This window comes from Megalobrama amblycephala, linkage group LG10 (genome assembly GCF_018812025.1).
Source record: "Megalobrama amblycephala isolate DHTTF-2021 linkage group LG10, ASM1881202v1, whole genome shotgun sequence".
Taxonomy (NCBI): Eukaryota; Metazoa; Chordata; class Actinopteri; order Cypriniformes; family Xenocyprididae; genus Megalobrama; species Megalobrama amblycephala.
Genome location: NC_063053.1, coordinates 5,906,947 through 6,051,125, shown reverse-complemented (window position 1 = coordinate 6,051,125; position 144,179 = coordinate 5,906,947). Strand labels below are relative to the sequence as shown.

The 144,179-nt window shown below is 37.8% G+C and overlaps 1 protein-coding gene and 1 long non-coding RNA gene across 2 annotated transcripts; both read left to right on the top strand.

Annotated features, from left to right (window-relative positions):
- Window positions 1–69,062: 69,062 nt before the first annotated feature.
- LOC125277679 lies at window positions 69,063–72,540 on the top strand. The gene is made up of 3 exons (XR_007186965.1): window positions 69,063–69,421; window positions 71,770–71,859; window positions 71,968–72,540. It is a non-coding gene; the product is annotated as an uncharacterized LOC125277679 (long non-coding RNA).
- Window positions 72,541–74,241: 1,701 nt separating this feature from the next.
- On the top strand, window positions 74,242–128,514 carry fgfr3 (fibroblast growth factor receptor 3). Its single transcript, XM_048204154.1, is given in 19 exon segments — window positions 74,242–74,821; window positions 80,570–80,766; window positions 92,913–93,179; window positions 96,418–96,483; window positions 100,062–100,231; window positions 108,227–108,350; window positions 108,435–108,625; window positions 112,570–112,714; window positions 115,110–115,285; window positions 117,489–117,634; window positions 117,732–117,853; window positions 119,061–119,171; window positions 119,261–119,451; window positions 119,631–119,753; window positions 121,190–121,260; window positions 123,377–123,514; window positions 125,195–125,300; window positions 125,393–125,519; window positions 125,522–128,514. Coding segments are annotated over 18 exon segments (2,448 nt in total). The 5' UTR covers window positions 74,242–74,821; window positions 80,570–80,651; the 3' UTR covers window positions 125,581–128,514.
- Window positions 128,515–144,179: the final 15,665 nt, after the last annotated feature.

Genomic DNA, 144,179 nt, shown 5'->3' with positions numbered 1-144,179 from the left:
CTAAGAGTGCTGTCCACAGGAAGTGGGCTGATTTATGTTGGCCCATCATCACAGAGCGAAACGGCCATGTGCTACACACATGCTCATACTGAGGAAATGTACATCCGCTTGAAATATACAAATATTCCCTTTCAGATCTCTCTTTTCTGCTGTCTGCCTTACTTCTGTACATCTCTCTTTTTATAACCCAGTTTCCTGACTCGCCTGTTCCTGTTTCTCTCTAATGTAATGTTTTTGTGTAAAGACATTCAGTATACAGACATAGTATGTCTTAGTACTGTATATAACACTGTACATATAGTCACACAGGTCTGTGATTCATGTTGCAGCTGATTCCAGATGCTACAATTACATGTGTCATTAGGAACGAGAGGTGGGGACAAATGAATTCACTCTGATGGTCGGAGTTCATGGACACACAGAGACAGAGCGACACGCGTCATAATCTGAAAACCACGTCCACCGGCGGGGGGAAACAATCCAGCCGTCTCCATTGAGTTTGTATTGCGTGAGGCTGCCTCCTTGTCATTTCTGACTTATAACAAAAAACAGAACAATGTCTAAAAGCTGCTGTGTGTATAGCAAACAAGCTAAAACAAACAGAACCAAAAACCCAGAAGTTTTTATAAGCTGTCGACCCAAAAAAACGAGTGTTTAAAGGGATAGTTCAACCAAAAATGAAAATTTGATGTTTATCTGCTTACCCCCAGCGCATCCAAGATGTAGGTGACTTTGTTTCTTTAGTAGAACACAAATGATGATTTTTAACTCCAACCGTTGCCGTCTGTCAGTCAAATAATGGGAGTGAATGGGAACACAATCAATAAGAGTCGAAAAAACGTGCATAGACAAATCCAAATTAAACCCTTTGGCTCGTGACGACACATTGATGTCCTGAGACACGAACCGATCGGTTTGTGCGAGAAACCGAACAGTATTTATATCACTTTTTACCTCTAATACACCACGATGTCCAACTGCGTTCAGCACTCGGTTAGTGAGGTCTGATCGTGCTCTGACAATGGCAGTGATGTCTAGCACTCATTGAAGTATAAGCGCGAGACATCACTGCCGTTGTCAGAGCCGCAGGGTTTAATTTGTATTTGTAAATATAATATATAAAACTGACATTTGGATATTTGACTCAACAGTGACTAAATGTTTACTGCACACGCTTACTGAGGCATACTGAGTGTCAGGATGCCACAATTTACCCATTCTTCCTGCTGATGCGTCACGTCTTATTGCCTGTATCCACTTTTGTCTTCTTAAAGGCTGGCTTTTACGGTTCGGTAGCTTATAAAAACTTAGTTCTGGGTCTTTTAGCTTGTTTGCTATACACCTTGTCACACAGCAGCTTTAAGGCATTGTTCTGTTTTCTTCAGAAATGACAAGGAGACAGCTTCACGCAATACAAAGTCAATGGAGATGGTTGGATTGTTTCCCCTCCCGGTGTGGGCGTGGCCTAAATGTGCTCTGTCTCTATACCCCCGGTTTCAAAGACAAAGCTTAAGCTAGTCCCAGACTAAAATGCATGTTTGATCTGTTTTAACTGAAAGTAACTTGCACTGACATATCTTAAAATATGTCAGTGCCATTGTTTTGTCTCAAGATGCACACAAGTAATGTGCTTTTCTAGTGAACGTTTAAAAGCTACTTAAATGAACTAAGGCCTAAGCCTGGCTTAGGCTAAGCCCTGTCAGTGAAACCAGGCCATAGAGTACAGTACAATACATGAGCACTTAAAGAAACAGTTCACCCAAAAAAGCACATCCATACATCATAAAAGTAACCCAGTAGGTTAATAAATGCCTTCTGAAGCCAAGCGATGGGTTTTTGTGAGAAAAATATCCATATATAAAACTTTATAAACTATAATCACTGGCTTCTGGCAGTGGTACACACATTCATGAGAGCTGAGTACATGGCGGAAGGGTGACTTCTGATCCAACCTATGATGTACGAAAACCATGTAACTATCCCGTAAACACACGTACAACAGTTGCCGGAAGCCAGTGATTATAGTTTATAAAGTTTTAATTATAAGTTAAGTTTTATATATTATTTTCAGGATTCTTTGATGAATAAGATGAAAAGAACAGCATTTATTTGAAATAGAAATATTTTGTAACATTATAAATGTTTTACTGTCACTTTTGATCGATTTAATGTATCCTAGATGAATAAAAATTTTAATTATTTAAAAAAACTTCTCACTGACCCCAAACTTTTGAAAGGTGGTGTATGAATGATAATTTAAACTAAGAATGCATTAATAATACATGGTTTTAATATATTGTAGGAAAATTATGAAAAAGTTATCCCACAATTTCTACCACACAGAATAAATTTAGCCTGTAATATTATAAATCATATGGAAAAGGGTTATTGTGAGATGAAATATGAGATGTGCGACAAATATAGACAAAATAAAGAGAGATATCATAGAATGAATATTCAATCTTTAATTTTGTCCAATTATGCAAAATTATGCAGCCTTAGTAAGACAACTGGGTCATCCATTTTACTCCAAGAAAGTCTATTCACAACAGAATATTATTAAACTACATCATCTGAGATGTGATGGAAATGACACTGATGTGGGAATTTTCTAGAAGTTTCAGAAAAAATGACAAAATGGAATTAAATAAACTAGTGTACAGTAAAGTATGAAAAGTGTATATTATTCTCTAACAGCCAAAAGTGCCTCTAGTTGAAGAAACACCCCATATTCTCCAGCAAAATGCAATCTGAATCCAACATATACTCAGATGCTTGGTCAGACAGTACACAGAGCTACTTTCTTCGCTTCCATTTTCCTCTTCTCTCGCTCCCTTTCTTCATAATCACAGGAAGAGAGTTTTCCCGCTCTCCATTCATCCTCAGCTCAACCCAAACAAGAACCCATTTCTCCTTAAACACTCTTATTCTCAAGCCTATAATTTAGATTTAACTTAATGTATCCACCAAATATTTCCCAAATTCAGCAAATCAAAATGATATCCTCCATCTTGGAGTAATTATGTGTTCATTTTGTTTTTTCCAGCACGACCACAGCTTGAGACGATATGTCTCGATCTCCACCATCAATTCCCCTGAGAAAACAAGCGTGTTTGCGTTGAGCGTGTATTGTACTGTATGTGTGTGTTTGCATGAGGTCACATCGCCCTCCATCGCTCTAATCCCACCTCTGCGAAGCGACAGATCATCAGAGGAAGACCAGAAGCATTCACAGAGCAATTGTGAATGAAACTTTACCCAGCACAAAAAAAGTAGAAAGACGGAATGACAGAAAAAGAGAGGGAAAAAAGCAACTTCATACTCGAAACCACAGCCGGGCTTGAGTTTTATGGGAAAATACTTCAGAAAAGTCTGATTCCACAAGAAACAGACTCACAGGCGAAGACAATACACACAGACACGACATTTTTGAAACCCTCAGGGCCGTAGACACACGCACTTTGTCACTTCACATGCAAAAATGCTAATTGAGCAACAGATGTTGCTAATTTAGAGATAATTACAACTGTCCAGTCACAAACAAACTTGAACAACAACTTGGAATGTTGGGAAATCTGTGAGGATTCACACATTTGGGATATTTGGGTTTTGTCATCTCATTAAACGCACACATTTTGCCACAATGGGTGTGAAAAACATAAAATAAGAATGAAAAGCGTGTGTATGGCAGTGTTGGGGAAAGTAACTTTTAAAAGTAATGCATCACATCACTTTTGCGTTACTTTTTCTCACCTGCCTGGGCTTTCTTGTTTTGTTTTTTTTTTAAAAAAAGACAAATGAAAGTTCTATTTTTGGCAAATGTTAAGGCCCTTTCTCACCAAAAGTGAAATGAATAAGCCTCAGGCTGAAGGAAATGCATATTTTACGCCTGTACAGTAGAGGGCGCAGCTCAAACAAACCTTTCAGCTGTGCTGCCATTCTGGATTGAAGAAGAATAGGATACAAGAGAAGGATTTCGTCTTATTTCTAAATCTAATCTAAAGTAATTTTTGCTTATTAGTATGGTTGAATTAGATCATTGAAGGTCAGCAGCAAAGACATTGGTTAATAAAGTGAGATTAAATACATAAAGTATATTTGTGGAATTTAATATAGTTAATTATTACAGGTTTGCATAAATTTTGAGATTGTATTTTACTGTTTTTATTCATTTTTAAGGAACGCTAAATGTTTTCATGCAGGTGAGATAAGTAAATGCATGTTCACATTTAGTCTAGAACTAAATTCTTAGTTCTCAACATGGCGACAGGAGAGCTGTCAGTCAATAAATGGGAAAAAGTCACTTGCATTACTTATTTGAAAAAGTAACTTAGATATGTTGTTGTAAATTGCAAAAGTAATGCATTACTTGACTAGTTACTTGAAAAAGTAATCTGATTACATAACTCAAGTTACTTGTAATGCGTTACCCCCAACACTGGTGTATGGTAATATTAAAGGAGAGAAACGGAGAACGATTCTGTGACAGTGAAGATGGGGGTGTGTTTTGCTGTGTGTGTGTGGTTTTAATTATCTAGACTGCAGAGCTGCGGGTATGCGTCTGTATCTGTGTCAATGTGTGCGCGTCTGTGTGTGTATATGTGCTGTGGGTATGTGACTTTGCCAGGACGTCCCATGAGGCAAAGCGCTGACGCCTCGCAGCCCTGCCAAAGCAGCCACAGACTCCCCCCCACCCCACCCCACTCACTCACAGACACACACACCCACACAGTGAAAAACAAGGCACGGCCCAGCCGCCGAACTCGGGTCGCCGTAGCAGAGGAGCAACGACGGGGCCACATCACATCTGACAAAACAATCATATAAGTTCAAACAAACACACACGGGTCTGAAGACTATACGAAGTCATTATAAAGGAAGAAATGTGTTTATACTTACGTCATTCTCTCTCTCTTCTCTGAGAGGTGGGACAGAATGAGGCAGACTAAACATTGGGAGGAATATTTGATATGCACTATCATTAAATCTGCTGTAAATGAACCCGTTCTGAGAGATGAGCTGGAGACGTAACACTTATCGAGTCTTGAACTTGAACTACAAAGCAGAGAGGCTATTTGATGCTCGTGATATGCAGTTATAGGGGCTGCTATACATTAGGCGTCTCCTCTCGGGCTGGCAGATCTATAGCACTGACAGCTATAACTACAGATAGTCCAAATGGAGCTATTTTCGCACTAGCTGTGATCCAGTGACAGGCCCGTGTGTGTGTGGTATAGGGTGTTCACTAATGAATACCCAAGAGAGATTTTGCTTTTGGAGAGCAGACGAAAAGTATCATTGTGCAAATGACACTCATATATCCTTTTATGTGTGCAAATATGCTTTGCATACACACCACAAGCATACAGTATAAGAAAGAGAATTCGATGGAAGAAAAGGCCACACGCAAAAACAAGCGCATCCCTCCTCGCTGATTATATGTTTGGACAAACTGGTTTTGTAGTACAAAGCGAATCCAGACAGTTGTGGCGAAGCGTTTCATGCTGCTTGTGTATCATATCTGTTTGTGACTGAATAACTAATCTAAACTTGCTTGTTGTTCATTTTATGGTGAATTGTAAATAAAGCCTGAAGCCGTTCGTTTGAAGTGTGCGAGCCAGTGAGCATGTAAGCATATATGTGAACAATTGTTTCATTATCCAAAAAGAAATACCATGTTGAGAATGTAGCTTTTGTCAACACATACAGTGAAAACCAGTTTCTGTTCAAATGCATTAGGGTGGTCTGACACAGAAACAGGCTGGGAATTAGGCATAAATTTAACTATTGCCTGTTCCCTTATGAAAAAGAAGCACACTTGAACATACTTCTCCAAAGAGTACTTATTACATAAATAATATACTTTAAAAGAACATATTTAAATACTTATAATTAAAATAATGTAATGTTTTAATTATTATATGCATTGTGTTATATTAAAGGGGACCTATTATGCCCCTTTTCACAAGATGTAATATGTGATGTAAGTCTCTGGTGTCCCTAGAATGTGTCTGTGAAGTTTCAGCTCAAAATACCCCACAGATCATTTATTGTAGCTTGTCAAATTTGCCCCTATTTGGGTTTGAGCAAAAATACACAGTTTTTGTGTGTGTCCCTTTAAATGCAAATGAGCTGCTGCTCCCGCCCCCTTTCCAGAAGAGGGCGGAGCTTTAACAGCTCACGCTTCGGTTGCTCAGCAACAACAAAGCTGGAGAATCTCACGCAGCCAAAATGAGGATTGTCAGTAACGGTGTTCAGCCTTACATTGTTCAGAGACTCAGGAAGAAGTTACAACTTTTAGAATGAAACTGGACATTTCTGAATGGTTAGTGGATAAATTTATGTAGACGTAGTGGAGTTGATTCAACTCATCGACTAGCATGTGTCGTCACATTAATCTTTTGAGCAAATCTAGCGATGATTTTACCCTCTTTGTTTGTGAAGCAGATGCACAATGGTGAACAAACATGAACAATAGTATATTTATAAATGTACATAATATTAAATGCTTATTGTTCATTGTTAGTTCATGATGCATTAATGAAGTTAACATATATTAACCTTTATTATAAAGTGTTACCTTCAGGACTGTATTGAGCATCCATCCCCCATCATGTTTGGCTTCTAGCAGGTGAGCAGAATCATGTGACTGAACTGATTTCATGTGCTCATGTGCAGACAGATAGCAACAGAAGTGGGATGTGGCAGCCGGCGTCGGGGAAGGAATACATCCGTCACTATGGTTTAAATGGCCGGCATTTTTTCCTCTCTTAAAAACCTTTTGGGAATTTACTTTATATCTAAATTTGGTTTTGACAGCCGGCAAGTTGACAGATCCAGGGCCTCCCGATTGCCAGTCGATCCATGATGTGACCTGACACATTGTGAAAGTCAGACAACCTAGGTTTGGGTCTAGCTTTTGATTTCATTATTCCTTCTTTTCCCTATATTTCTTGTTACTTATCCTCTCTCCTATAAATAAAAACATAAAATGTCAAAATGACAAGCAATAAAAGCTTTCAAGTAAATCGTCTATTGTGCAAATCTTTTATGACAGGCCATTTTTGACTGTTCTACTTCATTTTTTTTAGCTCCGCCCAATGTGAATTTTAATTCAATTTTAATAAGCGTATATTAATCAAATATACTCTGATTGGCTGTGATTGTCCACACTGAAAGCAAAAATGCTGCATGAGTGTGTTCATCCTAGTAAACCTGTGATGAGAGGACTAAGAAAGGGAGAATAAAAAAAGGTGGAGAGGATGGGAACAAATGGTGTGACAAAGACTGAAAGAGAGATTGATGGAAGAAAAGGGAAGAGGGAAGAAAAGCGAGACTGTTAGAAGTTGGCTGGCAGGGAGTATATTTCTGAGGGGGTGAATGGATCTTTCTTTATTCTGAGAGGAAAGTAAAATAGATGAGAGATACACAGAGGACAAAAAGAACAGAACAATAAGGAAAAGCCGTAACTCTGCTGTTTTATTCAGACAAGCATTAATATTTAACATCAGCCTGACACGTCAAATACACACGGATGTAATGAGAACATGAGAGGTAGAGAGAAAGAGCTCTTTTCCAAAACCTGTGAGCTGCCTCAATGCCTACTACCTAAATAGGCAGCTGCCTTCTTAGGCAACATCCCAACGGAAATCTAGTGTAGCATTAGTTCTGGCAGGTCATGTTAGTCATGCTCGCATCAGCTGATCCACGTCTACCTATAGGAATTCGATGCCACAGCATCCCTATATAATGTCCATTCAGTATTATCAGCAGCTTTATCTCGTTGCTCAGGAGATAATTACCCCCCTCCATCCCCAGCTCCTCCTGTCATCCAGGCAGGACTTGGCCTTAGGACTCATTTTCTTGAGTTATGTTGTTACATTAAAATCATTGTCATTAAGAGCATTAATGGTATCACAATACATTTATGTTGATTCTGTTCTGGGGGTTATCGCTGCTCTCCCTTCTCTTATCCACACTCTAAAAAAATGCTGGGTTAAATATGGACAAACCCAGGGATTGGGTTGTTTTCACCCAGCCATTTTTTTCAACCAATTTTGGATTTATTTTTTTTAGCCAGCAATATAGTAATATAGTAAAAGGCATGTTTTTGCTCACCCCTAAATAGGGGCAAATTTGTGGGGTATTTTAAGCTGAAACTTGACCAGACCAGAGACTTATATTACATCTTGTTAAAGAGGGCATAATAGGTGCCCTTTAACCCAACCTGCTGGGTTTGTCCATATTTAACCCAACTTGGGTTGTTTTTAACCCAGCATTTTTTAGAGTGTGCATGCTAGGCTGCATGGATAGGCAGTGAGTTCTTGCCCAGAACAGAACCATACCGCCAATCCAAACTAATTGTCATTCATCTTTGACGATAATGGTCCCAACAGAAATGGATTTGGTAATCAACTTGGAGCACTTTACATAGATAGCAACTCTGTGTGCCACACAAATAACCCTTCACACAGGAGATGTGTCATTAATAGCATTTTTCATGTGGCTAAGATAATGCTGTGCTGCCTCAGAATTTGTCCACAATGAGGCAGCATAATTGCAATGCCTATACTTGGGCTTATTGAATACATTTTAATGTGTTGAGAAACAGTTATTCAACAGGTAAATATCCGTGTTTCAGCTGCTTACTCTACAAAGTAATGGTAACAGGTTTGTTCATTTTTGAAGGTCTTATGCAATAGTTCATTACTTTAAAAGTGGACAAATACACTGATCGGGCATAACACTATGAGCACTGACAGGTGAAGTGAATAACACTGATTATCTCTTCATCACAGGACCTGTAAGTGGGTGGATTTATTAGGCAGCAAATGAACAGCTTGTCCTCAAAGTTGATGTGTTAGAAACAGGAAAAGTGGGCAAGCGTAAGGATTTGAGCGAGTTTGACAAGAGCCAAATTGTGATGGCTAGACGACTGGGTCAGAGCATCTCCAAAACTGCAGCTCTTGTGGGGTGTTCCTGGTCTGCAGTGGTCAGTATCTATCAAAAGTGATCCAAGGAAGGAACAGTGGTGAACCGGCGACAGGGTCAAGGCTCATTGATGGACGTGGGGAACGAAGACTGGCCCGTGTGGTCCGATCCAACAGACGAGCTGCTGTAGCTCAAACTGCTCAAGAAGTTAATGCTGGTTCTGATAGAAAGGTGTCAGAATACACAGCGCATCGCAGTTTGTTGCGTATGGAGCTGCATAGCTGCAGACCAGTCAGGGTGCCCATGCTGACCCCTGTCCACCGCTGAAAGCGCCAACAGTGGACACATGAGCATCAGAACTGGACCACGGAGCAATGGAAGAAGGTGGCCTGGTCTGATGAATCAGGTTTTCTTTTACATCACATGGACAGTTGGGTGCGTGTGCGTCGCTTACCTGGGGAACACATGGCACCAGGATGCACTATGGGAAGGAGGCAGTGTGATGCTTTGGGCAATGTTCTGCTGGGAAACCTTGGGTCCTGCCATCCATGTGGATGTTACTTTGACACGTACCGCCTACCTAAGCATTGTTGCAGACCATGTACACCCTTTCATGGAAACGGTATTCCCTGGTGGCTGTGGCCTCTTTCAGCAGGATAATGTGCCCTGCCACAAAGAAAAACTGGTTCAGGAATGGTTTAAGGAGCACAACAACAAGTTTGAGGTGTTAACTTGGCTTCTAAATCCCCCAGATCTCAATCAAATCGATCATCTGTGGGATTTGCTGAACAAACAAGTCCGATCCATGGAGGCTCCACCTCACAACTTACAGGACTTAAAGGATCTGCTGCTAACATCTTGGTGCAGATACCACAGCACACCTTCAGGGGTCTAGAGGAGTCCATGCCTTGATGGGTCAGGGCTGTTTTGGCAGCAAAAGGGGGACCAACACAATATTAGGAAGGTGGTCATAATGTGATGCCTGATCAGTGTATGATGGCAACAGGATTACATTTTGAATAAAATACATTGTCAAGATTATAGAAATCTACTATTTTACTACTGTAATGGGTGGAGTCTTAATGTAAGCTATTGAATGTGATCCACATGAGGAGAGTAATCAGATGAACTAAATTTCATTTTTCTAGAACAAAGGGTTCAAAAGTTATACCCATTCGAAAAGTGAATTTTTGAACTTGTTATAGAGATGGTCCTAGAGACCCCAAAGATGGTCAGATAACTATTCATTGCCATCACTACAAGTGTGCCAATTTTTTTTTTAAAATCATTTTCATATGTTATGTTCATAGGGCCGCCATAGACTCTAAATGGGGAAGTATAATAAAGTTTAATAAGAAGAAGAATGCAAACAGATACAATAGGGGCTTCGGGGTCCAATTCTTACTATTAACTAGTTGCTTATTAGCTTGCATATTGCTAGGATATTGGCTGTTTATTAGTACAAATCTTATTCTACATGACATTCTACATCTCTTAATCCTTCCCAATACCTAAACTTAACAGCTATCTTACTAACTATTAATAAACAGTAATTAGGAGTTTATTGAGGCAAACATATTAGTTAATAGTGAGAATTGGACCTTAATGTAAAGTGTGACCAATAATTATCATCATCATTATTAATATTACCATTACTTTCCACCATGTGCATATTTGCTAAAATAGCAAGGACAATTAGGAAACACATGGATGGGTCAGGCCAAGGACGTTAATGGCATCTGTTCTGTAGAATAACCCATCTATGATGCCTTAAAATGCTGAACGTGTAGGCAGCTCACTAGGATGCTGGAACACCGCCATTCTTTCATGTACTCTTTGTTCTTTAACTCAAAGAACAACCAAAAACTCATTGTGTGCAACTCATCCGGCTTCAGGTCAATATTTTTCTCATATCGTAGATTATCTGAAGAGAAGCACTTTAAATTAAAGCTGAGACCATGAGGGAGCTGTATAAACGAAGGTCAGACTGATCCTCAAACCTTAGCTAAGCACCACGATAAAGAAAAGGAGTTTTCCGAGAAGAGGCCTCTTCTCTTTCTTTTCTTTTATTTTTCATATCCCTCCTCACACCTGTTTACTACAGGAAGCGATGATGTCAGCCTCTCAACCCTCTGGCAATTGGCAAAGAGGGGAAAGTGTGTGTGTGCGCGCAAGGAGGGTTTATTTATCAGTAATCCTGGTTTTTTATTTCCTCTGCGCTCAGACTCGCACAATAACACTCAACTGTGCGAGTTTATGCTTTGCCCCTTTCCTCTCTCATTCTCTGTCTGTCTTTCTCTATCACTCTCCCTTTCTTTCCCCATTTCCCTCAAAGAAATGAATTTCTCCTCTTTACACGCCTCTGTCTAATTACTTTGGAGAGGAAGGAGGAAAAAAGAGGGAGAGACGAGAGAGGGGTTACACACAAAAAGAGAGTGAAAAAAGAATACGCCGCATTCTTGTACTGCTCTACACAAACGCAATAAAGAAATGGGGGCTGGAGGGGCACGACGGTCTATAAAAAAAAGACTCATTCCAGCAGGAGAGGCAGGGGGAGGGGGCTCTGAATAAATTAATCAGCACGATTGGCTTTTTGGAGGCTGGAATCGAGAGCTGTGATTGGTCGAATGACTGCGAGGAGCTGGCTCTGATTGGTCGATGGGGCTGTGAGAAAGGGGAGACCCTGACTAGCCTGTGTTACTCCGAGGCTACGCGGGCTGACCTTCAGCACACACATACGCCCATACAAACACGCAGAAGCATCACACCTCTGTGTGTCTGGAGAGGGGTAATTAAAACTTCAGGAGGAGGGAGGTGAAGAGGGAACCGGGAGAAAGGTGGCCAAAAAAAAAAGCAAGTGTGTGTGTGTCCCTGCTGTGTCAGCCCTGCAGACAGACATCTGCCTCATTATCAACAGCACTTCACTGCATGAGCTCCATTATCCCTCTCTCAAGTGTCCCTGTGTGTGTGTTCGCATGTAGTGGCTGTAAGCAAGAGAATGTTCCAGATAAATGAAAATATATCATGCTGATTTCCATTCATGCGTCTGTTGAAGTGCTAGTAATACATTTAAATAGGTGCAAATATTCAGAAATTCACTCCCCTCGAGCAGTTAGCTGCTTGTTTGTATGAGTGTTATGTGAATATCTAAAAAGTTTTTTGATGTCTGTATGTCATTAGATAATTAGGCCGTTAAACAATGACGCAAGCAAGTGCGCTTCTGAGGATGACAACGAAAATTAATTGGTTAGACAGCATCTGGTAATATTTGAATGTACTGGTTTTATTAAAGGGGACATATCATGAAAATCTGACCTTTTGGGTCCCCGGTGCATCTACCAACCTAGGAAATGTGAAAAAGGACAACCCTGTAACTTTGTTTTGGTGAGCCTTTCTCTGTGAAAAAGCACATGAAAAAATGACCCACTCAGATTTCGCTCCCCTAGTGACGTATAAAGGGGATCTTATTATAATATTACCACCCCTTCATCTACACGTTTCCACTCATAGTGCCGCCATTTTGTTTTTGCAAGTGACAACGGTGTACCAGTTCTAATAACGCCATGGCAAAAGTTCGAGCAAAGCACGCTAACTGTTCTGTCGTTGGCTGCACAGATGAGCACAGAACATTATTTGGAGTCTCGTTACCTTGGATAGCCTGCAAGTTGACCCTGGCAAGCTTGAATGCTAAAAAAGGAGCGTTTCTGTCAGAGGGATATTTTGGAAAAATATTAGACCATTCACAGCATTTGATAGCAATCATAAACCTTAGTCTGGTGTGTATGGCTCTGTTCGGCAAACATGTACACTATGTATAGTGGGCGTCCATACGGGTTTTGCACAAAAGATTAACATGACGGCACATGCTAGTAGAGGAGTCGAATCAACTCCACAGCAACTGCATAAATTTATCCACTAACCATTCAGAAACGTCCAGTTTCATTCTAAAAGTTGCAAGTCTCTCCATCAGTGTCGACTCAATGTAAGGCTGAACACCGTTACTGACAATCCTCATTTTGTCTGCGTAAGATTCTCCAGCTTTGTTGTTGTTGAGCAAACGAAGTGCGAGCTGCTAAAGCTCCGCCCTCTTCTGGAAAGGGGGTTGGGAGCAGCAGCTCATTTGCATTTAAAGGGACACTCACAAAAATGGCATGTTTTTGCTCACACCCAAACAGGGGCAAATTTGACAAGCTATAATAAATGATCTGTGGGTATTTTGAGCTGAAACTTCACAGACACATTCTGGGGACACCAGAGACTTATATTACATCTTGTGAAAAGGGGCTTAATAGGTCCCCTTTAAGATTATTTGATATTACCAAACAAACCTGAGTACATTGGGTTATATTAAAGGAAGTCATTTTTAAAGGTATAGTTCACACAAAAAAGAAAATCTGTCATCATTTACTCACTCACACTCTATGACTCTACATTTTTAGCACAAAAGGACTAAAGCTTTGGTCACATTAGACTTTGAGCACACAAAATTTCTACGGACACTGCAGTGGTTGTAATATGACATCACATCATCTTTTGGAAGCATAATTCATCATAGGGTACAATGGGGCTAAAGGCGCCCTGGGGTAAAAGGCGCCTTTGATTTTATTTTCCTCTAAACTACTCAACATGTTCTCCAACCAATACGACCATATAGGTCGTTTGTCACTTCCCTCAAATACGACCCATAGGAGCGTTTACTAAAGTGGCACCCCTATCGACAACAGGACACTTTCATTTTAATTCATGAAATACGACCCATAAGAGCATTTGCTTTCATTTTAAAGGTGCCCTTGATTCAAAAATTGAATTTACCTTGGCATAGTTAAATAACAAGAGTTCAGTACATGGAAAAGACATACAGTGAGTCTCAAACCCCATCGTTTCCTCCTTCTTATATAAATCTCATTTGTTTAAACGACCTCCGAAGAACAGGCGAATCTCAACATAACACCGACTGTTACGTAACAGTCGGGGTGTACGCCCCAATATTTGCATATGCCAGCTCAAGATGTTCCCAACATTATAAAAGGCATTAGACAAGGGCAGCCAGTTAACGTCTGGAGCTGCACACAGCCGAATCATCAGACTAGGTAAGCAAGAACAACAGCGAAAAATGGCAGATGGAGCAATAATAACTGACATAATCCATGATATCATGATATTTTTACTGATATTTGTAAATTGTCTTGTTAAAAGTTTCGTTAGCATGTTGCTAATGTACTGTTAAATGAGGTTAAAGTTACCATCGTTTCTTACTGTATTCACGGAGACAAGAGCCGTCGCTATTTTCATTTTTTAAACACTTGCAGTCTGTATAATGCATAAACACAACTTCATTCTTTATAAATCTCTCCAACAGTGTAGCATTAGCCGTTAGCCACAGAGCATATAGCCTCAAACTCATACAGAATCAAACGTAAACATCAAAATAAATACTTTACTCACATAATTCGAAGCATGCATGCAGCATGCATGACGAACATCTTGTAAAGATCCATTTGAGGGTTATATTAGCTGTGTGAACTTTGTAAATGCGCTGTAATATAGTCGACAGCTGGTGTGGCAGGGAGCATGCGATTTAAGGGGGCAGCGCAGAGGGTAAATCAGTGCATTGTTAATTATGCCCCAAAATAGGCAGTTAAAAAAATTAATTTAAAAAAATCTATGGGGTATTTTGAGCTGAAACTTCACAGACACATTCAGGAGACACCTTAGACTTATATTACATCTTGTGAAAAAGCATTCTTGGGCACCTTTAATGAATTGTTCCCTTTTATGTGCATCATGTTTCGGGTTTCGCATAGCTCAACTGGTAGAGCATTGCAATAACAATATGCAATCATGTGATCGTGGGTTTGATCCCAGGGAACACATGTGCTCATAAAGTGTAAATGCACTATAAATCACTAAGGGTAGGTTTAGGGATGGGGTGGGTGTAGTCATTAATAACATTTAATTTTGGTAAATGGAAATAGGAGAAATGGTGTAAAAAGTCCACACACTGCATTTAAATGAACACGCATTTTGATTGGTAATGACGGTCATACGTCATTTCATGACGACAGACGTAACACGACACTGTCATTATTTTTACGCCCACTAGAGGGCGCATGACTTCAAAACGTAAATATAGGTCGTAATATGGTGCTTAAAAAATGACCTATAGGGTCGTGTTTTTTTTGGAGGAGAGTCTGAAACCACTAGATGGCACAAAATCTTGCTGTAGCTCTTTCCAAACCATCCGCTTTTGCACATGCACGATTGCGGGCAGCAGCGCAAAGTTGATTCTGTGCTAATTTGATCTAATATTTGATGTTTTTTTAAAATGTTGTAGATTTAGGTAGCAAATGAGGATCACTAAAATTATTGAATATATTTTGAGACAAAGGTTTTGTTAATGATTTTCCGTTTTGTTCAAGTTAATTAAAGCAACAGTTTTTCAATAATGGAAGAATATGTAAAAATATGGTATTTGGGGTAAAAAGAAATACCCCTGCTGTTGGGGCTAAAGGCACAATAATTAAAGAGTTAGTTCACCCAGAAATAAAAGTACTCACCCTCATGTCGTTCCACACCCGTTAGACCTTCGTTGCTCTAACGAACGAACCTGGAAGCGCTGAATGTAAACAACGTAGGATAATGACACAGAAGATATTGTTGAATAAAGTTGTTATATTTGTTTTGTTTTTGCGCACAAAAAGTATTCTCGTCACTTCATAAAATTACGGTTGAACCACTGCAGTCACATCGACTATTTTAACGATGTCTTTAGTACCTTTCTGGACTTTGAAAGTGGTGGTTAAATTGCTGCCTATGCTGGATCAAAAAAAAAACTCTCGGAATTCATCAAAAAATATCTTAATTTGTGTTCCGAAGATGAATGAAGGTCTTACGGGTGTGGAACGACATGAGGGTGAGTAATTAATGACAGAATTTTCATTTTTGGGTGAACTAACCCTTAACATAATAAATAGATGGCTGACTTTTCCATTTGTTGACATGACAAGGTTAGATTTAGATGGTAAATATCATATATTAAGTTGGGTGTCTACCTCCAGGAATGTGGTTGAGAACCTCTGAACTAACCCCTTAAATTTCTCTTTGTCTCATAATACAGCATTATGTGGAAGGTCACTGCTAGTATATTCTTCAACATTTCTTCTTTCATTTAATCTTACTTAGAAGAAAGAAAGTCAGGTTTGGAATGTGATTAAATGATCCTAAGTGAACTATCGAGTCAACAACTGCATGTATTTTACAGTATACAGTGTTTTTTTTGCACTCTCAGCTTTGAACTGTGATGTAGTTTTCTCATAGCTTTCTCATTATGAGATTTGCTTTACACTTTTTCTTCTTTTTTTTTTATCTTAGTGGTCAACACCAGGCAATATCCAGCAAGGTTAAATGAAACAATTTTTTATAATTACAGTTCTCATTTTGTGTTGTATTTCAGATCAATAGCTGCACCATAAAGATCACTGAAAGACATAAGTGCGTTTTCACACACCATATGCGATGCTGAATTAGATAATAGATCTTCACACCTGATGACTCACAAACTCGTAGATTTCATAAGAAAGTTTTATATCGATTTTACTATTGCATATCTGCTAAAACTACTAATAAAACAAATTCAGAACTGAAAGTAGTGTTTGATCTCAGACCGCACAGTTTAATAAGCCTAGTGTCAGTACAAACACTGCAAGCGCCTGAGATAAAAATAACTTCTTCCATTCAAAAGCCTTGAAGATGCAACTAGCAATGACACCTCGCTCAGAGCTGACGTCAAAACGACCGGGCTCCTTTAAAGGGCAGATTTGGTGCGAGCGTCGCTGCTGCCCATCTCAGTGAGCGTGTGTTAATGTGTCAAGGTACACTGAGCAATAGAGTAGAAAGAGGTTTTTGTAAGCATGTGTATAAGAGTGTGTGTGGTGGAATTCTTTGCCGTCAGTAGAAAAGGAGCACTGTGAAGGTGAACTGGGGAGGAGACCAACGAAAACACCCCTTCCCACACGCACACACTCGGCCGTTGAGCGTCAGTAGTGTAGAGCTGACTCTCAGTAAGGCCCTCTGTCGAGGACCGAGTTAGTCAAAGGAACATTTCAGCAAAAAATGGAAAAAAGGAAATAAGAAAAACATGCCAAACTTCCCCTGTGGCGTCAGCTACCTTTAAAGGTGAAGGCTAGTGGCTGAAAGGGGTCGAGCGTTCTTCTTCCTCTGGAAAAAAAACACAAACAAATCACCTTGGATTCCTAATTCATGTCTATAAAAAGACGACGCTTTTAAATAAAGGACCTGTTTGTGGCTTATTCATGGTTCAGTTTCTGTGCGTTGCTGATTTCCATTGTGATGTGACGGGAGCTGATTATGTCTGACTGGTGCTGTATTTCATTGGGAGGCGACTGAAGCTCCTTTGAGTTTGGGTTCGTTTGGGCAATTCCGTCTGGACCCTCTCCACACTCCTGCAGTGTTCACAGCCTCCACCGAGACAGAAGGAGCCCACACAGCACCATTAAATACCCAGCCTCAGAAATTCACTTTATATCTCACTTTTCAACTCTTTGTTCTAATGCTTCAAAGCTTCTTTTTGAAAGATGGTGTGAGAGAGGTGTGTGTGTGTGTGTGTTTTGTCTGAAGTTGAGGAGAGAAAGGACACTAAAAATACAGTTTTGAAAGCGTACTGTAAATTCAATATATGCTTTAAAAAACATGAAGGCCATGAACGAGCATTGTAGTGTTTCTGAAAAACAGGGAGATGTTTTGATGTGATTCTATTAAAAAAATCAATTTAAAGAGCAAAATGTCAGTGGATGAGGAAAATGATTTATTTGCGACAACATACTTTTGCTGTTTCCTATGGTTACATTTATTTGACCTTTCATTACGGGACCAGGGGAAACAAAAAGCGACACATTGATTTTCATTTAATCTTTGTTTTTTCCATTACAAGTTTTGATTACCAGGAACAAACTATAGCCATATCGCCAAAATATATTTTTTAGACTTGCTTGTTTCAAAGTTGTCTGTCATGTTGAATCCTCTAATATTGTTAGGAAAACTAATGGCTGTGTCAAATGCTTATTCCGTCAAAACACATTGACATTGCTGACTCAATTTAGGTATGTAGGTCTCAGCTGTTTTTGCCAGGAAGGCATCAACTACCCTACAGGCGGTTTATGAGGGATTGTTCAATTCTGATCAGAGTCTTTGCTGCAGTCCAGGACAAGCTTAGCATGAGCTCGTTCTCTCTCTCTGAGCATTTATTTACATTGACATTAAGTTCTAAACTTATGCTTAGTGACATGAAGTGAATAAAGTGAATGCATCGTGTTAAACAGCAAATGTGAGTTGGTTCAAAGTCAGGTTAGCAGCCATTTTGGTAACAACCAGAGCAGCTACACTACTGTTCTAGAGTTTAGGGTCAGTAAGATTTTTTTTCCCTTCTTTTTTTGTGAGATTTAGGAAGGACACATTCAATTACGGAAGCTTGTTTCTGCCACTGCATAAAAAAGGTAATTGCGACTTTGTATCTCGCAAATTGTATCTTTTTTTCCCTCAGAATTGTGCGAAATTTGCGTGTATAAAGAGAAAAAAGTCCGTCTTTTTTTCTTCAGAATTAGATTTTATGACTTGCAATTGCAAGTTTATATCTCACAATTATGAGAAAATAAGTCAGAATTGTGAGATATAAACTCACAACTGTGAAAAAAAAAGTCAGAGGAATTGTGAGATAAAAAGTCTCAATTTTCTTAAAATTTTTTATTCCGTGGCAGAAACAAGTTTTCGTATTAAATTAATCAAAAGTGACGGTAAGGACATTTATAATGTTATAAAATATTTCTATTTCAAATAAATGCTGTTCTTTTGAACTTTCTATTCATCAAAGAATCCTGAAAAAAATGTAATGCTGTTTCCACAAACATATTAACATTGATAATAATAATAAATGTTTCTTGAGTATCAAATCAGCATATTAGAATGATTTCTGAAGGATCATGTGACACTGAAGACTGGAGTAATGATAATGAAAATTCAGCTTTGATCACAGGAATAAATTACATTTTATAACATATTCAAATAGAAAACAGTTATTTTAAATTGTAATAATATTTCACAATATTACTGTTTTTTTAATTAAATAAATGCAGACTTGGTGAGCACAAGAGACTTCTTTCAAAACATTTAAAAAATTGGTTCATATGATAATATCTAAATTAACTGTTTTTACTCAAATCAAAAAGTTATTTAAATCAACAATATCCTTTTTCACAGACTGTGATGATGTGTTTTAAAAATGATATTTTGTCCAGAATTGAGGGTTGTCAAAAGTACTGACTTTGGTACCAAGTTGGTACTGAAATTTTAAAAATGTGACGATACCAGAATTTCCCTCTGGCATTTTGAGCACTGTTGAGTGGATTCTTAAACATCTCTGATTGGCCATTGTGTTCATGCACTCAACACATATGTCTGTGATTGGCTACAATGATCACTGCTTCAAAACGTGGTGTAAATAGTCATCTTTGTCACTTTTCACTGAGCGTGTTTCTTCACAGATACACACGGGAACGTTTGAAAGCAGTCATCTATCTAGACATATCTGTTGAGCACGTGAACACAATGGCCAATCAGAGGTGTTTAAAAATCCGCTCAACAGTGCTCAAAATCCAAAGGGGAAATGCTGGTATTGTCACATTTTTACAGTTTCAGTACCAACTTGGTACTGAATTCAGTACTTTTGACAACCCTAGTCCAGATTATACTGAGCATGATTTATACTGTAAGAGGCAGAATCAGGCCTCAGAAATACAGAAAGGTGATGAGGGCACATCAAACATCATTCATCACAACCTGCAGGCAAATTGAGCGGAATCATTAAATCCGAATTCACAGTCTATACTATTATGACCATTCCATCAATTAAAAATATAGGCCTATCATTCATATAATTACTGTGTATTGTGTAGGTTATAAACATGCCATTTATTTCCTCAAATAATATATATAAAACCCTAAAAGTGTTACAATTTAGCATTAAATTTTACCACAGGGGATTCAGAAATCCAATCTAAGGTAAAACTATCCGCTTCTTCAGGCATTTTAGGAAGAAATTCTGCAAAAAGATTAGTAGTATTTGAAACATAACTGCAGGGCTGGATTTAGCAGGGTATGGCTAAATTCATCTTACTCATACATTGCCTGCTTTAAAACATAATTTAATGATTTTCAAATTATTGTTCTGCTTTTCCACTGTATATGTCGTCAGTGAGTGGGGCTCACAACGGGTTCAGCTTTATTGCCAGATAGTATGGATGCAACATGGAGAAAGAAGGAATGGGAGAGAAGCAGAGAAACAATAGAAAGTGTGCAGCATACACAATTCATCAACATTCCGAGAAAAAAAATCTCGGTGGTTTATAGCACCCCTGGGTTACCAGCACGCCAGAAACGCTTCCACTGTACGCTTGGCACTGCCAGCGTGTCAACAACACGTACACAAATATGCACACAGCAGTAAAACACAACACTCCTACTTGTGTGTGTGCCTCTATATCTTTTTTTAATCTGTTTGTGAGTGTGTAAAATGATATCCGAAATTGCTTCTGAATCTAAATGTGTGTGAGTGTGTCTTTGCCTTGTTAAAGTTAATGGGCTTAAGTTGAACAGCAGCCCATCCAGAGAAACAGCTGTAAAATGAAGCAAATTACATCACACAGGAGCCATAACAGCTACACACTCTCTCTCACACACACACACACACACACACACACACACACACACACACACACACACACACACACACACACACGCAAACACACACACAATAGGGTCAAATGAATTAGATATATGATATATGCTGCAATGCACACTTAATATCCCTTGCGAAAAAGAAGTGCACTACTTTTTAAAAAGAGTTATAGAAATCATATACTTTCAAAGAACGTACTTAAGTGTGAATTTAATGTAATGTTTTTGAACATTTAAAGAGATAGTTCACCCAAAAATGAAAATTCTGTCATCAAAATGACTTTTGTTCATTTTCAGAACACAAATGAAAATATTTTTAATGAAATCTGAAAGCTTTCGGTCTCTCTGTTGACAGCTACGCAATTACCTAGTTCTGCCATGAAACTCTAGACGGTTCAGGCTGACAGGTCTTTAACTCATTTGGTAGCGATCACATCATTATCTACACAGCACAGCTGATTGGTTGCAGTTGCATCAACGGCCAATGAACTTTCTGCTCAAACACTGAAATACTTTTTTTTTTGCTTTGTTTGCTGTTAGCAATCTGCAGCACGCTTTCATAACCCTCCTCCTTCCCCAGCTCCACCTGTGTAGATCTGCTACTGGGGTTAATTCATGTATGTTACATGTGTCTGTGAATGTATTGGCAGTAGCAAGTCTCGGTACTTGCTCTGCAGCAGCAGCAGCGTAGCAGATATATTATGCCCAGACCAAATACATCAACATTATCATATCCATTAGCATGCCAATCTCAATTACCATACCAATCTCCCAAGAGTTGTCATGACAGAACTACCATTTTGACGCTTTAAAAAGGTCATAAAGTGTTTGTAAACTAATCCATACGAATTGAGCGGTTTAGTCCAAATTGTCTGAAGCTTTGTTATGTCATAAACGTAGTGAAATTTTAATGGTTCACGTGACTTTGGCAGTTTAATACACCAAACCACTGATTCGAAACAAAAGATTCATAAAGCTTCGAAGCTTCATGAAGCAGTGTTTTGAAATCCTCCATCACTAGATATTGTTGAATAAAGTCATTATTTTGTTTTTTTGGCGCACAAAAAGTATTCTAGTCGCTTCATAACATTAAAGGTGCCCTAGAACTTTTTCAAAAAAGATGTAATATAAGTCTAAGGTGTCCCCTGAATGTGTCTGTGAAGTTTCAGCTCAAAATACCCCATAGATTTTTTTTTTATTAATTTTTTTTACTGCCTATTTTGGGGCATTATTATAAATGAGCCGATTCAGGGCTACTGGCCCTTTAATTCTCGTGCTCCACGCCCCCGGAGCTCGCGCTTGCCTTGAACAGTGCATAAACAAAGTTTACACAGCTAATATAACCATCAAATGGATCTTTACAAAGTGTTCGTCATGCATGCGGCATGCATGCGTCGGATTATGTGAGTATTGTATACTGTTATATTGTTAACATTGATTTGAGGCTGTGCTCCGTGGCTAACGGCTAATGCTACACTGTTGGAGAGATTTATAAAGAATGAAGTTGTGTTTATGCATTATACAGACTGCAAGTGTTTAATAATGAAAATAGCGACGGCTCTTGTCTCCGTGAATACAGTAAGAAACGATGGTAACTTTAACCACATTTAACAGTACATTAGCAACATGCTAACGAAACATTTAGAAAGACAATTTACAAATATCAGTAAAAATATCATGATATCAAGGATCATGTCAGTTATTATTGCTCCATCTGCCATTTTTTGCTATTGTTCTTGCTTGCTTACCTAGTCTGTTGATTCACCTGTGCAGACGTTAATACTGGCTGCCCTTGTGTAATGCCTTTCATAATGCTGGGAACATGGGCTGGCATATGCAAATATTGGGGGCGTACACCCTGACTGTTACGTAACAGTCGGTGTTATGTTGAGATTCGCCTGTTCTTCGGAGGTCTTTTAAACAAATGAGATTTATATAAGAAGGAGGAAACAATGGAGTTTGAGACTCACTGTATGTCATTTCCATGTACTGAACTCTTGTTATTTAACTATGCCAAGATAAATTCAATTTTTCATTCGAGGGCACCTTTAAGGTTGAACCACTGTAGTCACACAAACTGTTTTAAATATGTCTTTGGTAGCTTTCTGGGTATCTGAAAGTGTTAATTATCTTGCTGTCAATGGAGACCTCACTGAGCAGTCAGATTTTATCAAAAATAGCTCAATTTGTGTTCCTGAGATGAACGAAGGTCTTGCAGGTGTGGAACGACATGAGGGTGAGTAATTAATGACAGAAATTTCAGTTTTGTGTCAACTAACCCTTTAAGTAGAACTTTAAGTGCCCCTATTATGCTTTATCGAATTTTACCTTTCATGCATAATATAGCTGTTTGTGAATGTAAAAGGTCTGCAAAGTTTTAAAGATCAAAGTACACAACAAATAAACTTATTGCTCCTAAAAGAAAGAATCAATTTTGAACGGCCAAAATGAGTTGTCAGCAATTCCAGTCTCACTTCCGGTCACATACCTACTAATCAATGTAACAAATTTGCATAATGCCAGCCTGTGGTCTTCATTGGCTGCTTGAGAACGATGTCTACTTTGACCTTTACACATTGTAGTTGTAGCTGAGGTCTGGAAGAGTTTAGTTTGTCTTGTCGGCATGTTGAGAAGATGCTGTTTTCAGCGCTGCAAATCCACTTTTATTTCATTAATAGTATATTATCTGCAAGTACATTTTTAAAAAAATTACTTATTATAAGTATGTATTACACTACAAATGCACATTCAATACAACTAAGCTCACTTCTTTTTCACAAGGGATATCATATGCTAAAAAGCAATTTACCAGGGAGTGTGATGGAAATTATTTGTCTACAGTAAAAGTTCATAAAGAAAAATAAAATGAAATGCTTTTATTGAGCATTTTTATAAAAAATAAAATAAAATAAAATAAAAATAGAAAGAAAGTTTGGTAGCCTGGGAGGTTTAAGATTTGTATATTCGAGAAAGACACAAGACAAGAAGAGCAACATTTGCTTGGCCCAATCGACACACACTCACACTCACAACTGGGCACCTCATGTGCCAACCACTGTAAATATTTAGAGGTCAGCAGTCACTGAGTGGAAAATCAAAGCTCTCAGACATGTGTATGTGTATACGCACATCGCGAACCGCTCTCACTTTCAAAGAGTTCTTTTTAACTCCCTTCACTGACAGGGAAAGAAAGCAGTTATCTGTCTGGATGTGTGTGTGTGTGTGTGTGTGTGTGTGCGTGCGTGTATGTGTGTACTTATCTGCACTGTGCCACAGCACTCAGGGCACCACATTAATCAAAATGTTAGAAAAACGTTTCCAGTTTAAATAAACAACACAACCCAGAGCAAGACTAAGTGCACCAAAGCGGACAGACATACACACATTCACAAACCACTAATCTCTTTGGTGTAGCTCTATCTCGGCAGAGACGGTGTGTGTACGTTAGTGGCCAATATCTACATTGGAAAAAAGAAAGACAATGACAGGGTCTGATTTCAGAAAATGTGTAGAGCAGAGTGTGTGTTTTTGTGTGTGTACTGTATGTGGATGTTTCAATGTTTAGTAAAGAGTTTATGTTTTTATTAGTGCTGCTTGTGAAGCAAAGCATCAATACAATTCTTTTTTTTCACTACAGATCTTTTTTAGTACCAAACTTTTGCATATAACTCATCCCATGAGGTTTGTATACGATACCTCAAATCATGATGCTTTTTAAGCAGAAATGTGCTTGATCGGCTCTGCGATTTTCACCTGGTGAACGATAAAACTATATAAATAGATTTTAAAGATCCCCCTGTAGTCAATAATTGTATCCCTTAAAACTCATCTTTGATCACCAAAATGACATATTTAAATATTTTTTCCTGTGAAAAAAATTCTTCATGCCTTTAAATGGCTTGAATGTAACTCTACACCCTTGCTTCATTTAGTATACACGGTTCCATGAATATGCAAATTAGCCCCACCTCCACTCACTCACACCAGCTCAGAGATCCACTCAGTCAACTTTACTGTAGTAAACACTGCACAATGGCAAGTGGAAATACTGGTTTAATTCAGCCATATATGTTTGAATTCAGAAGAAGTGGAAGAGTGAATTACACAGGCTCGTCTACAAAGTCGATGTATCAGAATTGTAATGCATTTTATGTATCGCTCTTTACAACGTCGGACACATAACGGTAATTGATATTAGACTTTGGCTTGACTACGTTATCAAACAGTTAATAATGTGTTGCTGTTAATGTGTTCCTGTTCGTCATCTCAGAGTCAGATAGATGACTTCTAAATATCAATATCCTTAGAAAGTTAAATGTTTTGAACAGCTCAGTGGAGAAAGGCATACAGTTCATCATAATATCGTAATATACAGTACAGTCCAAAAGTTTGGAACCACTAAGATTTTTAATGTTTTTAAAAGAAGTTTTGTCTGCTCACCAAGGCTACATTTATTTAATTAAAAATACAGTAAAAACAGTAATATTGTGAAATATTATTACAATTCATAATAACTGTTTTCTATTTGAATATATTTCACAAAGTAATTTATTCCTGTGATGGCAAAGCTGAATTTTCAGCATCATTACTCCAGTCTTCAGTGTCACATGATCCTTCAGAAATCATTCTAATATGCTGATCTGCTGCTCAAGAAACATTTAATGTGTACAATTGTACAAAATATTTTTGTACAATAATTTTTTTTCAGGATTATTTGATGAATAGAAAGTTCAAAAGAACAGTGTTTATCTGAAATCTAATCTTTTGTAACATTATAAATGTCTTTACTGCCACTTTTGATTGATTTAATGCATCCTTGCTGAATAAAAGTATTCATTTCTTTCATTTCTTTTCAAAAAAATAAAAATAAAAATTCTTACTGACCCCAAACTTTTGAACGGTAGTGTATAATGCTACAGAAGCTTTGTATTTCAGATAAATGCTGTTCTTTTGAACTTTCTATTCATCAATGAATCCTGAAAAAAAAGTACACAACTGTTTTCAACATTGAAAATAATCATAAATGTTTATTGAGCAGCAAATCAGCATATTAGAATGATTTCTGAAGGATCATGTGACACTGAAGACTGGAGTAACGATGCTGAAAATTCAGCTTTGCATCGCAGGAGTAAATTACTTTGTCAAATATATTTAAATAGTACACAGTTATTTTAAATTGTAATAATATTTCACAATATTAATGTTTTTTTACTGTATTTTTAATTAAATAAATGTAGCCTTGGTGAGCAGATGAAACTTCTTTTAAAAACATTAAAAATCTTAGTGGTTCCAAACTTGTGGACTGTACTGTACATCATATACATAATTCACCTGCTACTGTATATTGCTAAATGTACCCGATTTTTCATATCAACAGAAAAATATACAGAGATATACTGGCTTCTCTTGAGACTCTCCTGCTTCAGAGCAGTCAAAGTTAATGATATGCTAAAGCCCACCCACATGTTGACGTAATTGGTTACAATGTAGTTTGTGACGTAAGAAACAGCAGCGATTTCAAACTGCGTTTTTGAGTCTGTCTTTGGTCTTTAAAACTTCTGCTTTAAATGCATTATTTTTGTTTATAGATTATGTTGTTACAATAGAATGTATTTTATGATTGATTTTAACCATTTATTGCACACGTAGCATAGATGTAGCTACATTTACTATATTTATTTTAATAGCCTTCAATATGAACATTGTTTATAGGATACATTGGGCATATATGGGCATACAACATTGCGATACGTACCATATATCGCAGAGATGTGATTTTTGACCATATCACCCAGCCCTACTGACCAACTAAAACACCCTAGCAACGACTAATAATACCCTAGAAACCACCCATAACACCCTAACAACTATCCAGAACATCCAAGCAACTGCCCAGAACACATATACAAAAAACTGCACACTTTCACAGCTGGCCATTAACACCCTAGCAACCCCTCAGAGCACCTTAACAACCCTCAGAACACCATAGCAACTCCCTAACAACGTGCCTACAACTGCCCAAACATCTGATGTCTTCACTCACATGGTCTTCTAGTCCTACATGTCCCTCAAACGTGTACGTCGACTCAGTTTTGCATCTCTGGCAGGCGGCTAAGTGAAAGGGTGCGTGTGTTCTCTGAACCCCACTTCACCTCCATACATTCTCCATCCGTCATAGCCACCATTTAACCATGTATGTTTAATGTATGCCACAACTCAGGAAAATCTAAATGCGGTGTGTATGTTTATGTGTGGAGTTTCAGGGAAATCTAAATGTAGTTTTATATAGGCATATGTGAGAGTGTTTGTGTGTGTGTGTGTGTGTGTGTGTGTGTATGATTGTCTGTTTTTTTGTGTTGCGGCAGGTCACCCTCTCTCTCGCTGGACCTCTCTCTGGAAGCCTACCATATAATTTACTTTAAGCCAACCAGTCGCTATTTTTTTCCAACCACTAATTAATTATAATTCTGCGCAGTTTCATACAGTCAGTAAAAAGGCATGCAAGAACCTACCAAACGAGTTCAGAGAGGGAGAGAGGAAGAGAGAGAAAGGGCTCTTGTGGTTTTGTGTTAAAGCATTTACCCTGCCTGTCGTCTTTGTGCCTCAAACACAAACTCGCTTTCAAGACTTTTCACATATTGCAAAAGGGCTTAAAGCAACTGCAAGATAACCAACTGAGACGGCGATGAAATCAAGCAGAGAGAAGCAAAAAAAGACTGTGCGGTATATATAAACAAACTGTGCACTGACACACAAGCAAACACACGTCTCAATGAAAAGAGAAAGTTGTTGTTTTAATATGTCGTTGGTAAGGAAATGTGCAGATTTAGACCCAAGTAACTCATAATTATACAAACCACTTACAAAACAATCTGGTATACGTGTACAAACAAACCACATTTTCAGATGTTATCCATCTCATATCAGTTATGCAACTACCATTGTTCCAATTAATATGACATTTAGCCCGATCTGGAACATGTCTAAAACTCTGATTTGTGTTATTTTGTTATTTTCTAGCAACAAACACTGAGTTAAATATCAGATACACAGTCAAAATTAGGACATTATTGTATGATTTTGTGTCAGACCAAAATCCCTATTTTAAGGGGGAATACAGACATTTTCCATGCATTTATTTATATAAACTTTATTAATACATTTTATGGATGGATGTTATGCCTTCATATGTCTGTAAGCTCTGAAAGTGTTTCTCCGTTTGTGTGACACCCAGTCATTAAAGTTTGAGTGTCTGTAGGTCCACCTCTTGAAAGAGATTTACTGAGCTGCTTCCCTCAACTGTTTTTGTCTTGACTCATCTGTCAAAGCATAAGCTGACAGATGAGACTTAGCCTAAATATTTAATAATACTCCTAAGCTGCCACGACAAACATCAATGACATTTAAAAAGTGAAATTTGTTGACTCTACAAATACCTGCATTTTAGAACTGACATACATCTAAATGAAGTTGAAACTCAGAAAAGATCTCTGGACTAGCATTGCAAAAATAATATGCATAAATAAAGTAAAATTTGTCCCAAAAAAATGGATCACTGTCTACTCGAGGGAAAGAACTACAATCCCATGAAACACTGCAAATTACATAATCAAAATATTGATTTGAAATTGATATTGATATTGAAACTATTGATTCAGTAGGCTATATTATACATTTATTGCAAAATGTGCATATTATCCATACAAATATTTAAGTGCTTTGCGAGTGTAGAGAGACTGTTATTTTCAGTGCTCCATAGGAGTGGATGGGCACTAAAGAGTCCACAATTTGCTTGTTTTGACTCTGATTGGTGTGGATTTCTATGCAGAATCATGGGTAATGTAGTTTTTACCCGGAATTCCACTGATGAACAAGATTAATAAGTTGAAATGATGCAGGCTGATGGCTTCAACAAAAGCATATACCATTGATTAACAACCTTGCTGCTCACAGAAGTTCTGCTTTAAAAGTTTATAATTTATCGTTAAAATCCAGTTCCTCTATGGAGAATATGAATGGCATTTTTACTTCTGGATCCCAACCGAATTTCTAATGTAAGATCAGGTGCAGCCATTTGTAACCTGAATGTGTGAAGTTTGCGGGTGTCATTCGCTTCCAGTTATTTTAGTTGTTATTTTAGCTTCTTGATATTGCAAACTGGTATTTCTTATCATACTATAATGTATTATCGTAATTATAAACACACTGGCTTACAACGCAAATATAGTTTTAGTTTACTGCACTTTATTATTCATCTAGTTATTTACCTATAGCGACTAATGAACTGAAGTAGCTTACTTCTGCGTTGCAAAATAAGGTGGATATTAATGTGGCAAGTCATTGCTTGGCAACCATAAATGTCCTTTATTAAAGTCAGCATTAAACGGAAGTTGCAATAGTCTTTTTTTCTCTATTGTGACATATAGTGAAATGGCTTCTTGAACAAGAAAAAATGTAGGACGGGACTTGGTTTTGTCCATTGGGAATCAATTGGATGGTTGTGGTTTGCTATTGCTGTGATCTCATGTGAGAGACAGCTGCAAGAGTGAGGGGAAGATATTTTGATTAAAGATTATGAGGGCCCAAGAATTAAATAATAATAATAATAATAATAAAAATATAGATGCGAGCAGCAATCATTGGGGTTTAAAGCATTTAAGCACATGCATAAAAAGGTATTGCTGTATGTTTTAATTATAAAGCCCGTAACCATCTCGATCATAGATGGAAAAGATCATTTACAGCCAATACAGGCAATTTACCATAGTAAATAGTAAAGCTTTTTAACAGTTGTTGAGGTTGAGCCAAAAGGCTAGTTCACTGATGTAACGATGTATGCAGGATATCCAAAGAAGACAGAGGAATCAGGTTATCAAAAACTCAAAAAGCTTTAATTCAAATCAAAGGCAGGCAATTTAACAGTCCAAACACATCTAAAGACAACTGAGACTGGACAAAGAGTGCAGGGAAGAGTGAAGGTTAAATCATAGACAGATAGAACGAGATGATTAATGACGAACAGCTGAAACAACTAAACTAATGATGGTGGTAACCATGGATGGACACAAAGTAGTGGCAGTAAACTGAACAAAGGAGCACAGGAATGAATCAAAATACAATATACAATCCTTTAAGCACATGAAGAATGTCTTGAGGGCCGTGAGTCAAACAGGCCCTGCGAGTTTCGTTCCGATCAGCTTCCGACTTCATTGGTCGTCGCCGGTCCCATTTTTCGAGATGCGTGAATGTCCTCAAAGGCAGTTTTGGCACCTTTGTCAAAGACACTGCGTGCCAATTTTCAAGTCAATCAGACTTCGGGTTCCGTAGTTATTGCCATTTTTACATTAATTCCATGTTATAGCGCCACCAAGTGGCCAGTCGCAGCGTTCTTTTTTCAAGCAACCACAGAATGAGTTCTTACAGATGTGTACCAAGTTTGGTGAAAATATCTCATTACATTCACAAGTTATAGCCATTTTAGTAAAAGTGACTCCGCCAACTTTGAACATTTTGGCGGCCCTTAGAGACCCTTAAAGGTCCCGTTCTTCGTGATCCCATGTTTCAAATTTTAGTTAGTGTGTAATGTTGTTGTTAGAGTATAAATAAAATCTGTAAAATTTTAAAGCTCAAAGTTCAATGCCAAGCGAGATATTTTATTTAACAGAAGTCGCCTACATCGAACGGCCAGTTTGGACTACATCCCTCTACTTCCTTCTTTAATGACGTCACTAAAACAGTTTTTTGACTAACCTCCGCCCACAGGAATACACAAGAGTTGCGTTTGTAGAGTGTGTTTGTCGCCATGTCGTTGAAACACTGTTATTTTCATCCCGCAGTCCAATCACCTTTGTTTGGCCTTCCCAGGGACGCTGTACTTAGAGATCAATGGTTACAATTTATGTTTAACTCGGTTCCCGAAAATTATAATCCACATGTAAAACTATGTGCAGCACATTTTGCTGAGGACAGCTTCCTCAATCTCAATCAGTTTAATGCCGGATTCGCACAAAGATTATTCTTGAAAGATGGAGCAGAAGCTGCTGTCGAATCACAACACAGGAACCGCTGGCACAATCAGAACTCGTTACGTATTTCTGAAGGAGGGACTTCATAGAACAAGGAAGTCATCAGCCCGTTTTTATGACAGTGGAAACAGCGGTATACAGATAAGTAAATTATGTGAAAAATACTGGGTTTTTTTACACGGGAAACATGAACACGTTATATTGCACACTATAAACACAATCAAAGCTTCAAAAAACCACGAAAAACGGGACCTTTAATCGAAATTTCAACTTTTTTTAATAATTGATGACTCCAGGGAATCTTGCTGCACTAGTTTGGTTTCGATCGGGCCAAAAACCTATGACTAGTCTGCAAAAGTAGGTTTAATGAAAAAAAATCCAAAATACCCGAAAACTTCACGACGATCGAATCCGAGGCATGCATTTTGTCCGTCTTAAGTCAAGGATACCAATGATATAAGACACTTGAGGTTTGGTCTACCTGATCACTTTTAGGGGAGAATGCTGATCCTTGGAAATGGTGTCTTGATGTCTTATTTAACACAGCCTCTCATAGCTTATTGCTTTAGTAATGCTCACAATTGTCCTGGTATAGTTTGAACAGATAGCCTATATATAACTTGGCCTGCCACATAGATGTACCCACAGCCTACACAGATATTGAATGTTGTTTGGCTTTTGATCAGCTAATATAACCGGAAGAGTCAGAGGACAAAAGAATGGTATATTGCTTTGAGCCTACATTTTGCATCCTATATAATAATGCTGAAAGCGGCAGTCCACCCACAGAGACTCCGCTGAAAGCACTCAATATTCCATGAGCACATTGAGATGTTCAAAGTGTTCAAACTCGTAGGAATAAATCAAAGTGAGTCCATGCAGTTTGGAGAGGATTCAGCTGTTCTGCCCTAAGCTGTGCCTGAAGACATTAACAAGACGCACTTCCATCCGTACCTGAGACTATGACGGCACTGGGACAGCCTGTCAGAAAGACCTGAAGAGCCCATATGTCCCCGTGAGGACATGATACTTTGAATGCATCTGTCCAAAGTGTTAATAGACATAAATACACAGACCGTTACACCTCAGTTAACCACTTTTTATGGTGACATTAAACTTTTTTCCATCTTAGCACATAACAGCCCCTGCAGTGAGAGAAAACAAGAAAGAGAAAGAGAAAGAGAGAAGCATTTAAAATATTTATTCAGTAAATCTCCTTTCCTGAAACACATTCCCACACTGTAATGTCATACATCAAGCTGTAAGCACACAAAATACAATTTAACTCTCAAATATGAAAGCTTGTCTTCATTTGGTTACCTGTGCCAATACTCCTCCATCAACTTTATGTCCTTCTCTCTTCATTTCTCTTGCTTTCCTCCTCCTTAAACATTCAGGCCCCCTCCTTTTCCTCATATACTAGTCTTTGCTAATGCTGCTATTAAGTAAATATGTGCTGCTGTTGTCAGAATGTTCTGTGACTCATGGGCCACAGAAGAGGGCAGAGCAAGTGAGAGTAAGCTGTTTGTTTGTTGAGTTTCCATTTGTTTGTTGCCATATTTTTTTCTCTCCATAACTGTTTAATGTGTATTTCCTATTCAGTAACGTCTTATATGGAAAACACAAAGTCACATAAAATTCTGGCATGTTAATGCATGCATCCCCTTGTGAAAAAGAAATACACTTCTTTAAAAAGATTACTTATTACAAAAATAATATATTTAATATATACTTAAGTGCAATGTTGGCTGTAATGCATTACTAAGTAATCAATTACCATAATTGAATTACTCTTCCCTTGAAAAAGTAAAATAAGGGATTACTCTTAATTTTTCTGTAATTTAATTAATGATGAAATTACATTAAATATTAGACTATGAAATTTTCTGTGGATTTAACATCAAAATTTAACGTCAAATGTAAAAATGTATGTTTTGAATTAAAAATATGTCATTTATTATTCACCCTCATGCCGTTCCACACCCGTAAGACCTTCGTTCATCTTCGGAACACAAATTAAGATATTTTTGATAAAATCCGATGGCTCAGTGAGGCCTCCATTGACAGCAAGATAATTAACACTTTCAGATGTTCAGAAGCTACTAAAGACCTATTTACTAAAGAACAGTTCATGTGACTGCAGTGGTTCAACCTTAATGTTATGAAGCGACGAGAATACTTTTTGTGCTCAAAAAAACAAAATAATGACTTTATTCAACAATATCTAGTGATGGGCGATTTCAAAACACTGTTTCGTGAAGCTTCGAAGCTTTACGAATCTTTTGTTTCGAATCAGTGGTTCGGAGCGTGTATTAAAATGCCAAAGTCACGCCCCCCAGTGGTGAACCATTGAAATTTCAAAACACTTATCACGTAGCGAAACCTTGTCTACTGAAATCACGTGACTTTGGCAGTTTGATATGCGCTCCGAACCACTGATTCGAAACTAAAGATTCGTAAAGCTTCGAAGCTTCATGAAGCACTGTATTGAAATCGCTCATCCTTAGATATTGTTGAATAAAGTTGTTATTTTTGTTTTGTTTTTGCGCATAAAAAGTATTCTCGTATATAACTGTCTGGTTGTTCTTTTGTGTTTTCACTTTTCAAAATAATAAAAAAACATAAATGTTAAGATGCACTAAATGTGTTACTGTGTCCACAAATCCTTCATTATCATCGTACACTTTATTTATAAATTAGCATGAAAATATAAATGCTGTAAAAAAAAAAAAAAAACTATTTATTGTTAGTCTACATACTGTATAAATGCATATGCAAACCATTTAATGCATATGTAATATACAAAACCTTATTGTAAAGTGTTACTGAGCTTTCATACTAGATCATTTTCTCATGTCAAATTATCAGCATTCAATATTGGCTGAATGATATTACAAAGTGTGCGTTTTTGTTTTTTTCTTTCTCTCATTTCAGCTTCAGAAAGGATCATCTATCACTAAAAACCCCCATGTGATGGAAAACATTTTGTTCACCTTACGTAACAGTGCACAATATAACCTAGGACATCAGCAGATTACATCAAACATCCCTGCATTTAGCACTAAACTTTCACCTGACCTTTGACCTCTCTTTTGACTCACTGAACAGCGGCGGGTTTCTTTGCAGTCTCCCGGTTATTTTGAAGTGGTGAGTTATCATGTCACGGCTAATCCCTGGAGGACAGATGCTTTAAAATAGTGCTTGGCACTGGATTAAAACAGTCGGCTAGTTCCCCGCGGCGGATCGAGACGCCCCTTGAGAGTGTGTTTTTCACCTAAATTTGGTTTATATTTAGCTGTAATTGCCTGAAGTACAGTAGTGTTGATGTCTTTTATAAACACTGTAACCTCTCACCTCTCAGACTGCAGCAGTAATCAGAAAGGAATCTGTTGGGCGCTAGTCGTTAGCTGAGACGCTAATGCTGGGTATGAGGAGGCAGGGCCTAAGTGAACCGTTTGCCAGAGATAAGCTCAGGGAAACCTCTCCATATCTTGCAACCACATACTCCATAAAGGGCACATATCATGAAAATCTGACTTTTACCATGTTTAAGTGCTATAATCGGGTCCCCGGTGCATCTACCAACCCAGAAAACGTGAAAAAGGACAACCCTGTAACTTTGTTTTGGTAAGCCTTTCTCTGCAAGCATGTGAAAAAACAAGCCGCTCAGATTTCACTCCCCTAGTGACGTAGGAAGGGGATCTTATTATAATATTACCACCCCTTAATTTGCACGTTTCCACCCACGGTGCTGCCATTTTGTTTTCTCAAGTGACAACGGTGTACCAGTTCTAACGCCATGGCAAATGTTTAAAGGTGCCGAAGAACGTGTTTTTAAAAGATGTAATATAAGTCTAAGGTGTCCCCTGAATGTGTCTGTGAAGTTTCAGCTGAAAATACCCCATAGATTTTTTTTAATTCATTTTTTTAACTGCCTATTTTGGGGCATCATTAACTATGCACCGATTCAGGCTGCATGCAGCCCCTTTAAATTCTCGTGCTCCCCGCCCCCGGAGCTCTCCACTGCCTTAAACAGCATAAACAAAGTTTACACAGCTAATATAACTCTCAAAATGGATCTTTACAAAGTGTTTGTCATGCAGCATGTCTAATCGCGTAAGTATGGTATTTATTTGGATGTTTACATTTGATTCTGAATGAGTTTGATAGTATGCTCCGTGGCTAAAGCTAACATTGCACACTGTTGGAGAGATTTATAAAGAATGAAGTTGTGTTTAGATTTATATAAGAAGGAGGAAACAATGGTGTTTGAGACTCACTGTATGTCATTTCCATGTACTGAACTCTTGTTATTCAACTATGCCGAGGTAAATTCAATTTTTAATTCTAGGGCACCTTTAAGCAAAGCACGCTAACTGTTCTGTCGTTGGCTGCACAGATGAGCACAGAACATTATTTAGAGTCTCGTTAGCTTGGATTGCTAAAAGAGTGATATTTTGTAAAAATATTAGACCATTCACAGCATTTGATAGCAATCATAAACGTCAGCCTGGTGTGTATGGCTCTGTTTGGCAAACAGGTACACTATATATAGTGGACGTCCATACTAGTTTTGCACAAAAGTCTCTCCATCAGTGTCGACTCCGGTTTGAACAATGTAAGGCTGAACACTGTTACTGACAATCCTCATTTTGGCTGCGTGAGATTCTCCAGCTTTGTTGTTGTTGAACAACCAAAGCACAAGCTGTTAAAGCTCCGCCCTCTTCTGGAAAGGGGGCCGGGAGCAGCAGCTCATTTGCATTTAAAGGGACGCACACAAAAACGGCGTGCTTTTGCTCACACCCAAATAGGGGCAAATTTGACAAGTTATAATAAATTATCTGTGGGGTATTTTGAGCTGAAACTTCACAGACACATTCTGGGGACACCAGAGATATACTTATATTACATCTTGTGAAAAGAGGTCCCCTTTAATATTAGACAATCAGTAAATTTTGCTTTGTACCGACTCAACTTTGAACGGATAAGACATGTAGGGAGTTAGATAAGTGAATGAAGCTTAAATACATTGTGTTTTAGTGTGTCGCAGCAGAAGCTGCGCTCATTACACTGAGTGTTTGGTTTGCCAACTAAAGCTTGTTTGTTTTCCAAATCGCAGAGCGGCATTACCGTATTCAGCATATATATATATATATATATATATATAGTGTGAGTGCTGTGTTTTGAAAATCTCATTTTAAGAGATTATGCGAAATGGATGTTGCAATATTAAATTGAGCTCGCAGCTGCATTAAAATTGCATGTTATAAACCGTCTCGCCACACTTTTTTGCCTTTCCTCCCCCTGTTTCTGTTTCACTCCTCTTCTCTGTCAGAGCGAGAGGAGATATATGTGCCAAGCAGACATAATAAAAAAAGAAAGTCAGGGGAGGGTTGGAAAAACTTGAGCGGGACACACTTTGTCGTTCTGTTGCACATTTTGAGTTTCGGTGTCCATGAATCAAATCATTATTGAAGCAGCCGTCACACAAGCCAAACAGACAGGAATGCTGTCTTTTTTAAGGCCTTTCAGGAAACAACTCAGAACCATTAACACGTTTATGTATGTTTCATAAGCACGTTTTATGACAATGAACGCTGTGGTTTCAAAATCCATTCAGAACAATTATTATAATTACAGATGACACAGAGACTGTATTGTATTAGTGTGTTCAAGGGAACGGTTAATATGAGTTACATGTAAACAAATGAGGCTAATGGGGGGAGACTGAGGCTTGATTAGAAGGTTATTAGTTAGGAGTGGGGGGAGTGAACACGAATGAGAGGATGTTAATTTGTCTTGGTCTACATCTTTCTTCGCATAGCGTGTTAATCGCCCAGACGCCATGCTAACGATTTTACAACAATAATGGGGCGGTTTAATTGAAATAAATTGCCATCATTACAGAGTGAGCGCTGCCAATCTGATGGCTGTGGGCAGCAGTGTTGGGGTCAGTCTGAGCGCACTCTCTCTACCTTTCCTCAATTCACTCTTTCTCTCCTGCCGAGCTCTTGTTTTCCTTTCTTTTGCCCCATTTCTCAGTATTGCATTGCTTTTTTTAGGCTAATTTCTTTTCCATTTGCTTTTATTTTCTCTCGTGAGGTGAGGTATCGTTTAGTGTTATGCTACTTCATTAATGCTTACTATTTATTTTACTGTTTATTTAGGTTTTAATTTGTTTTTGAATTTTTTAAAGAAGGGTGGCTCATTATCGGCCAGCTTTTGCGTCAGCCTCACACACATGCGTCATGGTGGTCACGTGAACAGTGTCGGCCAATACTGAGCCGGTGTTCTGACGTAGAACCTGGAAGCACTGCACTGTGTTTACTACATCAACAGCATAGGAGACTGGCATGAAAGAGAAGAAATTGTTGAATAAAATCATTATTTTCTTTTTGTTTTTGTGCACAAAAAGTATTTTCGTTGTTTTATAATTAAGGTTGAACCAATGTAGTCACATGGACTATTTTAACGATGTCTTTACTACCTTTCTGGGCCTTGAAATTAGTTATGACATTGCTGCGTAAGCTCTCGGATTTCATCAAAAATATCTCAGTTTGTGTTCTGAAGGTGAACAAAGGACTTACAGGTTTGGAACAACACGAGGGTGAGTAATTAATGACAGAAATAACCCTTTAAATCCTGCCAAAGTCTAATACACTTTATGACTGTTTTCAAACAAGTTTCCTTAAACACTCCTCTCATTTGCCATTGGTTAGACAAACAGATAGCCACGCCTCAAACTCACACCATTTGTTGATATTGTCAGGCAGGTTGTAATGAATTTGATAGCACCACAGAGACACAGTGTTAATCAAATCTTATATTTTCTCTGCATATTAAGGTAGGGGAATTATTTAAACATGAGAAAAAAACACTTTCGCTTAAATGTAGGGCAAGAGAAAAGCACCTTTCATAATTGCTACCTTTTCAGCTTCTGTAGGAAGTAACTTCTACTAAGTTACTGTAAACACAAGGAAAAAAGTAGGAGCTATAAATAGCTGTGTGTTTTTAATCTATCTGAACAGCTAAGTTGGCATATCGTGTTTTGTCACGATTCAAGTATTTACTTTGTTCAAACAGGCTCCTCCACCTCATGTTATTTTTCTGTTTTATCTGTCTCAGACAAGAACTAATGAACTGTCAGCTAAGACTTTCCAACAGGGTGCAAGACAGAAACTGTTAATGAATGATAACTGTGAATACAAGCACGAGCACGCACACAACACACACTCAGAAAAATAACAATGAAACAATTTCACCATGTATGAATTCCTATTTAATTTGCAGGCACGGCTCGTCTTGAATGGTGTGGAAACCCCACGTTCACGAGTTACAGTAAGTCAAGGTCAGATCTTAATAACGCAATAATGCAGTACGACCTGCCAAAACTCAACGTTTGGTTTCTGCACAACTCAGAGAGTTTTGTAACCATTACAATGTAGTAAGCCTAGTTGTGTCAGGTGAAAATATGGGGGTACTTTAATGGACATCATAGTGGTGAATAACTACCCCATTCATATACCCTATATGTACATCATACTCCAGATTTTAAAAAATATATATACATCATTGCAAATAAGCATGTTTTTAGCATGGTGTATTAAAGGTCACACTTTAGTTTAGGGTCCAATTCTCACTATTAACTAACTATTAACTACACCTTTTGCTTCAATAAACTCCTAATTACAGCTTATTAAGAGTTATTAGGGTAGTTGTTAAGCTTAGGTGTTGGGTAGGATTAAAAATGTAGAATATGGTCATGCAGAATAAGGCATTAATATGTGCTTAAAAAGTACTAATAAACAACCAACATCCTAGTAATTTGCATGCTAATAAGCAACTAGTTAATAGTGAGAATTGGACCCAAAACTAAAGTGTTACCATATTTAAAAAACAAACAAAAACATATTACCATGGTTCTACTATGACACATTCAACATGATTCAGTGATAAGTTTTAATATGATACATGGTTTAGTGATGAAATTTTTGGCCGATACGATAACCAATAATTCTTTATATTTGAAAGCCAATAACCGATATATTGGCCGATAAATCTAAATAATAAATCATTTTTATGTCATTTTTGAGAGCCTGGTAACAAAAACAAAAGTCTCACCATTAAAAGCCATGTCCGAAGCATACAATTATAATGTTCTCATCATAATTTTATGTAGCCTATATGACTATATGGTTTTCAATCATATTTCAAGCAATTCAAAACCATCATTGCGAAAAGTGTGCATCTGAAGTGTCTCAGCTGAAGGAAATAATCCATTGTTTATCGGCTTTAATATATCGGCCACATGTTCTTATTAGACAGATAACATTAGAATTAACATATATCGGCCGACACCGATATTGTGGCCGATGTATCATGCATCCCTATTGATTTAACCATGGTACATATAAAAAGGGGGCAATATCTTAAAGGATGGGTTTACTTTTATACGTCTATGCTGTGCTACCTTTTTGTTTTTTTGTACTGCCTCTTGCCCACTCTCAGAGCTTCAATCATTGCACAATCACACAAGGGTTCTTAAAGGGATAGTTCTCCCAAAAATGAGAATTCTGTCATCATTTACTCAGCCTTGTGTTGTTCCAAACCGAGATGTTTATGCCTTTCTTTCTTCAGTCGAAAAGAAATTAAGGTTTTTGAGGAAAACAACCTTCAACCAATGGGTTGAAGGTCCAAATTGCAGTTTCAATGCAGGTTCAAAGGGCTCTACACGATTCCAGCCGAGGAATAAGGATCTTATCTAGCGTAACGTTTGATCATTTTCTAAAAAAATGTAAATGTATATCCTTTTTCGCCACAAATGCTCATCTTGCACTGCTCTGCGATCCGCCACGCATTACGTAATCACGTTGGAAAGGTCACGCGTGATGTAGGCGGAAGTACCAATCCAGTGTCTACAAAGCAAACGTGCAAAGACTAAGTCAAACGGCCTTTACAAAAAAAAGTTAAAACAACTATGTCAGACGATTCTGAAGTTGGAGGAGAAAATGAACTATTCTTTTAAAGACTTTCACACTGCTGATGTTAATCTCAGTCATTTGGCCCATATGTTGTACATGCGCTGCGGTGGGAGTCTGTGGACCACTGAACAGCCTGAAAGTGGCGAGAATGTGCAGAAGGCATAACAGTCATGGTGTACCATATACACTACGAGTTTATCTTCTGGAGAAAGGTGTTTATTAGCCAGCAGAGCCCGAGGGTCTGTGTTTACTGCTGGCCCTCACACTGAGTAAACACACACATGGACGAATAAATATACCAAATGAAGAGAAACAAAGAGAACTTGCAACATTCATTTACAAGTAACCTGTGGCATGATTCTGCTTTACTTTTTTCATTCCTGTACAAAACCATACATAATATGCAAAACAGCCCTAGATGATGTATTAAATGAACCCTCTCTGTGTCCTACTTAGCTGACTTTCTTTCTGAAAAGATGCATTCCTCTTCCATTTCATGATGAATGAAATCTGGTGAGATAAAAAAAATCTCTGCAGGCAACAAACTTATTTGCTACAAATTACAAGTCAGAGCTGTGAAAGTGATTGTTTCTGAGACAAATTGCAAGTTTAATAAGATCTTCAAAGAACAAGCAGCCCATTTAAAGCCCACTGAAGTGTTAATTTAGTCAAATGACAGGTAATAGCAGATGTATTTTGCTGCATGGCATGTCAGCGCTCTGACATTAAGGTGTATGAATTTCAAGAATGAGGAAAATGTCTTCTGGCTTTTCACAATTATTTCCCCAGAGATAGGTCTTAAAAAGGTCTTACGTCTACGGATGAGGTGTTGTGCAAGGAAACATATCCAGACATCTTCAACGAACCAGCGAAATCACTAAAGAAAACCCACAACCAATACTGCAAACAGGAAAACATTCACACTATAATTAGCAAAGAGGTGGAAAGTGTAACATAATTATGCTTGCTATGTGAGTTACAAAGGGTACAACAAAGCATAAACACACACACGAACAAACAGCCGGCAAAAACCTTGAGGCTTAATGTTTTTTTAGAGGTTCAGTTTTTATGTTTGAGCTCAAAGGGAATCAAGAACAAAGAAATAAAAATGGTCTCTTAATTTCTCTGGGGCAAAATTATCTTGTGTACTGTGAAATTTAAACAAAGGGATCGTGTTTCTCAGCTTACAGAATTTACAGAAACATTCAGAAACCTCAAATCAGACTCAAAAGGGTAATCTATCTAGAAATAAAAATTCTGTCATCTTTTACTTTCTCTCATGTCATTCAAAGCCCAATGATCTTTTTCTGTCGTGGAAAAACAAAATGAGATGTTTTGCATAATGTGTGAGCTGCACTTTTCAATGACACTTTGAGAACCTCTGGTTTACCTGCACTGGATGGAAAAGTGCAAATTAGGCATTCTGTAAAAATCTTCTCTGTTCCACAGAACAAAAAATAATTTGGGTGAACTGTTCCATTAAGACTCTCTGTTTCAATTACTTGTCTGATGACTCTTTAAAGCTTTGTCATAGGCCATTTTTCATTTGGACAGGTGCAGCAATTAGAGGGATATCAAATGTGTGTGGGAATACAACAGTTTTTCTGCTTAAAAAGAACATATTTGCCGTCCAGATTTGTTTGATAGTGAACACCGTTACCAATTAGCGATTTGTCAGTATTTCTATCAATATTATTATAATCATCACAACCACACTGACATCTCATTTGTCATTAAAAGCTCACAGGTACACAATTACCCAAGCATCTTGGACCTTGTTTTTGCACTGGGGCACAGTCAGGCTGGAATAGAAAAGGGCTTTCCCCAAACTGTTCCCACAAAGTTGGAAGCATAGTATTGTCCAAAATGGAAGTAACTGGAACTTCACTAGAAGTTAGGGGCCAAGCCCGACCCCTGAAATAGTCCCATACTTTTATCCCTCCTCTATCAAACATTACAGTTGGCACAATGCAGTCAGGCAGGTAACATTCTCCTGGCATCCTCTCATCAGATTGCCAAAAAGAGAAGTGTGATTTGTCACGTTTCCATTTCTCCAGAGTCCAGTGGTGGCGTGCTTTACACCACTGCATCTGACGCTTGGCATTGAACTTGTTGATGTGAGGCTTCCATGCAGCTGCTCGGCCATGAAAACCCATTCCGTGAAGCTCCCGCCGCACAGTTTTTGTTCTGATATTAATGCCAGTGGAAATATGGAACTCTTCAGCTATCAGCAGAGCGTTGGTGACCCTCAGCACTCAGTGACCCTGCACTGTGACTCTTCCGACGTGGTCTTCCGCTTCGTGGCTGAGTTGCTTCTGTTCCTAAAAACACTTCCACTTTCTAATAATCATAGGCGTAATTTGTAGGTGGGATGGGTGGGACATGTTCCCACCACTTTTTGCCAGGGTCGATATTGTCCCCACTGTTTTTTTCCCCACTTTTTTTCGCTCCAGTTGATGTTTATTTGTGTTAAATAAGAGGCGATCTGACGCTGAAATGTCTTCATTGCCAATGTTATCAGTGGCGATATGTTCTCTTATGGCTCATGTTCAGTGTTCACACAGCGCATCAATCTATCGCTTAATGCAGTTGCGGAGACTCTTCTTTCCGGTGAAATCACAAAACAAAATGCACACAAACGTGTCCCTGCCTCTTGATAAACAATCATAGCTGAACATCTTTGATTCCAATGAGGTGGAAAAAAACTATATGAGGGCGGATTAGAACCCGGAAACTCCGACACGCTTAACAAAAGTTTTACCACCAGACCATTAGGGAATCTAAATGCTAATTGCGGATCTATGTATTTATGCACTAAAGTGAAGAAACTCAGGACTAACAATTATATTATAGGTAGGCCAATATGTAAGAATTAAACTATCACATTAAACATGAGTTCTCAATGTACTATTGAAATAGATTTCTGGACATCTTAATGTTATTTTTTTCTACGTAACAAATTTATGCCACTGCCATTAATATCGCTTACAGTTGACCGTGAAATATACAGTGGGTATGAAAAGTATTCAGAACCCCTTAAATTTTTCACTCTTTGTTATATTGCTGCCATTTGCTAAAATCATTTAAGTTCATTTTTTTTCTTCATTAATGTACACACAGCACCACATATTGACAGAAAAATACAGAATTGTTGGCATTTTTACAGATTTATTAAAAAAGAAAAACTGAAATATCACATGGTCCTAAGTATTCAGACCCTTTGCTGTGACACTCATATATTTAATTTAGGTGCTGTCCATTTCTTCTGATCATCCTTCAGATGGTTCTACACCTTCATTTGAGTCCAGCTGTGTTTGATTATACTGATTGGACTTGATTAGGAAAGCCACACAGCTGTCTATATAAGACCTTACAGCTCACAGTGCATGTCAGAGAAAATGAGAATCATGAGGTCAAAGGAACTGCCTGAAGAGCTCAGAGACAGAATTGTGGCAAGGCACAGATCTGGCCAAGGTTACAAAAAAATTTCTGCTGCACTTAAGGTTCCTAAGAGCACAGTGGCGTCCATAATCCTTAAATGGAAGATATTTGGGACGACCAGAACCCTTCCTAGAGCTGGCCGCCCGGCCAAACTGAGCTATTGGGGGAGAAGAGCCTTGGTGAGAGAGGTAAAGAAGAACCCAAAGATAATTTATAAATTGAGGGAACAAAATAGTAAATCGTGCGCACAATGTAGCAAATCGAGGGAACAAAATAGTAAATTGTGCGCACAATGTAGCAAATCGAGGGAACAAAATAGTAAATTGTCCGCATGATTTAGTAAATCAAGGGAACAAAATAGTAAATCGTGCGCATGATATAGTGAATCGAGGGAACAAAATAGTAAATCGTCTGCATGATTTAGTAAATCGAGGGAACAAAATTGTAAATCGTGCACACGATGTAGTGAATCGAGGGAACAAAATAGTAAATCGTCCGCATGATTTAGTAAATCGAGGGAACAAAAATGTAAATCGTGCACACGATGTAGTGAATCGAGGGAACAAAATAGTAAATCGTGCGCACGATGTAGCAAATCGAGGGAACAAAATTGTAAATCATCCGCATGATTTAGCAAATCGAGGGAACAAAATTGTAAATCGTCCGCATGATTTAGTAAATCGAGGGAACAAAATTGTAAATCGTGCACACGATGTAGTGAATCGAGGGAACAAAATAGTAAATCGTGCGCACGATGTAGCAAATCGAGGGAACAAAATTGTAAATCGTCCGCATGATTTAGCAAATCGAGGGAACAAAATTGTAAATCGTCCGCATGATTTAGTAAATCGAGGGAACAAAATTGTAAATCGTGCACACGATGTAGTGAATCGAGGGAACAAAATAGTAAATCGTGCGCACGATGTAGCAAATCGAGGGAACAAAATTGTAAATCATGTACACAATTTAACAAATCACGGGAACGAAATTGTGAATCATTCTTTTTTCTTGCATGTTTTTTTTATTTGTCAACAACCTGTTTGGAAAATACAGTAACGTATGTAAAACAGAAATGCAATTAGATTGGAAATCTATTGGGCAAATACTGTCCGCTTGCCTAATAACTGTTTTTTCTGTGGTAATTAGCAGCATGCCACAGATGCTGCTGATAGGGCTTGCATTGACAAAGTCAACATTCAATTAAAACTGACCCTATTTACTTTCTTAATACATGCATTCTACTTTAAAAAAAAAAACGGCTTTGAAATAACTTTTCACCCGATGTCACCAAACCCTCTTATTTTTCAACCCATCTCAACTCCCATTTTTACTTGACGATATGTCAGAATCCATTACTATTTCACATTCCTAAAACTGATAATGCACCGAACCACAGACACACACACAGAAAAAGAACATGACATGTATAATAGAACTGTTTTATTGATTTCCCATTCCCATTATTCAGAGACTTTAGCTCCCACTAAGGCCTACTAATTGTGTCCACACACACAGTGTTTTCCCTGTGGGGACCCAGTATTTCAGGAGTAACTGGCAGACACATGTGCTACTGTATGTTATGGCCTTGGTCATGCAATACTCCCAAAGTGACATTAATCCACGAGCACACACACATACACCGAGACACAGACCGCTGCTTCACTAAAATGGCTCCGGTAATAAGACACTCCCTCAGAGACCCAACACACGCAGGTAGACACACATTTTGGAAACTTGTGAGAACATGCACACACACATGCATGCAGATACTGACAGAGAAGCTCTTTACTTGAGAGACCATCCACTTCAGTATGCTTCGGAGAAGAGTTGTTTAAGTGCGGCACAACGGCAGACGGGGGGCTTGAGTGGAGGAGTGAAAGATGGGGGAACCGGAGGTGTGGAAAGGCAGTAAGTGGAGCTGAATTCAGCAGGACAGTAATTATTTCTCACTGCTGGTATTTGACACCTGCCAGGGAACGTCTGTAAAAACCCTGTAGCAAGTAGAACAGAACGACACCGAGAGAGAGAATCTCAGTGCTTAGGGTTTGATTGATAACTGTACTTACTCCACTCGACCTTTTACCCCCGGGCACTGAAAAGAACAATGAGACACTTCTTCACAGTATGTGTAAGTATCTGTGAGAAAAAGTGAGAGAATCCGCCTCTGTGTGAGTGTGTGTGTGTGAGCGGCCTCGTGCACATGTATGTTTCCGTAGACGTTTGCTTTCTGGATTGTAAATCACTATTACACTCTGCTATTGCAATTTTATAGTGTCACCTCACAAATCCCACCCGCTCAATTCAATCACACCTATTGTTCTTTGACGGGTCCTGCTGGGGATGTGATATTCTCAGCCAACACGACACTTCTGTCATGCTGGCTTCATAAAGAGCTGTACAGCAACATTTCTCAAAAACACAATTTGGATAAGATTCCCGCAAGCAGCAGTCTTGAAAATAGCAACACAAATCTGTAGTTTGGTAGCTGACATGACATTTTAAACACTGCATAGTTCAACTAAAATTAAGATTGTTTATTTGACCATGAAGTTTTTTGAATTTTCATATGACACGCATTTGACCATTAAGTTGTGTGAAGAGTTTATTCTGCCAAACTGTTTGTTTTCTTATGTGAGGTTTATTGCATTTTACCATGAAGTTATGTGTGTGTTTTTTAGGGGTGAAACGGTACATGTATTCATCCCGAACCGTCACAGTACGGACGTCTCGGTTCGGTTCATGCAGTCAGACAATGAATACAGTCAGTCACAGGCAATCCACACTCCAATCCAGAAGGGGGCGCGTGCTGTAATACAACACTGTTTGCTAACTGCCACAAAAGGAAAAAGCATAGAAGAAGAAGAACAGATGATCTAGATAGACATGCAATCTCTCAACCATGGAGAAACATCAATAAAACAGCTTGAGAGTAATATCTCACATAGCATTACATTTACCTCAGGCAAGTCATTTAGTGTCCACAACATGTTCGTTCACTAGAGAAATGAACTCTAGAGAGGGGCATTTCACGATATATGCACTATATTACCTTATATATTCATTATATTTGCTTTACCTTTTAGTAATGTCTTAATTATTTAATATATGTTTAAATAAATTTGTCATGAAAACAAGTTATGACAGTAACTGTGTAAATGATTATATTTCAAAAATGAATTGGATTAATAATTTTATAATTAGATTTATAAGTTAATGCAAAACCTGCCTTATGCAATTTACATGTTTGTTTTTTGTTTTGTTTTTGAGTGTTGATTAATTATTACAATATAATCCTTTAAAATATAAAGTTATGAACTGTAAAACAGACAGTAAACTATGTGCCGTAAAATTGCTACCGTATTTTTTATGATAAAGTTCTGGCAACCACAGCTGTCGATTTTTTTACAGGATTATATATATATATATATATATATATATATATATATATATATATATATATATATATATATATAATACACAGTGGGTACTGAAAGTATTCAGACCCCCTCCATCTTGGAGTCCTTCAGGTGTTTTTTAGCAAACTCCATGCAGGCTTTCATGTGTCTTGCACTGAGGAGAGGCTTCCGTCGGGCCACTCTGCCATAAAGCCCCGACTGGTGGAGGGCTGCAGTGATGGTTGACTTTCTACAACTTTCTCCCATCTCCCGACTGCATCTCTGGAGCTCAGCCACAGTGATCTTTGGGTTCTTCTTTACCTCTCTCACCAAGGCTCTTCTCCCCCGATAGCTCAGTTTGGCCGGACGGCCAGCTCTAGGAAGGGTTCTGGTCGTCCCAAATGTCTTCCATTTAAGGATTATGGAGGCCACTGTGCTCTTAGGAACCTTAAGTGCAGCAGAAATTTTTTTGTAACCTTGGCCAGATCTGTGCCTTGCCACAATTCTGTCTCTGAGCTCTTCAGGCAGTTCCTTTGACCTCATGATTCTCATTTGCTCTGACATGCACTGTGAGCTGTAAGGTCTTATATAGACAGGTGTGTGGCTTTCCTAATCAAGTCCGAATCAGTATAATCAAACACAGCTGGACTCAAATAAAGGTGTAGAACCATCTCAAGGATGATCAGAAGAAATGGACAGCACCTGAGTTAAATATATGAGTGTCACAGCAAAGGGTCTGAATACTTAGGACCATGTGATATTTCAGTTTTTCTTTTTTAATAAATCTGCAAAAATGTCAACAATTCTGTGTTTTTCTGTCAATATGGGGTGCTGTGTATACATTAATGAGGAAAAAAATGAACTTAAATGATTTTAGCAAATGGCAGCAATATAACAAAGAGTGAAAAATTTAAGGGGTTCTGAATACTTTCCGTACCCACTGTATATATATAATACTTCTTTTTTTTTTCAGGAAAAAAACTCCGGTTCAGGTCAAATGGAGTAGCCCTGAGAAAACTTAAGACCAATTTTTCATCAGGTTTTACCTTGAAAAAAAAGGTTTTTGAAATGAATTCTTAAGGTGCACTCTCATGCAGTCAAGGTGCAAGGAAAATATGTTAAAAATTTTTACTTGATGGTTACACCAGTTGACATTTGTAGAGTTATTAAATCAAACTTTTTTGTGGAAAATGCTATTAACATTACTGAAAAATGTACAAAAACCAACAAAGACTACATTTCTAAAAACCTGGCTCATGCATTTAAAACTACATTTTTAAAAGAATATTCTCAAAAATCCTTATTTGGCCTTGACACTTGTGCTGTACATTCATGAGGATTATTCAGCAGAACAGAAAACATGGCGTAATCCTATCTTTCCCTTTAGAGCGTTACAGATAAACATGAGAATTAAAAATGTTTCTACTATTCAGTGTTTAATTCAGTACATTTGTGTGCATTTATATATGTGTGTAAATCTGGGTGCTTTTGTAATGCAATAAAGATTACGTTTTCCACAGTGCTGCTGAAAGCTGCTTTTGTCTGGAGCAAGAATGACACACACACATACATGCACACGCACACACACACATACAGATGTGTGTTATTCTTTCTTCCAGACATATTTTTTGAAATGTGATCATCCTGTCAAAACATGTGCAGATTGCAGCATGCACAAAAATATAAATGTCTGTCTTTATTAAATATTATGTTTCCCTCTCTGTGCATACATACATGCTTACTGTAACTCTATTTTTAAGTTTTCTTGGTGTTTAGCAGCGCGGAGATGGTCAGAAGATCCTCAAATGACATTTGTTGATGGCTAGGGATGAAAGAGATTAGTTGAAAATTAAAGGCTTTCATATTTACTCTGCTGGTGTTTTTCTCTTGTTGTGCCGCTCTATAAACCCGGGCGCTTTGCAGAACGTTTCTTCAGAAGTTCGTAAGCCACTGCCTCTGTATGTGTGCTTGTTTTTGCAATCAGAGCCTGTTCTGTGGCTTATTGGTTTAGTGTAATTTGGGAGTAGCTCTATTAAAAGAGATGCTTTTGTTTACACAACATTTCGACAGCGTTCCCCTGCCCCTCCCAGAACATTATGGTTACCGTGTGGGATACAGGCTTCATATAGCTGCACGAAGACAGACTTGAGGAAAGTGACCACACGACCATCCCTCTGACCATACTTAGACACGGTAACAGTGATTTTACTGCAGGAGAGAGCATGTGTGTGTGTGTGTGTATGAGAGAGAGTACAGTAGCAGTAGCCTTCTTGCTTGGGTTGGCATGGTCTTGGTGAGCGAGAATTAAACATAGCACTGCTGACAGAGAGAAATGCCTTATACAAACAAGATCCACTCTCAGAGAGATGGCGCAAGGGAAACATCAAGAGGAGAGAAATAAAATGACCAATGACCAGTTTTTTAGATCATAATCCTAAAATGCCCACAAAACAACATAATTAGCTAAAAACAAATGTTGACCTAACTAAAAAAAATAAAGCAACATATTACAGTCAATTTGTTAGATTAACTCAACTTTAAAGACCCCCTGAAGTGCCTTGAAACGCGCAGCTTTATTCAGTGTGTTGACGTAATTTCCACTGAAACAAAGACATATCGAACAGCTCCTCCCCTTTTTAAAAATAGCCAATAGCGCTTTGTTTATATCACAGCTCAGCCAGAGCTGTTGAGCTTGATAAAGCCGCACGTTCCTCCTAATCTCCTCCATATTAGTTTAAAATAGAGCATTCTGTGCAGAATTCAAATTGGTCTGATGAGTTTTCTGGTAATGCACCAACTTGCACATGTGATCCGCTTGCTGCGGCGGTTTGCGTGACATTAACATGAAAGCAGATTTCATTTGCCCCAATGGAAAGCATATTTACACTGTCTGAATTGTTCCCTATCCCCTATATAGTGCACTATGTGCCATCCATCATTTAGAAATTAGTAAATGTGTAAAACAAGTGACCGATTTTAGCTGTATGTAGTATTTTTATAATGTAGTGGGCGGTACGCTTTAGATTCTAGAGAGCATTTGACTGGACAGAAGATTTGATGAGAAGCTGAAGTGCAGGGTGACGTCATCAAAATCATTGATCCATATTGGCAAACTGTAAGTTTTGAATGCTTATATCTTTTTAAAGGATTAATTCACTTTAAAATGAAAATTAGCCAATACTTTACTCTTCCTCAAGCCATCCTAGGTGTATATGACTTCTTTCAGACAAACACAATCGGAGTTATATTAATAATCACCCTAATGCTCCTAAGCTTTATAATTGCACTTCACGGAAACCACCTGTTTGACACTCAAAAAAGTGCATCCATCCATTATAAACGTACTTCAGGGGGTTAATAAAGGCCTTTTGAAGCGAAGCTTCAGTTACATCAGTTATGTCAGTTATGCTTATTTCGGAAGTTTAACAGGGAAGGCGTAGGATGTAGAGTAAGCGTTTTGAACTGCGAGAGGTGTTGCACTTTCTTCCTAAGTTGAATACGGAAGGCAGTCTGGCGGAAGCTTTATTTTATAACGTGTTAAATATGGATTTGGATATTTTATAACACAAATGCATTACTTCACTTCAGAAGGCCTTTGGATCCAAGTTGGATTTGTTTTACAGTATTGCGGTTATTTGGTTGATTTTATATTCATGCTTTCAGTTAACAACAAGACCTGCAGAATTTCCTCAGAATCTACAGCTTATGCTTGCATTTTCTATGCTGATTTCAGTTTAGATGCATTCACTGTAACCTTGGCTCCAGGACACACTGGGTGTATAACCTCTGTATGATCAATAAATTGTTCTGTCATGGATTTATATGATATTTAAGCCCTCAGCATTTTGAAGGAATCATTTTATTCAAATTAGTCTTCAAAGTGAGACAAGGACAATCCAGCTGAGGAAAGTGACAAGCAAAGTGGTCATACTAGACACTTTAATTGTGTGCACCAGGAAGATTGGTATAAGGTGTTTTAATGTGGAACACTAGAGGAGATTTGAATTTCCACATATGAGTGTGTCTATGTTTGTGTGAGACTGAATGGGTTCCCACTACTGACAATGTTATATATATATATACAGTACAGTCCAAAAGTTTGGAACCACTAAGATTTTTAATGTTTTTAAAAGAAGTTTCATCTGCTCACCAAGGCTACATTTATTTAATTAAAAATACAGTAAAAAAACAGTAATATTGTGAAATATTATTACAATTTAAAATAACTGTGTACTATTTAAATATATTTGACAAAGTAATTTATTCCTGTGATGCAAAGCTGAATTTTCAGCATCATTACTCCAGTCTTCAGTGTCACATGATCCTTCGGAAATCATTCTAATATGCTGATTTGCTGCTCAATAAACATTTATGATTATTTTCAATGTTGAAAACAGTTGTGTACTTTTTTTTCAGGATTCATTGATGAATAGAAAGTTCAAAAGAACAGCATTTATCTGAAATACAAAGCTTCTGTAGCATTATACACTACCGTTCAAAAGTTTGGGGTCAGTAAGAATTTTTATTTTTATTTTTTTGAAAAGAAATTAAAGAAATGAATACTTTTATTCAGCAAGGATGCATTAAATCAATCAAAAGTGGCAGTAAAGACATTTATAATGTTACAAAAGATTAGATTTCAGATAAACACTGTTCTTTTGAACTTTCTATTCATCAAATAATCCTGAAAAAAAATATTGTACACAAATATTTTGTACAATTGTACACATTAAATGTTTCTTGAGCAGCAGATCAGCATATTAGAATGATTTCTGAAGGATCATGTGACACTGAAGACTGGAGTAATGATGCTGAAAATTCAGCTTTGCCATCACAGGAATAAATTACTTTGTGAAATATATTCAAATAGAAAACAGTTATTTTAAATTGTAATAAAATTTCACAATATTACTGTTTTTTACTGTATTTTTAATTAAATAAATGTAGCCTTGGTGAGCAGACGAAACTTCTTTTAAAAACATTAAAGGTGCCCTAGATTCAAAAATTGAATTTATATTGGCATAGTTAAATAACAAGAGTTCAGTACATGGAAATGACATACAGTGAGTCTCAAACTCCATTGTTTCCTCCTTCTTATATAAATCTAATTTGTTTAAACGACCTCCGAAGAACAGGCGAATCTCAACATAACACCGACTGTTACGTAACAGTCGGTGTGTACGCCCCAATATTTGCATAATGCCAGCCCACGTTTAAGGGATTACACAAGCCAGTAACGTCTGGATCTGCACAGATGAAGCATCAGACTAGGTAAGCAAGCAAGAACAACAGCGAAAAATGGCAGATGGAGCAATAATAACTGACATAATCCATGATATCATGATATTTTTAGTGATATTTGTAAATTGTCTTTCTAAATGTTTCGTTAGCATGTTGCTAATGTACTGTTAAATGTGGTTAAAGTTACCATCGGTTATTACTGTATTCACGGAGACAAGAGCCGTCGCTATTTTCATTTTTAAACACTTGCAGTCTGTATAATGCATAAACACAACTTCATTCTTTATAAATCTCTCCAACAATGTAGCATTAGCCGTTAGCCACAGAGCATATAGCCTCAAATTCACTCAGAATAAAACATTAACATCCAAATAAATACTTTACTCACATAATTCGAAGCATGCATACAGCATGCATGACGAACATCTTGTAAAGATCCATTTGAGGGTTATATTAGCTGTGTGAACTTTGTAAATGCACTGTAATATAGTCGAGAGCTCGTTTGGCAGGGAGCGTGAGCATTTAAAGGGCGGCGTCGAGTGTAAATCAGTGCATTGTTAATGATGCCCCAAAATAGGCAGTTAAAAAAATTAATAAAAAAAAAATCTATGGGGTATTTTGAGCTGAAACTTCACAGACACATTCAGGAGACACCTTAGATTTATATTACATCTTGTGAAAAAGCATTCTTGGGCACCTTTAAAAATCTTAGTGGTTCCAAACTTTTGGACTGTACTGTATATATATATATACATATATATATATATATATATATATATATATATATATATATATATATATATATATATATATATTCAGTTTAATGCATCCTTTCTGAATAAAAGTATTATATTTTTACTGACCCTAAACTTTTGACTTGTGGCGCATATTATTCAGAAAAATTCTTTGTTTTATATCATAACATTTCACGTTTTACATTTTTTAAGAACCTAAAACATTCAATATTTTTCTCCAGGATTTAACAACAATTTAAATCCCATATTTCCAATGTACTTCTACCACTACACCTGATTTTGCAGATGTACACATCTTTTAGACAGTGTAGATCATTTCAGATGTTCTCACTATATTAGTGAGGGCATTGTTAAAATTTGTATAGCCAAAAGTGTATATATCCAGAAGATACAGCACATTTACATAAGAGTCATTCCTCAGTTCCAGTGTATACTTACTTAAGCTCTGTCTCTTTCCTTTCTCGCTCTCTCTCTCTCCCTGTCTGTCTGTCTGTCTGTCTTTCTCTCTCTCTGTCACACACACACACACTCAGGCATATAGTCACACCTGGTCTTCATCAGTCAGTGGGCTCTTCAAAGAGCAGCTAATGCCCAAGACTAGGAGAAAAAACACAGACCTAGACAATCTGGCATCCAACAGCTTTCTCTCAGGTTGGCACAGAGGTGAAAGGTTTACAGAGGCTCAGACAGCTCTTCCCTCTGCACCTCCGTCTGTGTGAGTGTCTCCATGCGTTCCTGCTTTCATAAGTGTATGCAGGATACGGTCTTGCTTCATACACCCCCACAGCCACATCAGTACGGATCAAGGACACCTTCATCAACACAAGGCTATAGAAATGTGTTCCTTACTCATATTACATTAAAAGAGGAAATCCGCTAAGATAGTGCCATTTATTTGCTCATGCTGTCTATGTTATGAGGTTGCTAGGTCATGGAGGATGCAGCAGACTGCCACACTCTGCCAGTAGGTTCAAACAGAATACACATAATATTCAGGTTAGATGCTATACTGAATGAAAACAAAGGCCCATACTGTATAAAGGTCCTATAGCCCTTACAAAAAATAAGTATACTTCACATTAATATTTTAAGTATACTTAAAGTATGCTTAAAAGTATACTTGAACTTTACTTATGCAGCAAGTATACTGATATCAATGTATTAGTAGTATAATTACTTGGGACTAAATTGGCCCACTTTTTAGTGTATAAAAGTATACTTTTAAGTGTACGTTATGTAACAGTAGTAAACTTTGAGTACCTAACTTTATATCGCAATCATACTCAAGTGAACTTAGGTATACTGATAGTTTAAATGCATTTTTTAGTTTATGAAAATAAACTCTGAAGTATACTCTTAGTTAACTAATACTTTAGTTTTATACTGCAAGTAAGTTCTTGTTAGTGAATCAAAGACATACTGCGCAAGTTTAACAATCATATGGCTCTATTGAGCCGGATCTCTTAATAAATCATTTCATGTAGATCCGGTTCGATTCACTCTGATGAATTAACTGAACAAGTCCAATGTACTGAATAAACAAACCAAATCAGTGTTACTCTGAATCAACATCTGACTATTGTTACTTTAGTGATGTCCATCTCGAAACTTGACAAGCATCACAACTCAGACACCTACCGGTTCTTTAAAAGTGTGCTCCACTTCACAGCACGTCTGAATATATGTTAGCCTAATGCTCTTTGTCATATGATCATTATTTAATGAATTACTGCTGCCATGATCAATAGAAAATTCACTCAAAAGTCTCTTTAGAATTAAATTTTCTTTAACACCTGCTTTCCGTGGCCATAATAGCACGATGTTAATTAAAATAGTGCTGAATTTTCTCAATTAGGTGTGATTTATAATGAGCCTAATTTACATCGAAAGGAGTCTGTTTGTGCTTTTTTATTTAATGACTTTATTTACATACTCATATTGCAGCGCTATTTCAGCACATTTTAAACTGGATTGTGAATGGTTAATGATTAATATTCTGATTATTTGAGCCTTTATATTGCAGTTTTTGTTTATAGTTTTATCAAAGTAAATCAAAATCTTACCCCACCAGAGCCCAATTAAAGGGTTAGTTCACCCAAAAATGAAAATTCTGTCATTAATTACTCACACTCATGTCGTTCCACACCCGTAAGACCTTCTTTCATCTTCGGAACACAAATGAAGATCTTTTTGATGAAATCCGAGAGCTTTCTGTCCCTCCATTGACAGTCTATGCAACTACCACTTTGACGCTTCAAAAAGTTCATAAAGAGATCATAAACTAATCCATATGAATCAAGTGGTTTAGTCCAAATTTTCTGTAGAGACTCGATTGCTTTATATGATGAAAAGTTTGAATTTAGGCTTTCATTCATATAAACATTCATCAACTCACGTATCAGTTATGGTAAACGGAAGCTCAAGCACGTTCAATTCAAGAGCCAATGAGATTCGTTCTCATGTTATGCAGCACATTTGAGCTTCCGGAAGAGGTTTGCTCTTGTGCGTGAAGCAGGTTCAGTTAAGCTTTTCTTTACAGCTTGCTGATCAATGTTTACAGTGGGTACGGAAAGTATTCAGACCCCCTTACATTTTTTCACTCTTTGTTATATTGCAGCCATTTGCTAAAATCATTTAAGGTTATTTTTTTCCTCATTAATGTACACACAGCACCCCATATTGACAGAAAAACACAGAATTGTTGACATTTTTGCAGATTTATTAAAAAAAGAAAAACTGAAATATCACATGGTCCTAAGTATTCAGACCCTTTGCTGTGACACTCATATATTTAACTCAGGTGCTGTCCATTTCTTCTGATCATCCTTGAGATGGTTCTACACCTTCATTTGAGTCCAGCTGTGTTTGATTATACTGATTGGACTTGATTAGGAAAGCCACACACCTGTCTATATAAGACCTTACAGCTCACAGTGCATGTCAGAGCAAATGAGAATCATGAGGTCAAAGGATACTTCGACCTCTACCTGAAGAGCTCAGAGACAGAATTGTGGCAAGGCACAGATCTGGCCAAGCTTACAAAAAAATTTCTGCTGCACTTAAGGTTCCTAAGAGCACAGTGGCCTCCATAATCCTTAAATGGAAGACGTTTGGGATGACCAGAACCCTTCCTAGAGCTGGCCGTCCGGCCAAACTGAGCTATCGGGGGAGAAGAGCCTTGGTGAGAGAGGTAAAGAAGAACCCAACGATCACTGTGGCTGAGCTCCAGAGATGCAGTCCGGAGATGGGAGAAAGTTGTAGAAAGTCAACCATCACTGCAGCTCCACCAGTCGGGGCTTTATGGCAGAGTGGCCCGACGGAAGCCTCTCCTCAGTGCAAGACACATGAAAGCCCGCATGGAGTTTGCCAAGATGGTGAGAAATAAGATTCTCTGGTCTGATGAGACCAAGATAGAACTTTCTAGCCTTAATTCTAAGCGGTATGCGTGGACAGTCCCAACAGTCCCAACAGTGAAGCATGGTGGTGGCAGCATCATACTGTGAGGGTGTTTTTCAGCTGCAGGGACAGGACGACTGGTTGCAATCGAGGGAAAGATGAATGCGGCCAAGTACAGGGATATCCTGGACGAAAACCTTCTCCAGAGTGCTCAGGACTTCAGACTGGGCCGAAGGTTTACCAACAAGACAATGACCCTAAGCACACAGCTAAAATAATGAAGGAGTGGCTTCAACAACAACTCTGTGACTGTTCTTGAATGGCCCAGCCAGAGCCCTGACTTAAACCCAATTGAGCATCTCTGGAGAGACCTAAAAATGGCTGTCCACCAACGTTTACCATCCAACCTGACAGAACTGGAGAGGATCTGCAAGGAGAAATGGCAGAGGATCCCCAAATCCAGGTGTGAAAAACTTGTTGCATCTTTCCCAAAAAGACTCATGGCTGTATTAGATCAAAAGGGTGCTTCTACTAAATTCTGAGCAAAGGGTCTGAATACTTAGGACCATGTGATATTTCAGTTTTTCTTTTTTAATAAATCTGCAAAAATGTCAACAATTCTGTGTTTTTCTGTCAATATGGGGTGCTGTGTGTACATTAATGAGGAAAAAAAATGAACTTCAATGATTTTAGCAAATGGCTGCAATATAACAAAGAGTGAAAAATTTAAGGGGGTCTGAATACTTTCCGTATCCACTGTATATGTGAATAAAAGCCTAAATTCAATCTGTTCATCATATAAAGCGATCGAGTCTCTTCAGAAAATTTGGACTAAACCGCTCAATTCATATGGATTAGTTTTATAATCTCTTTATAAACTTTTTGAAGCATCAAAGTGGTAGTTGCATAGCTGTCTATGGAGGGACAGAAAGCTCAAAAAGATCATTAAGATCTCCATTTGTGTTTCAAACATGAACAGAGGTCTTACAGGTTTGGAACGACATGAGGGTGAGTAATTAATGACAAAATTTTCATTTTTGGGTGCTATCCCTTTAAGTAATGAGGTAACTGGAAAATATACACCTCTGGTGATTACCATGCATGTCAAGACAATTAAAATCTTAAAGGACGAGAGGAGATTATGCCCAGAAATGTCAGAATTACATTTGATTCGTTTGAAGTCGTCATTCTCAACCTCTTTTTGTGGCTCGTTCTCCTTTTTTTAGGGAGTCAAGATAGATGAGGAGTGAAAGGGAAATTTTGATGTAGACCACTGGGAGAAGCCCCGGAGGGAGGGAAAGACAGACAAAAGAAATGAATGAAAAAGAGAGGGAGAGTACTGGGAGATGTGTAATTTGTATTTTGCCAACAAAAGCTCTAATCCCTATACAGTCCACCTTCATGAAGCCTGCAGTTCGCACCTCCTACTATTGTTGGCCAGAAAGCAAAATACTGAGTGAAGGAGGGAGAGAGGCTGTGTTAAACAGAAAGAGAGATTTGGGACTGAGGTTGCTTCATTGTCAGCCTCCTACCGTTTTCTGCCTGACAGAGTTTATTTAGAGCTAATCTCTGCTCTTTCATCCCCTCTGGACTATCTTTCTTTTTTCTCTCTCTCACGCTCTCTAACACACTCTTTGGCTTGCTGTTTCTCCGGTGGTATGGGGTTAGAGGTCGGTGGGAGGGTCGCAACGGTTGTTGGACTCGTTTAACGCGAGCTGCTGATGAGCTTTGTGACAGGAGGCGGTCAAAATAAAGTTGCCAAACTGTGACACAAACATGTGCACCCAACCAACAGGTTCAAACAGGTCTTGAATCAAGGGGAGAGTGTGTTTTGCACCCAAACTGTAAATACGTTCTCACAGCAACAGAATACAGTTGTGTACACTGCTATGAAATCCTATTCTTCATAAGTATTTTTGTCTAATTTTCCAACATAAATTTTCTTAAGAAGCGACACAGCATAAGAGTAGCAGAAAAACAGTGGTCACAAGTTGGATGTCAGAAAAGACAGTCTTCATTTTTATTGAATACAATTGTCGAAGATGCCCTTTGATGCCACTGACATATTGTAAGATATCTCAATACAAGTTTTTTTCAGTTAAAACAGCTCAAACATGCATTTTAGTCTAGGACTAGCTTAAGGCATGTCCGTGAAACCGGGGGAATATCTCCTAATTCTGACTTTATAACTCTGAGGGGAAAAAAGACAGAATAATAAGTTTATATCCCGCAATTCTGATTTTTCTTTATAAACTCAGAATTGCAAAAATTCATGGGCACAAATTGTCTGTTGTCAACAGCAGAGCGATGTTTAAAGCACAGCTCAAGCAGACGCCACTTTCAAACCAAGCAGCATCCTGTTGAGGGAACATTTTTGCCCTCACACGAAACTCCCAAATGTGCAAATTCAATGGAATGACTCGATTTCACCCACAAAATTTCACCAAGCAACAGTAAATGTGACCGCACCTTAATACAGGACAATTTGAATGATTACAGCTGTCAGCTCCAAACACTGACTGTGTGAACATAGCCTACTGTAGTTAATAAACTTGTGATATTATTTTTGAAAAAGCCCAAAAGTGATGGACTCAAACTGAACGATGGGGCACTGGGACAAGCTGTGTCATCTGAACCAGATATCTCAACCAATCAGATAAAACAAACTCTCAGCTCCTCTTCATATTCGTGTATGTGTGGGTAAGAGGTGAATAAAAGGAGTAGAGAATGGGGTGATGGCAGCTTTTTGAGTAAAGGAACATAGAACGGGGGAAGAGACGTGGCTCTTTGTCCACCCCCTCAGTCATTAGTAGTAAGAGAAGAGTCCTCTCTCAGCCTCTTTCAGTCTGTTTCATCTAACTCCCTCTCTCTCTCTGTCTCCCTCTCTCTCGAATGCGGCAGATTGCATGTCACTTTCAAACTCCTGTTCTCTCTCTCTCTCTCTTTCTCCCTCGCTCCCTCCTCTATCACTATTTCTTTTTGATGTTGGCCTGATCAGTGGGGTTTGAACTGAAAAATCCAACAGCTAAAAATAGAACTTGAACAAGCTGAAAATTGGCTTTAATCTGCTTGCGTTTTGTAAAGGATGTGTGTGTATGCGAGTGTCTCTGTGTGTGTGTGTGTGTGTGTGTGTGTGTTAGGGTACATTAAGAATCCTAGTGTGTAAACATGCATAATAATCATAGATTAATTCTGACCGAGAGCAAGGTTATGAGTTTACATAAACCTCAATAATAATTCTCATGTGTCTTGTGGAAGAGCCAAGATTCTCTGTCTCTTTCATAACCGTGAAAATGAATCATTCAGCATTAGCTGCATGTGGGATATGTGGTAGCAGTAAAGGCTGGATTTATGGTACAAGAAGCATCAAAAGCAAGGGTATACTGTTGTATTAGTAGCCATGTATATACAAGCAGCAGAGTATGAGAATATAATCGGTATACCAGAAGTACAAGGATGCATGGAATCTGTTCGGTATACTGTGTCTACGGCATACATAGCATAAATTGCATACCTGTACATTTCATACATGCATACAGTACAAAAATATACTTCTGTCAGGACCACTATCATCAAAGATGATTGACAATTAGCACACAGTTGGATTGGCGGTATGGTTCTGTTCTGGGAAAAAGCTCTATATAGGGCAAGCCTAGCATGGATAAGAGCAGAGAGAGCAGCGATAATAGGGTATACAGAACTGAACCAACATAAATGCATTGCAGGTATCATTAATATTCAATAATTTAATGTACAACATAATTCGAGAAAAATTAGTCTGATTCGAAGAGGAATATCAGAAGACCAAGTTCTGGACGACAGGAGGAGCTGGGTATGGAGGAGGGTAATTATCTCCTGAGCAACGCGATAAAGCTGCTGATAATACTGAATGGACCTTATGTAGGGATGCTGTGATAGGCGTCATATTCCTATAGGCAGATGTGGATCAGCTGAGAGTCAGCTGGTGTGAGCTGCCAGAACTAACGCTAAGTTTGATATTTCACACACATATACTTTCTAATGCTAAAGCAGAAAGTATACTTTTTTTTTTATGCGTATGCACAGACGAATGCATAGCCTTGCAAAGTATCCTTCACTTGACTTGTACGCATACACAGGCAACCGACGCATGCGCATTGCGACAAACTGAAATACCTCTATGAGTTACAACCTATATAAACATCTTTGTATTCTTTCATGAGTTGTACAAATGAGGGTATTTTCTAACCTCTTCGCACAATCTCGTCTATGTAGGCCTCCATTGTCACTGTAGCTTGCACGTGTTCGGGTCTGTTCTGTTTATGCAGTTTTACTTTGACTACCTTGTGAATCGACGGCCCCAGGGCATGGTTACCACCTTGTGAGTAAAGTACTTACTGCAAAAAAATTAAATGCGCAATATTTCATATTCTGGTGAGGCTATTCGCGTCACGCACACTGTACTCTGACCCTCACGTACACGTAAAATGTGAAGCATACTTTGGCCTTAAAGTCCCCTGTAATCAATAATTTTATCCCTTAAAACTCATCTTTGATCACCAAAATGACATATTTAAATGTTTTTTACTGAGAAAAAAAGTTCTTCATGCCTTAAAATAGCTTGAATGTAACTCTACACCCTTGCTTCATTTAGTATACGTGGATCTATGAATATGCTAATTGACCCCGCCTCCACTCACTCGCACAAGCTCAGAGATCCACTCGGTCAACTTACTGAGGTAAACGCTTCACAATGGTATCGCTTTTTACAATGTCGGACACATAACGGTAATTAATATGATTAGCCTTTTGCTTGACTACGTTATCAAACAGCTAATAATGTGTTGCTAATGTTACACGACTCCCTTGCTTCAGAGCAGTCATAGTTAATGATATGCTAAAGCCTGACCACACGGTGACGGGATTGGTTACAAGGTAGTTTGTGACGTCACAAACACCAGCGATTTCAAACCGCGTTTTTGAAACTGTCTTTAGATCACTGTTTTAAAGACAAAATACGCAGCAATGGTGATGACTTATGAATTTGCACATGGTTTGTCTAATAGCATATTAAAAACACCACATAGACATATACAACATTAACTTGATTTTCACCACAGGGGACTAAGAGAAAAGAGAGGTATAATCCAGATATATAAACCACCTAGTGAGGTATAATCAATCTCAAGACCCACCACAAACTGTTTAGAGTGAAATTTTTATTTATTTATTCTCTTTTAGTTCAGTTTGTCATATTATTGTCATAAATATTGAAGTAGACTAATGATTCATTGACATGGAACTTGCAGTTCAGTGAGTCATATGTTGGATTCAGTAGCTGCTCTGGTGGATTAGGTGAGTTTATTCAGTGAAGTATTTGTCAAACTGATTCAAACTGGCAACTTATACATTTGTGAGTCTTTCTGAATGATTAATTAAAAGAACAGAGTCATAAAATCATTTGTTTGTGAATCTTGATCTTAATTGATTATTATTTCCACTGTGTGACTCAGTTTGAAAACTGCTGTTAGTTTGTACTACCACAGTAGAACGAGCTGTTACACTTTCATATAGAAATGTCTTACATAAAACAAGAGTGAACAGATGACTCACAAGGACACCCCAAATCAAATCCTTCTCCATCCTAATGTATTTATCAAACTATAATTGATAATATTCACCTTCAGGTGTTTATGCACCTCAAAGACTTCAAGCACAATGCTAATAACACATGCAAATAGATGTGCTTTTGGCATATTGAATGTTAACATGAACATGAACATGATGTTCTGAATATTTGGTGCCTTTTTACAAATGTAAAGTTTCACAGTTCAGAATCTTTGGAAATCTTTGTTGTAGTTTTGCACTCGTGATGTGAAAACCAAACTTTGAGAAGGAAAAATACTTTTTTCATAAAAGATCAGATAGAACTGAAATAACTTCAGAGAGCTGTGAAATATTTAAAAGGATGATGTCACCGGCTTATTGGATTGGCTGTTAACTGTGACATGGTTGGCGCTTCTTCAAAGACAAACACACATACACAAGGACATACTGTAACGCTCCCACCCAGTGATTCAGTGCATGGTTAAAAACAGAATACTTGTCTGTACAACAACGTTAAACATTGTATGCAGTGGAGATTAGTGCTGTATTTGCATTCTGCCTCATAATTCACTGCTAGCATGATGGCCATTCATTTTACTATAACTGCAGATCATACTGGAGTTACTCAATACACCTGTGACTGTACTGATCACAACTAAATAACAACTTAAAGTGATAGTTCATCCAAAAATGAAAACAAAATAAGTACACTTTAGCATACTTTTAATACTTATTTCAGACACTTACTTGCATGTTATTTGCAATTAAATGAAAATGCATTATAGTTCAAATTTATATTAAATGCAGTTAGCTGAACTTTAAAGTGTTTTTGTAATTTCATAATTAGTTTTCTTTGACATATGGTTAAAGTGTACTGCCGAATGTCATTTCTATTGAAACTTGTATGTCATGTATTCAAATATATACCGATCAGGCATTACATTATGACCTAATATTGCGTTGGTCCCCGTTTTGCTGCCAAAACAGCCCTGACCCGTCGAGGCATGGACTAGACCCCTGAAGGTGGTATCTGCATCAAGATGTTAGCAGAAGATCCTTTAAGTCCTGTAAGTTGCGAGGTCCGGTCTCCATGGATTGGACTTGTTTGTTCAGTACATCCCACAGATGATCGATTGGATTGAGATCTGAGGGATTTGGAGGCCAAGTCAACACCTCAAACTGTTGTGCTCCTCAAACCATTCCTGAACCATTTTTGCCTAGTGGCAGGCTGCATTATCCTGCTGAAAGAGGCCACAGCCACCAGAGAATACCGAAAAGGGTGAAAGGGTGACCATGGTCTGCAACAATGCTTAGGTAGGTGGTACTTGTAACATCTACATGAATGGCAGGACCCAACATTGCCCATAGCATCACACTGCCTCTGCCGGCCTTCTTCCCATAGTGCATCCTGGTGCCATGTGTTCCCCAGGTATGTAATGCACCCAGCCATCCACGTGATATAAAAGAAAACGTGATTCATCAGACCAGGCCACCTTCTTCCATTGCTCCGTAGTCCAGTTCTGATGCTCATGTGTCCACTGTTGGCGCTTTCAGCGGTGGACAGGGGTCAGCATGGGCACCCTGACTGGTCTGTGGCTATGCAGCTCCATACGCAACAAACTGCGATGCGCTGTGTATTCTGACACCTTTCTATCAGAACCAGCATTAACTTCAATTTGAGCTATAGTAGCTCATCTGTTGGATCGGACCACACAGGCCAGCCTTCGCTCCCCACGTGCATCACTGAGCCTCGGCCGCCCATGACCCTGTCGCCGGTTCACCACTGTTCCTTCCATGGATCACTTTTGATAGATACTGACCACTGCAGACCGGGAACACCCACAAGAGCTGCAGTTTTGGAGATGCTCTGACCCAGTCGTCTAACCATCACAATTTGGTCCTAGTCAAACTCGCTCAAATCCTTAGGCTTGCCCATTTTTCCTGCTTCTAACACATCAACTTAGAGGACAAAATGTTCACTTGCTGCCTAATATATCCACACACTAACAGGTGCCGTGATGAAGAGATAATCAGTGTTATTCACTTCACCTTTCAGTGGTCATAACGTTATGCCTGATCGTTGTATTTGTAATTACATATTTACATATTTGTACTGATGTAGTAGACCTAAAATAGTATACAACTTTTTAATGTAATATCGAATAACACAGTGAAAATTATTATAAAAATAGAAGTATTTTGTGCTTTAGTATTTTAGTCAACACATCAAAATATGTGTATTCTTTAAAGCAAAACATTATAATTTAAAGTGTACTTTACAGTAAAACATTTAAGTACTTAAGTGTGTTAAGAAACAATCATGAAAGTGTGCTCAAAGTACACAAAGGTGGCCTTTTAGTTCATTAATGTTATATTATCTGCAAGTACATTTTATACATTTAAGATTTGCACATTAAGTAAAATGATGTACTGTATGCTTCTTTTTCACATGGGATCCCTCTAAACTTCAGTCTGTTCCTCATACTGAGCTATTCAGAAATATATAGCGCATGAATCAATTTTATGTTTCTATATTTTTTTAGAGCTTGATTGCCCTTAACTGCACTGTAAAAAATGACCGTGATTTTAACAGTAAAAGACTGTAAAAATGCTGCGGTGAAAAACTGTTAATTGGTTTATAGAAAGTTTCCGTACTATATACGGTGAATAACTGTAATAGATCTAACGGTACATTTAATGTAATTTTACGGTAAAATACCGTTAAATTCACAGTTTTTGAAAGTGAAAAATAACAATTAATTGTAAAATTTACAGTGAAAAAACGTAAATTGACATTCCCACAATTCCCTGCGTGACACTTCACATTTGATATATTTTTGTTGAAATAACTCTATTTCTTCTTAGTTTTTCTCATTTTTTTCTAATCAGTTATGTACATTAGGGTTTTATGTTACATCTAATGTTGTTAAATTAATGTTTATTGCATTTTTAAAATTTCATGCATGTTACCATGATGGTGTTTAGTGTGTGTGTGAATGACACTGTGTGCACCTTCTATATGTTAGTGTTGTCCTTCTCAGCTTGTGGAAAAGCTGCTTTTGATGAACTTCGATTCATCATGTGACTCTTATCACCACTGTGTTTGGTGACTGTCAGTGTATTATAAAGATACAAAACAGATATTAGTACTTCATTAGGTTGGTAAATTAACATTATATCAGTTAATGCAATTACTGAAATCCAATGTTAAATATACATATTTAAAATGTAAAATTCACATGTAACTCCGTAAGTATGTTTACGGTTGGATGTCATTTTTACAGTATTGTTCTGGTAACCACAGCTGCCGGTATTTTTCCGTAGAAACAACGGGATTTTTTTTTACAGTGTGTCATAGTATGACAAGAGCCGTTAATAAGTAAGACATTTGCACCAAGTTATTTGATAACAAGCGAGTCTATCTCAGATATTTAGAGCAGCAAATTCAACTTTTAATGGTTTTAATCTCTTTCTCTCTGTTGTGGCAGGTTTTTGTCAGGCTCTTTTAAGGCCGAGCACTGTGTGTACAGTGGGGTCTATAGAGACCGGCCAGTAATCCTGCTCTCTCTTAAGGCTCAGTCTGAATCTCAATTGGAATGTAGGGGGCAGATTTACTCCTAATTCCGTTGGTAAACATCGCACCGACGCTGCTCTCTGAGTACCAACAGGTCTCCTGTAATTGTTCTCTGTGTGTATTTGTGTGTGTCTGTGTGAGTGTGTATACAGCGGAGGGTGTTTCTTTGTTTGTTCTGGTGACTCAGAGTTCTTGGCCCACTCGCTTATTGAGTTAGATGCTAGGCTAAGCTAATCTCTGCGAATGGAAAACAAGCACATGGAGAAATGGATTTGTTCTGCTTTTTCTTGCTGTTGTGGAGTTATGTGACCCTTACAACTATACGTTATGTGGCAGTGCCATGGTAATGTCACGGTATCCATGTTATATGTCCAAAAAACATGGTAATACCATAGTACTTTTTTGTTAGTGAATGCTAAGCTAGCAGGACAGCACATGGATTGCCTACTGGTATGTACCCGTACAGTGCAGGGGAAAGTTACATTTAATAAATAATACATTACAATATTGCGTTACTCCCTAAAAAAGTAACTAATTGTGTTACTTAGTTACTTTTTATGAAAAGTAATGTGTTACATTACTTTTGCGTTACTTTTCTCACACTTTTTATAACGATAAAAAAAGTTGCCAAATGTTAAGGCCCTTTCATGCTAAAAGTGAAATGAATAAGCCTCAGGCTGAAGTATATGCATATATATGCCTGTACAGTAGAGGGCGCAGCTCTCAGCTGTGCTTCCATTCTGGATTAAAGAAGAATAGGATACAGGAGAAGGACAATACTCTTATTTCTAAATTTAATCTAAAGTCATTTTTGCTTATTAGTATGGTTGAATTAGATCACTGAATGTCAGCAGTGAAAACATTGGTTAATAAAGTGAGATTAAATACATAAAGTATATTTTTGTGTAATTTAATATAGTTAATTATTACAGGATTGCATACAATTCTGAGATTGCATTTCACTGTTTTTATTCATTTTGAGGAGTATTGAATGTTTTCGTGCAAGTGAAATGAGTAAATGCATGTTCACATTTAGTCTAGAACTACAATAACCATCATGTTCACACAGCGCACGCAACACCTCTGCGCTTTATTTCTGTCAACATGGGGACAGGTGAGACAATAAATGTGAAAAAATGACTTGTGTTACTTATTTGAAAAAGTAACTGTTGTACATTGAAAAAGTAATGCGTTACTTTACTAGTTACTTGAAAAAGTAATCTAATAAGTTACCTGTAATGTGTTACCCCCAACATTGAGTACACTTGTGTGCCATAAGATAGTATAAGGGCAGGTCAAATCATTAAACGACATGACGTTGCATTATGCATTGAAAAAGATGTGGTATTTGTGTGCGAAAGCCGCAAGCAAGCTGATAAATGAGCTCTAATGGTATCTCAGATGTTGAGCTACAATGACCATAGATGCAACATATAACATCTCTGTTCCTCATCAGCGCTGCTGACGTCCGATGCTTCAGAGACATGCATTAAACTCTTATCAGTGGAGAATGTGGCGTTAATTCAGGGTGTCTGAGTGGGAGATTAGGAGGAGATGGAGCGGGGCTTTTGGGTGAGCGGGAGGACGGGAGGGGAGCAGAAAGCCGAAATTCCAGGGATGCCTACTGGATCAGGGATGAGGGCTGCTGTGTTTGGATATGGATCAGCAGCAGTTGCACAGGCCTGGGACCAGTGTCCATCTGCTCTGCTTTAGATGAACAAATCCAGCTATAGCCTTTAATAACAGTGCATCATCGGACATGATAACACACGTCTTATGAAACCAGTGGAAACTGAATATTATTAAATCATTTGACTCTTATAAGTCGTGTTGAAGGGCTGGATTTCAGTGCAAGTGAAGGTGACATCATTGTGATCTCCTCCCTGTATTGTGCAGACTGCTTTGCTTGTCGCTGACAGATTTATAGGGCATCCCTGCACAAATATGCATCCTCAGAAAGACCCTTGAATACATACATACAAATTGAGGGGTGAGATGAGAGTGGTGCGTCTTTCAGAAGGATAATGGGAAACAGAGTGGGAGATGGGAAAAAAGATGCTGATGGGAGAGATGATATGTGAAGGATAAACAGGGGCTCTCATGTATACACCAGACACCAGTGACACGTGGTCAACTTCTGAAATGGGAAGGCAAAGTCCTCTATTTGCCTTTGGGTTTTTTTAGTCTAATGTAAATTAATATTTCCTTTGAAGTTTACATGGTTTTTGAAAGGCTCGTAGGAGAATATTTTCCTCACACTGTAAAAAAACAACAACAAAAAACAAAAACAAAACAATACTATACTTTTTTTTTATTGATCAAAAAGTGACAAAAACATGTATAATGTTGCAAAATATTTATATTTCACATAAATGCTGTTCTTTTGAGCTTTCTATTCATCAAAGAAACAAAATAATAATAATAATTATCACAGTTTCCACAAAAATATTAAGCAGCACAACTGTTTTCAACATTGATAACAATAAGAAATGTTTCTTGAGCAGCAAATCCTCATATCAGAATGATTTCTGAAGGATCATGTGACACTCAAGACTGGAGTAATGATGCTGAAAATTCAGCTTTACCATCACAAGAATAAATTACATTTTAAAATATATTCAAATAGAAAACATTATTTTAAATTGTAAAAAATATCTCACAATATTACTGTTTTTACTGTATTTTGATCAAATATGAACATAAGGGATTTGTGCTGTCTTTGAGCACATTTTTTATTAAAAAAATAATAAATACAGTAATACTGTAAGAGTTATGTTTGGTTTCATTTTTTTTAGTTCAGTTTTCCCTGTTCAAGGGCAAGATTAACTAATTAAATTAGAGTGAGAGCGCAATTCCACAAATGTGCCGATGGGAGAGGCAAGTTTTGCGAATGATCTACTGCTGACGTGCAAATTAAAGAACACAGACGCAGTCAAATCATTTACATAACGACCAACACAATCTACCAATAGCAGCGCAAATTAGCATTGGGTTGCAAATAAGCAGAACTGATGCTCATCAGGTGAGGGTCGACAACTTGTTACATGTAATCTGACAAACATGTACATATATATATATATATATATATATATATATATATATATATATATATATATATAATATTATATATATATATATATATATATATATATATAGGCCAACATGGCTTGGCAAACGATAACGTTTTCCTCTGGCATTCCAAAGAAATTAATATGAGTGGAAAATATTTTCTCCCTTCTAGCACAAGCTCTCTGTCCTCTGCGTTGTCTCCTCCTAGCAGCAACAATTGCAGCCATGTCGTAAAATGGGTTAAGACATGCTTTTTTGGGTGCTAAATAATGGCACAAATACCAGTAAATTGACGAGCGCAAACATTAGTAAATCGTTTTGCGTGATTCATTTAAATATACTCTCCTCCCATAAATTTTGCATCTGAAAGGGAATCTCCTATAAATGCACATGAAATAAGGCCAGCCGCAAAAACAACTCAGTCGACGTCATTTTAGCGCTAATTTTGCACTGCGTGTCTTTAGTAAATCCCGACAGTAGTTCATTAACGCCAAAAGAGGGTTTGTGCTGGTGAAAGCTGTTAGTAAATCTGGCCCAAGTTTCTTGTTTGTTTCCATGGTTTCTAATTGAGTTACACACCTGTTCCCTGTTCTGTTGATTTTCTTCCCCTATAAGCCCTTGGTTTTCCTCAGTTCCTTGTTCTGTGTTAACGTTATGTTGAAAGTGTACAGTTATTCTTGGTTCCTATATGTTTATTAAAAGTCTATATTAGTTGTTCTTCCTGTATCACACTTGTCATTGGATTATTTAATATTCTATTCCATTACATATTATCTTTTATTTATTTCTACAAACTGTTGTTTGGATAATGTTAATAATAGCATTTTGTATTATTTGTTTTTGACATTTTCCCTTGTCTCCTTGGAAAAAAACACCCCTGCCAGAAACTCATTTCAGCACTTCTGTCCTTTATGCTCAAACTCTTTTTCACATCTCACTGATACAGTATCTAATTGATTATTCATTACAGTACCAGCAGGTAACAGCGTACATATACTGTATGCAGAAACAGAACTAGTGACACAGATATGCCAGTTTCCTCTCTGTATCGGGCAGAAATGCACAAACTCTTAAGTCCAAAGACAATACCTTTATACTCAGGCACATTTTCCATGAGAGCATTGCACACGGATCCGGGTGTGTATATGTGTGTGTGTTTGATTTTGTGTATCTCTGTGTGTGTGTGCATGCAGGTAATGGTCTATAGAGGAAGTATAGACTCTGTATACCTTCATGAGGAATACGCCTACCGAACGATAACTGAATTCACATTGGGAAGGTTTGTACAATGTTTCTTAGTATATTCTGCAGAACTGGTGTCGACTTAACAATTAGAATAGGATAGGAAGTAAAATGCAATCATCTTAAGTGCTGCTGTCATATCTGACACGTCTGTTTTCAAACATGACTCGTTTTAAATTAAAGATTTTTCTCTAAAATTAACTTATAACCAATTCACACACATACACGCACACATGCACACACACAATCAGTCAAATACTTTGTCAAAATGGAAAGAAACAAAAGAAAACAAACATAATGTTATCAGCTCTTTAGGTTATCAGTAAAAGAATGCACACTGATAAGAGCCGAACTAGATCTTACAAATGCTCTCTCTCTCACACATACACTCTACAGACTGTCTTACCTCTCCTCTCTTAACGTTTCACACAGTTTAAAAGCCCATGTGGTGTACCGATGCTTTCAATCTCATGCTCAACCTGGACTGTTTTTAGGGATTTAGCCACATCTGTAATCAATGTGGGAGTTATTGATTTGTGATTATCTCCTACCGCTCACAAAATCACAGCTCTCTGATGTTGTGAAACAAAGCCAGTAGGTGCTCACAAAAGACCTTATGGATTAGAGGCATCCACGAAAAGTGTTTTTCAGGGGATAAATGCAGCCCAGTTTAATATTCAACCTCTTGTGAAGGGAGCCCCTCGTCCTCACCTCCGCTCCATTGTGTGTTGTAGCCAGAGGCTGGGGTTAGACTGAGGGGTGAAGCTGGGGAGAGAGTTCAGGGGTTCACTCGGCCCTTGGGGTGGGAGGTCACCCATTCGTTCTGTTCTTCAGCTCTCAGAATGTCTGATGATGCATTCTGTAAGGCCTTGGGCTGTTTATTCCCCCATACTACACGCATGCATTTTTATGTTTAAAAAATGTGTGTGCGGGTGTGTGTGTATAGATATATTATATAATATGAGATCATGAAATTGTCATTATTATCAGACTTAAAAAAAAAAAAAGCTTTGCTGTTTAATATTTTTGTGGAAACTGTGATAAGTTATAAGTTATATATATATATATATATATATATATATATATATAAAAAACTGTTTTCTATTTGAATATATTTAAAAATGTAATTTTCAGCATCATTACCAGTCTTCAGTGTCACATGATCCTTCAGAAATCATTTTTTCTTATTATCAGTGTTGAAAACAGTTGTGTACATTTTTTTTTCAGGATTCTGTGATGAATAGAAAGTTCAAAAGAACAGCATTTATTTGAAATAGAATTTTTTTGTAACATTATAAATGTTTTACTATCACTTTTGGTCAATTTAATGCATTCTTGCTGAATAAAAGTGTGAATTTCTTTCCAAAAACAAACAAACAAACAAACAAAAAAAAATCTTACTGACTCAAAACTTTCGAACAGCAGTGTAATATGTTACAAAAGATTTCTATTTCAGATAAACACTGTTCTTTTGAACTTTGTATTTATTAAAGAATCCTGTCTTCAACATCAATAATAATCAGAAATGTTTCTTGAGCAGCAAAACATCATATTAGAATGATTTCTGAAGGATCATGTGACACTAAAGACTGGAGTAATGATGCTGAAAATCAGCTTTGCATCACAGAAATAAATTATAAATAAATATATATTCAAATAGAAAACAGTTATTTTAAATTGTAATAATATTTCACAATATTACTGTGTTTACTGTATTTTTAATTAAATAAATGCAGCCTTGGTGAGCAGAAGAGACTTCTTTGAAAAACATTTTTAAAAATCTTACCGATCTCAAACTTTGTATATATATATATATATATATATATATATATATATATATATATATATATATATATATATATATATATATATATTAAATTAAACAGTTTACACTACACCAAATACAGGGCTAAAAACGGTGTCCCTTTTTTTTTTTTTTTTTTTTTTTTTTTTTTTTTGTGATCAAATCACTGAAACCACATCCATAAGTCATTGAAAATACATTTTAGTCATTGACCACATTTCGTCTCCCTCTTTCCGCCTTTATGCTTGTAGCAGTCATTTTTACCACATGCTGCCAACAAGCCACTAAAATTCCCATAAACACCCTTGCCAGGGTCAGAAGTCCTCACTTGGAGCACTGCATCCAACTTGTCAATCAATAAAATCAATATTCTTTCTCAAGCCTCTAATAGATATAATGATAGCGACACTGCATTAGTATTCACAGAGGATACCATTTTGAAATAGGCTAACAGGGGTTATTATTGAATGGGTGATGTTTATGTGTCTTTTTACTGAATGTCTTTAACCCTGGTGTCAGAGAACAGAGTGTTGATGTGACTGAGGATCCTCATGTTTGCATGCTGATTTTACCACTTGCAGGCTAACAGCCCTCTTCTTAAAGCAAACACAGATGGACAGCTACTAAGGACGCTCTGTCTCTGCTTCCCTCACACACACAAGTCTCCTCTGGTAATTAAGAAGAGGTTTCTTCTCTTTATGGTCTCATAAAGTTCTCTCTGCAAACACGTTTGTAGCTTTAAAAGTAATTGAGTCTTTGTTTTGGTGCTTATTCTACAGAATTACGGCTCTCGTCAACACTTGGCGCTCGGCTAATCAGCCTCTGGGAGACACATGACAGCTTTATGAGACGAAAAATCAACACACACTGACAGAAACACACACCTGCACAGATAAATAAGCAGAAATACCTGATCACACAACCTGTAATTACACACACTTGCACTTCTAGTTTCTGTTGAAGAAATGACAGCAGCATGAGATGTCTGCAGGTAAAAGAATCAAAACAAAAGTTTGGGGGTATAAAATTTCATTTAAAACTAAGTAGGCTAATTGGGAGAAGAAGAACAAAAGGTCCAATAAATGTTCAGCTTTGTGCTTTTATTCTCTTCAGCATGTGATTTGTCAGTACATTAGTCAGAAACATGAAATGCTTTTTAAGTTAAATAGGCTGACTCTCCTGTGAGTGACAGGTTGTCCAGCCCCAGTGTTGCCAAGTCCACAGTTTTCCAGCGGAATTGAGCTACTTTCATACTGTTGCCGCGGTTTGTTTTTCATGTCCGCGGTTTGAATCAACCCAAAATAACGTGATATTTAGTCCCTGGAATGAGAATTTTATTGGGGAGCCCCGCCAAAAATTTTACCCCCAGAACACGATTTTTACCCTGGGACCCCCCTGAAATGTGATTGGGCTAGTTTTGAAGAGCAATTGACCCTTCGCCAAGACCCGCCCCCCTTAGTTACTGTTGCTTTGTCCGACAAGCCGTGGCACTTTCACGCCACACGCAGTGAAAAATACATTGCGGAGCAAAGAGGACACTGACAACACATCGACAGACAAGACAAAGCAGGTTACTTATGATATTAAACAAAGTCCCAGCTTTCAAACTGTGTAGTTTTTAAGAAATTTAAACAATAAAAACCGTTTTGTGGCCCTTTAATGCGTCATGACAGATCGCTGTAGCACCTCAGCTCAAGCGGCTCGTGAATCGATCATCTCTTCCTACTAGTTCATTTATAGCATCAAATAAACATGAATGAACATCAGAAGGTATGTTGTTTCAAACGTGGAAAGACGTCAATACACACCATTTTTCAAGTTTAAGTCCACAGAGTTTAATCTTCTAACTCCTGACTGCTTTGTCGGACAAAATGGCGGATTTGGCGTTCTGATTGGTTAGATCGCTTGTCAATCAAACTCCCTGTGAAGGGTCAACCTCGGTGGACTTAAACTTGAAAACTTGGTAAACTTGAAAAATGGTGTGTACTGACGTCTTTCCTCGTTTGAAACAACATACCTTCTGATGTTCATTCATGTTTATTTGATGCTATAAATTAACTAATAGGAAGAGATGATCGGTTTACGAGCCTCTTGAGCTGAGGCGCTACAGCGATCTGTCACGACACATTAAAGAGCCACAAAACGGTTTTTATTGTTTGAATTTCTTTAAAAAAATTACACAATTTGAAAGCTGGGACTTTGTTAATATCATAAGTAACCTGCTTCGTCTTGTCTGTCGACGTGTTGTCAGTGTCCTCTTTGCTCCGAGATGTATTTTTCACTGTGTGTGGCGTGACAGCGCCACGGCTTGTCGGACAAAGCAACAGTAACTAAGAGGGGCGGGTCTTTGCGAAGGGTCAATTTGGCAGGTTTTGTTGTGAAAACCTGGCAACCCTGTCCTGCCCTCATGCCGGTTAACACATCATCAGAGAAGAGAAAGGATGTCTGCAAGAGGGAGGGAAAGTTATTAAATTGATCACATTCATTTAAAAAAATAATTATGTGCACAATAAATAATTTAGGAATTAATAAATACTCCAATATTCCATAAAAAAAAGAATGGTGAATCAATTTTGATTTCATGGTGACTTTAAAACATGAACAGTCTGTGAATTATATAATGACTATCAGAGGGATTTAATTTTCAATCTTTTGTCGCTATTAATGTAGTTACAAATCGCCTTAAAGTTGTTTTAACTACACATTATTTTTTGTGATATATTTCTGCTGTGTAAATCTATAATAACTTGATAAATAACAAACAATGGAAGAGTCTTCACAGGTTGTTAGCCCTGACTGACTTGTATTTAGTGCTTACTGAAATGTTGTCATACCCCTCAAACCCCGCTATAATTCGCACCATGAAAATAGTATGAACAGCAAAATCTTTGCTATTTTTAATTGTTTTTCTGCTGACTCGCTCCACGGTCCATAGCGCGGTTTGGGTTCGCTGAGCGCAGCTAATTTGACAGTGAGTAAGTTGATTGAATATTCGGGTTTGGTGTGGGAGGCGCCTGCGGCTCTCTCTCTCTCTCTTTCTCTCTCTCTATGCCCTGAACTCGCGAGGGGGGCGGCAGGCGGCGAGCACCGCACTCGCAGCAGGGACGCGGTTTGAAATCCGATCCTAGTTAATTTTTTTCCCCCTCTCTCCAGAGCCCGGTGCTCAAACTGTTAGTGGGAGTCTGTGAGCCAAGCTTTCACACAGCACCAAACGCCCTGCACTTCACAACCGACCCAGCGGCGCAACGGAGCAGTTGTGCCCGGACAGCGCAGCGGAGAAGAGCGGAGCCCGATACTCTCTCACGACCAAATACTACACTGGCGCTCCTTTAGATGATACATTCTAGTGCGGTTTTGATACACTTTTGAAGGGTTTAAGGACTGGACAGAGTCGGACAGCTCAAGGCTGTGTGGTGAATACAGCTTCTTCTCAAACACTCCACTGACTGACTTCACGTCTGTTCAGATTTCCTTGACGCCTGGATTTGAAAACTTCAGTGTATTTGGATGATTTGCCCCCTGAATGTGATTCACGAAACATCTGGAGGGACCTCGCACACCAATCTTTCTCGAAAAGCCGATCAACACATTTTATTGTGATCTCGAAAAGGATTACTGTCAAGAAGGAATTTGGTGAGAAGTTTATTATTATGATTATTTATCATTATTATTTTGTATTTACAATTTCAGAAAGAATATTAAGGAATGCATGGTATTACATTATGAATATAGCCTGATTATGACATTAAAATATACAAAAATAAAAATTGTAAAATAACATTTAAGGCTGCACTCATGCTGCATCATTCAGCTACATGGACGCAAAGCCGCGTCAGAGCCATCTGTAGACTACTTTAAGAGCTGAGGTGGATCAAATCTGCATATTTTACTAGTTTTTATGTGGCATTGCGTTTTGACACAGAAGGAGACCCTTAATTCAGCTGTGTAAAGACGCATTTGGAGGTATAGGAAACAGTCCTCATATTTCTAGTTGTTTCCTTGTTCCAGCGCCAAAACGTGTTTTTCAATTAGACTATTGATTCAATCAAAGCCTTCCGAATGGAAACAAAGTTTTAGTGTAGAAGTGAGCTGCGGTGACATGTGGTGTGTGCCCGTATCGCTTACAGTCGGACAGGTGTTGCGCGGTGTGTGTGTGTGAGAGAGAGAGAGTAGCCTACCGCGTGCTTGAAAGCTGCTCCACCAGTCCTGAGGAGCAGCCGCACCTGTGCTGAAATACAGTACATTTCCAATAAGGCTCAATTAAAAGTGTTTGCAGTGTAGATTTGAGCAGTGAAGCTTGACTACTCCTTTCCTGAAACGCGAATCTAGCCTATAACTGGTCAGCAGCCGGTCTTTGTCATCTAGTTGTAGGTGTTTTAATGGTGCCGAAACCCACCGTGGGATGTGAGGTGACGGAAAACACAGTCAAGGGCGCTTAGCATCAGCAGATCTTCCCGGTGAGCGCTCGAGCGCTTTTCTGCTGAGCTTAAACAAAAAACTGTTTAGCTATTCCCTTTAGACAGCTTATATAGCGCTATTCACAGTACAGTATGTTTTTACCTGTTGTAAACTCCACTCGTTAACAGTTACTCAGTTGGCGTGTCTTTCAGATGACAGACTAAGCCCTTTACAACTTGGCGTATGACGCATTTTAAAACCAAAATGACATCAATTTCTTCTGCGGCCACCTCAGCAGGGCTTCATTTGTGTTGTTTTTAGCTCACACTGAAGCGAACCTCACCAGTTTTTCATTCGCTGTACCCACGGGCCATCTGAAACCAATTGTAGCTATCGGAGTGAATTAGAGTCTCTGGAGGTGTTAACGCGGGCTACTGAGGGCAATTAGCCACCTCATGTACCGGAGTCATTCAAACCCGACTGGAGTCCATGGTGAGAACTCAACTAGGATGTAAACTGTTAGGTTTTCACCTAATCTTGATCATTTCATTACTTTTAGCAAATCTATTGGTCTTTTTTTGGATTTAATGGCAGATTGTTAGGCTATCCCCATGACATTTTGTTGTTGAACTTAAGTCTTGTAAATCATTTTAACCTACTAAAACTGAAACGTTTAATAGCTGCCTTAAATTTTTAAGTGGTGGTTACAGTCATTGTACTACTGTATCTTAAGTTGAATCTCTGAAAAGTCATTAAATAGAGTAAAAACACTAAGATGTTGAAACCTAATGACAGCTTTGTCTGCAGTGTGCTGTGCAGCAATTGTCATCTCCCACTTTTAGAAGTTAATTTTTGGAGACTTTTCAAGTCATGCGTCTCCTGCACTTTTCAAACCAGCTCTGGTTGATCTAGTAAAGGTCTCTCTAAGACATTCACACAACTCAAATATGAGAGGTCGTGTCAGCAGGGGAAAAAAGAGGCTCTTTTCAGTTGAAATCCTCTACTAATTGTGACCCTAAGCGGACCAGTGCCGGCTCAAAATCAATACACGACTCTGTGGACTGTCAAAAGTTTGAGAGTTGAAGTCCTGAAGAAGTGTCATCAAACTTTCTCTCTCTTTCTCTAAAGTTCTTCATTCAAAAAAGATCATTTTAATGCACAATGCAGTTTAAAAGGGCTAAAAACAGCATGAATGAAAACGAGCAAACAATAAACAATGCGCTCTTTTATTCTCCTGTTTTCAATACCCTTATGATTTTCTTTTTCGGTGAACGGTTTTGTGGACATGCCATGTAAGCATATAAGATGATGAGTTTAATGCTAGAAAACACAGCAAAGCACTGACTGAAAACCCATAATTTCACAGTGACAAATATCTGCGGTTTGTGAATTGCTCTTGTGCATGTGATTTGTGTGTGTTCCTCTCTGGGGATGTTTAAAAAGATGGGTTAGTGAGTTCAATTCTCACCTTTATGCTGTTGTCTGTCTACACTGAAGCATTGCACAAACCCGCAGCCGCACACAATCCCACACGCACGCTGACAGAGCTGTGAGAGAGCCGCAGGAGGGCGAGTGAAGTCCTTGGAAGAGGATTACAGCCAAACTCTAATAGAGACACCTCAGACTTCAGCTTTTCATCTGCTGTCTCTCTCTTTTACTTTATCTCTCTTTTACTCTGTCTCCCTCTTAATCCCTATTTTCATTGGCAGATTTAGGCTGGGCTGGCCGTTGACATGGCTGCACAATTACTGGAGATTACTGACATTTTTGAGTCCCAGATTTGTTGCAAGGTGTGACTAGCGTGTGATGGGATTCCATTAAAACCCTCTTTCACCCGAAACTATTAGACATTACACGCATAAATGCCCAGGATATGACAGCATATCCTCGCATGGCCTTGTTCAGGTCTGTGGTTGTTTGAATGTCATAGAAAGAGTGTTGTATTTTTTTAGACTTAAATATCACAATTGAGTGAGGGCTCTAAAAGTAAGAGACAAAAAGAAAGGGAGATACAGACAGTAAAAACACAGTAGCTAATGTTGATTTACTGACTCGACTGATAATCATAAAATTTCAATGGAGTCCAAATCAAATTCTTCAGTAATCCCATAGATAAACACTGACTCTTCTGAGAGAGTTTTACACGCCACACGGCAGCGCACTCCTGCATATCAGTCATGTCACACAGTCCCAGCTGCCTATATCTTAAAGTTTAATCTGCAAAGAAGTATATACAATTAAGTTTGGGATCATTTTAAAGAAGTTAATACTTTTATTGAGGCAGGATGCAGTGACAGCAAAGACTTTACATTGTTACAAAAACATTCTGCTTGTTTTTAACTTTATATTCATCAAAGAATCCTGAAAACAAAAATATTAAGCAGCACAACTGTTTTCAAATGAGTCTTCAGCAGCAAATCAGCATATCAGAATGAATTTCCACCACAGAAATAAATTACATTTTAAAATATATTAAAATCCCCCTGTGGTGAAAATCAAGTTTTTTAATCAAAATTGTAATGTTGTTTATATGTCTTTGTGGTGTTTTTCATATGCTTTAAGACAAACCATATATAAATTCATAAGTCAGCACCATTGCTGAGCATTTTCTCTTTAAAACCACAGTAAACCAAAGTCAGTCTCAAACCCGTGGTTTGAAATCGCTGGCGTTAGTGACGTCACAAACTACCTTGTAACCAATCGTGTCAATGTGCCGACGGGCTTTAGCATATCATTAACTATGACCGCTCTGAAGCAGGGGAGACTCAAGAGAATATATCTCGGTATATTTTTCCATTGATATGAAAAATCAGGTAGATTTAGCAATATAGCGGGTGTATGATGTATATTACGATGTTATGATGAACTATATGCCTTTCTCCACTGACTGACGTTGTTCAAAGCGTTTCTAAGGACTGATGTTTAGAAAACAGCTGAGTCAGATGGCGAACGGGAACATGGTTTGCGTAACGTTAGCAACACATTATTAGCAGCCGTTTGATAAAGTAGTCAAGCAAAAGGATAATCATATTAATTACAGTTATGTTTCTGACATTGTAAAAACTGATACCATTGTGCAGCGTTTACCTCAGTAAGTTGACCGAGTGGATCTCTGAGCTTGTGGGAGTGAGTGGAGGCGGGGCTAATTAGCATATTCATAGATCCGCGTATATTAAATGAAGCAAGGGTGTAGAGTTACATTCAGGCTATTTCAGGCTACATTAAGGCATAAAGACATTTTTTTTTCACAGGATTTTTTAAAAATATGTCAAAGATGAATTTTAAGGGATAAAATAATTGACTACAGGGGGACTTTAAAATAGAAAATTGTAATAATATTTCACAATACTACTGTTTGTATTTTTAATCAACTAAATGCAGCCTGAGTGAGCATAAATGACTTTTTCAAAAACATAAAAAAATCTTACAGACCCCAAACTTTTGAATAGTAATTGTGTTAAAATGACGCATAGCAAAAATACATGCAGGCACAGTTCGATGCTCAAACTACACCATGTTGGTTAAGTAACATAGTACAATCATTATCGCAAAATAAACCTTGACAGGGTGATCAGGGCTGTCTTGTATCACCCCAAAGAGGTTTATTTTGCGATAATGACTGGCTGACTGTACATAGCTTCTCGCCAAATAAATAAATAACTGGACATCAAATGTTGATCTAAGTTGAAATCATAGCATTAGAAACTGTATAGTTTGTCTAGCAGAACTCAAAAATGTGTTGCCTGGTCAAAATAGTCGATTATACAGCATAGTGGTCCTTATTTAAAAAAATACCCGCAGATTGCTGTGATTGACCAATCAGAATCAAGTATTCCAAAAAGATGCATGATGCATAATAATATAAGGCCATTTCTAAGAATATATCAAAGTTTATCAAGGCCTCTCTCCCATTTAAAGCTGTGTTACTGTAAGATAGTATGGCTCCAGAAACATGCTCTAAAAACACACCTACGGTACACACTCCAGAAATACGCTCCACAAATAAACCCTTCTCTCCTACAACAGCCAGCGCTGATACACTATCAGCCCACAGCGCAGTGCACACTCCTGCTCTGCCGGCCAGAGAAAACACTGAGTTACTCAACACACCGACCCGGCTTCTCTCTCTCTCTCTCTCTCTCTTCACTATGTGCTGACCAAGAATTAAGCGTCTGCTCGTCAAGGGAAAGAAAAACAGCGCCACACTAGCCTCAGGAGAGTTTGTGCGTCCGTTTGAGAAGAATGCCACCGTTTAAAGTTAACGCAAACATTTTGTGTGTCTAAACCAAGGCTGTTCTGAAATAACAGGAGTTCAAGTTTAAAGCAACACAGAGTTCTCTCATATTCTCAGCGTCTTTGAGCGAAAATCTCTCAGCGGGGAACCAAACCGTATAGCCTACACTACAGTATGTATGTGTGTGTGTGTGTGTGTGTGTATTTAAAGCACTTTACATTCCTTTTATTGTGACTAATGTAAACTCTCTACGCGGCAAGACAGACAGACACACACACAAGTCACAGAGTGTGAGGGGAGCATATGTTTTCTTTAGAGAGATAAGTGTGTTTGTGTTAGCTTAGTGAAAGACGTGTTTCAGAGTAGCCCGACCAGAGAGAAGGAGGAAAAAAAAGGGAGAGAAAGAACGCAAAAGAGAGTTTACAACAAATCCCAGTCTCATCTAAACTAGCGCAGGACACAAAATATGAAATCACTCCATTTCATGCGCTCGTGGCAGTTGTGTGTGGTCGTCGCACTTTATTTTTCAATTTACAGTACGCGCGGAGAGCCTGCTGTAGACGTTTGCACGTCAGCATGGCATCTCAATAGAGTGCTCTGAACAATTTGTCAAAATAACAAGAAACAGGCATGTTTATTGAATATATGTGACCGTTATTATTCTTCACCTCCTAATAAAATGTTTGTTCAGTGTTCCTTTCTCTGTTAGACCATCTCTTGTAATTGTTTAATGTGTTCTTGCATTTCAGGTTGGGGACAGGCAGCGTTTCTGACAGGAGTGTGTTTGTGTGTGGCAGCGCCACATTGACAGCATGTGTGGAAAGGTGGAGAATGTCTGACACTCGTCCCCGCGTCGCTCTGCCCGGGATGGTCCTCCTCCTGTACCTCGTGTCCCTCATCTTCCCCTCGGTGTACAGCGCCCACCTGCTGTCCCCAGAGCCCACAGGTCAGACATTACACTTCACCTTCTCTGTCTTACTGTCTGCAGGGTTCCCACAATCACAAAATCCTGGAAAAATGTACATTGTTTTCCATGCCTGGAAAAGTTACAGTGTTGTTTAAAAGTCTCTGACGCTCACCAAGGCTGCATTTATTTGATCAAAAACACAGTTAAAACTATGGAAGCTTGTTTCCGCCATAAAACGACAAAATAAAAAAGGTAATTGAAGTCAGAATTGCGTGATATAAAGTTAGAATTGCAAAAATTGGGAGATAAAATCGCAGTTGCGTGTTATAATGTGCAATTGTGAGGGAAAAAAAGACGTTTTTCTCCAGCTCACAATTCTGACTTTATAACTTAAAATTGCATGTTATAAAGTCACAATTGCGAGTTTATATCTTGCAAATCTGACTGAGACACAATCGCAAGTTTATATCTCGCAATTCTGAGAAAAAAAGTTAGAATTGTAAGATATAAAGTCAGAATTGCCTGATAAAAACTCGCAGTTGCAAGAAAAAAATTCTCTTGCAATTCTGACTTTATATCTTGCAATTCTGAGAAATAAAGTCAGAATTATGAGATAAAAAGTCGCAATTACCTTTTTTATTTTTTTTAGTGGCTGAAACAAGCTTCCATTAAAAACATAAATATTGTTAAATATTTATGCAATTTAGAATAACCTTTTTTTTATTTTAATATTTTAAATTGTAATTTGCTTCTGGGATGAATTTTCAGCATCATTAGTGTCACATGATCCTTCAGAAATCATTCTAATAGACTGATTTAGTGCTCAAGAAACATTTCTTGTTATGTTTAAAACAGTTATGCTGCTTCATATTTTTAGTCACTTTTAATCAATTTATTGTGTCCTCGTTGAGTAAAAGTATTAATTTCTTTCAAAACAAATCTTATTGACCCCTAACTTTTGAACAATAGTGTATATTTTGCTCTGAAATATTTGGTTAAGATTTCTCTAATAATTCTTGATTTGTCAGTGTATTATTCTTGTAAACCGAATATTTTCAATGAATCTGTGAAACCACTAATTGGTCTGAATGATTACTTAGTAAATCATTTAAATCTGAATTATTTTTTAAAAAACATTCAAAGTTATCCCAAATGACTGGAAAGGTCATGGACATTTCTATAATGAACATTCACTTTTACAGTTATAATTTGCTCTGAAATATTATGTTGTCTAGATATACAGTAGGTCTTGTATAATAAAACTTGCTTGCAAGCCACCGTGATGTTTGATTGGTAAATGAATGTGTTGATGAATCAGTCAAACTGTGTTCACACACTGGTCTGAATGATTCATTTTAGTTCATCTGAATCTTTGCACCTCCTTCTTATGAAACCTTCTTGAAATACTTAAATTATCCAAAAAAAAAAAAAAAAACTCCTTCAGAATCAGAGTACTGTTTGTTACCATTTATCACATGCTGAAAATGAAAGTGTTGTCAGTGATTCTGTTTTTAAGGAGCTCGAGTTACAGCCTCTTCGATTGGGCAGTGAGTTTGTACAGTGGCACAAAGTGGGTATTGTTGCAATGAACACTTGTGTAGCTGATATTATGTAAACACACTTTGTCCTTGCCATTGATTTATTATCCCACAGTTGACGGATGGGGCCCTGCAGAGTGGATTACATGACAGCTAAGTGTGTGTGTGTGTGCGTGTGTGTGTGTGTTTGTGTTTGTGTGTGTGTATTGAATAAAAGATTACCACTCCAGGCAGGTAGTGTCTGAATTTTCTGCATATGTGGGCAGGTATGAAAGCCCAGGGTGTTGAGAGAGGTGTTGATCATTATCAGTTGTTTGTTAAAGACAGGTTTCTTGGCTGAGTTCACCTGAGTCTCTGTTGTGTTTGGATTCTAGATGGGTCTAGCTCTACTAAACATGTTACAGTCACTTAGAAAATAGAAAGGAGCTTGATGCTTTCTTGGCCCATTTCTCGGCTTTTGGGAGAGATCGTCTGATTGCCGGTGGATCTGATTTCTCATACTGATAGCAGGTAAATATTAGGAGACAGCGAGAGAATTACAGTTAATGTTCACACATGGTCCAAAGGAGAGAATGCAGAAAGTCTTCAGTGAAACCACAGAATAAACAAAGAGGGATTGTTATGAGACAAGAACCTGCAAACACTTCACCACCCAGCTCTTTTTCACCCTTAATCCTAACCACCAAATCCCCTGTTTTTCTCTCTCTTACTTTCTATTCCTCTATTTATCCCATTCTGTCTTTTTAGGTCTGTGTATCCAGTGACAGTTAGTTTAAATTGATCATTTCAGACAGACAGATTAAAGCAATAAGCCACAAGAGGCAGTGCATGTGTTCTTAGGCACAGCTCGAAGCATGGTAAAATGGCAATTTTGCAATTTCCTCTGATTATTTATGGACCCTTTGCACATGCATGTGAATGTTTTCTGTTGTATGCTATTAGTTGGGGTTTGTTCACCTCATTAAGGATCTTTGAAACTCACTGCAGGTCATCAGACTGCTGTTTATAATCACCTGTTGACACACACTTGGAGAGACTTACTTATACCAGTGCCTGCACACTAATGTACACACCTACACACAGACTGAGGCAGAGGCGTGTGAAGCACGTACACACTTGCTGGCCTGTCAATCTGTAGGATGGGTGTCTTCAGTGTAATTATCAGTTCCCCTGAAGGACATTACTTGGATACTTACATAAAAGTCATAAGTGGTAAAACAAATGGCTCAGTGTGTGTGTGTGTGTGTGTGTGTGTGTGCATCAGAGAGTAGCAGGACTTGCTTCATTTCTGACAGACATCACAGGTTTGTGCTAAAATGTTGTTCCTCTTGTTGGAAAATGTTGTTTGGGAAAGGTACTTTTAAAAGGGTTAGTTTACCCAAAAATGAAAATTCTGTCATTAATGACTCACCCTCATGTCGTTCCACACCCATAAGACCTTCGTTCATCTTCAGATCACAAATTAAGATATTAAATATTAAATAAAATCCGATGGCTCAGTGAGGCCTGCATTGACAGCAGTTACTAAAGACATATTTAAAACAGTTCATGTGACTACAGTGGTTCAGCCTTGATGTTATGAAGCGCCGAGGATACTTTTTGTGTGCCAAAAAACAAACAAAAAAACAAAATGATGACTTTATTCAACAATATCTAGTGATGGGCGATTTCAGAACACTGCTTCATGAAGCTTCGAAGCTTTACGAATCTTTTGTTTCGAATCAGTGGTTCGGAGCTTGTATCAAACTGCCATGTGAACCATTGAACGAAGCCTCGTTTACTGAAATCACATGACTTTGGCAGTTGATACATGCTCTGAACCACTGATTCGAAACAAAAGATTCGTAAAGCTTCGAAAAGTAATCTGATTACGTAACTCACATTACTTGTAATGTGTTATCCCCAACACTGTTGATTTATATGTTGAATCTATAAATGAATCTATATGATTTATCTCTTGAATCTATGTTGAATTTATATGTTGAATGCTGTTCTTTTGAACTTTCACAGTTTCCTAAAAAATATTAAGTAGCACAACATTGATAATAATGAGAAATGTTTCCTGAGCAGCAAATCAGCATATGAGAATAATTTCTGAAGGATCATGTGACTCTGAAGAATTAAACTTTGCCATCACAGGAATAAATTACATTTTAAAATATATTAAAGGTGCCCTAGAACGTTTTTTTAAAAGATGTAATATAAGTCTAAGGTGTCCCCTGAATGTGTCTGTGAAGTTTCAGCTCAAAATACCCCATAGATTTTTTTAAATTCATTTTTTTAACTGCCTATTTTGGGGCATAATTAGAAATGAGCCGATTCAGGGTGTGTGGCCCTTTAAATCTTGTGCTCTACGCCCCAAGAGCTCGCGCTTGCCTTAGCAAAATAGCTAATATAACCCTCAAAATGGATCTTTACAAAGTGTTTGTCATGCAACATGTCTAATCGCGCAAGTATGGTATTTATTTGGATGTTAACATTGATTCTGAATGAGTTTGATAGTGCTCCGTGGCTAACGGCTAATGCTACACTGTTGGAGAGATTTATAAAGAATGAAGTTGTGTTTATGCATTATACAGACTGCAGACTGTTTAAAAATGAAAATAGCGACGGCTCTCTTGTCTCCGTGAATACAGTAATAAACGATGGTAACTTTAACCACATTTAACAGTACATTAGCAACATGCTAACGAAACATTTAGAAAGACAATTTACAAATATCACTAAAAATATCATGTTATCATGGATCATGTCAGTTATTATCGCTCCATCTGCCATTTTTCGCTATTGTCCTTGCTTGCTTACCTAGTCTGATGATTCAGCTGTGCACAGATCCAGACGTTCTGCCCTTGTCTAATGTCTTTCATAATGTTGGGAACATGGGCTGGCATATGCAAATATTATTATAAATTGTAATAATATTTCTCAATATGGCTGTTTTTGATCACATAAACGCAGCCTGGGTGAACATAAAGAGACATTTTTTCAAAAACATTCACAAATCGTACCAACCCCAAACTTTTGAACGGTCATGTACTGTATGTTCTAAAAGGTTTTCCTGTAAGGGTTTACAGGGTAAGAGTTAGCCTATATTAATTATCATTAGGTTTTATATAAAAACAATAGAGGTCTATGGTATGCCGTCACTTAGCCAAGTCAACGTGTGTTTGTGTGTGTATGTGTGTTGCTGATTTCCCTCAGCTCTCCTATACCACTTTTGGCAGTCATGAACAGATGGCAGAAGTTATGTGCTGCAAGAAGTCCAACAAACACACACAGAGACATGTACACTTCTCCTTTACCACCCATGGAACGAACCTCTGCCTTGGCAATATTCCTGGTCCAACACATACCATCTCACACAGACACATCCACAACAAACCAACGCTTGATTTGTCACAAAAACAGCAATCCATCAATCAACCACCTCGGTTTGATTTAAGCTTTAGGTTAGTCTCTTGTATATTAGAGTCCTCAGGAACACAGAAAGTCCCGTGTGGTGGATGCTTTCTCTCCTGGGATGCTTATGAATAGTTTATAACGCATTAATAATGTATTTATTACAGTGTAACAAAGCTTATGCCGCACACTGATCAGTTTGTAACTGAAAGTGATCAAGTGCTGGCTTTGTTTAGCAGTGTGAGAGCATTATAAACTGTTATAATGTTACACAGGGACAGCAGACCCTAAGAATTTTTTGGTTTCAGTTATAAGCAGTTTATACTGTGCAATAGACTAAACAGTCTGTCACATGTTTAGGGGAATCTGTTTTTGTTTATAATTTTGAGTTATAAATGGTATTGCATATTCATGTTAATACACTCAGACTGTGTGTATGTGTGTGTGATTTGGGATCTTTCGGAGCAGCTGTTGCCAGTTGCTTCTGGGTATCATTGGCTGGAAGGAAGCAAGGCAGAGGATTAGTACTTTTCCTGCCCAGTAATACCCCATCTCTCTCTCTCTCTCTCTCTCTCTGAAAATGCTATATTTCTATTCATATTAAAAGACAGAGGGGGTAAAGGGGAAAGGGCAGAGGCCATGGAGAGGTGATGTGTTTGTGTGTGTATTTGTTTGATCTCTTGTGTTTTCCTTGAGGGCAATTTGAGGTCACAGAGTTGAAAGAGTAACATCTCACTCAACTCATTTCTTATTCTGTCATCATCACAATGACATTATTTAGCTTTGTTCAGAGAGTTAAGACAACTTATTTGGCTCTATACAGCACACATTTGACATACAACAGTTTAGTATAGTGATAGACCAATATATATTGGCCAGGACGATGAATCAGACAATGATTTGCTATTTTGAGGTTATCAGCAGTGTTATTTCACCTTTTTTCAACAGCTTAGTCAATGGATAAGAAATATTCTCTATATCAGCATTATATTGGTCCTCGAAATGTATATTGTCGGATATTGTTATTAAACTGCTCCATTGTTAAATAAGACTGCAAAGTCTGGATTCTTAAGTGGTGACTAAATCCTCTATTGGGCACTTGATCACTTTCAGTTACAAACTGATACAGTGTGCGGCATAAGCTTTGTTACACTGTAATAAATACATTATTAATGCGTTATAAACTTTTCATAAGCATCCCAGGAGAGAAAGCATCCACCACACAGGACTCTAATATACAAGATACTAACCTAAAATAAATATTGGGTTAGTACACATGTTTGTTACACATGTTACATGTAGTTACTATAGTAATTACTATACATTGTGCTTAATTACATGCAACTAACCTAAACCACATCCTCATCCTAACCCTAACCCTATTTTAAGTTAAATATTATTACTCAGTACTTAAATTTAGAATTACACTGTAACACGAAAACCTTAAAATAAAGTGTAACCCACTTCTTATGCTGTCCTTGTTACTGTGTAATTATACAATTAAGTACTGAGTAACATTACTTAACAACATGTATTTAATTACTATAAGGTTGTGGTTAGAATTAGGCTTTAGTGTAGGGTTCGTTGCTTGTATTTACATGTAATTTACTGTTATTGCTATAGTAAGCACATGTAAAATGTTACCAAATACATTCAAAGGATGTCACCAAATATTCATAATTGGGGTGGGACCAGTTTTATAATTGTCAAAACCCATATTAATTGACTACTAATGTGAATATTGAGAGCATGTCCTAATGTATTGAACAAGAACAAGCCTTAATTTCTACTCCTTACTAAAAAAGATCACACAACAAGTTTTGTTAACCCCACTTAAGAGACAAAATGTTTGGGAAAAAATAAGTTTGTGAAATATCCAAAGATTTGCTGATGTTACTTTAGATTAAGAGCATGTGTTCATTATTTTACAAGCTGCTTCAGTGTGTTTTGAGTGTGTGTTCTGTACAGTGTGTAGGGTTTGAAACTAGGCCAGGTCGTCTATGGAATGACAATTAAGATGGTCCAGTCCCTGATTACAACCTGTGTTTGCTGCAGTGTGTGTGTGTGTGTGTGTGTGTGTGTGTGTGTGTGTGTGTGTGTGTGTGTGTGGCTCGTTGAAACTGTAGATGTGTATTTTTTGTTTAAAAAAAAAAAGATGAAGCAAAGTACATGTATATTTATTTAATATTTGGATGTGTATGTTCTAAAAGAGTTTGGCTCAGACTCTGGATGGGGTCTGGATGTTCAGAACATCCAGCTTCCGTTACTAATTAGAGCACTGATGCGGGAGCGTTTGTGTGTGTGTGTGTGTGTGTGTGTGTGTGTGTGTGTGTGTGTGTGTGTGTGTGTGTGTGTGTGTGTGTATGTGTGTATAGACAAGGCTTTATTTTTGGAAGCAGCAGCTTTCTTAAACTTTCCTCAAGGGCACACTGTCGCACACACACACACGCCTCAACAGGACAGAATAAAAGAGGTAACAAGCTGCAAACTCTTCTCCGCCCACCCCTCTTTTTGTCGTAATCCTAATCGGTGATTGCTTCTTTCTCTTTTTCTCTCCTGCCAGTCTCATTTAGAGGAGGATCTGGCTCAGAAACATGAGGGTTTTACGTATGGCATCCGCGTCTCAGTGGACGCAGACTTCAGCTCCAGAAAGATAGTCCTTTAACGCAAGCAGATTGTAAAATGTTGAGATTGAGGGAGCGGAAAGGAGAATGCATGTGACAAGTGTGCATGAGACTGTGTGTTGTGTTCAGTCTGAAGGTCAGATGACTGTAGGGGTTGTTAACTGAGTGTGTCACGCCAAACGACTGAAAGCAGCGGGAAACGGCAAAAGAGCAGACTGGCACAGCTCAGGTTGGTGTGTGTGTGTGTGAGTAGATAAAGGTGAAGACTAATTACCTGCTATATATCATCTGCATGTATTGATTACACTGTGTAACAATGGATCATGTACCTGTGCTTTCAGCCATGACTGTGACTGAGTGTGTGTGTGTGTGTGTGTGTGTGTGTGTGTGTGTGTGTGTGTGTGTGTGTGTGTGTGTGTGTGTGTGTGTGTGTGTGTGTGTGTGTGTGTGTGCTCTCTATCCTCCCCCTAATTCTCTTGTTTTAACCTGTCGCTTTGCTGCAACACCCAAAACAAGTGGAACCAAAGACTGTTAGTGGTTCATACATTTATCCCATGCTGTCAGCCATTTGTGTGTGTGTGTGTGTGTGTGTGTGTGTGTGTGTGTGTGTGTGTGTGTGTGTGTGTGTGTGTGTGTGTGTGTGTGTGTGTGAGAGAGAGAGAGAGAAAATGTTGAGACTAATGGCATAGCGACTCACTATACTCTCTAAAAACAACCAAATATATCAAGAGGCCACATTAACCTCCTCTCAACACAAGTGTGTATATAACTATATATATATATTTTATTCTAAGAATCCGAAATGCTTTGTTTTAGGGTTTTTGCTTAATAACAACTGTTTTCATCATTGATGATAATAATAAAAAAAAATCTATAATTCTTTTATAAAAGCATCAAATCATCATATTAGAATGATTTCTGAAGGATCATGTGACTCTGAAGACTGGAGTAATGATGCTAAACATGCAGCTTTGCATCACAGGAATAAATTACATGTTATATATTAAAATATTTATTAAAATAGAATTCTGATTTTACTGTATTTTTGATCAAATAAATGCTGCCTTAGTGAGCATAAGATACTTCAAAAACATTAAAATCACACAGACCCCAAACTTTTGAATGGAAGTGTGTAAAAACTACTAAAAATGCCCTTCTCACACAAACATACAAAGTGTTGACCTGTTTCATGTTACATAAAAGCAGTCAGATATATTCCAGTAACTGCTGTGTTGCCCATGGCAGCAGGTTTTAAATCACATCTCACATATTACCCCTCACAACTCTGGCAAAACACAAAAAAAACCTTTCATCTTTTCCGCTTGATCAAAGGAAAACTGTCCTCAATACATGCAAGTGTGTGTGTGTGTGTGTGCTGAATTTAAATTGGTGCTTGAATCTACAGTGATTATGAAAATACATGAAGCTGATTATTAGTGGTTCAACAGATCACAAAACTCACGGTTCAGATCATATCACGGTTATGAAGTCACGGATTGGATCATTTTTCGGATCAGCACAAAAACAAAACAAAAATTGTGGGGTGGGGGTAACTTTGCATTTATTACTTAGCCCACTTTAACTACTCCGATACCACAGCAGAAACTACTAGCCTAACTAATACATTATTAAAGGCAAATGAACAGACTGTAAAAAGAACAAATACTGTACAACAAATACAAGCATAGATAAATACAACATAAAGTTACAAATAAAGTACACAGTAAAATCCCCAGAGTTAAATCAACTCTGCTCAGAGTACATATAGTCCCTCTCTAAATAGTGTTAAAGTAACACTGAAGCAGAGTTAAAGTTAATGAGATAATTAAGCAATTAATAAGGCTGTGACTGAAGTCAGTTGTAGTTCTTGTGTTTCTCTTTTCTTCAGTGATTCTGCTTGTTAACAGCAGGTGTTCATCACTAATGCACAATCATCACGTAATTAATTGCTTAATTATCTCATTAACTTTAACTCTGCTTTAGTGTTACTTTAACACTATTTAGAGAGGGGCCATATGTACTCTGAGCAGAGTTGATTTAACTCTGGAGATTTTGCTGTGTATAAGGTCTAAGGTCTGTAGTATTAATTTTCATGTACAGAAATGTAATAATCAAATGTGAAATGACACTGTTCACTGTATAAATTTAATATAGATTAATCTTTGTTAAAGCTGTGTTTTGTTGTTTGATTTACAAGACACACAACAGCAGGTATTTATAGGTTGCTGTCACTTTAAGACTAAGACCCCATGCACGCACACATCCGAATTCTCACCTCGTTCAATTAAGACATAACCGAATGTTTTTACTTGCCGAGAAGGGTATTTTGACTGACATAATGCATGTATGTGTCCATCCAAGTGCATTGAGGATGCGAAAGAGAAATCAATTTGGAGTTTGCGAGCCTCTCTCTCTCTCTCTGTGTGTGTGTGCACGAGCCTTGTATGTATGTGTTTCTGTGCGCACTAATAACAGCGTGGGGTGCGATACCGAATTAAATCCTCTTTTGCCTCTTTTAGCACTGGAATGATTTTATATCTATTTAACATGTAAACTAGCAAGATAAAACACGTGCATGATAACCTTTCACTCTATTGCGGTTAAACTTGCAATTTCGTGGGGCTTGGTCCGTACGGATCACGGATCAACACTACTGATTATAAAGTATGATTACAGGCTTTGGAGGAAGGTAGCATTGTGGTCACGTGGACATTTGTGTGTTTTATGCCAACGGATCACATCCAGGATGGTTGACCACAGCTGAATTCTAGAGATCTAGTCTTGCCTTTAGCCAATCAGTGTTGTCAAGATGTCATATCCTGTGGCTCCAGAGTGATTAATCACATGGCATTTACGACTCAAAAACAGCAGATTTCCAAATCACATACTTCACCTGAGCATCTGCATTAATGGAAATGCTAACAGATAGATACTTTGCGACACATGAGGCTTGAGTAGCCTTACAGAGCCAACCAAGGCTGTAAGTCTTCATAAAAGCCAAAATCTCGCCTGATCTGTGGCCCTCAAGAGGTTTCTATATCAGCCCTGTAAAACCTCAGCGCTCACACTGGCTCTATTCTCCACACTCCTCCTGGGAAATATGGGAACACACAGTAGCCATTTATGATATTTATTTATAACCCCTTCCCCCACGCACATTAGTGTCTTTCACTGGGCCCAGCATATGTTATACAAACGCACACACTCCCTCTCTTTCACAGGATATAGAATAGTCACACACACACACAGCGGCATTTTATTCACTGAAGGAGCCGCCGTCTGATGTCAGCACTGTGGTACCTTTGGATTTGAGTGGTATAGAGTGGGGAAGAAGTAGAGAATAAGTGAAAGACTAGATGAAAGGTAGAAAAAGGGGACGGAGAAGCAGATGTGACGGCGTCAAGAGTGAAACACACAAGAACTGATATGAGAAGTGATCAAAGAGATATTAACACTTCACGTGGCCTTCAGACAGCCTCAGACTGAGTGGTGTTTTTGGACTTTGCACTTAACAGCATGTGTGTATGCGTTCACATGTAGCGGGCGATCTATAATTCATATGCCCAATTCTGTATTCCACTCAAGCTTAGTCTTGTCTGCAAGCCGTCTGCCAACACACTCCTGACCTCATACACGCACACACACACAAGCGCAACATCTATCAAATATATCAATCCTTTGTAAGTCTGTCACCGCTCTTCCCAGAGATGAATGTCACTTTGAAAAGAGAGGATAAGAGAGTGATAGAGATGCTACAGAAACCAGGTTTTATGGAGGAAAATGACGGAAACTCTGTCAGGTGGGGTCTCCATGGCGTTCACCGGGGTGGTTAATAAACATATTTGTTTGTTTATTTTTCCTGGTGTGCATTTGTGTGATTTTAGACTCGTCTTGTAGCAAGAATGTAGTAATTTATTTTATTTTATTTTATTTTATTTTATTAATCGTAGTAATGATGGAACTTTGGGAAACGCACCCCTGCCTGTCAAACTCTACTACACTCTTAAAAATAAAGGTGCTTTATTTGCATTGATGGTTCCACTAAGAACCTTTAACATTCATGGAAACCTTCCATTGGACCAAAGTTTCTTTATAATGGAAAAAGGTTCTTCAGATAATTAAAATATTCTTCACATGAAGAAAAAAGGGTTCTTTTAAGAACACTGAAAGGTTCTTTGGGGAACCAAAAATGGTACTTCTATTGCATCGCTATGAAAACCCCCTTTTGGAACCTTTGTTTTTTAGAATGTAGATGTAAACTACAACAGTAACTATGGTAATGAAGGGTTCGAGTGACATTCTGGTAGAGCATGACGCTAGCAATGGCAAGGTCATGGGTTCAATTCTCAGGGAATTTATAGAAAAATGCTTTGCATGCGTATAAGTTATCGTTATTAAATTAGCTACTTAAATGTAGCTACTTAACCAATCAGCTGCACCCTATAGAGAATTATGGGACTGCAAGCAGATTGAGTTAAGGACATATCAGCCTACTACGCCATCTACAGTTTCATGACAGAACTTTGTATAAATGTAAATATAATTTTCATTATCGGTACTTTCGTTAACTGCAGATTGAATTGACTCCATTAACATGTCTCTCTCTCTTTTCTCTCTCTGTTAGACTGGGTGTCGAGTGAGATGGAAGTGTTTCTGGAAGACTACGTGGCAGGAGTCGGGGACACCGTGGATCTGTCCTGCACACCGCATGACTTCCTGCATCCCATCGTGTGGCAGAAAGACGGCAACGCCGTGTCTCCTAGCAACCGTACGCGGGTGGGGCAAAAAGTGCTTCACATCATCAACGTCTCCTATGAAGACTCGGGGGTGTACTCCTGTAAACACGCCCACAGTAGCATGCTGCTAAGCAACTACACCGTCAGAGTCACTGGTCAGTCTCTCCTTCTCTCTCCTAATAATACTTAAGTGGCAGTCTTGTTGTTCTTTTCCTACAGTAGACTTCGGTGCACAAGCTCAGGCATGCAGTACATTAATTGGAAACTCACCAGTCAGACTTGTTCCCAACAGGCAAACAGGTCTTGAGACATACTCTCAGCACACACCTTCAGGCTGACTTGACGTTTATCAGACAAGCACAATAACACACACTCAAAGGCAGAATGTTGTTCAGTATTCCACAGTAACAGGGCTGTTTTAAACTTACTATGGCTTTACCTGGATAAGAATGAAGGTATTATAAAAAATCCTTGGGAAAGTAGGGCGGAAAATAGCATATTTAGGTCAAAACAACCCAAGTTGGGTTGAAAATGGACAAACCAAGCAGTTGGGTTAAATGTTTGCCAAGCATGCTCACTCTAAAAAATGCTGGGTTTATATTTATATTATACATTTATATTAATAAACTATTAAAGCTTATTAATAAACATTCACCTTTTGTCTATTATTGTTGTCTCTAATTGCATCTGGTTTTTAATTTCCCAACTATTTTGGGTTCATTTTAAGCTAGCCATATAGCAATTTTTAAACAATAGTTGGTTTAAATCAAACTACCCAGCAGGTTGGGCAAACATTTAACCCAACCGCTTGGTTAAAACAACCCAACCGCTGGGTTTGTCCATTTTCAACCCAACTTGGGTTGTTTTTAACCCAGCATTTTTTAGAGTGTGGGCAATTTTATTTAACCCAAAATATTGTTTAAAAATTACTATATGGCTGGCTTAAAATTAACACAAAATAGGTTGGAAATTAAAAATCAGACATTTAATTACTAAAGGCAACAATAATCATCAAAAGGTGAACATTTATTAATAAACAATTTAATAAATGTTTATTGTTTAATTATTATTCATTAAACTTATTAATAAATGCTCATTTATTAAACATATTAATAAATGTTAATTTACAACATATTTTGGGTTTATTTTAAGCAAGCAATACAGTAATTTTTAAACAATAATTCAGTTAAATAAAACTACCCAGCATGTTGAGCAAACATTTAACCCATTCGCTGGGTTATTTGGGCTATTTTTAACCCAGCAATTTTCAGAGAGCAGATAAAAATATGTGTGATTTTAGTATAGACACTAGACTTGTTGTTTGTAAGTGCATCACAACATTGAACCGGCCTGTCAGGTATTATTATCTTTTACTATACAAACATTTAACTTGCCACTGGTTATGTTCAGAATGGAATCTGAACACTGATTACTCCGTAAAATACTGTATAATGACTGTTATTATATAAAAAGAGTATGTGATGCAGTTTGTATTATGCAGTGCTACACATTTCAATGCTGGCATGCTACATTACTGACACAGGATCTGAATTCAGCAGGTGCTGTTTAGTATAGACCTAGTGTAAGTAATTAATTTTTAGTTCATTAATAATTAATATATAATAATTAATATAATTAATTAGTGTTAGATAGTTAATTATTTAAAATAAGAACATTTGTTTATTATAATTAAATAAACAATCAATGTTAATCTTTTTAATTATGTAAAACTAACTTAAAGTTTGGCATTCCAATCACATAATGAGTAAAAAAAAAACATGTTCAATATTGCTGTTAATGCTGTTGAATACTGCAGAATAGTAGTAGTATGGTAGTATCCTATTCCAAACATGTTCATACTTTAACAAAAAAAAAAATCATTAAACTCTTAAGACAAACAGACATTACATGATTGAATGCAGATTTTTTTTTTTTTTCGTGGGGCGCGTGGGTGTGTTTGTAATGTGTGTTTAAATGGTAGTGTGGAGTGATCTTTGGTTCTGTAAACTCGAGGACACAAGCTGAGCTGCTCATTGACAACTAATTAGAATGTAATTATCTGGAATCTCCTCATCATTTAAAGCAGATGGAAAAAGTATGAGCACGGGGAGAGAGTTTTTAACATGTGTTTGGCGTTAGGCCGGGGCAAATCGGCTCTCCTTCGCGCCAGCGTCTGGAGAAAGACAAAAAGTGAAACGGGCACACAACCTGCACCAATTATGGCATGCCGATAAAATGTCCACAAGACAGCAATATCCTGTTCTGCACAAGACACAGCTACCAGAAACACTGACAGACAGCAACATGCAACATGCAAACATCTTTACAGCGATAGTTCATATTAAAAAAACATCACTAATTACCTTTATTTCACTTCAAACCTGTTGGACTGACTTTCATGTGTGGAACATGTTTTACAGAATGTTCAAGCTGCTCTTTTCCATACAATGAAAGTGAATGAGGACTAGGTTTTTCAAGCCAAAAAAATGACAAAAAAAAGTTTATAAATTTCACAAAACAGTCCATATAACTTGTGTGCAACATTCCAAGTCTTCTAAAGCTTTTTGGAAAATTAAAATGTTATTTGCTTTTATTCCTCATTTGGCCTTGCATATATTCAAATTATGTGCCTCAAGATACTTGACGCCAGGTTTGACGTCAATGACATGAAACATCATTTTAACTTTTAGGTGTATTAAACCTTTAAAAAACATGTAAAACCACAGAACAACACAAACCATCATAACGCAAAACATTTTATAACAAACCCCCAATAGCCAATGAAGATTGCGAAGCCACAGAAATGTGAAAATATAGCATAAATCTGATGATTAGGTGCAACTAACACTGTGAAAGCCAGCACACACACACACACACACAAAGAAAGCTTCAGTGTCCCAGTAACAGCATATCTTTAGCACTAAATAGGCCTAGTGTTGGATTTCACGCTCCGATGGTATTTTAGGAGTGTGTGCTGTACAGTTTTACCTGTGTAAATGTTCAGAGAGGAGGAGCTGAAGACAGAATAATCTCTTTTTCAGGGTCACAGCGTAGTTTTTTCTCCCTCTGAATGAGTTCATTTAGAAGCAGGATACGGGAGTGTGTGTTTGTGTGTGTGTGTATTTCAGGACATGTGTGTAAAAATACAGCTGTCGTCAGAAATCTCAGAGACGTTTTACTCACTGAATCTCTGCAAACATCTGCCATCTATTAACCGCTGTGTGTGCGAGCGTTTGAGGGTGTGTGTGTGCGCGTGCAGTAATTGGTTTTGATTTGTTATCAGTTTATTTTCCTCATTCTGCAGATCATATGAATAGGTTCATTGTTCATACAGAAAGCCCACTGTGCTGTGTAGTAATAAGATCGCTCTCTCCATCACCCTGTCTCTCTTAGATTCGCTGTCCTCTGGTGATGATGAGGACTATGATGAAGATGAGGACGATGCAGGTAATGGAAATGGTGTGTTTCACCCTCTTATTTCTCATTTCATTCCTCTTTTTTGATTGAGATTTCATGAGGTCTCTCTGTTTTGTAATAAATGCATGTGATTGCTGCCTTTCTTAGCTGGGGATGGGTTGCATTTCATTTCATCAGCTGCTTTTCCCCTCACTTGATGCAAAAACACAAATTCTCACGAGAGATGGAGATAGAGGAAAGGAAAAGAAGAGAAATAGTTTCAAGTCTAAAGGCATCAACTGAAATGTGACTAAAAATCTCAGAAAATGCCACAATATCTTCAACTATGTGTGTAAGAGCTAAAGAAAGAAACTAGAGGAAGATTTTATTTCTCAGTGTTTTTAGTGTTAAGTCCTCATTTCAGTGACCCAACTGATATTTTACACACATTAAACACATTTTGATAAATGTCTATGTAGGAAAACATGTTAATATACTGTAGCAACAGAGACAGAATCACTGATTTTATCCATATTTCAAATCAGTTATGACCAAAGAACGATTCAGTGATTTGTTAAAAAAGGTTTGTGAACCATTTTCAGAAGGTTAATTGAAAAGGATCATTTATTTTACAGTGTCCTTGTTACGTGTGTAACATGTAGTTACTATAATAATAACTATAGATTATTTATAATTACATGCAACTAACCCTAAACCAAATCCTCATTCTAACCCTTACCCTATAGCAAGTATATGTGGTTAATTATTATTACTCAGTATGTAAATGTATAATTACACTGTAACACGGACACCTTAAAATAAAGTGTAACTGAATGATTTGGTGACAAATCAGGCATGACTACAAACTTTATTAATTCTGCTGAGCTTTGAAAGAGCAAAGATCTCAGTTATGTTTTATATAGGTATGAATTTTGTCTCAGATGTTTCTCAAAAATCCCCTAGGAGAAATAAAAAAAACGAGAACATTTTTTATGTAAAATAAGTGTATAGAGCAAAACAAATAAATAATATGAATCACAAAGCCCAGCTCTTAGAATTTGTTGAGAAACATTTGAGTAAATAATGAAATCTCTGTCTTTTGATCGCAGACTTTGGTATCTTGGAAAAACTGTGTTGTTATTGTTAACTAAAACCATCAAAAAACAGTTTATAATTAAATAAAATATAAATATTAGATGGAAACTTAACCTTGAAAGGCTAAAACAATTATTAGAAATTATGCCTTAGCAATTTACTGAAATAAGTTTAAGTTGAAGTATTACAATTACTAAAACTGAAATAAAATATAAACAAAAGCACATACAAATTACTCAAACTTAAACATTGAAAACTGCAAATTAAAGCTAATTAAAAATATTAATAAAGACTATAATAGTAAACAAATAATACTAAAATAACACAGGATCTCTGAAACTCTAAAAAATGCTGGGTTAAAAACAACCCAAGTTGGGTTGAAAATGGACAAATCCAGTGATTGGGTTGTTTTAACCCAGCGGTTGGGTTAAACGTTTGCCCATCCTGCTGGGTAGTTTTATTTAACTCAACTATTGTTTAAAAATTACTATATTGCTTGCTTAAAATGAACCCCGAATTATATTGGAAATTAATATTTATTAATATGTTTAATAAATGAGCTTTTAGTAATACGTTTAATGAATAATAATTCAACAATAAACATTTATTAAATTGCTTATTAATAAATGTTCACCTTTTGATTATTATTGTTGCCTCTAATAATTATGTGTCAGATTTTAAATTTCTAACATATTTTTTGGTTCATTGTAAGCCAGCCATGTAGTAATTTTTAAACAATAGTTGAGTTAAATAAAACTGCCCAGCATGTTTGGCAAAACAACCCAATCGCTGGGTTTGTCCATTTTCAACCCAACTTAGGTTGTTTTTAACCCAGCTTTTTTTAGAGTGTAGATGACACACATAAGATTGCTGGGGTCTTTTTCTGAGGGGAAAAATCTGAGATGCAGAAGACATTCTCCATTTTATCTTTATTTAATCTCATTGCTTTGAGGAGAAACAACTGAGATTTGAAAGAGATCTCATTTGTGATTTTTCACAAAGAAAGAAAGAGAGAGGGATGGGATGGGATGGGATGGGAAAGCTAACACATCTGTCTGTTGTGGTGGGATCGGGGTTGGGGGAGGGTCTCAGGGTTGAGGGGAGGGCATGAAACGAGGGATTAAGCAAAAACCAAAACCCCTTTAGAGTTTAATGACCAGTAATCCAGCTCTAATTAAGAAAGAGAGAGAGAGAGGAGCTGAGAGCTGTGAGGTCTGCGCTCTCTGGAACATTTGAGAAGAGTTGAGGTCGTGTGACATCTGATGACATCATTCTGTAATATCTTAATGATGCAGTGCTGGTTTCTGCTCTCAGTTTGGCTGACTGAAGCAAGCTGTGCGTAATATCAGCTGTGTGGAGTTGAACTGCACTTTGATGGCTTTTTTTTTTTTTTGGCTGTAGAATAAAAGTAAATGGAAAAAAAAAGTTGGGTCACTGCAGATTCGCAGTTCCCACTTCAAAGCTCAAATTGTCTGTATTGAACTCTATAAAATTGCAAACCACACACACACACGCACACAAACACGTACACATAGGGGCTAAGTCGACTGTTGGGTACAGACCCATGTTGAGTTTCCAGTTCCACTGACCATCTGAGAATGCAGAGAAGAGAGCGAGAGAGAGAGAGCGTGTGTAGGCATTAGTGTGTCGGTTATGCCAAAGGAAATGCCAGCCTGCCAATCACCCTTCACATTCACAATCTGATAGTGTGAGCAAATAACAGCCGAGATAATTATATTCAGTCTAGTTAATGCGTTTATTGTGTGTGCGTGTGTGCGCGCGCACTCACAGATGTGTGTTTGTGAGCTTGCATGTACGTCTGGAGCGAAATGTGGCGTCTGTGGGTTTAATCGCCAAGTTCTCGGGTTGATCAGATCTGGAGTTAATTGTTTGAGGAGGGATGAAAGCATGTTTACTCAATCTCTTAAAGACACACACACTTCCAAAGTACAACACGTCTCTGAAAATGAAAATAACGACTATTATTTTAGCTAAAGAATGTTACCGTAAGTATTTACGCTCTGATATTTGGCATTAGCTACAAGGAAGCATAAACACAGACCTGACCACATGACAGTCAACATTATACACTAAATTTGTGGGAAGATTAAATGAAGGAAAATTGGTCCGTTATTATAATAGGCTGTTATTATTAGGACACCGCATTGTGCGGTCAAGGTTTTGTGAAGGATTTAACACTGGGAATCTTTTAGAGTTCTGTCTGCGAGAGCATAAACACGCCTCACACTCACGTAAGAGTGTATGTAAGCGTGTTTGCTTTTCCAAACAAATTTTAATTCAGTCTGGGAATTAGGCAGCCAGTCTGACGCTGCCACAGAGCGCACAAGAAAAATCTTTCCATAAACATTCACCCACACGAAGACTCCCGGAGAGGGAACACCCTACCCCCTGAAAAATAGCATTGCATGTCAACATACACTTATATGGAGCTCCGTTTGCGCCTATGGATTCATGTGCCGTACGTTTGAAATGTTTTGGTAAACAGCATCTGATTTTATTCTCATATGCATATTTCTGACCAACAGAAGCTCCATACTGGACCCGTCCCGACCGGATGGAGAAGAAACTGTTGGCCGTTCCTGCCGCCAATACGGTGAAGTTCCGCTGTCCGGCTGCTGGCAACCCCACACCCACCATACATTGGCTGAAAAATGGCAAGGAATTCAAAGGAGAGCAGAGAATGGGCGGGATTAAAGTAAGACAATAGGAATATCGATTACGAACATGTGCGTGTGCAAACGTGATTGTGTGTTTAGGATTACAGATAATAAGAGTCTGCAATTAGTAATAATTTACACAGATCCCCAACATCTGCTCCTTTCAAGAGCTCTCTCTCTCTCTCGCTCTGGATTTTATTTGCTTGTCGCCTCTAGAGGATACGTCCACCTGTTGCTGTTCCTCTGTGAAACAGCAGAGGAACACAAAGTTCTGTGTGGTCTCGTTATTTATGTGTCGATACGTTTGTGTGCGGGTGTCGTTTGTGACGTGTATTGGAGAGCGTTCTCTGATTCTTTAGATTATTTTTATTTGTTATTACCATTATTCATCTCTCAGGCCTGTTGCTCCTTAGCACTTAATGTTCCCCCACACAATTAAAGAGATGGTTCACCCAAAAAGTGAAAATTCTGTCATCATTTATTCACCCTCATGTTGTTGTTTTTTTTTTCAAACACGAATGACTTTGTTTCTTATGTGGAACATAAAAGAAAGAAAATATTTTGAGAAATGTTTCTTTTTGAGGGTTTTTTTTTTTTTTTTTTGGTGACCAAAACTGTTCAAAGTCGTACAAGTCATACAGGTTTGGATTCATTTTTGGGTGAACTATCCCTTTAAATACAAAGCATTATTTATTGCAACTCACCTTAATTGATTTACTCACTAGGTGTATATTACTATCTTCTTTCAGACAAACACAATCGGAGATATATTTAAAAATGTCCTGGCACTTCCAAGCTTTATAATGGTAATAAAAGGGGGGTGAGATTTTGAAGCCCAAAAAATGCATCCATCCATCTTAAAAATAATCCACAAGGCTCCAGGGGGTTAATAAAGGCCTTCTGAAGTGAAGCAATGGGTTTTTGTAAGAAAAATAACCATATTTAAAACTTTATAAACTAAAAAAACTAGCTTTCAGCAGATGGAAGGGTGAGTAAATCATGGGATAATTTTCATTTTTGGGTGAACTATCCCTTTAAGAGGCACAAATTTTCCCCATAGGAAAGAAAAATCACAAATTAGATCTCTTCATTATCTCAGTTGTTACTTCTAGATAGCATTGAGAACAAACTGAGACTTTTACTAAACACATTTACAGAATTTTCTCTCCAGAGAAAAGACACCAGTAATTTCACACATCTCCTACAGAGTTTCAGAGATCTAAAACTGTAGTAGCTTTTAGTAGATTCGCCAAGATATGAAAGTCAGTAACACTTTAGTATATGGAACACATATAAACTATTAACTACAACTTTTCCCTTAATAAACTCCTAATTTACTTCTTATTAAAAGTTAGTAAGGTAGTTGTTAAATTTAGGTGTTGGATAGTATTAAGAATGTAGAATAAGGTCATGCAGTCGTGCAAATAGCCAATATTCTAGTAATATGCATGCTATTAGTTAAAAGATCCTAAAATAAAGTGTTACCTGAAATTAAAGTATTTCTCACCAAGTTCTTCTGATGCCATTCATTTATTTTATAGCTGTATACTACAACTGCATGACAATTTCTTCATTTGTTTCTAAACTAAAAGGATAGTTCACCCAAAAATTATCCCATGATTTACTCACCCTCAAGCCATCCTAGGTGTATCCTGGCTCTTCCGAGCGTTATAATGGGAGTGAAGGAGGGGAGGGGGGGCAGATTTTGAAGCCCAAATAAATGGATCCATCCATCATAAAAAGTAATCTGAATCTGTACAGCTCCAGTTAATAAAGGCCTTTTGAAGTGAATTGATAGGTTTTTGTAAGAAAAATATCCATATCTAAAACTTCATAAACTAAAATAACTAGCTTCCGGCAGATGACTTGAGTACGGAAGAGGATTAGGGCCAAGCAATAATAAAAAAATAAAACCATCTCGAGATTAAAGTTGTTAAATTTCGAGAAAAAACTTGTTACATTTCGAGAAAAAAGTTGAGATAAAATGTTGAGAATAAACTCGTTAAATTTCGAGAAAAAAGTCGAGATAAAATGTTGAGAATAAAGTCATTAAATTATGAGAAAAAAGTCGTTAAATTATGAGAACAAATTCGTTAAATTACGAATTTGTTCTCATAATTTAACGACTTTTTTCTTGTAATTTAATGACTTTTTCCTCATAATTTAATGAGTTTATTCTCAACATTTTATCTCGACTTTTTTCTCGAAATTTAACGACATTTTTCTCATAATATAACGAATATGTTCTCGTAATTTAATGACTTTTTTTCTCGAAATTTAACAACTTTAATCTCGAGATGGTTTTATTTTTTTTATTATTGCTTGGCCCTAATCCTCTTCTGTACTTGAGAGTGAGTAAATCATGGGATCATTTTAAGAGGCACAAACTTTCCCCATTAAAAAAAATAAATAAAATAAATAAAATAATCACAAATTAGATCTCTTCAGTATCTCAATTGTTTCTTCTGAGACTTTTACTAAGCACATTTACAGAATTTTCCCTTGAGAAAAAAAAACTTCACACATCTCCTACAGAGTTTCAGAGGAGATCTCAAACTGTAGTCGCTTTTAGTAGATTTGCCAAGATATGAAAGTCTTAATATGAACTCAAGTATTTCTCCTCAAGTTCTTCTGATGCCATCCACATTCATTTTATAGATATATACTACAAATGCCTGGCATTTTTTTCGAAATTAACAGAATTTTAAGAGGAAAACCTGACTTTTTTTCGCGCACACACATTCACACATTCAGATTCTTTAACACAGCCATGCTTTGCATTGACCTGTTACGTAGAATATAACCAGTGTCTCCTAAGAGAGACATTTAGAAACAAAACATTGACCTCTCCACCTCTCCATGGCCATAGAGTGACCATGCCGCCCTTACAAAAACACACACGTATACACACACCAGGGGTCCGCACTGACCCAGGGTCATCCTTTATACCAGACCTGCCCTCCACATCAGCGCAGTCTCTGTTGGCATAGAGATGTCTGACAGCATCATAATAGCTTTATTTAACACTCACATACACAGGGGCTTGACAGCTCACACTAAATGTCTCCTGTCTCTATTAAGACCAAGGCTAAAAGTCACGGCTCTTATATGTATGTGTGCTCCCCTTGTGTGTGTGGATATGACAGGCCTGATGGCTTGATAACGCACTCAACGATGTGTTAAAATGCAGAACGTCATGCGAAATTAAACATGAGGAGTTCCCTGGGAGATCGGCATAAAGCTCTTTTCTGCATGGCAAGGGGAACAGTAATGCTGCGATTATGTTTCTATTGGCACTGAAGCCGGTTGTAAGTTTGACTACCTCTCTGGCGACGTTAATTGCAGATTAAGATTGCAGAATGAGTTTTAAATGCAAGAAAATGAGTCACATGCCATACTCTCATTGTTTGAAACTATCCATGGCTTTGTTTAGACAGTTGACTTTCCCACAGCTTTCCCCTTCAAACAGCCACACACACATTAACACAAACAGACACACACACCTCAGACACTTTCTGTCCCTGACTGGCAGGGTTCTAAGGTCAGAGGTCACCTCTCTATTGAGTCATCAGAAGGGGGAGGTTCTGAGAGGGTGTTGCCGTGGCGATTTAGAGGTCTTGATTGACAGGGGGAGGCGTGGCTTTTGTCATGCTCACATATGGCAGCCGAAGTCGCATTGTTAGAATGCTAATCTGTGGCACCGTGGGTTAGTCACACCTCACGCACACATACACACTGATGTTTTGTGAAAACGCTGCATTCGAGAGTGCGTGCAGCTTGCAACATATTCAACAGCTCAATTGACGAGCGAGTGAAGAAAGACTGTTACGTCCTCCGAGAGATGACTCAATTTCAGTCGCAGTTCTCTGTGGGACCACCAGCGCTTTAAACTCTACATGCTTGGAGAATCGGTAATGAAATGCTGAATCTCTAATCCACCGACAAATGTGCCTTTTGTCTGAAAGCAACAGCAGTATATGTCTTTATTAAGTGCTTGGGTGCAATTAGTTATTCATTTATGTGTAAATATGTTTAAAGGTCAAGTGTGTAATTTAGCTCCCACTTGAATGTTCACTATTCTCATGTAGCCTGATTTTTGCTTATCGACATAAGGCTAGTCTTTTGCAGCTTTTTCTGCCCAATAAAGGCGCTGGTCATAATAGTGAAAATTCTGGACAAAAAAAGGTCCATTGTCTTACCACAATAATAGAATAATACAGATTATTCAAATATTTATTATTATTAGAAATATATACACTATAGAAATGCTGCTCATGTATGTTTAGCAAACCTGCTTAAAGGGATAGTTCACCCAAAAATGAAAATTATCCCATAATTTACTTACCAACAAGCCATCCTAAGTGTATATGTCTTTCTTCTTTCAGCGAAACACAATCAGAGTAAAAATTATCCTGGCTCTTCCAAGCTTTATAATGGGAGTGAATGGTGCCCAAGATTTTGAAGCCCAAAAATGCGCATCCATCCATAATAATAGTACTCCATATGGCTCCAGGGGGTTAATAAAGGCTTTCTGAAGCAAATCGGTGTATTTTTGTGAGAAAAATATCCATATTTATAACTTATAAACTAGAATCACTGGCTTCAGTAAGTCGATTCCAGCAGAAGAGTAACCTCTGACCTGACAACACATATTGACGAAAGTGGAAATGCAGCAGATGGAGCAAAACAAAACACCGGTCACGAATTAGAAGTCTAAAATGAGAATATTTAAAGAGAAATGTCAGAGGTGCTTGAGTTTGTTTGAACCGTGAAAGACGTCTACTCTCACCAAAGCTTACGCTACTCCTACATTCTACGTCGTACGGCAGAACTCGACTCTTTCATGAACGTGCAAACGGATGTTACCGGAAGCTAGTGATTACAGTTTATAAAGTTACAATTATAGATATATTTTTCTTACAAAAACACATCGCTTCACTTCAGAAGGCCTTTTTTAACCCTTGGAGCTGTATGGATTACTATTATGATGGATGGATGCGCTTTTTTGGGCTTGAAAATCTTGGTTACTATTCACTCCCATTGTAAAGCTTAGAAGTGGCAGGATATTTCTTAATATAACTCTGTGTTTGGCTGAAAGAAGAAACTCATATACACCTAGGATGGCTTGAGGGTGAGTAAATTAGGAGCTAATTTTCATTTTTGGGTGAACTATCCCTTTAAATGACAAACAAAACTTTGAAAAAAATTTTGGAAAACCTGTTTGAAATATTTATTGTTCACAATTCAATTTGCTGCCACTAGATAAACTTCACCTTTAAGTGGTAACAGTTGTTATGTGAAAATAACATGGAAAAGCCGTGTTTATGTCTTTGTGCTTGAGGTCTTTATCAGTATGAACAGAGTGATGTCGCCCTGTAGTTTCACAGACTTTCATATGAGCACGTGTATGATTACGGCCCCATCGTTGAACGTAATTTCACCAAGTACAGTACAACATGTTCCTGGAACATGTCTTACTTGGCAAAATCACAGTGACCTGGGCTGTCTGTACAATATCGATGGCTTCTTTTAATGGTGAAACATAGTGTTTCCAGTAAGACAACTGTGCCATTTTCTATTGACAGCGAGTTTTGTCGTTTTAATGACTAGCCCTGGGGTCAGTTGTTTTTGCTTCCTGTCTCTGTGGGTCAAATTAAACAGCACCGCTGTCGGAACGAGCCCGTACCGTTTTGACACAGCTATAAATCCTGGACATACACATACGAACACACACATACTCAAGAGAGACCTGAGCTTCTTGAGTCCCTTTACTCCCAATATTCTCTGCAGTTCTGTCACAAATGAGTTGAACTGAATGAATATCCACCGCATCGGTTTTAACTCCTAACCCCAGTCTGACATCAGAGTTAAAGAGGCTTAATATGTTAACAGCGTAATGCCGGGAGGAATTTGAGCAGTGCTTTTCGACTGATTATCGGACCTTGGCTTGGGTCTTTTTTTTTTTTTTCCTGTATCTGAATCAGCAGGGTACAACATGACATCACAACACTTTTCAGCTCTTATCTTTTGATGAAGGATGGGATAAATGTACTAACCCTCTCCTCCCGTTCCCTCTGGATAAAGAGCTCGGGTAGATTGAGGAACAGCTGAGAATTCCTCACAGCATTTCTTTTCAGCAGACACATTGAGATAAATGTCTTACACACATACACGCAAAATGTCAATGTCAAGTAAGATAGGGTCCTAAATTAAACTCTCGCTCTCTCATACTCCCACTGCACATAGGTAGCTGACATTAAATACTTTTGGGATGTTAACAAGGCGAGTCTAGGATTTCAGTCCAAGGGGACTCCGCTTCCAACCTGAACATGAGCTGATGTAGCTCAGAGGAATATTTCTTGCCTTTAGTCCAAAGTTTTAAGTGGGTCGCGGAGTGTGCGGTCAAAGAAACGACAACAAACGTAATTCTGTGTTTTATTTTGATGATGCAATACTTTTATTTTGAAAGACATGCATGAAAGCTGTGGACTCTTCTCATCTATGCTTGTAATTGGTGTACAGTATTTGTTCTTTTTACAGTCTGTTCACTTGCCTTTAATAATGTATTAGTTAGGCTAGTAGTTTCTGCTGTGGTATCGGAGTAGTTAAAGTGGGCTAAGTAATAAATGCAAAGTTATTTATTATTATTTTTTGTGCTGATCCAAAAAATTATCCGATCCGTGACTTCATAACCGTGATATGATCCGAACCGTGAGTTTTGTGATCCATTGAACCACTATAATATAATATAATATAATATAATATAATATAATATAATATAATATAATATAATATATATAATATAATATAATATAATATAATATAATATAATATAATATAATATAATCACTGATTTTAAGGTTTAATTTAGGGTTAATTTCAGATTAATTTAGGGGGGTGAAGACCTTCTAAATATCATTTAGCAACAATTATGAAAGTTTATTTCATTTAAAACTATTTGAACAGCATTTTGCTAGTTCTATTATTATTATAATTATTATTATTATTATATAGTCTTTATGACCTCTTAATGGTTGAGAGACTAAATTAAATATTTGTAATTTTTAAAAAATTAATTTGTCTCAGTGCAGGATAATTTAAATGAACTAAAGTTACAGTTACAGGACATACAATATACTGTACTTTCCCTTATACATTTACATTAATTTGAACCTAAAATCTTGATTTAAAAAAGTCATTTATCAACTACTCCCATACAGACATACACTCATACCGTGCAGCGTTTCAATCAGCGAAAACCAAAGCCTCACTGAGCGAGAGCGAGCTGAGAGGAGGTGAGGATCCAGAAGACAAGGGGGAGGAGGAGGAGTGCAGGGGGCACAGGCGGCCTTGCCAACTTTCTTAGGCATGTGTGTTTGTCTATGTGCGTGTTGCCCTCTCAGGCAGTGTTACCATGCAACTGTTCAAAAACACAGCCCATAATATTTACACAGTTACATTTTTTTCCACTCAGACCTTCAAAGTGCATAGAGAAGGAATGAGAAAGAGACAGAGCGCAAGAGAAACAGAAAGAGGCAGAGAGAGAGAGAGACATATGCAATTAAGAGTGTGCTCTATGAATGAATGGATGTATATGTGTGTGTGTATGAGGTGAAGGAAACTTTGTGACCCATCTCCATTTCCACATCTGATGATGTTAGAGGAATTCCAAAATAAACGCAGAAATGTGATTATTTAATCATCCTCATGTTGTTCTCAATCTATCGTCTGTCTGTCTGTCTGTCTATCTAGAAAGGCTTAATATGGTATTATGTTTCTAGTTTAAAACTCTGATTCATTCATTTTAATCCTACTACAATTCTGCCTCCTGTTTGGTTCTTTAATTCTAATTCAATTCAGATTTTTCAGCACAGTGGATCTTACTCATAACGTTACACAGACACCAAGACTTTAGCACCTGCTTTTCTTCAGCTAACAGAAAAACCTGAGGAAGGATTCAAGTGGACCTCTTATGTAATGTCCTAGTTTATGAATAAAACCCTCTCTCTGTCTCTCTCATCCTCGCTCTCAAGTTGAGGGATCAGCAGTGGAGTTTGGTCATGGAGAGCGCCGTTCCATCTGACCGAGGGAACTACACGTGCGTGGTGCAGAACAAATACGGGACAATCAAACACACTTACCAACTCGACGTGCTGGGTATGAACACGCAACACAGACGCATTCAACATTTAACTTAAACTTACCTTCATATCTGACTGTCCCCATCTCTTGTCCAATCAGAACGCTCTCCTCACCGGCCCATCCTACAGGCGGGACTCCCGGCCAATCAGACGGTGGTGGTTGGCAGCGACGTTGAGTTTCACTGTAAGGTGTACAGTGATGCTCAGCCACACATCCAGTGGCTCAAACACATCGAGGTGAATGGAAGCCAGTATGGGCCCAATGGCTCCCCCTACGTCAACATCCTTAAGGTACAGTCATCTATATGGGCACATCAGAAGAATTCATCAATGAACAACTTTGTTTTTCTGTTTTGCACATCAAATACTTTTATTATGAACATTTTGTTTTTCAAAAACGTTTGTGTCTTTTTAATTAATATCATGATAATTCTGATTTCTGTTTCATTGACTATGATTTAAAAGTTTGGATTGTACACTCAAAAAAATGAATTGTTGAATTTACTTAAAAAAGCAGCATCAAGTGGTTCCACGTAACTATATTGAGTAATTTGAACAAATAACAATTTAGTTGTATGAACAAAAGAAATTCAAGCTGACAAAATTTCTTTGAATGAATACAAATCATTTGAATTTGTCAGTTACATAATTTTTACTTTGAATTTATTAAAGTTTATTATGTAAGGTGAACACATTTATTGACTTAATTTACCTTATTAAATTAACTATTTGCTCTACAAAATGCACTCAAAAAAAATAACTCGTTGAACAAACTCAATTTAAGTAAAGCTGACCATACTCATTTATACTCAGTTAAATTAAGTTCATGTAGTTACATGAGTTTAAGTAATGTGAACAAGGATGGTTTGAGTGAAACTAATAACAGTAAAAGATACAAAGATTTAATTATTATGTTAACTTGTGCTTGTTAGAATAGGCCTACATTGTTGAAGGCATTTTTTTGAAATGTGTCCAAGTGCAGCTTAAATTAAACCTCATATTAAGTCTCATGTGAGCTTTGAGTGACTTTTAGAGCACCTCCCTCAAACTCCTAATCCCACCCATGTTAGCATCTCACTATAGGCTCTGCAACTGGAGAATTAGGGGTCTCTCACTCTCTTTTTCCTCTCAGAGGAGTGAGAGAGGAGGCAGACATCTGTTTTGGGCTAAGCTAACCGCCGCGGTGGCGTCGCGCAGGGAGACAGCCATTAGCTGTGCTGCCCCACTCTCTCTTCAGAGAAGGAGGGAGGGAACGAGGGAAGAGGCTCCCGAAAAAGCCATGGAAAAAATGAGTGCGGGAAGCGAGGGAAGGGCCGAGTCAGCAGGCAGAGGAGGGGAGTGCGTCGGCTGGCCAGACCGCCACGCTATTTTAGACTCCCACATAATTGAAACAGTATTTTACTGGGAGCCGCGCGCCGGCTTTTCCCTTCCCCGCAGTTTCATCTGCGCACCCTCTAAAGCCTTCCCCAGCCCTCCCAGACCGAGAGTGCTGAGCGACAGATCATGTGTGGCGCAACGCCTACGATCAAGGGAAAGATCGGAAACAGAGAATAAAGCAAATGAACCATCTGAAAGAAATACAGAAACAGATACTGTATGTGTGGACTAAGGGGCTAAAGACAATATTTAAGCGTTTAATTATAACATACAGTGACGTCAGAGGCCTAGCAGTTAGCGTGTTGAGCTGTGGCGCCAATGCAGGTGAAACAAGTTTCAATCCAGCTAATTTTTAGTTTTAAATAAACAGCCATAAAAATCTGGTGACGGCATCTTCATGGGTTGCATTTTTCAACTGATACTGTTATTAGCTGATAGCTGATAATGATACACCGGGCGCAATGCGACGGCATGCGCGACACAAGTGGGTTTTTTTGCTAGTTTCAGCCCGATGCAGTTATCATTTTGATGTCCAGCGCCCACACTGTTTAAATAGCAAATGCATTTGCGCCCATTTGTGCACCCATGGGCGTGCTGGTCTGAAAACAAGGTGTGTTCAGGTGCATTGTTGGCGTGTGGCTATTTTGAGGCAACTGAAAACAACTGCGCCATTGACCAACAAAAACCTGGTCAAAAGTCAATGCAGCTGTATTTTTTATTTTTTTATTTAAAGGGTGCGTTAGTAATATGCACCTATAGGAAGGTGCACAATGTGCGAACACTCCGCTTATCACACACACAGGGACAGCACACAAACAGCAGCAGCCCACAAATATGCCAAATATTCAAAATAAAAGGATTACAGGGTAAAAGATAATTATTGTGCACATAAAGATAAAAATTCCTACTGGATCCTAATGGATAGTCATTTGCAGTAATGACGAATGAAATTGGCTAATTATTTGACCAATCGTGGCAAAACACACGTATTTACACTGACTCATCAGGTTGAAAGTGTCTATATTCCACCATGTAAATGGTAATCCACCATGGTGCAAGCGCACCTGGCCTTTAAAGGGAATGGGAGATGACACTCAGATTGGTTTATTGTACATTACGCCCAAAACACACCCATGACTCATTAAGAGACTACGTACAACCCTTTTAGACCATTTTTTCCATTGTTAAACTAGCAAAAGTGGATTCAGACACGCCCTAAATGCACCTGTGCCATGCGCTTCAGACATGTGCTTAGATTGTTAAAATTAAGTTTTGTAAATAAGCCACGATCTATAATAAGTCTAATTTATATGAAAGGGGATGTGTTTGTGCTGAAAAGAATGACAATGAGTTAATTGAAATACTCATGACACACAACGCTATGCACCATTCCGAAATAAATTCTTCAGATTCCAGTTCAATTCCTGCGTTTGAACTGAGGTTGCAAACAGGAAGTGTAATTGAAATTTGAATTTGACTTCAGGTCAAAAAAATATAATATAATTTTTTTTTTGTGATTTTAACAAGAAAATAAACTTTTTTTTCTTTTGAAAATTCAGTAAATCTTTAATTCAAAAAATTCAATTCATTTAAACTATACATTCTTGAAAATAAAGGTTCTTTACTGGCATCAGTGGTTCCATGAAGAACCTTTAACATCCATGGAATCTTTCTGTTACATAAAACATGCAAAAGGTTCTTTAGATTATTAAAATGTTGTTCACGCTAAGAAAAAAATGGTTTTGTTTACTGTTTACTGAAAGGTTCTTTGTGGAACCAAAAATGGTCCTTCTATACCATCGCTGTGAACAACCCTTTCGGAACCTTTATTTTTTCGCCAGTTTAAACTGGATTGTGGGTGGTTAGTGAATAAGATGCAAGTTTTTGTACTGAGTGAGTGGCGCAACTGTTTTGTGAATATGAAATTGTATCAGCATCTTAAAAAAGTGGTAGATCAAGCTGCGGGAGTATTTTAATCATTAAGTGTGTGTTCATGTGTGAACGTGCTCGCCTCTGACAAAGTGTGTGTGTGTGTGTGTGTCTCTGCAGAGTTTTGTCAGTAATGTAAAAGAGGCCCACGATACGCTGACTCTGTATAATGTGTCAGAAAAAGATGCAGGCCAGTACTGGTGCCGAGCCCACAACTTTTTAGGCATTTCAGAGAATACGTTCTGGCTCACAGTGTCCCAGCCAGGTAAATCTCTCTCCAAACAGCCGCTGTCAATCAAGACTTTGGTGGCGTAGAGTCAAACTCCTCTAAACGCTCTCTATTTCTCACTGCACTTCTCGCCCCCTTCTCACAATAAATAAGCTGACCTGATTCAAGGACTTGTTATGTAAGGCGAGTGTATGTCTGATTCATTTAAATTCTCGCTTCTTCTTCTTCCCCAATCAATGCAACAAGGGCATGTTTAATAGGAGCCGAGACTGTGCCACATCACATTCTTATTGATTTTCTCATATATCCTACTGCTCTCTTGAGTATTGGGACACACGCTTCTACATAAATAGGTGTCAGTTTTATCTAGTGAGAGGTTAAATTAAGCTTAAAGCTGGTAATATTCTTCCCGGCTCTTTTTATGTTTTCTTTGCACCTCAAACAGATGCTATGGATGAGAGCTAATGTGACCCGCTGCTGCTGATGGGGCGTTGAATTTTCCGCTAGGGTTTAGGGTTTTACTTTGCTTCTAGGTCATCTCCTCATAAGCAGGACTGTGGGATCTCTGGGTTCCTGGTGATGGGTTAACTGATCTTCTCTCGTTCAGATCTTCCTCCCGGTGTTGGGTGCTGTTCCTTTCTCAAGGGCTGTGCTTTACGCATCTGTCTTTCTTTCTCTCCATCTCTCCCTACTTTTCCAGACTGCGGGAATAAATACTACGGATAAAGAGCTGGAGATTCTCTACCTGACCAATGTGTCTTTTGAGGATGCGGGGCAGTACACTTGTCTGGCAGGGAACTCGATTGGCTATAACCATCACTCTGCTTGGCTTACAGTTTTACCAGGTATCCTAGTTTCACTTTCTGGGGTTTCTTTTCACTCCTTTGTTCTCAAGTCTCTATACTTCCTGTTTTCCCTATTCTCCTTGCATGTTTTGTTCATAGTTTTGCAGTTAAAATGTTTTTGAAATGTTTTCATTGATAATCTCTGTGGACCTTAAAGGATTAGTTCACTTCAAACTTAAAATTTCCTGCTAATTTACTCACCCCCATGTTATCCAAGATGTTTATGTCTTTCTTTCTTCAGTCGAAAAGAAATGAAGGTTTTTGAGGAAAACATTCCAGGATTTTTCTCCATATAGTGGACGTTTCAATGCAGTTTCAATGCAGGTTCAAAGGGCTCCACACGATCCTAGCTGAGGAATAAGGGTCTTGTCTAGCGAAACGATCAGTCATTTTCTAAACAAAAATAAAAATGTATATACTTTTTAACCACAAATGCTCGTCTTGCACTGCTATATGATGCGCCACACATTACGTAATCATGTTGGAAAGGTCACACGTGACGTAGGCGGAAGTACAGATCCAGTGTCTACAAAGCGAACGTGCAAACACTAAGTCAAATGACCTTTACAAAAAAAAGGTAAAACAGCGATGTTGGACGATTTTGAAGTTGGAGGAGAAAATGAGATGGAGTTTTTCACCCTACCGCGGCACTTCCGCCTACGTCACGTGTGACCTTTCCAACGTGATTTCATTGTGGCGCATCGCAGAGCTTGTGCAAGACGAGCATTTGTGGTTAAAAAAGTATATGCATTTTTTTTTTTTTTTAGAAATTGACCGATCGTTTCGCTAGACAAGACCCTTATTCCTCGTCTGGGATCATGTAGAGCTCTTTGAAGCTGCACTGAAACTGACATTTGGACCTTCAACCCACTGGTAACCGTTGAAGTCCACTATATGGAGAAAAATCCTGGAATGTTTTCCTCAAAAACCTTAATTTCTTTTCAACTGAAGAAAGAAAGGCATAAACATCTTGGATGACATGGGGGTCAGTAAATTATCAGGAAATTTTAATTCTGAAGTGAACTAATCCTTTAATCACGGCAGCCTAGTTTTTGTTCGTGTCAAATTAAATATGCCACCAGGACTAAAGTGCTCTGAGGAACAACCTGGTAGTTTGTAATTGTTTTTAGATATAAACATGACATATGCAGTCTATGAGTTTTTCCTCATAGACTGTTTCCACTCGATAACACACGCGCTCACGATGGAAGCGCTTGTCGTGTTTACTGGAGTATTTACTGATGGCACACAGTCCCAGTATCTGGGAGGCCCCGATTCATTAATTCTTACATCCTCCGCGCTCATCCTGTTATCCAGCTCTCCGTTCTGCTGCTGTAATTAAAATCGCTCGTCTCGTGTAGAGCCACTGAACTCTATCTGTGGGGCTCATCACACAAGTGCCAAATAAGCCTCCCGGAGAGAGCAGCATTATGGGATGTTTGTACCTGCATGGGGGCGCGATAGCATGTTAATTAGTTTGTAAGGTTGCTGTAAATTAACTGCAGGCTTTCTGTTTTATAACTTGGAACAAACAAACTAATGATTGACTTAAGATGATCTCTAATCGAACCATTAGTAGGGCTTGTTTTCTAAAGTTGCTCTTTGTTTTTAAAATGAAAGTCCTGAGGCTGTAGTAGTTAATGGCCAATTTATGCTGGGTTTCATGTTCTTGAAGTTGATAAACTGAATTTTATGTGTATTAGAAATAAACAGGGTCCAAAATGTACACAGGTGGACGAATTGAGAAAGTTTACCGGCCATAAATATTTCTAATTAGCCTTCAGCTGTTAACTTTATCATTTTGTTTGCGGTGGTGATTTTATATTCCACGTCACCACATTTAGCTCTAGAAAAAGGACATTTAGGCATCCCAGATAAACCTCTGATGGAAAATTTTCCACTGAGGTGTATGTCTTTGAGTCGTTGCATTGCTTACATCAGTAAGGTTCAGACTATTACAATTCAATTTAAGCCACAAATTATGTTGCAGTCCCTTATAAAACTTCACTTATTTTCTTATTAAAGCAAAACTTGACCAATTTTGCTTGCATATGGCATCTCATTTTGGATCCTAATGTCAGATAACACTAATAGAAAAGTGGGCCTTTTTAAAACGTCTCAATCAATGGCTGTCGGAAATCGCATACTCTCTTCAGTAGGTACTTCTTTTGAATAAGCAATTGCTTCTCAACCATTTAAAAAGTGCATTCCATATATAGTAGTATGAATGCGTGTCCGTATACGCTGCATCCATCATGATGTCATTGTCATGTGACCTACAGCGTCAGTCGCTTCACTAGCATTCACAACATTCATAGTTTCACCTATAGTGCAACACATTTCTCTCATAACGTCATCACACACGTCTAAACTGTGCTCTTTTGCTCTGTGTCAGCGGTGGAGATGGAGAGAGAGGATGACTACGCGGACATTCTCATCTACGTGACGGGCTGCGTGCTCTTCATCCTCACCATGGTCATCATTATCCTCTGCCGTATGCGGATGAACACGCAGAAGACTCTCCCCGCGCCGCCCGTTCAAAAACTGTCCAAATTCCCCCTCAAGAGACAGGTAACAGAAAGTAGATACAAGATTTGATCAGCTCATTTCTCTTTCTTTCTCTTTATATCCTCTCTGAATTGCCATGAATGCATCATTTTCACACTTTTGTAGTGTTTGGGCTATTTGTGTGTATGAAGACGTACTGTGGATGCCATAGACGCGATGTGGCAGAGGGATATTCATGCTCTCCCGGTGACTGCCAGTGTTTAGATCATGTTTCTCTCCTGCTGAAACTCGCTCTCTCTCAGTTGTTTTAAACATTTTAAATCGCAGCAGCTGCAGCTGAAACACTGTCTCTCTAATCTCTGTTGCTCTCTCCATCACTTCTTTTTCCCTCAAGTTATTTTCAGCAATCAAAGTCTGACAATGTCACGCTGGAATCAACTCAAGCTACATAATCGTGTTGCAGTGGGGTTTTTTTCTCTTTCTTTTCTTCAAATAGCATCTGTGTATTTTGAACTAGTTCTGATTTTAGAAAATATTGAGATATCATTGTCAGACAGCTTGATCTTCCTGCTGCTGACATACTTTCTCAGTGTCTCATGAAAGTCTACATAGATTTGCATTTCCTAAAGGAAATAGCAGTGCTTGCAAGGAACTAAAAGTACAGTCCTCCAGTTACAAGCAAACTTACGCACTTGTCGTTCTCATGACATTCATCACACTTTATTTGTTAATTCTTATGCAATGTCAGTTATAGATGGCTTAAGAGATGCAAATTGATGCAAGAAAGAAGACCAATCACAATTTGATTTGCATATTTATATTATGTTGATGCCATGGCTGTGCATGGGTAGCGCATTTTTCCTATTGTTTTCAATTGGAGCGCCGCGTTTTTAAAACGCCAGGAGCATAACGAGGCGCTAGGCGTTTTTACTGGTTGCCTCGATTTGAAGGATGTTCAACTTTGGGTAAAACGCAGCGCTCATCGCTCACTTTTTACCCAGCCGTCCACAGTGGAGGATGGGTGGGACAAATACCACACCGACCAACTGCCACATTCTGCTTGTACAACATCAACAGATGACAACAACAATAAGCATAATAATGGAACAATAATTTCAAACAAGAGCCAAAGCAAATACTTTACATTGTATCGACATTTTTATATAGAAACAATACAGAAACAATCTATATGTGAAGAGAAAAAAGTTTAAATAAAATGTTGAGAATAAATTCGTTAAATTACGAGAAAAAAAGTCAAGATAAAATGTTGAAAATAAAGTCATTAAATTACGAGAAAAAAATTGTTAAATTACGAGAACAAAGTCGTTAAATTACGAGAAAAATGTTGTTAAATTTCGAGAAAAAAGTTGAGATAAAATGTTGAGAATAAAGTCATTAAATTATGAGAAAAAACTCGTTAAATTTTGAGAAAAAAGTCGAGATAAAATGTTGAAAATAAAGTCATTAAATTACGAGAACAAAGTCGTTAAATTATGAGAAAAATGTTGTTAAATTACGAGAACAAATTCGTTAAATTACAAATTTGTTCTCATAATTTAACGACTTTTTTCTCGTAATTTAATGACTTGATTCTCATAATTTAATGAGTTTATTCTCAACATTTTATCTAGACTTTTTTCTCGAAATTTAATGACATTTTTCTCATAATTTAACGAATTTGTTCTCGTAATTTAACGACTTTTTTCTCTTAATGACTTATTCTCAACATTTTATCTTGACTTTTTTCTCGTAATTTAATGAGTTTATTCTCAACATTTTATTTCGACTTTTTTCTCAAAATTTAACGAGTTTTTTCTCAAAATTTAACAACTTTAATCTTGAGATGGTTTTATTTTTTTACTATTGTTTGGCCCTAATCCTCTTCCGTATTTATCTCTGTGCATCAAATGCAAGAAATAAAGAGGGTAGATGAGCTAGTGGCTCCCAAGCACCCATTCAGATGCAAGACAACAAGACAGCAAAACTCCAGATTGTAGCTGTGTGTGCATGGCAGCAGGGAAATGTTGCTTCACACACTCTTCTGTGGTCTATTACGTGGAGATCTGACAGTTACAAACCTTTCTCTCTCAGGAGCACTCCTCTCAGGAACAGACATTATGTTTCTGTCTGCAACACAACACTTGAGTAGATGATCTTCTTAAAATAGACATCTTGATTCTTCTTCTTCTCTCTCTCGCTCTTACTCTCACTGTCTTGTTCTCTTTCAGGGACAATAACATGCTGTTTTTATTCTTTACCCAAGCAGGTGTCCTTGGAATCGAACTCTTCCATGAATTCAAACACCCCATTGGTCCGGATCGCCCGCCTGTCATCCAGTGATGGGCCGATGCTGCCCAACGTTTCTGAGCTTGAACTGCCCTCTGATCCTAAGTGGGAATTTCCACGTACAAAGTGAGTTACAAGCTGAAGTGAACATCAAATGACCAGAGAGTTTTAATAAAGCAAATTGTTTGTTCCTTGCTCACTGCAAATGATGATTTGGTTACAGACTGACGCTGGGAAAACCATTGGGAGAGGGCTGCTTTGGGCAGGTGGTGATGGCTGAAGCCATTGGGATTGACAAAGAGAAACCCAACAAACCTCTCACTGTTGCTGTCAAGATGCTCAAAGGTGAGTATGTTCAGATGCTGTAAAGCATTGCATTATATGTAGGTTTTATGTATAACATCAGGGCTTGAAATTAACACCCGCCAACTCGCCAAATGCGGGTGGATTTCAGCAGTGGTGTGTAACGCGGTCACTCGTACTAGTCACTTTTGGCGGATTGAATTATATATATATACATTTTTCAATTGTAGTCTTTTGACAATGTAGTGTTGTCGAAAATATAGATCTTTTGATACATATCAATACTGAAATATCTGAAACGCTTCTAATACTCATTTCCGCAAAATAGATACATGATACGAGCTCGCTTTCTCTCCCTCTCATCTCTCCGTCAGCGAGTTGACGCACAAACCCGCCTCACTTACATTTGCTCCGGATGAATATTGTTGGTGTTACAAGGCTTGAATTTCGCCGTGGGGTTGCACATATTGTGCATAATTTTACTCATTCCCGCAGATTTTGTTCTCATACCTAAAGTGCACACATAAAGCCGCCTCTCAGTACTAAATTGAGTTCTTTTTCACTGCTTATCGCGCTTAAACAGCCAAATACACACTAAGTAATGTCAAAATGCCAGTCTTGTAAACAGTCAGTTATGTTTTAAGTGGACATAAACCATTGAGAAAGAAAATGCATGTGTAACAGTATATTGGATCAGTGCGTCAGGTGTTAAAGTGACAGCAGCCTAATATACCTGCTGCCAAATGTTGAGATAATAAAAAAATTGTATTATATTATCATGATGCTCTAAAAAACACAGTAGATGTGCTTAACTGTTGTTAATAATATATGCACTACCATTCACAAGTTTGGGGTCAGTAAGAATTTTTTGTTTTTAAAGAAATTAATACTTTTGTTCAGCAAGGATGCATTAAATTGATCAAAACTGACAGTAAAGATGTTTATAATGTTACAAAAGATTTCTATTTCTAATTTCTATTTGTAAAGTCTATAAATCTATTATAATTGCTGTTCTTTAGAACTTTCTGTTCATCAAAGAATCCTGAAAAAAATGTACCACAGTTTCTACAAAAATGTTAAGCAGCAAAACTGTTTTAAATATTTATAATAAGAAGAAATGTTTATTGAGCACCAAATCAGCATATTAGAATGATTTCTGAAGGATCATGTGACACTGAAGACTGGAATAATGAAAATTCAGCTTTGCATCACAATAGATTACATTTTAATTATTTTTATTTTTTTTTAGATGATGGCACAGATAAGGACCTGTCGGACCTTGTGTCTGAAATGGAGATGATGAAGATGATTGGAAAACACAAGAACATCATCAACTTGCTGGGAGCGTGCACGCAAGACGGTCAGTGTGCACACACACACACACATAAGATCACAGCTTTGATGTTTGGCTTTGATTTTTCCCACTGAATTGTTTCTGTGTTCATACAGGTCCTCTGTATGTGCTGGTGGAATATGCCTCTAAAGGGAATCTTAGGGAATACTTGCGGGCAAGAAGGCCTCCTGGGATGGACTACTCATTTGACACCTGTAAGATCCCAAACGAAACTCTGACATTTAAAGACCTGGTGTCCTGCGCCTATCAGGTCGCCAGGGGTATGGAGTACCTGGCCTCAAAGAAGGTAACACATCTACTTATCTTAGTTTGTAAACTCATTTGAATGGAAATAATTTAAGAGGCTTGTAATGTTTATAAAGTTTATAAATGCTGCCAGTTATGATTTTCCAAGTGTGTAAGTCATAGTGTGTATTTATCAGACTTGTGCATAAAGGATGGCCCTCTTTCTGTTTGTGTTGCCAGTGTATCCATAGGGACCTCGCGGCCCGGAATGTTCTGGTTACCGAGGACAACGTGATGAAGATTGCAGACTTCGGCCTGGCTAGAGACGTGCACAACATTGACTACTACAAGAAGACCACCAACGTAAGTCGACACTAATTATCAATCTCAGAATGCTTGAAGGATAGTGCTCTTGGGTGGCATTGGATTGAAGCACTGAGATGTAGTTACGCACTGTATTTTCAAACGTTAAGCCTGTAGGTGTCAAATGAGTGTGTGCAAGTTCAGGAACTTCTGAAGGTGCGTTAATGAGCAGCTTGTCATAAACAGATGAACTGTTAAATGAGGTCTGGAGTTGGTACTAAGAATGTGTGGGTATTGGCGAGGACTGGATGGTATTGAACACATCATGGTTTACCTGGCCCACTATGCATTGTAAAATGCAGTATTGGGGTGTAACTAGAGTGAATGAACAGCTCTCTCCTCCACTCTCAATACACACAACTGAAGTGCCCTTGAGCAAGGCACCTAACCCCCAATCAAAAAAAATTAATTCAGACATACTACTCAGCGCTCATAGGGCCCTATCACACACCCGGCGCAATGTGACGACAGGCGCGACGCAGGTGTTTTATGCTAGTTTCAGTCCGACGCAGTTATCATTTTCACGTCCAGTGCCCATGTTGTTTAAATAGGAAATGCACTCGCGCCCATCTGTTCACCCTTGGGCGTGCTGGTTTGAAAACAAGGTGTGTTCATGCACGTTGTTGGCGTGTTGCTATTTTGACAACTGCACCATTTACCAACAAAAACCTGGTCTAAAGTCAATGGCGCAATATATATATTTTTTATTTAAAGCACGCACAACGCACATACACTCTGCTTGTTACACAAACGCAGCAGCACACAAACATTTTTAAATATTAAAAAATAAAAGTTTTCCTCTCTGGAGAAGCGCTTAGTCTTTCCGCCATGTAAATAGCGAATCCGCCATGGTGCACCTGGCCTTTAAAGGGAATGGGAGATGAGACTCTGATTGGTTTATTGCACATTATGCCTAAAACACACCTATGTCTCATTAAGAGACAAGGTACAACCCTTTTGGACACTTTTTCCGTCGTTAAACTAGCAAAAGAGGATTCGGACATGCTGTAGGTGCACCTGCGCTTCAGACCATGCACTTAGATCGTTAAAATAGGGCCCATACTGTTTCTCGCCTACTACATAACATGGAAGTAGTTTAACTACCTTAAATTAGTTTATAGTAGCTTGTAGCAAGATCAAACAAGCTTCCTAACACTGGTAAAACAGATGGCATGTGTTGGATGAAACTGTTAGGTGTTGTGACGGCGGGTTTTAGATGTGGGGTGGGGTTGGTGAAGTATTTGGATATTCGATGGGACAGTTGGAGATTAGAGCACATTGGGGAATGGGACGATATTGATGTGAACTGCTGAAGTGTATTTATATTAGATAGGACAGTAGGAGATTAAGCTGCAGGCCTGTTGATGTTCATTGGGCGTCTGTATGTCTTGCCGGGTCAGCACCGCTGTTGTTCTGACTGATCTGTGTCCTTTCAGGGTCGTCTGCCCGTCAAATGGATGGCACCAGAAGCACTGTTCGACCGTGTCTACACGCACCAGAGTGATGTGTGAGTTTACATTGCCATGCATGCCTCTTCTTTTTTCCCCTCCATCACTTCGTGCCATCTGTTCATAAAGTTCATCAAGCGGTAAAGGAATGCATGTGAACACCATAACACTGCAACAAAAGCATCAAAGCCATCCGAGAGTGTGCCAGTGTTTCCTGCACCGGAATTCACCGGAATCGGAGGCATGAAAAAAACAACATATTTTGAATCAAATGTAATGCGTAAAAAGGGCTGAGAACTGATCAAGTCAACTGTTGTGGTGTCTTTGGTGGCTGTATTCAACTCTAAACAATACATATTCAACAATACACATAGTCTAATTCAAAAGGAGTTCTTTTAATGAATCCATCAAAAAGACTCACTAGCCTGCAAGTAATCAGCTTGAAGCAGCTAATGATTGTAATGATCCATTTAATCACTTAACTCATCAGAGCGGTTAATGAATTAATAACTTACTGACTGAGGGTCCATTTACACAACACTGTTTTCAACATTTACATGACAATGATGTTTTAGGGAAATGAAAAATGGGTTTTTAAAGTGCAAGTTTTTGAAAACGATACCGCTGTCGTCTCTGTACAAATTACAAAAACGTGAATTTGTGAAAGTGGTGATGTCATGAATCAGAATTGTCAGAATTGCGAGTTATAAAGTCAGAATTGCATGATATAAACTCTCAATTACGAGAAAAAAAGTCAGAATTGCAATTTTATAATCACACACTTCTGACTTAACTCAGAATTGCGAGTTTAAATTTCGCAATTCTGACATTTTTTTGAGATGTAAACTCGCAATCGCGTGTTATAATGTCCAATTGTGAGGGAAAAATGACTGCAGTTTTTTCTCAGAATTGCGACTTTATATCCCACAATTCTGAGAAAAGTCAGAATTGCGTGTTATAAAGTCAGAATTGTGAGATAAAGTCGCAATTACATAATTAACTTTTTTATTTTTTTATTTAGTGGCGGAAACATGCTGATTTGGTTCTCAAGAAACATTTCTTGTGATCAATGTTATCATAATATTTTTGTGGAAACCGTGATCCTTTTTCCCCCAGGATTCTTTGATGAATATAAAGACATTAAAAATATTGCAAAAGATTTCTAATTCAAATAAACAATAAATTTTGATCAATTTAATGCACCCTTGCTGAATAAAAGTATTAATTTCTTTCAAATAAAGATAAAAATCATACTAACCCCAAACTTTTGAATGCTATTTCATGAGTGTGTGTTAGCACACTAGTGTGTGTACTTGCACAGCAGGTTTTGATTAGTATGTTAGTATATTGCACACTGTCTCTCAGTAGACCGAGCACACATTCATCACACTCAGACTGGTACACAGAGCTACACTTTCCAATATGTCTAAATACACTTTAATCACAGCTGGCCTGAGACAGCAGTAATAAAATAATATCTCCCTCTGCCTATAGGCTCTACTTATCCTATGATATATGAGCAGTGAGCCTTTCGTTCACTGTGTGTGTGTGTGTGTGTGTGTGTGTGTGTGTGAGCACCACGCTGATGGTTGTAAATGAGATTTGACTCCGACATAAAGCTAATGAACGGATAGTGATATAATGACGAGCCAATTATTCAGCCCCCATAAGGCTTCTAACTGACTGTGTGTGTATGTGTGTGTGTGTGTGTATTTGGCCGGGTAGCATTAGCTGGCTCATAGCTCCTGTTGTCTCTTAGCGTGGCTAATTTGATTAGCACTGCTCAGTGGTGGCGTGGGAGGAATGGGGCCAAAACAAAAGAGCCCTGAGTTAACAGAGCAGCTTGTGATAACACACACCCACATACACATATGTGCGCACACACACTCGCTCTAGTTTAATAGACTCACGTCTCATATCACAGACATACATTATAAGCCTCAGTGAGAACCAACAAAACTCCTCTCTCACATCTGCCAAGTATCTACACCCCAGAGAGAGACAGACAGATAGAGATAGTGAGAGTATTGTTACGCCACTATTTCAAGCGTAATCAGGCCTAACAAGTGTTTAGACACTTTAGTCACTGAATTAGACTTATATTTTGCACAATACTGTAAATGTGTGATTGTTGTCCCGTATTCGCTCTGAACTGTGACCTCTCTTGCATCTCAGGTGGTCTTACGGGGTGTTATTGTGGGAGATTTTCACACTGGGCGGCTCACCGTACCCAGGTATCCCAGTGGAGGAGCTCTTTAAACTGCTGAAGGAGGGCCATCGAATGGACAAACCTGCCAACTGCACTCATGAACTGTATGTTTATGATTTTCTTTGCATTTTAATCTAGAAAAACTCTTAAAATAATGTTTTAATAGCATATGACAACCATGTACGGTAGAACGCGTAGAGCTGTATAATCTAAAGGCCCATTTACGCCAAGGACGATAACTATCACGATAACAATAATGATATAGTTTTAAAATCATTCTAAATGTAAAAGAATAGCAGAGTCCACATTACATCTATAACAATAACTGCACAGAGGAATGATATTGTGAGCTGATAACAAGCCAATCAAAATCCATCCTGCTTTAAAAAACTCATCTTGCGTATCATTTGTTGGTGTGAACGCCAATATAGTTAGCGTTATAGTTATCTTTATAGCTATCGTTCTTGGTGTGAACAGGCCTTTAGCAGATTATTTGCGATGTATTCTAGCAGAATGTTTACTGTTATATCTTGTGAATTATTTACAGGTACTCTTGAATTTAATATTGGTTTGACTTTACAAGTAACAGCTGTAATTGTTCAGATTCAGTTTAATTGAGGAACACTTACATAGACCAATTACAAGGGGGGCGAATATTTGCAGCGCCATCTCAGGCCATGCCGTAAATATCGTAATTACTATATAACAACCCAGAAATTAAACTCGACATTATGTTTCATTGGCAACACTTTAATGCCAACATTAATCTGTTTATTTGAGTAATCAATAGACAATACAACAAACAACAGTTGTTATGCAAATGATTATAAATGATAAATTATAATCAACTTATAATTTATTTAGCAGTTACTTCTAGCTACATTAAACTGTATTGTATTGTCTTTCATTTACTTTCAGATTATTATTGCATTATTAAGACATTAACAGTCAATTATAGGAATTGTTTAACAGAAATATTATGATTAACTTCATTTTACTGCTGAAGCCGCAGCCATTTTGGGTGTTTCCACATGACGTCGCAGCAGTCAGGTGGTACGAGTCTGAGCTCTCAGAAAATTCTGTTATAATAAACTAGTGCTACGAGATTGGGGATGCTTTTTGCAAGTCAGAATATTGTAATTACGGTAATTTTGACATGCCGTGGACGCACCTATGTGCACTAGCTATGTTTCCTACCAAAGTTGCGAATTTGCACGCAAAATTTGAAAACATTTGCAAATAAAGCAGTGTTTCCATCCAGTCGAAGAGAATAAAATCATCACTTCCTGATAAACTGGTGCTAAATATCGCTAAGGAAAGTAGGAGAAGCCACTGTATATAATCATTTTCATATATAATAAATTACTTAAACTGTTTGGGAATGTTCTGGGAGGGAATTATACCAAACCACTTTGACGACAAACTTTGCTCAGGCATTTCAGAACAACCAAAATAGCATTTCAGATGCTGTGCAACGAGATCAGTCCCCTGGTTAGTCAGTTATGCCGTCCCATCGCGCAAAGTCACATGATTTTTTTTTTATGCCTATGGAAGAATTTATTCGGTAAACATGTTTCCGTCCTAGTTTATGCGCACAAATTTATCCAACTCAAATGAGCGCATACGTATTTTATTATTTATGCGCATCTTCATCCAGAAGCTTTTTATGCGATATCCCAAAAAAGCACATAAAAATAGGTGGATGGAAACTTTTGCAGCACATGACACCTGTATATACTGTAGAGTAAATGCATATATTGTTTTGGATCACGTGATTTGCGCAGGTACATGATTATGCGGGAGTGCTGGCATGCCGTTCCTTCACAAAGACCCACGTTCAGACAGCTGGTGGAGGATCACGACAGGGTTCTTTCCATGACCTCCACTGACGTAAGAGCTCTGGTGCATCAAACCAAACACCTCAACTCTTATGAACCCAACTGTTAAAGCCGATTCTGATGTGTATGCGTTTGATCGTTTAGGAGTATCTGGACCTGTCGGTACCGTTCGAGCAGTACTCGCCTACCTGTCCGGACTCCAACAGCACCTGTTCCTCCGGCGACGACTCCGTGTTTGCTCACGACTCCTTGCCTGACGAGCCCTGCCTCCCTAAACATCACCACCACAGCAATGGGGTCATAAGAACATAAGGACACTCGATGGTTTGTGAGGACCTTTCGGTTTGCTGCACTGGACCGGCACGTTGCAGCAGTGCAGACGGGGCTCCTGGCTCAGTGTGGATCTCATGAAACGCTCAACGAGAAGCTTCAGACTATCCAACTGTTCACGAGTCTGAAGGATAGATTACGCTCCTGTCCTTCAGCTCCTCCTTTTCTTCCAAATCATTATTCAGCTTTTTTGTCTTCGAAAAGAGAATTCCTATTTTTGTATTCGGCCAGTTTCGTTTTTTCCTTTGCGCGACGCAGTCAGAAGGGACAAACCATTCCGTGCCTACCAAAAAAACAAACAGACAGACAAATTGCTGGACGGGATACTAAAAGAACGGATCAACGCTGTGTAACAGCACAGTTCTGAAGCGTTCTGTCACGTGTGGACAGGAAGTGTTTTTACAGCAATATCTGACTGGAGTGAGAATCAAACCCATGGCCAGTCTCTCCTCTCCACTCCTCACAAAGAACGTTTTTCATCCTTTTTTTAATAAGAAAAGAGAGAAAGGTCTCCTAGATGTGAGATTTAATTAGAAGATATATAACTGTGTGCTTTGTATGTATCTTAAAGTTTTTATTGTAAATATATAGATATAAATATGTATCATATTGCAGTCAGTAGCAGTGTACTTTAAAAACTAAAAAAAAAAAAAACAAGAAATAATGACATTTTAAGAGCAAGTGAGCATACACTGTTGAGATCATGTAAACATTTAATCTCAAAAAAGCAAAACAAAAGTTTTATTTGAATTAACATGTATATTTGTAAAGCTATTTATAGACATAAGGTTTTTAAGGGGGTCTAAAATTATAGTCGGGTTTTGGTACTGTAAACAAAGGGTTTTTCTTCTTTTAAATTTTGTAAGTTATTTACCACAGAAGTGCAAGATTTTATTTTTGCTTTTATTTTATTTTTTTCCTTCTTCCATTTCTTAGTTTACATTGACAAGAATGTATGAGAAACTAATTGGCGAAATTATGAATTCCGAAACATGAAATATCATGAAACATGAAATATGCCCGTATCTCAGTATTGAATTTCACGATAAAAGGACCGCAAGTGCTTCTGCTCTTCATGAGAAAACTGCACTGATTTTTAACTCCTGTCAGACTCACACTTCAAGCACTTTTCATCGTTTTTGTATATTAAAAATCTCCATATTTGGGCTTCCATGCATGAAACATAAGCAGATCTGTTCACCATGACAGTGTTGGTTTTCCCTGAAGATGGGCGCTGTGATCCTTTCATCCATCTCTATGATATGAAGGAGTGCTATGTGGGTAAAACCCAACATGGCATTTAGATATAGATATGGTGAAACCATATTATGAGTTTGTTGCTCTTATTTGCTCTTTTGCTAATGAATATGTATAATAAGATTGAGGTAATCCTCCGGGTCGGTATGTTTGCAAAGTGCCAAAATCTTTCTCTCTGCTCTGAGTTTTATGTTAATGAGTACAGAACCGTTATTGCTATTCAACTCTAGCGTGCATGGTTGTCAGATGAGTGTCTCTGGCCCTGCGAATCGAAGCGAAGCATTATGGGATAGCTTGGTCGTGTCTCAGGGCGTCCTCAGACAATTGCATTCAAGCAGAACGCCGGCAATAATATATAATGGGGAGAAAAAGAGGATGATTCGCTTGCTGCTAAACTACGAAAACTGTAGATTTGATACGAGATGACTGTACAGGTGCCGAGCGAAGCAGTCGCTCCCTCCTCCCGCAAAACGTTGAATTTTTGTACTTGTTAAGTGCCTGGGAGGGAGCCGAGTGGCTGGATATTGCGACATACGGTTTGAATGTACAGCCACGTCGATAAAAGATAAGCAGGGTGTTTCTTAAAACGATAAAGTCGATATTTGTACGGCACTTTGTTACCTTAATTCTCAGATTGGGTTCTCAAAGATATGGATGGCGTTGTTCTGTAATTTCTTCTTCCAGCTGAGGGACATCACGTTCTGTTGGATACAGTGTTTTGTCCGTTACGTGTCGAGTTCTTCGTTTACTGTTTGGTGTGGGATGGCAGGGCAAGCGATCGCTCTCAGCTTCCTTTTTGTGTGCAACCTGTAACCTCTGGCTCACCTCCACATCCTCCGCTCTACTACTGACAGCCCTCTTGCATTGTTTCAAACATATCAAACAATGTTGCTGGTCCTTTTCCCTCCTCGTCACAAATCGACATTATTTATTTCCTTGTATTTATGTTTTATTTTGTTTTTCTTTATCCGTTTCCTTTCATGACCTTGTCTTATTCAAAAGGCCAGCATTCCTTCATGCGTTTGCGTTTTAGGGATGGAGGTAGAGCCGAGATGCATTTAGGGGTTGAAGAAAGTTTTCAATGTTTACAATGAACATCCAGACAATGTCAAAGGACAATGTGTTTCCCCAGCACTTTTAAAGTGGCTGGATGATGAGCAATACTGGTCTGATGTCAACACTCAACTTTCATTCGACACATTTGTTCTTTTCCTCTTAAGCTCTATTTGATAGTGCCATTCAGCTCTTATTAGAATTAAGATATTAAATTAAGTTATAGATTTAAATTTGCAAATGGTTGTTATATGTCGAGTAGATTTTATATAGGTGTGTTTTTGTTTTGTTTTGTTTTGTTTTAATAGGGAGGAAAGCTTCTTTACAGTATTTTCTTACAGAAGAATTGCATTGCATTCCAGGTAGATTTCTTTCTTTACGCGGTGAGGTAACGTTTGCAGAATTAAAGTCATTCAGCATCTGCATCCCTCTCTGTTTAACAAAAGAATGGAATAGTTGACTAACAGTGTTTTGTTATTTTTCCATATCTCTTTATATGTGGAACATTCCGTTCTGTTTCAGTTGTGCCCCTTACGAGCTGTTAAACCTCTTTACACTCTATCAGTCTGTGCCTGACGGAATTATGCTGTCAATCAAAACCTTTTCAATAAACACAACAAAATGAGTGTTTGCTTGTCGCATACTTTTTAAATCAATACTTGCCACATTCACTATTTCACTTTTATTTAGCCAACAAGAGTGGGAGAGAAATTGATAAGCATATTATGACATAATCCTCAGTCATAAGTCTTGAGGAATACTAGTGATGGACCGAAATTTTGGCAACCAAAAAAAAAAAAAAAAAAATATATATATATATATATATATATATATATATATAAACAGGGCTGAGGTAACTGGGTTTCCATCCAAACGTGATGCGAATCTTTTCAAAGTTCACAAAACAAATTGAATTAGGTGCATTTCCATCAAGTTGTTTGAGCAGATGACGGTGGTATTGGTCAGTGTTGGGGGTAACACATTACAAGTAACTCAGATTACTTTTTCAAGTTACTAGTAAAGTAACACATCAATTTTTCAATTTGCAAAAAATATTTATTAAAAAATAAGTTACTTTTTCAAATAAATAACGCAAGTTACTTTTTCACATTTATTGACTGACAGCTCTCCTTAAGCTCTCCTTTACTCATCTCATTTTACATGAAAACATTCAGTATTCCTCAAAATGAATAAAAACTATTAAATGGATTCTCAAACCTGCAATGCAAACCTGTAATAATTAACTGTATTAAATTACACAAATATACTTTATGTATTTAATCTCACTTTATTAACCAATGTCTTTGCTGCTGACCTTCAGTGATCTGATTCAACCATAATAATAAACAAAAATAAAATAAGAGTGTTGAACTTAATTCTCCTGTATCCTATTCTTCTTTAATTCAGAACAGCAACACAGTTGAATTGTTTGTTTGAGCTGCGCCCTCTACTGTACAGGAGTAAACATACATTTACTTCAGCCTGAGGCTTATTCATTTCACTTTTGCCATGAAAGTGACTTTACATTTGTCAACCTTATTGTTGTTATTAAAAAACAAACAAGCAAGCCCAGGGCAGGTGAGAAAAAGTAACACAAAAGTAAAGTAACACATTACTTTCCATAAAAAGTAACTAAGTAATTAGTTACTTTTTTAGGGAGTAACAAAATATTATAATGCATTACTTTTAAAAAGTAAGTTTCCCCAACACTGGTATTGGTAACCTAGTAACCAGCAGTAAAAACACCAGTGGAAACAGCTGATTAGTCAGCTGGGTTTAATGTTTGCTACATCAGAATTTATTCGGCAAATGCGTTTCCATCTCCCAATAACCCCTTTTGGTCAAAATCCACCTCAAGTGAGCGTAAAAACTTTTTTGTGAATTAAGGGATTTTTTCCATCACTCGTTTCTGGTGTGATACTTCAAAATACGCAAAAAACAGGGTGATGGAAACAGCTAGTGATGTTTAATTAGCGCTTCTCATTTTGACTTCGGCGTCTATTTCATGCACACAACATGTCAGCAGTGTAAATGCACTTCACAGTAACCGAAAATTATGCTACAGTAACAATATATAAAAATTTCTGGCTGAAATATCGAGAGTCAGCTTGTCAGCAAAAAACTTTACTATGAATGGTTTAATTTATTGAGCTGCATATACGTCATCCCATTTACGTACTTAAAGGATTAGTTCACTTTAAAATGAAAATTAGCCCAAGCTTTACTCACCCTCAAGCCATCCTAGGTGTATATGACCTTCTTCTTTCTGATGAACACAGTCGGAGAAATATTAATAAATATCCCGACGCATCCGAGCTTTATAATGGCAGTGAACGGGACCAACGAGTATGAAGATCAAGAAAGTGTCTCCATCCATCATAAACATTCTCCACGTGACTCTGTGGGGTTAATAAAGGCCTTCTAAAGCTAAGTGATGCGTTTGTGTAAGAAAAATATCCATATTTAAAAAGTCATAAAGTAAAATATCTAGCATCAGCCTACAAAACTATGCAACAATATGGTTTTTGGCTCTCTCTTTTTAAACTAATGCATGTTAGTAGTTAAGTGGTGCCATTAGAAACTCTATTGACAGCATTACGAGTCTTACTGAACCGACACTGACAGTGACAAATGCTGTCAACAGAGCGCAAGTTGCTAATGGAATAGAGTTCGGTATAAAACAAAAAGTTTTAGACTTTGACAAACTGTCACACAAATTGCATTTGTGACTGTGAGTGTTTGTTTGCTGGAGTCCTGCCGGCTCTCCAGAGCTGAAAGACTCAAATATGTCCTGAAGGGGAACATCCTGCTTCCCCAGAGCTCTGAAGAGACTCATTCAGTGCGTTTAGTGTGTGTGTGTGTGTTCGTGTGCGTGGACTTTACTCTGCAGCTGAAGAGCTCCTTTCACAAATGTGTTTGAGAGAGCCAGGTCTAAATTGGTGTGTCTGATTCAGAGCTGTGTTTGCTCAGGGGGAGGCTTTGCATCCCTCATTCCTTTACACCTCTTTTTTTATTCTTGCAGGGTTCTCTGACTCCCACAAACCTCAATTTCTCTCGTTTTCCCTCCCCAAATGTCATCTTTCATTGCTCTCACCATATTACCAGGTCATCCCACTGTGCAGTAGTTTGGATGTAATTGCTTAAGGTTCACTGAAAATCAGTCACCTACCAGTCAGACTCTTCAAAACCAGACGCTCTATGGGATTTGTCAGATTTGTAACCTTTCCATAACTATCTGTATGTTACAAAGCGCTTTACAAACTTTTGGTTATATTTCTGCATAATTAGTTTTGCTGAAGGCAACTTCAATGAGGACATCTGTTTATGTACAGATGCGTAATATGTTTGGTCATGCAGTGGCACTAGTGATGCTGAAGTCATCCTAAAGAGCGCTGAAGGAATGAGCTGTGCATTGCTGCTGAGAGCATCGGTGGCATGCTCTCAATGATCACAGAAAATCAATTAGGCAACAATTGAAATTTTCCTTGAGCTTTTCACATGTAAGGGGTCATCATACTATACTATACTAAGAATATCTTATAACTCTCAAAACTGAATACTTCCTTGTTAGTCTAAAAACAGCTTTTATTGTAACAAGCCCAGATAACGACTCGTTGTGGAATGTGCCTATCATAGATAGGTGAAACACCGCCTCCGCAGAAGAAATCAGCACCTACTTCATCATTGCAACGTTAGCCCCGCCCAACGGCGTGTTATTGAGATGACGAGGAGAGAAGAGCAATACAGGACTAAAAATAACATTACCTTTCAAAGAATCCTAATGCTAGGAATATGGTTATTTATTTTCAATAATGTGAATGTCTCAGTTGAGCTTTATTTATTTTTATTCGGTACATTTCACTGTGGATTCTTTGGTACATCAATCGCATTTCGGCGCAGGCTTTGCAAACAGACTTTTACGATATGGACTCAACAGTAATGCAACAACATGTAAGTAACTGTGTTCATTCTTTGTCTGTGTGTCATTAAATAAAACCAGTGACTAAATGGTCATCTTCACATTGTTTCTCTTAGTAGGATAAAAAAAAAATCTGTTATTTAAACTGTGATTATATATATAGAGAGCGATAAAAGAACGCTCTCTTTACAATCGCTTGAGCTGTCAATCAAACAGCGCAAGTTTATCAGTGACTGAGTTCTGGACTCGCACCAAAACTCCCATTACATTTTATATATATATATTTATTATATTTATATATATTTATTTATTGAGAGTAGCCCATATTTACCTGTTGAGACGTGCCTTCACAAGCACCTGTAAGAGCTTTTGTGACATTTGAGTCGACGGAGGCGTCACATGCGAAAGGTGCGTTTGCAAAATATGCTGTATTTTTGTAATCCGCTAGGTGCCGCTAGTGTCACAGCAATGACATACTTTAACGTATCAGTTTAGGACACTAAATCAGACACGACAAATGAAAAAACACCATGGTGTCAAAATGTATGCCAGAAGTATTTTTTAACTAATAATTAAAAATAAGTACAACATAATTAGTATTAGCAGCCTATTATAAATAAAATAAAAAAATAAAATGTAATTATAATAAATGTAGGCTATAATAAATAAAAATATCAGTAGGCTATTCTTTAAAAAAATATGTTGAAATTATACAAACGCAAAGACTATCGATTAACATCCTCTGATAGGCCTATTTACAGTAGGACAAGTTTTGACAAGTTTTCATAAAAAAAATCCCTATGGAGAAAATGAAATATATGAAAATGGATTTAGTTATGATTTTTTTCCCCATTTGGTTAAGTCTAGTTAGTTTTGTATCAAATACAATGTGATTTTCGGTGATCGAGATCTGGCAGCATCTAATTTTTCCTCTTGGGCAAGCTATCAGCTCACGGCTTATCCTGCCCATGTAATTTGCCATAGGCCAGCAAACCAATGAGAAAGCGGGACAATGATGACGTTCCATAACAAAAGCACGAAGGCGCAAAAGCTGCTGTAGATCAGCTTACCCGGAAGTCTCCGTAACTGGCAGATTTAAAGAAAATAACCGTCGTTTGGCAAATAAATAAATTACGGACAGTTACATATGCATTACCAATCCTGTAGGCTTTATGGTACACCTCAAACAAGGGATTTAATAGTAATTTATAATGTTAATATTAGGGATGTCCCGATCAGGTTTTATTGCCCTTGAGTCCGAGTCATTTGATTTTGAGTATCTGCCGATACCGAGTCCCGATCCGATACTTCTATAATACATCAAAAAAAGAATAAAGAAGAGCGAAAAAAAAAAAAAACAGATCCAGGACGTTCCTTATTTTTTATTTAATTACAAACAGAGCACTTCTGTGAGGTAGCTTGAACAATCAAGTAATAAATAACATAAATTGTTCACTTCACTTCACTTTAGTGCAACAATAAATATAAAAAAGGCTAATATAAAAACAAATATATTTGGTTTGATTTGGGTATGCTGCAGTCTGTGTAATAACTAAAATAATGTTTATATATATCATATTTTCTGGCTAGTTTACTTTAGTTTTTTATAATACACCATACTTTAACCCAAACTGAATAATAAAAAACAAGTTTAAATGGGTAAATCTTCTATTATTATTTTTGATTCTTAATTTTCTTTTCTGTCATTCTCAAATTCTTGTTAAAACACATTAGACATGCGTATTGTGTGCATTTTGAACACTTTTTGTGTGAAATTATATTTATTTTGTCCATCAAAAGTGTGCTTTCACTTTAATTACGCGTCAGCATCGCAGCGTGTCTCAATCAGCTCCCTAGTTCAGTAGTCAGGGCACTGATCAGGGTATCAGCCACATTCACTTTCATTATATACTGATTCACGACCTAAAGAGCTAGGGAGCTGATTGAGACACAGGGATAGACTCGGTGCCGAGACGATCGCGGCACTGCTGCTTACGTGACGCTCCTGCCTGACGCTTTACGAGCTGCTCCTGCTGCCTGTGTGAATGCATCCGTTGGTTGACATGCGCTACTCACGCGCCGCTTACGCTTGCAGTGTGAAACAGGCCTAACTCTGTGCTACCGCATCACTATAGATGTGTTAAAAATAATGAGAATATATATACATATATATCCGAGTCCTGATCGGGAGGTAACGTCCGATTCCGATCGAGTCTGAAACCACATGATCGGGCCCGATTTCCGATCACGTGATCGGATCTGGACATCCCTAGTTAATATTAATTGCCGAATCCACGAATGGCTTGGGTATGCAGAGCATTCCCAGCTTATATGTACCGCACGCCACTGATGACGAGATCACTGCTTTCATGCACTCAACAACATGTCTGTGACCGGCTACAATGTTCATCACTGCAACCTTTCATGCCATGATCTAAATATAATGCCATAGATCTAAATGCAATGCTATAATTAACACTTTGATTAATTAACCTTGAGAGCTGTAATAGTAAAAACGTGCGAAAAGAGAGAGTAATACTTAGTTATTACATATGCAAAGATGTTGGCCAATCACAGCAGTGGGCCTTTACATTGAAGTCTCACAGCAGACACGCCCCTTAAAACAGAGCGTTCAAATCATTTGTCAAAATTCCTTTTATTTCTAAATTATTTCTTCAATCTTCCAACTGCTTACACAATGATGGTGTTCAAAACCCAAGATGATGGACAGCTCACAGGGCTTCAGAATTCTACTAATGCAAAAGCTATGTGTTTGTTAGAGCTGATGATAGGCCACAAGATATCTGTTGGTACTCCACACTGCAGCTTTCACTGTGACTGGATCCCACAGCGCTTTATATGTGGTATAAACACGGTATAAACATACAAAAAATAGCAGATGACTCACATGCATTTCAGGGTATACGAGTACACCTCAGGGATCCTTGTAATCAGCAGAACATAATATATGTAGCTTTCAGAATTAAAGGGGTCATATCATGAGAATATACTGTAACATACTGAAACTTTCAGAGCTCAAAACATTCAAAAGACAATCTTTAGCTGCAATAACTTGATTGTTATGAAATCCTTAGGTTTCTGACTTCACAGAGGCTTTGCAAAGAGAATGATGGAGTGATGCAGAATATACAGTATTGGAGTCAATAGCAACTGCAATCAGATTTGTTTCTCCAAATTGTTCAGCCCAAAGTAATAGTAGTAGTAGAAACTGCTTTTTTCACCATGAAGTCAACATGAAACCATCAATTCAAAGTTTTTAATGGAATATATCTTTTTACAAGTAACTCATCTGTGCACATCTCTTGTCCTCTCTGATGACCTGTACTGACGTGAGGGCGGGGCAACCTGTCAATCATGAGATCGCAGCAATAGCGAACCTCAATGATCCAACCATTAAATCAATTCCCAGCGGACAAAAATCAAGATCCTGCATTTTTTCTTGTTTGAGAAGCCATTTCATTAGGATATGTCACAATAGGGAAGAAAAGACTTCTGTTTTATGACATCTTTGAATGAAATAATGCAAATACATTTTCATGGCTGGTTAAAAACTCCCAAAATGCATCAAATGCAAACCAGTTGCACAGGAAAATGTTTTCATTTCACATGCAAAGAGGGAGTCTTAAAGGTAAAGCCGCAACAAACGAGCCATTTAAAGGGTCAGAGAGGGGATGGAAAACAGTTATAAACTAAATTACGACTTTTGGCACTAAAGAAAAACTTTGACTAAAATTATATGAACCACAGAGAATATTATAAGTACTTTTTAATAATGCCTCTAATAAGTTTTAAAAATAAAAAAGACCTTAAAAGCCATAACATCCCTGTAACTATATGTCTTGTGAGTTGTGTAAGGATGATTATTGCTCTCTGTAAAATTGCCGGTCTGTATCCTCAGTTAACACTGAATATTTTTCTGACCAAAGAAAGACTCCAAAAAAGACCTAAAAAGAGAGGGTGCAGGAAATCTCCTCCCGACTGCACTTAATTCATTTGATTTGTGTATATGTGTGTTTGCTGGACTCATGTCATGCCAGACCTTTCTGTAATTGTTGCTGGTTGACTGTGTGTAGTGCACACTAAAGCACACATACACTCATCGGTGGTCTGAGGTATGCAATAACAGGCAGAGTTTGGGAGGCCTGAGCATAATTAATACTTTCGATGTGGTTACAGAAAGGGCAGAGTCACTGCCTATTTTTTGCTAAATTTAATAAAGTAAAAACATGTTTTCATGTGCATGTGTGTGCCCGGCTGGCACTGCACTCTGACCAGACAAGATGTTTACCGTTAGTCTGTGGCGCTGGATGGCGGAGCGGCAACATTTTTCAGCCCCTATTAAAAAGCCACTGCAGACACCAACGCTTATGACGCACAGAGCAAAAACGGGAGAAGGGGGAGAGCAGCAAATGACAAGAGAGTGAGAAGGAGAAGTTGAGAGAGGAGAGACCCGTCAAGCGTAGCGTCAGTGTGGAGACTCCTCTGACAAGTGGCTGAAGTCCAGACTGAAGCTGGCTGGGGTGAGGGACTCCCCGCCATAATGACAGAAGTTTACACATCGAGCTTCGGAAATTTGAACGAGTCTTAACGCCAGCACAGCAGAATGTGAACCCTGTGTTCTGAACGGTAAAAGATGAGCAAGACACTCATGAGGACTGTTCCACACGCTCATTAGAGAGAGATGGCAGTCAATCACTTCAGATTTCTGAACCAAGTGGATGTAAATGCAACTGCCAACAAATTAAAGCTACCCTCGTCTAAAGAGTTTTCTAGTCGACTAGTATTCATTCAAGTGATTAGTTGACTAATCGCACAATTATATTAATAAATCATAACAATGAGTATCTCTAAAATATAATACATAGCCTAATCAGGGCTCAAACACAAGCAAGCTTGTAGCAGTGTACTGGCAAAATAAATAATTATGAAAGTGGCATGAAAAACCAGAAGGAGACTATCTGAACATTTTAATAACATATTGATAAACTAGTGTTTTGTGTGTTTTCGGCTGCAGAGATGCTGATTTGTCATCTCTGCAGCAGTGGACTCGCCTATATGCAGGTTTCATGTGGATTACATAATCTGAGAATATTTGTTTTAGATTTGAATTGGTTCATTTAAGGGTGCGTTCACACTTGTAGTTCGGTTCGTTTGGTTCATTTGGTCCGGACCAAAGAAGAAAAAAAAAAATTTAGTCCTGGTCTGATTAGCGTTCAGATTGGCAATTTTATCACCGAACCAAAAGATACCGAACCTAAAGGCATAGGGATACATTCACAACGCGATTGGTCGGATTTTATGACGTATTGCCTATTTTGAGACGGAACTTACCGAACATTCAAAACAATGCTGTGTGCTGAGGTAAATGCGCTCGTTGTGTGTGTGAAGCCTGCATGTGATGGTATTCTGGCCAGCTGAGAACTTGTGAAGAGCTTATAAAATGTGTAAAGGAGTCAAAACAGTGGCGGGAATCCATCCGTCACAAACAAACAATCTGCTGCGTGGAGATGCGCGTCTGATGCCTGCGATGGGCAAACTCGCGACTATGACAAGAAAAAAACGACATGCGTGAGGATTCTGTCCTTTTTAGGGTCTCGTGTTCCTGTTTTTGGTTCATTTACATGTCTTTGGTCCGTGTTGCGTTCATATATCATTTGAACCGCACCAGAGTTCGTTTGGAAGCGGACCGAGACCCATCTTTTCAGCGGCCTCGGTCCACTTGTTTGGTGCGCACCAGGGTTCGGATGGCAGCGTTCACATATGTTCAAATGAACCGCACTAACCGAGCAATCGCACCAGGGTTCGTTTTAATCGAACCAAACATGACAAGTGTGAACGCACCCTAAAAGTAGACATTTCAAGCTTTTCATAGATATATTTCTCATGCCTGTGAGGCAAGTATATGCTGAGTTTCGGTTTGTTTTTGTGACCTATTTATATAGAGCAAGCGGACTTGTAAAGTTGCTATTACTTACATGTTTCAAGTGATAAGCCATATTTGAGGTCGATAATGATGAATGATAGGCGAATCTTTGGATTTCCTGCCGTTAAGGATCTGTCCGTCACATACTGCGTCACAAATTGTCTGACCCGATGTATGATGTAGGAGTAGCGTAAGCTTAGGTGAGAGTAGACACCTCTCGCGGTTCAAACAAATAGGGCTGGACAACAAACTCAAGCTCCTCTTCTCTTGTATCGAAATCCAACATTTCTCTTTAAAATTTCTCGTTTTAGACTTCTAATTATTGACCGGTATTTTGTTTTGCTCTATCCTCTGTGCTTCATCAATACATCATACGTCGGGTCAGAGGTCACTCTTCTGCTGGAACTAGACTCTAGACTAGACGCACGGCCGTTACCGGAAGCCAATGATTCTAGTTTATAAAGTTATAAATATGTATATTTTTCTCACAAAAAAAAACGCATCGCTTCACTTCAGAAGGCCTTTATTAACCTCCTGGAGCCGTATGGATTACTATTATGATGGATGGATGCGCATTTTTGGGCTTCAACATCTTGGATACTATTCACTCCCATTATAAAGCTTGGAAGAGCCAGAATATTTTTAATATAACTCTGTGTTTGACTGAAACTCTATACAGCTAGGATGGCTTGAGGGTGAGTAAATTTTGGGAAAATTCTCATTTTTTAACTCTTTAAATACCATTAATTTTCATTAGACCAAAAAAAAAAAAAAAAAAAATTCTTAAAATACCTTCTTTTGTGTTTCACAGAAGAAAGAGCCATGCAAGTTTGAAACAACATGAAGGTGCATAAATAATGAGGGAACTTTCATTTTTAGATGAGTTATCGCTTAAATAACTAATTAAAATAGTAGTTCCAATGATCACGTTTTATCTCAGGGCACCAAGTGAACATGGATTGCCATTGGTGGCCCCTCAAATTAATAGCTGCATAATGTTTCTGATAGGTGGTATGAGGTTATGAATACAGGAGGAAAAGAGTTTGAAAAAGTCAGATTCATAATTATAATTCTTATTTCTGCCCTCTGGCTATGGAGGTTTTGTGGCAGCATATTTGGCATCCTTGATCCCTTCAAATTCCAGATGTTTCCACAGAGAGACGCATTCTGTGTGAAAACGTTTGGCTCTGGAACACAACGCCAGAATGTTTCAGGAAAGCAGGCACTGCGGACACACTCAAAGAGCTGCTCAAATGTACCTTTTTATGCTTGTCGTCAGAAGAATGTTCTGGCTTAAATACAGCTCAAGCTGTAACGCCAGCATCTGTGGCATGTTGCTGATTACTCCAGAAAATTATTCTGACTCGTTCCTCAGTCTTTTAAAAACCCATGGACAGTAATCCACTTACAATGGAAATCTAAGAGTTTAAAAGCAGAGATGCGTAAAGTCTTTTCTTTTAAATCACTTACACAAATTATTTAGTCAAAAAAAGTTTATTTAATCTAGATATGTGGGATTACTTTTTAAGTGGATGAACTTTTCAATGAGTAAAGTTTGGCTTCTTTAAAAATGCTTTATGGATAGTTAATTGATATCTACATGATTATAACGAGCTGAATGACTAGATTAAAAATTTGCACATATAATCACAACATTCTCATGCTAACAATGGAGAGTAATGACAGTAAGAGATGCATATTTTTAATGCTCATTTGTGGTGCTGTATATTTTCCCCATAGATTTCCACTTTAAATGCAGTAAGAACACACATCCTTTGTTTTTAAAAACTGATGGACGAGTCAAAATTACTTTCTGGGGTAATAAAGTTGTATTTAAAACAGCATACTTCTTTTAATTAGTACATTTCGTTTATATCAAAATGCTCTTTTTAGGGTTACTTTTTTTTTTTTCTTTCTTGCGCACTTGCTAACACTTTGAACTTTGAAAAGTTCTCTATTAAACAAGTGTATTACAATATTCCCATATTGTGAAACATGATAAATAAAATCAGTTTCTTGAGTCCAAGAGATCAATTATGGATTATTGCATTATCAGTATCTTGGCTTTCATTTGTCAGATCCCCCTGTAAGATATGAGAACTTTTCTCAATATATTAGCACTTTTTTTTTACAAGTATTACGTATAAACATCATTTCGCAAGTGAGTTCACAGCTGTAACACAACCATAAAAGTTCAAATCGGAGACCATGTTAAGAAAAAGGGACATAAAACCCCGTAATGACTGTGTGTTTGACGTGCGAGTGTACGTCCGTGTGTAATTGTGTAAGCTGGTGTGTGAGAGCTCTTCTCCTGAAACTGGACCTTGGAATGTTGTCAGAGTAACGCTGCCAAATCAGCGATTAGTGAGGATGTGTGAGAGACAGCCGTAGAGAGGAGTGAGCTTTGGGGACAGGTGTCCTCAAACACACACACATCTCTGGCTCTTCATCTGTTGCGTATTGTGGGACAGTGCGCTTTGCCTTTTGGTGGGTATTTCAGTTATGTGCAGTAGCAGAGAGTGCTGTCACATGCTGGTCTAATAACACACTAAAGCTATTATTTCACCATGATTTTAATGTCAGTCTCCAACCGTGTCAGAAATTAACTTTTTCATTAAGGGGAAGTATTTGCCTCCTGTTACTGATGTTCTGGGGAATTTTTTTTACCTTTATGTGGGCATGTTTGTTTCTAACTACATAAAAACACAGCATGCCATCTATGTCATGAATAGATTCTCAATCATGGATGTTACTAGAAACCACTAAATTGGAAAAAATGTGTGGTGACATTTCTGCAAAATTATATTATGATGCTCCTTGATTTGATTTCATAACACTTTCAAAGTTTTATGTCCAGTGAGCGGCATTTTAAGTTTGATTCAAAACAGATTAAAGTGAATCTGTCAACATTGGTTGTAATACATTTCATATTTCATTTTCATTCACTTTCGTTCATATCTCAAGTGCAGTGCTGCATACCAGGTGAGCTATTGAGCAAGTTTATTGTGCCAGAAAAGACATGCGGAGCTGGATATGTGATGCAAATGTCAAAATGAATTAATTAACAAATCACTGACTAAAAGTGTTTCAAGTTCATAACATGCTCTCTAAAAAACGCTGGGTTAAAAACAACCCAAGTTGGGTTAAAAATGGACAATCCCAGCGGTTGGGTTAAATGTTTGTCCAATGTGGTGGGCAGTTTTATTTAACCCAACTATTGTTTAAAAATTACTATATGGCTAGCTTAAAATTAACCCATTATATAAGTTGGAAATTAAAAATCAGACACATAATTACTAGAGGAAACAATAATAATCAAAATAAGCAATTTCATAAATGTTGATCGTTTATTATTCAATAACTTATTAATAAATGTTCATTTATTAAACATATTAAGAAATGATAATTTCAAACATATGTCGGGTTCTTTTTAAGCAAGCAATACAGTAATTTTTAAACAATAGTTAAGTTAAATAAAACTACCCAGCAGGTTGGGCAAACATTTAACCCAACTGCTGGGTTAAAACAACCCGATCGCTAGGTTTGTCCATTTTCAACCCAAATTGGGTTGTTTTTAAACCAGCATTTTTTAGAGTGTAGCATTGTGCAAAACTGCACGAAAACAAGCATTTATTAATTGAAAATCAGCCCGTAATCATAATTTGTGTGGAAAAGAAATAAAAGTTCTTGCCATTTTACTGCCATTTGTGTTCATTTCAGCCGTGCATGTTAATCACTTCTTATTGAATATCACTTCATAATCTACTTCATATTGAGAGTTTACATGCAGAACAGTATGCTGATAAGGATATCTAAAAATATCTTTAAAAAAAAAAAAAACTCTACAATGCAAGAAAAAAACAACAACACACTGTAACAGTCATACACGATAAATGTCAAAAAGTCAGTAAATGAGTTTATATGTAAATGCAAAACAAAATAATTGGCCTCTTTACATGTGAAATAATGGGTAATAGGACAAAATAAATATAGTTGTACCTATCATTTTTTTTAGTGACTTGATATAGCAGACCTTAAACGTTGTTGGGTTATTAGGCACAACTGATGCAAGATGCATGATAACACACTAAATGGCTACACATTTAACAACTCTCGGCTACAGTAGTGGCCAAAAGTGATGTCCGGAGGGGATATTTGCACAACATTTGCTTTTAATGACACTTCAGTTTCTATTAAACAATCAATTATGTGGAGTATGTTATGTTAGGAAGAAGAATACACTAAACTTGGTTAAGGTATTAAAATGACAAAATTAACAAAATTATTGGGCAAGAAAGGCAAACTTCAGTATATATTTGAATATGGGTTTTACTATGCAAAAAAGGCAGTAAAAACAAAAAGCTCAGGATATAAAGCATACATTGATTACAATGTAATCATTTATTAATATTTTGTTGGTTCTCCCTTGTTTTTGATTACAGTAGCCATTCTCCTGGGCATTGACTCACTAAACTTTGGGCATGTATGATGTTTAACCTTCTTTCCAATCCTCCTTAAGTTCTTCTCAAATTTGAGCTTCATTGGAAGACCTGCATGACTTCTCACAATTCAGATTTATAATTTCCCAAAAGGTTTTCAATGGCTTCAAAGGGTTAGTTCACCCAAAAATGAAAATTATATCATTAATTAAGACCTTTAAGACCTTTGTTCATCTTCGGAACACAAGTTAAGATATTTTTCATTAAATCCGATGGCTCAGTGAGGCCTGCATTGACAGCAAGACAATTAACACTTTCAATGCCCAGAAAACTACTAAAGACATATTTAAAACAGTTCATGTGACTAAGTGGTCCAACTTTAATGTTATGAAGTGACGAGAATACTTTTTGTGCACCAAAAAAACAAAATAATGACAACAATATCTAGTGATGGGCGATTTCAAAACACTGCTTCATGAAGCTTTGAAGCTTTACAAAGCTTTTGTTTCAAATCAGTGGATCGGAGAATTTTTTTTTTTTTTTTTGGTGCACAAAAAGTATTCTTGTCGCTGTAGTCACATGAACTGTTTTAAATACAGTACAGTCCAAAAGTTTTGAACCACTAAGATTTTTAATGTTTTTAAAAGAAGTTTCGTCTGCTCACCAAGGCTACATTTATTTAATTAAAAATACAGTAAAAAACAGTAATATTGTGAAATATTATTACAATTTAAAATAACTGTGTACTATTTAAATATATTTGACAAAGTAATTTATTCCTGTGATGCAAAGCTGAATTTTCAGCATCATTACTCCAGTCTTCAGTGTCACATGATCCTTCAGAAATCATTCTAATATGCTGATTTTCTGCTCAATAAACATTTATGATTATTTTCAATGTTGAAAACAGTTGTGTACTTTTTTTTCAGGATTCCTTGATGAATAGAAAGTTCAAAAGAACAGCATTTATCTGAAATACAAAGCTTCTGTAGCATTATACACTACCGTTCAAAAGTTTGGGGTCAGTACGAATTTTTATTTTTATTTTTTTGAAAAGAAATTAAAGAAATGAATACTTTTATTCAGCAAGGATGCATTAAATCAATCAAAAGTGGCAGTAAAGACATTTATAATGTTACAAAAGATTAGATTTCAGGATAAACACTGTTCTTTTGAACTTTCTATTCATCAAATTATCCTGAAAAAAAATATTGTACACAAATATTTTGTACAATTGTACACATTAAATGTTTATTGAGCAGCAAATCAGCATATTAGAATGATTTCTGAAGGATCATGTGACACTGAAGACTGGAGTAATGATGCTGAAAATTCAGCTTTGCCATCACAGGAATAAATTACTTTGTGAAATATATTCAAATAGAAAACAGTTATTTTAAATTGTAATAATATTTCACAATATTACTGTTTTTTACTGTATTTTTAATTAAATAAATGTAGCCTTGGTGAGCAGACTAAACTTATTTTAAAAACATTAAAAATCTTAGTGGTTCCAAACTTTTGGACTGTACTGTATGTCTTCAGTATCTTTCTGGGCATCTGAAAGTGTTAATTGTCTTGCTGGCAATAAAAGCCTCACTGAACCATGTGCTTTCAAAAAAGTATGCAATATCCAAAACCAACTGGCCAGATTTAGCCATTTTAACAATATCCTCCTTGGTTGCAGAGAATAGCTCCTTCCATCTGGCCATTTTCACTAAAACCCACAAAAAGATATCTAATAATATAGCGAATACTTGCCATATAGTGATTTTTTGAATTATAGGCTGGGGATAATGAGTGCAAGCTTGGTATTACCACTTGGCCAAAAATAACATCCACACAATTCGACAAGTTCCATTGCATCATGACAAATGATACAACTGAAACATGGAATGCATACATTAGTTTTACACTCGAGGCACAACTTCACAACATGTATACAACATATTTAATAAATATATTATATATTATTATATATTATATAAA